The sequence below is a fragment of the Lytechinus pictus genome, chromosome 18 (genome assembly GCF_037042905.1).
Source record: "Lytechinus pictus isolate F3 Inbred chromosome 18, Lp3.0, whole genome shotgun sequence".
Taxonomy (NCBI): Eukaryota; Metazoa; Echinodermata; class Echinoidea; order Temnopleuroida; family Toxopneustidae; genus Lytechinus; species Lytechinus pictus.
In genome coordinates this window covers 19,872,905-20,004,883 of record NC_087262.1, presented here as the reverse complement: position 1 = coordinate 20,004,883, position 131,979 = coordinate 19,872,905, and the positions used below count along the sequence as shown (strand labels likewise).

The 131,979-nt window shown below is 36.7% G+C and overlaps 3 protein-coding genes across 9 annotated transcripts; 1 reads left to right on the top strand and 2 right to left on the bottom strand.

The window, feature by feature from the left end:
• Window positions 1–28,782: 28,782 nt before the first annotated feature.
• LOC129281185 (geranylgeranyl pyrophosphate synthase-like) lies at window positions 28,783–44,065 on the bottom strand. Of its 2 annotated transcripts, none has more exons than XM_064113334.1 (10): window positions 43,925–44,065; window positions 37,194–37,290; window positions 36,773–36,841; window positions 36,381–36,466; window positions 35,303–35,466; window positions 34,369–34,470; window positions 33,816–33,876; window positions 32,741–32,987; window positions 31,853–31,902; window positions 28,783–30,628 (listed from the first exon to the last, which is right to left on the bottom strand). In XM_064113334.1, exons 2-10 carry the CDS (start codon window positions 37,260–37,262, stop codon window positions 30,535–30,537), a joined length of 942 nt encoding a protein of 313 aa, XP_063969404.1. In that variant the 5' UTR covers window positions 37,263–37,290; window positions 43,925–44,065; the 3' UTR covers window positions 28,783–30,534. The 2 variants fall into 2 exon arrangements, with proteins under 2 accessions (XP_063969404.1, XP_063969405.1); XM_064113335.1 differs by having other exon boundaries at window positions 28,802–30,628; window positions 37,194–37,287; window positions 43,925–44,057.
• Window positions 44,066–44,262: 197 nt separating this feature from the next.
• On the top strand, window positions 44,263–69,513 carry LOC129281802 (F-box/LRR-repeat protein 15-like). 4 transcript variants are annotated; one of them, XM_064113547.1, is made up of 4 exons: window positions 44,263–44,452; window positions 52,692–53,120; window positions 62,360–63,025; window positions 63,718–69,513. In XM_064113547.1, the coding sequence occupies exons 2-4, from the start codon at window positions 52,792–52,794 to the stop codon at window positions 63,923–63,925; spliced, it is 1,203 nt and encodes a 400-aa protein (XP_063969617.1). In that variant the 5' UTR covers window positions 44,263–44,452; window positions 52,692–52,791; the 3' UTR covers window positions 63,926–69,513. The 4 variants fall into 4 exon arrangements, with proteins under 4 accessions (XP_063969617.1, XP_063969616.1, XP_063969618.1 ...); XM_064113546.1 differs by having other exon boundaries at window positions 44,287–44,538; XM_064113548.1 differs by having other exon boundaries at window positions 44,297–44,560.
• LOC129281362 (5'-3' DNA helicase ZGRF1-like) lies at window positions 69,504–109,704 on the bottom strand. 3 transcript variants are annotated; one of them, XM_064113543.1, is made up of 25 exons: window positions 106,619–106,780; window positions 105,848–105,988; window positions 105,180–105,362; window positions 99,504–103,591; window positions 98,663–98,799; window positions 95,323–98,050; window positions 94,318–94,496; window positions 93,345–93,483; window positions 92,556–92,806; window positions 91,826–92,023; window positions 91,141–91,240; window positions 90,537–90,683; window positions 89,722–89,836; window positions 89,331–89,418; window positions 88,682–88,799; window positions 87,633–87,795; window positions 86,838–86,915; window positions 86,130–86,340; window positions 79,974–80,159; window positions 75,849–75,977; window positions 75,198–75,409; window positions 73,614–73,742; window positions 72,181–72,290; window positions 71,589–71,777; window positions 69,504–70,798 (listed from the first exon to the last, which is right to left on the bottom strand). In XM_064113543.1, exons 4-25 carry the CDS (start codon window positions 101,740–101,742, stop codon window positions 70,056–70,058), a joined length of 8,589 nt encoding a protein of 2,862 aa, XP_063969613.1. In that variant the 5' UTR covers window positions 101,743–103,591; window positions 105,180–105,362; window positions 105,848–105,988; window positions 106,619–106,780; the 3' UTR covers window positions 69,504–70,055. The 3 variants fall into 3 exon arrangements, with proteins under 3 accessions (XP_063969613.1, XP_063969615.1, XP_063969614.1); XM_064113545.1 differs by lacking the exons at window positions 95,323–98,050; window positions 98,663–98,799 and adding an exon at window positions 109,566–109,704 and having other exon boundaries at window positions 102,394–103,591; XM_064113544.1 differs by lacking the exons at window positions 105,180–105,362; window positions 105,848–105,988; window positions 106,619–106,780 and having other exon boundaries at window positions 95,323–98,053; window positions 99,504–101,915.
• Between the last annotated feature and the right edge of the window lie 22,275 nt (window positions 109,705–131,979).

Here is a 131,979-nt window from a genome sequence, read left to right as displayed (position 1 = left end):
CCAGGTAGTATATTGTTTTATGTCCTCATGAAAGAAAAATATAATTTGAAATAAAACTTTTGGGGAAAATGACATTTTAGCCATAATATGTATTGGAGTACATGGAAGAGTAGTCCTTGCCTTACATCACTATGACATCCCATATGCGGCCAATTTGAAGTCTCCATGGGTATAGTGATTACCAATATTTACAACTTTTAAAAATTCATAACTTTCTTGTTGTTTGTCCAATATTGTTCAAACTTTCACCTATCATCTTGTCTGATTTTTCTTTTCCTTATAAAAACAAGTTTTTATTTGGGTTGGATTCCCCTTTAATTACTCTGGGAATGGAGTCAGGTATGAACGCAAACTTTCCTTCTTCTCTTAGCTTCTTCACTCTTATCATCAGCTTTTTGTGCTCCTCGCGTGTCTCCGGATGTACATCATCGCTAATTCCTATTTTCTTATCTTGTATGCGGACATCCTTCAGCGCTGCACTCCTTTTCAGAATCTTTTCTCGGTCGTTGAATCTCAGTAGCTTCACGTGAATGGGACGGTGGTGTGCTGTTGCCATGGTTGCATCTCTTTGTCTAGATCTTCCACCCGGCGCGGCGTTCTATGTGCTCTTTCGACCTCTACGTTGGAAACATTCATATGCGTATCGAAGAATTCTTTGACGAAATGCGTGCGCGTCACCTTCGACTCCCTCCGGAATTCCATGGAGTACGACGTTATTCCTCTTGCTCCTATTCACGAGATCAACAACATTCCGCTTCAACTCATTTGCATATTTCACATCCGCTTTCATTTCCTTCATTTCTTCAACTTGCCGTTTCAAATCCATAACTTCTGTTTCAATGAACTCAACACCCTGCTCTAAATCTATGATCCTTGTATCCAATGCTTCTACTTTCCTTTCAATGCTGACAACTTTCTCAGAAATAATATCAACTTTTTTATACAAATTTTCCAGGCCAGATACTTTGTTCAAAATTTCTCGTAAGAGTTGGTCAGTAGAGTTTGGATTCGAATCACGTACCTCTGCCATGTCCGTATTGGGATCAGAGCTGGGTGTGGCGCCTCTCTCACGAACTGTCGTCTTAAAAATCCTGTTTTCTCCTCTTTGTTCTTCCTCTGGAGAAGGAGATCTCAGTCGTTTAAGAGAAAACATCGTAATTACTATCAAATCAGTACCTTGTTGACCGAAGATGTGTATTCCAGGCTAAAATACGGATTTTTTTTTCTCCTGCTCTCCTTTCTGTGTCTCTTTAGCTTGACATCAAGGGCGCCCTCCTCATCAAGGGCGCCCTCCTTTCACCAAAAATTTGAAAACAAGTCACCATGCAGACTTTACAAATTAGACCAAATGGCATGTAGACGAAATGAATGTTAGACTATCTGGAAATTTGACCAAGTGGAAATTGGCCGAAATGGAAATTAGACCAACTGCATATTAGACCAACTGCAATATAGACCAAGTGAGGATTACACCAACTGGTATAAGACCAACTAGTATTAGACCATCCGACTAATAGACGAACTGGTATTAGACCAAGTGACAATAAAATACATTAGACGAAATGGCAATTAGACCAAATTAAAATTAGACCAAGTGACGATTAGCCCAACTGCGCATTAGACCAAGTGGCTATTAGACCAAGTGGTCATTAGACCAATTGGCTATTAGACCAAGTAGTCATTGGACCAAGCGGTTATTAGACCAAGTGGTCATTAGACTAATTGGCTATTAGACCAAGTGGTCATTAGACCAAAAGAGAATTGGACTAAGTGGGTTTAGCCCGAATGTTGTTAGCCCATCTGATGATTAGACCAAGTGATAATAGACCATCCGTCAGTAAACCGATATAACTACCCTCGATTGAATATAACCGTAAGGAAAGAGAATATGTGATTTCTGAGAAAACTATTGTAATATATTTTCTATGCTGTGATTTGTAATTTAAATGGTTAGTAAGTTTGTAAGGTAATCAGTGCGTGCAATGCAAGAGTATAAACCATGCTATTAGAAGGGTAGATTATGTAAATAGTTTAATGATCTTTATGTCTACGTGGATATTAAAATCAATCTAACGAGACATTGTTTCATAATTTTTTTTGCACACGCTCTTATATCCCGATATTTATTTGAAAGAGGAGTCAAGACGGCATTCATCTTAGGCCTTCTACAAAAGAGCTTAATCTGAGCCCTCTCGAAGTTGTACTGGTGACCAATCCCATAGGAGTGAACTGTGTATTTTTAATATATTTTCACTCTAAAAAGAGGTAAAAATCAATTCTCAAAGTTGCAAATCTCACTCCGAAAGGAGTGAGGTTGTATTTCTCCGAGAACACTGTTACCTGGTCCATGGACCTACTACTCAGAGTAGTAGGTCTATGCCTGGTCCAAGGTTCGCTCTAATGTTTCGCGAGAGCTCATTTTGAGCAGAGGTGGTCATAGTCGACACGCTCGCATCCTTTGACTTGGTATTATATTGATCCGCATGACCAGGTCCCTCTGAAGAGAAAGAGAGAGAGAGAAAAAAAAAAACTGCAAAGTGGAAGTGGGAGAGAAAGAGAAGAGAGTAGGGGTGTCAGACATGGGAGACTGAGAACGAGGAAGAGAGAGAGAGGGGGAGAGACGGTCCCCCTAAGATTTTAGTTGATAACCTATTTTTTTTTGCTTGTCAAAAAATGTTGGTGGACCCCCCTATTTTTGTTGGCTTCCACCGCAAATGCTTGTAACCCCTTTGTGTTTGAGTCTATGCTTTCTGCTCTTCATCACCCCCCCCCCCCTCTCTCTCTCTCTCTCTCTCTTATCCACTCAGCTTGCAAGGTAATTATAAGTGTGTGGAAGAAAAAAGACGGCCGGAAATCTATTAAGACATGAAAAGAAAGGGAAATGGCTTATTGCAAATCAAAACAAGGAAAATATACAAAGGAAATAAAAACAAATATACAGTATACGCTAGAAAAACAGGAAATGGGCATATAAACAGAAAGGGTGTGCTGTCACATGAGAAACTATAAATTCATCCGTGACTTTATGTCAAGTGCATCCGATACTAAACCAGTATTTTATCATAGTTACAATGACGCTTTTATGTCTATCCAACTTCTGATTATTCACATACACATTACCTAAAACCATCACTATATGCCAGGAGATGGCCAATCATTGAAGTGCATTCTGATTTGCGTAATGCATGCCATGCATCCTACTTCCTCGATTCTCTTTCCCCATTTTGTACATTTATTTTCTACGACAGCGTAGTGTCTGATTCTGACACATCATGCATCTAGGCCTACGACGATATCAATTCAAATAAGATGGAGCACCAATTTGCAGAACTCTCACAATTTAAAGCAACGTTAATGATGTGTTTCTTCGTCACTCTGGGGATATGCTGCACTGTTTTACCATCGGTGATTGGGAGCAACTTTGATAGTTTGTCTAATGCAGAGGATCTAGGTTACGCGATAACGAGTGGCGTATTGATTCTCGTCATACTCTGTTGTGATATCATCATGATTAAGTTCCTTCGTGGGAAAGCAGCGTTTCACCAAGCTCAAGAAATTTTCTGGCCCACATGTTGCCGTCATTGTGCCAAAGCTGTCGGGATACTGGTAACTGGAGGGCGTCCTGACACAAGTATGGGACATAGACACCTTCCTCGCCAAGAGAATAATGACGCTAGCCAAGAACCGAATTCTGAACAATTTTCTTGCATCGCAATGGGCAGAGGTACACCGTCCGTTAACCAGTCAACTGCTTCTTCAGTTGTTATTGAGGGACGTGCTTCTGGACATCATGGGCCAATTGATCCGGACATTTGTTCACCAAAACCAGGATCTAGAAAGAAGATCAACAACGCCAAACCCTCAGATATTGGTATGAATGGAGACTCCTTAATGCCACAATCAACGATGGAAAATCAGGCTCCAAATACGGATAGCAGATGTACATTTCGGGAAGAACACAGTGAAAATCTAGACGGAGAGTCCGAAAGTTTTCAACAAAGTAATCAAGATATGGATGCTCGTTCCCCGTCACGGTTTAAACGTCCTCATAAATCTCTTCTGCGAATATTTACCATACTGGCGGCCGTTAGCATGCTCAAAATTGTATTGGTAATATTTGGAGATATCTTGTGCATCTTCCAAAGCGATGAGACTTACAGGAGAAAGGTCTCCTTCGTTGCACAGGCTCTTTTGAATGCGACATGCGGAGGTATACTCGTTATATCGGTGTTCCTTTTCAATTCTTATTACGATGCTGTCTTCACCAGAAAGGGTAAATTTTGCTACCCAATAGGTTACATGTTCGCTAGCTGCATTTGGGTTACACTTTCGCAAAATGGGTATCCGTCTAATTTGAACAACAATGAACCAGCACCTCATCTGGGTCATAAAAAGCGTCCATGCAAACTGAACGGATCATCTTTCGGACAATTTGTTCTGGATTTTGAAGAAGTAATAGATCCATTCTTAGTAGAGTGTGGTATTTTAGCTGCTGGTATATTTTGGCACATGTGGAGTAATGCCTTACCAGAGGCCGTTTTGAAACTGTCACCATGTGCGACTCCGCCATTTGAACGTGTGCCTAAACAGAATTCTAAATCGATGTGGAAGAGGATGTTCACCTTTCTTTCAAAGAGATTAAGCTATCGAAATCGGTTAGGTAATTACTATACCAATAATTCACGATTTGACATTGAATCCCTACCCCTACAGATCAACATTCAAATTAAACAAAATTTTAACAGATTCCTATTGAAAACGTTTCTTGCAATGTTACTTGCAGTATTGATGATCATCACTACAGTTTCATTTCTAAGATGGTATAAAACCCCAGATCTCATTTCGACGCACACGCAATTCTCTTTAGAACGGTGTTTGGAGATGGCATTCGGCATTCCACTCATCGGCATACTCCATTTCCAAGCGTTCATCACCAATAAAAGTTCACAACGTTTTCCTGTAAGACATGGGGTATCTGTTCTTCGGGGATTGGCTAGTAGTGATCAGATCCTGTTGCTTGGATGTGGCGGTATATTCATCCAGAGCTTATTTCGTCTCGTCGGAGCCGTAACGATTTTGGCTATTGATTCCGCATCTTTATCCATCGACGATCAGAAAATAATATACTCCATCATCCCGTATGCTCTCTATAGAATTTACTTGATTTGGCTAATGACCTCGTTTTTGTTCATAGCACAACGGCAGTTCTATGATGATGTTCAGAAAATCAAGTGGACCCTAATCTGTTCCATGTATACAGGGATGTTTAGCGGAACCGTTTGGCTATTAGGAAATACAAGCATTCGACCTTGGATAGGGTTGGAGTTGTTTTTCGGGGAGGGAAACGGGTTGTATTTTGGTAAAATCCTGAACCCCTTCGTAAGTTTATTCGATATCCATTCTTCACTAGTTGCATTTGAGATATTCAAAGAAGTTAATAATGATTATAAATATTTATGAAATAAGAAAGAGAGTTTCTCCATGCACCTTCGAATAGATCTGTCGCCACGGATCTTCAGTATGCATTTTGGGCACGATGTTTTTCGTTTGTTTACTCAATATTGTGAATATGTAGATGTATCGATCGAACTTTACCAAGGACATATTTTTATCACGAAGTTATATGCCCAATAGAGTCAGAACCATAAACTGTAGTTGGTGTTACACTGTAAAAAAATGGGGTGTTAAAACTGACACCAGTTGGTGTCTCTAGAGGACCACACCCTGAGGTGTTAAAATAACACCCTAGAGATTGAACATAACACCAAAGAGTGTAAATGTAACAATCAAAGGTGTTATAATATCACCCATAGGTGTTTAACTAACACTGTAAATCTAACACCGGTGTTGTCTCTATGTCTCTATGTACACCGGTTAACACTACAGTTTTTGGTGTGTATCAATTCTGATCTTATTCATGTTACTGAATGCATTAGGGACATTCTTCATTCTTATGATTCCTCGTAAAAGAACTGACATTGTAATTTCTGAAGAGCATAATTATCTCATCTTTTTTTTCTATTTATTAGTATGTTTTCTTTATCATTTTGAGCCTGGTTATATCAAGTTTTGTCGCTTCACCAGATCAAACTGGTCTGTCATTATCCCTTCCCCATTTGACCTTTCTTCCCTTTTTCTTATCTGTTTATTGTGTTCTTCTTATCCTGTCATGTGCCTTGTTTTGTCTCATCTTCTATATGTCGATCTTGTCTTTTCCTTTTTCCCTTCTACTTTCTTTCTTTTCTGTCTAATGCACAACGTATCATTTCTGGCGGCGACCTCCTTGTGTGACTGAACATCAGATTGATCCCCATGTACCTTTTCAATTTCTTCCTTCTTTCTTTACTTCCTCGTTATATACGCATGTATCATGTTAAATACCCAGTTATTTCTATATTTCCAAGGGGATCCACACTTTACAAGCATTGCTTTTAGTGGACACTCCTCAGTTCAATATGTTTTATTGTGTACTGCTTTTCTTTAAAATATGAGTCCTTAAATTTGTATCTGATTAATTTAGATTGTGTTTGAATGGAAATGAGAAAAAAAATGAATTTGTTATTTATTTTTCGCTACTAAGCAACAATTATGCTATAATTACCTTATGTAAATTCACATCAAAATTTGATGACATATAATTATCTAATTATGTATTTATTAAAAGGTTATGTATCCAGACTATCAATAAAGCACATGGGCCAATATGGCAAAGGAAAAATCTTGGACTCCTTAGGCGATCCAGCAAATCGTAGAAAAATGTTTTTCTTCAGATATAAGGTTATTCTGGACAAGTGGTACGATATAACTACCCTTGATTGAATATAACCGTAAGGAAAGAGAATATGTGATTTCTTAGAAAACTATTGTAATATATTTTCTATGCTGTGATTTGTAATTTAAATGGTTAGTAAGTTTGTAAGGTAACCAGTGCGTGCAATGCAAGAGTATAAACCATGCTATTAGAAGGGTAGATTATGTAAATAGTTTAATGATCTTTATGTCTACGTGGATATTAAAATCAATCAAATGAGACATTGTTTCATAATTTTTTTGCACACGCTCTTATATCCCAATATTCATTTGAAAGAGGAGTCAAGACGGCATTCATCTTAGGCCTTCTACAAAAGAGCTTAATCTGAGCCCTCTCGAAGTTGTAATGGTGACCAATCCATTAGGGGTGAACTTTGTATCTTTAATACATTTTCACTAAAAAAAGAATTAAAATCCATTCTAAAAGTTGCAAATCTCACTCCGAAAGGAGCGAGGTTGTATTTATCCGTGAACACTGTTACCTGGTCCATAGACCTACTACTCAGAGTAGTAGGTCTATGCCTGGTCCAAGGTTCACTCTAATATTTCGCGAGAGCTCATTTTGAGAAGAGGTGGTCATAGTCGACACGCTCGCATCCTTTGACTTGGTATCATATTGATCCGCATGACCAGGTCCCTCTGAAGAGAAAGAGAGAGAGAAAAAGAACAACAACAACTGCATTGTGGAAGTGGGAGAGAAAGAGAAGAGAGTACGGGTGTCAGAGACACCGGGGTCAGAAATGGGAGACTGAGAACGAGGAAGAGAGAGAGAGAGAGAGAGAGAGAGGGGGGCGGGGGGCGGGGGAGAAAGGGGGAGATAAAGGGAGGGAGGGGAAGCGAGCCTCGAGAGTGTGCGTTCGGGTGTATAGTACAGTATAGTGTGTTGATGTGTGTGTAAGGTGTGGGTGCGTATGTTTGTTTCGCCCTAAACAATGAACTTGTTTCAAGAGGCAACTGTAATTATACTTTTTATTGCCCATAAATTCTCTCCCAAAGTGTTCATAAAATATTTCACTAAAAGGCCTACTTACTTAATGATTAAACATAAGCCCCAAAAGAAAATTGAATAAACTAAACCGGACTAAAAATAGATATCTTCAAAGTCATAATAACAGCCACATTTTTCACAAAGACTTTTGAATTATCATTCGTCGTAAATCTAGTTTCACAATCCATTATTTATAGCCTATAAATCATAAAATGTCATTAGTATTGGGTAGTTTTGTTCGACTTTTGTTCATATTTAAAATCATATACCAACACTTTACACCACAGAATGATTTCTCTCCTAGCAATCCGACAAACACACCAACTTCCCACTAACACATAGCACAAAAGATAGATGAACTGTTTTATTTCAGAACTTGGCCTTCGCAGCGAATTTTGAGGTCTGTTGGTGCGTTTATCTGCATCCTTGAAGTAATAGTGCAGATTTTTGATCAGACATGTCTGGTAAGAAAATGGATCAGTTACCAAACAGTGACACAGAGATGAGTGGCATTTTGTTTTTATGTTTGGGAGCAAGCACTGGAATTAGTATTACCTTTGTGTCACTTCTCCCCGTTGGCCCGGACACGCCATCCCTCCAGCAAGAGTTGCTAAACGTCATCGGCTTGTTAAGCCTGTCGGGTGCTTCCCTAATCATCATCGTTCAGTTGCTTCGATTTATCAGGAACAAGAGGAAATACCATGAAAATCAGACAATTTTATGGCCGACGCGATGCAATCATTGTGCTTACAACCTCGGTTTGTCCACCTGCAAAGAACCATCGTACATAGACCAGATGCAAGGAGGTGTAGATACCCGAAGACTTAACCTGAATACCGCCTGTGTTTCTGATGAGAATCCTGTCTCCAGAAATCTTCGGGGTCATAGTTACCAGGATGAAATGCGGACAAACGCGCCCTCTTCTTTAAATGAATCAGTCGATGCCAGCGTGCAGTCATCAGGAATGTCCCCCCAGTATCGCCCCTTGATTGGTTGCAGATATAGCAAAAGGAGTACATTATTTCTCAAGATATTCGGGGTAATGCTGATTTTCACAACGCTCCACGTAGTATTGCTCTGGGTTTCCAATTTGACATGTTATCTCCTTGGAAGTGACGACCGTAAGATTTTGATGATTTCGGTATGCATCCAAAGCATCATATATCTAGTTTACATACCCGTGACGATGCAGTTCGCTGTAAACTACTATGATGCAGTCTTTGTCACAACAAAAGAGAACCTATACACTATGGTATTATTAGTGTCCGGAGCAGCGTGGATAGCTGTTTATAAGATAGCTGATCCAATCAGTTTACTTTACAACACTCCCAACGTACCCTTGATACCCGCTAGCATAGCCAGTGGACCATGCGGCCCAAATAGTACTCTTGCTAAAGTAGGACAAACTGCGCCAGTGTTTGTTAGAGTTGTGTTATAGCGCCACCATGTGGTGGAGTGCTTTTATAATGTTTTCGCGACGATTGTAATTCGCCCCTTATCGGCGCCGCGTTGAAGACATGAATACTTAATAAAGTAAGGTTCAATTATCACAACTATTGTGAATGAAGCGTCTTTCCTTTATTGTCGTGGTGGCAGCAGGTTCGATTCCCGTCATCCACACAATAGGATGGCCACTGCTACCCTAGCATTCATTCGGTCGAAAAGCAACATTTTTCGTGATAGGTAGTTGTTAACTTGTAGTTGATCATGTACTTCTCACGGCTAACAGTCCCCACACATAGCCTTTTATGATGGCTAATTATCCCCGGTACATGTACAGGTACCTTCCCCAGGCCCGAGAGAGTGGCCGCCAGAATCGTGCCCAAGAGAGAGGCTACGTTTGCACTAAACATAACCAACATGAACAAATCAATAGTAATAATTCCACATTAATCCAAATCAATGGAAATGAAGCAAACGATAGGATTGTGAGTGATTATCAGTTTGACAATCTTGATTTGTATAATTTAAATGATTATTATGAATGTGATGATTATCGTGAGCATGATGATGATTCTGACATCGAATACCCTTGTCAATCCTTTCCTAAAGCCAGTAGGGTTTTGAATTGTACAGTGCATGATCAAGACAATACTAGTACACAGGATAATGCTACTTCTGTCAGATATAGATGTAGTTCTAACTCACATGATAGATCTACTAGTACCACTTGTGACAAGCCCTATACTAGTGTTTTCACTCATGATAATGCAGCTAGTCCTAGTTGTAATCAACATCACATGAGTGAGCCCTCATTCTCGCAAGAGTCTGAAACAAATGTTGATTATGGTCATAATGCTTCTTCTAGATTGGTCTACCCTGATCATTTGGGATTTAGTGATGATTGTCAGAATGGTTTTGAGTCTCTAGATCCTGTTTCTGATTTATCTGAGAGTGATGATTGCTTTGATAATCCTAGTATTTCATATGGTGAAAACCCTTCGCCTGTTAAAACAGGTGTAGCAGACATTAGTTCTTTTGGTCGTGTTGAGGTCCTGCCAGAGTCAGGCAGACCGCAAGTAGTCGATGAAGATTCTTCCAGCATTGGAAAGAGTGGCTCACCGGAGTCAGGTGAGTACCACTCGAAGGACAATGTTACACATTCGCCACAGTCTCCAGTGGCCAGCATCTCCTATACTCCAAGTTTTGATCTCTTCCATGGCCAACAACTTGTCCGAGTCGATCTCGTCAGTGGTTCACCACAGAACCTCATCGGTGTGTCTTTTGTGCAGAGTCTTGGTGGTGTTATTACGCCTACAGAATCATTTCAATCTGTGGGATTCGCTGAGCGTTTCTTGTGTCTTTCAGTTACCGGTACAACGAGTCTAACCTTCACAAGGGATGGAAAAGACTACCGTTTTGACGCGTACGTTGTAGATGCGCCGCATATTCGAGTTCATGCAGGAATCCCGTTCATCGAATTGCATGATATTACCATCCGTCCTGCTAAGCGCCGCATCACCATAGGTGATGGACCATCATACACTTATGGTCCTGATCGTTCGTTTGCCATTCACAATCTGGATTCGCATGTTCGTAATCCGCATATGCCCGCTGGCACCAAGAAAATGCTGCACGCGCCGTCCACCGTTGCGCACACGCCCAATGACACCGAGACATTGCCGTGCACGCCTTTCGTCATTCCAGTCTCCTCAGTTAACATCGACGACTCACCATTAAGCACTACACTCACATGTGCTATTGGCACCCCGTCTCCTAGCCTAGACGACTGTATCAAGAAGGATGCAAGCATGTGCCAGCAAGTTAAGTCAGATCCTGTCTCAAATCCTCACCATTACTTTAAGCCTGCCACCTTTGGTCCTACTGATATTTGTGTTGCTTCTCAAACTCCACCATGCGACCTCTTTCATCGACCGGACCTACAGTGTTTGGAACTTGACAGGTCTTCCTTGGAGGTTACCCAAAAAACTGAATTTGCTGACTTTGTAGACAGTGTTTCTCTGAACATCATTGGTTCCTTGGTCTCTCACTACCAGCACAGCGACCCTACTCGTGATGACCTCACAACAGAGGTTATAGACCCACCAGGTCGACCCCCAGATGTCAACAACAACCTACCAGGCTGCCTACTCAGTATGGCTATTGACAAGAATTCCTTAGGCCCTACTTCTAGTCCAACTTCTGTTGTCAATAGTGTGTCTCTAACCATCCCTAGTTGCGTAATCCATCACTACCATCACAGTGGCCATGGTCCTACTCGTGACCTCATCATGAAAGTTCTAGACTCACCAGGTCGCCCCTTCGATGCCAGCAATGGACCTCGTGCTTCTTTCGCGCTTATGGCAGTCCTTATGTCACTTCACAGGACAGTTCATTTGGCTCGTCGACACCTTGTTCTTGAGATGTCATTTGCACTGCTCACCACTCCTATGTCGCAGGAACGACCAAACCTCTCCACGTTTTGGTTAAACGTAGGACGCCCTCCCGGTCGTCCTCCTGAGATAAATCTAGTCTAAGATACCTATGAACCATGGCATCTTCCCAGGCAGGACCTTGAGAACTGAACATTAACAATGTTTATACTGACATTCTATTTGGTGTTGTACCGTACCTGTTCGTGACCTATTTGTGGTGCAGCACTGATGAACAATTTTAATTGCATGTATGATGTTTATGTTAATATTTTTTCCCAGTTTTTAATTTTATGCAGGTTAATTATGATATTTCTCTGTACAATTTTATATTGTAATGTATACTGATACTAATTTTTTGTACAGGGCATACTTTTTTTTTAGGTGACATATTTTTAATGCACTTTTCTATTATTTGCCTTTTAACAGGTCCGGATGGTCCAGCTGTTATTTGGTTTTCATATTTTGATATGTGCAGTCTAATTTTCAGTATGTAATTAAATTTGGTTTTGTATCGATGCTTTTTTTACATATTCAGGATATGTACTGCCTGCTTAGTATGCTAAATTTTATCTCTGTATGAAGAAGAGTTGACATAATTTGATCCAAATACAGTACTTATGCGCCCTTTATGTGATATACAGTTATTAAAGTCATGTATATATTCATTTTTGTGTTTGATATGTATTTTAGTTTCTATATCATATTGTTGGTACACGAGTATTTTTGCAGGATTTATGTCATGATGTCTGATTTCTTTGATGAGGTAATTTAGATTATTTCATTACACCTTTTTTTATGAATGAATACGTATGCCTTTTATTTTACCATTTGTGTGTGGGACGTTGTTTTTAAGCAGTGATATGCGCAAGTTTGCATAGCTATGTGGTATCCAGTGTGACAGACTTTTAGCTGGAGTTGTGCAAATGTATATTATGTTTTTTTTTTCTTAATGTGTCGAAGGTTTTGCATGAGCCAATGTCCCTTTCGTGTGTTTGAGAATGAATGGTTTTATGTGTTATGAAATAGTTCTCTTATTTTGAAAAAGAGTATATGACCCATTGTCTATAGATGTATTTATCTTGTTATACGGGTATCTTTATTTGGCAGGAATAGGATGTTATTACTATGCTTATGCAGATAATATGACCAAATATTTTCTTTGTTGTTTTTCTGCTTAGATGGCATGGGACATGCATTATTTGGTTTGGGATTATGTAGTTTCTTTGTTTACAACAGCTATTTGACTTTGTTTGTTTCTTACATTTGGCATGATATGTTTTGTCGTACTGTACAGGGTACACCAGTTGTTTTACAGAAATGATCTTTGCTTGCTTTCACCCGGTGTTGAAAGGTTGCCCTACATAGTTTGCCTTTAGTTTCACACCTATTCATTGGTTTTGTTATGAATGTGAAAATGCTTATTTAGATAAGTGATATAACGGTAATTGACAGTCATTTATTGTTTTAAAGAACACATTTGTTTTGTTTGTGATTTCAGATGTTTTGTTATAGGCCCCCAAGTTTATAGGTCACATACAGGTGTACAGTTCATTCTGTTTTTGGAACGATAGATTTTTCAAAATGCCCTGTGTCAGATTACAGCTTTATAGACAGTTATTTTAGACTTATTGAGGGTGCACTGTACACAGCACAGTCTCATTCATGTACGTCATCGTTTTGTGAGGTATATCGGGAGTACATGTGTTTACTAAGTTTTGGTTATTTTGTGTAAATGAATGGTAATGGGGTTTGATTTAATAAGTATTGCTTTGTGTTAGTAACATTATTTTAGTGAAAGCGTTTTACCAATAGTAAGCAGGGTTAGACAATTTTTACCTGATAATCAATATTTTATTTTTAAAGTCATTGATGGAATTGATATACGTGAAGTTAAATTAGCAGATATTTTATTTGTTACGGCTATGATATTTGTTTTTAAATTTTATGTAAGATGATACCCTTTCCATTTATTTTGGAGGTGCGTTTTGTTATGTTGCAAATAAATGATTAGTATGCATACATTCACATCAAATTAACAGGAAGAGATAAAAAGTGATCACGCCAGTGTTTGTTAGAGTTGTGTTATAGCGCCACCATGTGGTGGAGTGCTTTTATAATGTTTTCGCGACGATTGTAATTCGCCCCTTATCGGCGCCGCGTTGAAGACATGAATACTTAATAAAGTAAGGTTCAATTATCACAACTATTGTGAATGAAGCGTCTTTCCTTTATTGTCGCTGCGTTGAACATGTTGGATCCATTCAAGACAGAATGTGCCATAGTTGCTCTGTGTCTTCTGTGGCACATGTGGGAATCCTTCGTGTTCAAATTTTCTCTTCGTATCACCAGAGCTCATGCGTCTGAGAGAGACATCTTCCAAGGTGATAGCTGCATTACCCGCATCAAGAATTGTGTCCTAAACTGTCAAGCGTTCATAACCCGACGTCAGGATGGGAGAAACGCCTCGTTGCATCCGTTCATAAAAAACCTCCAGAAGAGCCTCGGGAAGGCCTGGATTCTTTCAACCTCGTTGTCCCTCGTGTAGTTCATATTCAGTTGTTACATCGAGATAGTTGACCCTTTCAAAGACCACTTTCAATACAAACTCGAAATAGAGTGGAGCGCAGACATCTTATTCATTCTTCCTTTCTTCATCTTGTATATGCACAGCTCGTACGTCTCCCGTCACTCGCGGGAGACATTCACACCCGTTTCCTCAAGGAAGGTTGAAGCTCATGATGTCTTGCTCTTACTTTGTTCTATGGGAATCTTCTGTTATTGCATCATGCGTCTTGCGGCAGGGAGCGGTCTCCTTCTTAGCGACCCAACGGAACCCAATCACAGCCACCTTAAAGCGGTGTCCATCTATGCTATCATCTACTCTCTGGTGATCATCCTCATGATATGGAAGGTAACATCCTTCCTGCTACAAGTGCAGGGGATTCGCATGATGAATATTTGTGAAATCAACTGGACCTTGACGTGTCTCATCTACATAACCTGTTTCAACGGAATTCGCTGGCTCATTGAGAGTGTCATCATCATCAACACATGGTACCTTCAGAAGGCATTTTATGGTGAGATTGGAGGAAGTGTGATCTTTACTCTGCTCGAACCTTTTGTCACCTTGTATGGGCTCCATGCAGCGATGGTTGCTTACGAAGCCTACAAGTCCATTCTCCAAGAAACAATGGATAGATACACACCTGTGCAACATAGTCCTGACGGCTCTGGTCCACGATCAGCACTGTAGGCCCAGGTCTTCAGCTTTCGTGGGGAGTGGGTCATAATTTGGTGACAGCAGCACCTTTGGCAGCACTGATGGAAATTCGTGTAAACTGCATATTTAGAGTTCAGCAACCATGGTGTCCCACAATTACCAAATTTACGGCGGTGAAATTTAGCAATATGGTACCCTTAAAAACCTGTGACGTGATATACAAAATGTTAACATGGTTAATGCAAATTATTCTCTCTTTAAAATAGGGTCAAGCACGATTATTGCAGGGGCTGCGGGGCTTCAGCCCGCGCACAAAAACCGTGTACAAAAAATGTAAAAAAAAAACCATTTGATTATGATTGTTTGCATGGTCAGCCCTCCCACTTTCGGCTCAGCCCATTCCCCCCCCCCCCAACTTTCAAAACTGTTCCGCGGCCCCTGTATTGTAATGTGCATTTCAATCCATTCGCGTTTTGGAAAACCTAGATTTTACAATAAAATATATATGAATCATTACACACAATGTACATTTTACGCTTGCTTTTTTATCTTCTTGGATGGGATGGTGGAAAACTATTAATATCTGTTCCTCAACCATGATGGTTTTTTTTTACTCCAATACATAAATCAATGTTATCTAGGGCATTGTATATTGTCTAGCATTTCCCGAGCGATGCCAACAGAGTTTTCTATGTACTAGTAATGAAAAGGCTAAGGTGAAAAACGGGAGAGAAAGAAGAATCTCAAAAAGAGACCACTCTGGGCCGTGTAACTATGTAAAACCCCTATTTTTTTAACTGAGAAAGAAAATGTGCCCCCCCCCCATCAAAACACCCTCGTACCATACCTATGCACAACTAAATTTCTACCTTTCTTGTATAGGCTTACTATTTTGTTATATATATCTAGCACTGAATACATATATATATATATGTGTATATATATATAAACCCTTAAAAAAAGAGTGGAGATCTCTGTTTGGCCATTAATTTCTCCCAGCTCATAATTTTACATAATTCATTTTTTTACATCATTCTAAAGATCATTTAATTCCCTTTTAAATGATACCATGCTTGTTATGATCATGCCATCACAAAAAGAGCAGGATTAAAAAATGTTGGATGAGGTCTGAATTAAAAAGCTGCAAATCGAGCAAAAAGAGTTTGGAAATCTGAGTTTGGCCATTAATTTCTCCCAACTCCCAATTTAAAACAATGCAATTTTTATATCATTCAAAGGATCATGTAATTCTCTTTAAAATGATACCATGCTTGTTATGATCATGCCATCACGAAAAGAGCAGGATTTAAAAGTGTTGGATGAGTTCTTCATTCATGTTTGTTTGTTATGTGTTTGCTCGTGCAGAGTAGTGTTTGATTCCATGTTAATGTTGGTGTTAAGGTGCATGAAAATAATTAAAAGAAACCGCTCAGAAACCCACTCATCACCACTGAAAAAGAACAGTGACTTTCAATATTGTGTCATTTTGGCAACTTTTGAATTTTGACCTTGTCCCACATTTCAAGGCACTGCACCTCCATGTGAACAATAATCACATCATGTAGGGTACCATTTTTAAGAAAATCAAATGATCTATTCATTGATATTAATTACACATTGATATTTACTAAAACCGTTGAGGAATTAAAGATCAAAGTCAAAAGAAACCGCTGAGAAACTCACTCATCACCAAAGAAAGAAGAACAGTGACTTTCAATATTGTGTCATTTTGCAACATTTGAATTTTGACCTTGCCCCACATTTTAAGGCACTGCACCTCCGTGTGAACCATAATTATATCATGTAGGGTATCATTAAAAAGGATTAAATGTTCTATTTATTCATATTAATTACACATTGATATTCACTAAAGCCGAGGAGGGAATATCGATCAAAGTCAGATTTCCAAACTTTTTTTTGAGGAGTTTATATATATATCTGCCAAAGAAAGCTACCTTAAAGAAAAGTTAAGCACTAGTTCAGTTAAAGATGTTTTTAGTCATTCAGTTTCTTCTGAATAGGAAGGTGGCTCATCTTCCAGTTTATGATTCGGCACAATTACTGTGCTCCCAATATTCCTCTTTCTTTGTGGAAAAAATCAAAATGATTAGAGCAGAAATTGACTCCCTAAATTCTATTCCTGATCCAAAGTTTGAGGATAAAGAAGTTGAGGGAATTAATTTGTTTACTTCGTTTACTTTACTCACACCATCAGAATTGCTCAAAGTGATTAAGTCATGTTCAAGTGCTACTTGCCGTTTTGATCCTATCCCAACTTGGCTCTTGAAAGTTAACAATGATAATCTACTTCCCTTACTTACAGATGTCGTCAATAGTTCACTAACTACTGGCGTTTTTCCTACAGGGGCTCACATTGCTATCAACAAACCATCCTTGAAAATGTCTACTTTACATAAAAACGAGCTAAAAAGCTATAGACCAATTTCAAATTTAAGTTTTGTTGGTAAGCTCATTGAAAAGGTTGTTTGTAATCAAATAATCCAGCATATGGAATCCAACAGTTTACTTGATCCATTCCAGTCAGCATACAGGCCCAAACACAGTGTAGAATCCGCACTTGTTAAAGTAAAAAAATGATATTATGTTTGCACTTAATTCTAACAAAGTTGTATTTTTTGTCACGCTTGTCCAGTAAAATTGGAGTTAGATCCGTTGCTTTGACCTGGTTTAAGTCATATCTAAGTGGTTGGTCCTCTCAAGTTGAAAAATCGGGTGAATTATCTGAACCCCAAATTTCTAACTTTGGACTACCACAAGGCTCGGTTATTGGTCCTTTAGGTACTTCAGTGTATACACTTCCGGTGGGTGACATAGCAAGACATCATGCTATTAGTTATCATCTCTACGCAGATGATACTCAGTTGTACATATATTTTGACCCTAAAACTGCAGGTGACCTCGAAAATGCCCTTAATAAACTGCAGAGATGCATACTTGACATCAAACAGTGGATGACTGTAAACAAATTAAAGCTGAACGACACAAAAACTGAATTTTTTATAGCTACCTCCCGACACAATTTGAAGAAATTGCCTGATATTCAACTTGAAATTGGTGATCTTCGTATTAATCCTTCAGAAAAAATTAAGAACCTAGGAGTATATTTTGATAAACATATGACTATGAATGATCATATTTCCACTGTTTTTTGTATTGTCACATATCATTTGAGGAACATAACTAGAATTCGTAGGTTTATTGATCAGTCAACTGCGAACCATGCCATACGCTCCCTTATCCTTTCTCGTCTTGATTTCTGTAATGGTCTTCTTTCTTCAATACCAGTGGCTCACATCAATCGTCTCCAGCACCTCCAGAATTGGGCTGCCCGTCTTTTTTTTTGAAGTCGGCCGTGACAAACCTCCTGAACCCCTGTTACATAATTTACAGCGCTTATCATAAAGCGGTAAGAGTTAGATAAGCTCGAAATGATATAACGAGAGTGTTTTAAAATGATATCATAGTTTATGTCTGAGTGGGGATTCATCGTCTTGCTTCCCCTGCAGGCTTTGATAAAAGAACCAATTACTTTACAGTGGTGCTAAAAACATGAAAAAGTTAGTGAACCCCATCAGTGTCGGGTCCAAGTAGGATCACATCCGGCCCGTGCCCCCACCCTTTGAGAGGCATAACAAATATTTGTTGGGAATATGTCTTAATGCATACGCAAGTGAGGCCTTTTTTTTTTTTGCTGGTCAACTTTTTCTGACATAAATCACCATTTATTGGGAGTGAATGCCTCTTTTGGGGGCTGTTTTTCTGTACAAAAGTGCCTCCCCCCTAGGAAAATCCTGGATCCTTCATGCTGAATGTTGAATGTAGACACCGTGTAGACAACAACACTCCAATGTCCGGCGAGCCCAGAGAAACAAACTTTATGGAATGTAATATTCCATCACCTGACTTGACAATTAAATATCTAAAAGATGGCGGAACTTGAACAATTTTCTGGTGGGGTTCACTAACTTTTATTAGCATCACTGTATTTCATTTTTAAAATTAAAATCATCGTCAAATCATTTTTATTGTTCCAGAACCTTGCTTTCGTTGAAACCTTCTAAATTTATATCATAATTAGACACATTAATTTGACGAATGATTCACTACCGTAGAATGCATTTTCTATGCTCTATTTTGAAATCCTTTAAGCTGTGACATTCGTTTTACTCATCAACGCTAAGTAGTTTGTAAATTAGATTGCTTCGAAACACATGTGATAGGGCCTATATTAGATTGTAGGCTTATCATATTCTACACGTCTGCAAAATATGGACTGTAATAATGGGTCATTATGGATACTCTGTGAAATCCACATTTAGTTTTCATATACAGATTATTGATTGCGCTGTGAAATTTTTGCTAAATATGTCAAAATCTATGCTACAAACAGATTTTGATTTTAAGGACATTTTATCTCGCTTGCAATTTCTTTTTGAATTTTTCTCACATACGTCATGTTGTGGCCCCTCAAAATGTATGGCTCATCGTGCCACTGCATTTGAAGGAAGACTTTTGAAGAAAAATATCGTGATCAAATATCTTAGGACAAGTCATCCGATAATTTCTATTGCGGAAACTAATCATTGAACTGTTTCTCTTCGGAGAGGTTTTTTTTGGAACTTGGTGGAGTTTATCGAAGAAAAGGAAAATATGGACACCAACTACAAAATAGAGAAACACATTGTATATACCCAAAACAATCTACTTTGAATGTTATACCTTATTAAAAAGGCACGTTGTATAATCCAAAGATATTGAAGATTCAAAATGAATAGATTACCTATTACATAACAAGATACTTGTTTTGAGTGTAGTTTGTACAGTCAACTTCGTTCTCCTTCTCACCCCTCTCTTCCCGCCCCCCCCCCCTCTCTCCCCCCCCCCCCTCTCTCTCTCTCCCTCTCTTTCCATCTCTGGAGATGATTGGGCGTCAACTATTTGCGGTCCGTTAAACTTAGGATCCTTATTAATCGCTATTCCCCTCCGAGCTTATGTCAAGTTCAAGCTCTTTTCTTTCCAGCTAATATTCATACCACATATGACCCTGTGTCCCAACCAAGACATGACAGAAACAAGATGGATTTCAATTCTGGGCAAGGGTGGATCCAGGATTACAGCGAAAAATAGACACATAGGACCAACAGTAGGCCTACATACAGAACAAAGAAAAAAAAAACGTGTCTAGTTTCATGCTATAGTATAGAGAGCCTAATTACCGCCATCAAAATTATTATAATTACCCTAACCAATATTGGACGAGCATGAAAAAAAAATATCCACGTCAAAAGGAAGGTGCATATTTCCATCCTTTCTTCAAAGGAGGAAGGTGGCACAATAATCCGGGGGTAATTCATCACATCATGTATACAATTTAAAGGCAAAAATGGATGGGAGCGCATGCATTCTGTGTCCTTAAATGGGTCTGCACCTATGTTGGTGATGGGGTGGAGCTGTGGAAAGAGGGGGGGGGGGGTATGATTAAGACACATCGTAGCGTTATCATCAATAAACACACATCAATGATCAAAATAATTAAGGAAAAATAGTTTGCGTATATTAATAATGCTAGATTAATAAGAATTAATAGTTTCATTGCCTTGCTTACACTCTTAAAATGTTGGGATACAACAATTGATTTAAAAATGTGTACAACTCTGGGTAGTTTTCAACCAATACAGTGTAGATTTCACCTAAAGCACACATTGGTTTAAAACTACCCTGAATTGGATAAAGTTTTAAACAATTGTTGTGTGGACAGTATATGTTACCCAACATTTTTAAGAGTGTAGAAAGGATGATATAATTGAATCTTGAATTTAGTTTAGGCCTACTTCAGAAGGAAATTGAAATTTGGTAGCAAACCCTACATCCAAATCAAACACCTAAAATAATGTCGTATAATACATGTATATTTCATAAAGAAAATATCGAGGAAAATGATTATGCTTCATAATATCAAAATAATGATAGAACAATTAAACATTAATAATTCAAGTCAAGTTGGCAATCGATACAGAGAAAATATTTTTACGTATCTGTTTGAGATCTACGCCCTTGCTGCTGGCCATTGTGACGTCACCGATGAGTTATGAGATTAGAATGATTATACTAATAAATTCCACATTGGGTTGATCGCTCAAACCTCTGACGTCATCCAAGAAGCGAGGTATCATACTACTTTATTCTCGTTAGTAGAATCGTGTTGATATGATGTGACTTGAACCGGATCAGATAGCCGACGGACATGTCTTTAAAAGTTGGTCTGATAATTATTCAATCAATCCTAGCCCTATATATCGATTCGAGTTCGAATAAGTGAATTTTTAACGAGAACCATATTATCTCTGACTTCACATGTTTATTCACCCCTTCCATACCAGGCTTTTCCCCCTCTTTTTAATTCATTGTTCTCACTCTATCTCTCCCTTTCCTTCACTCCCTTCTCTTTTGAACTCTCGATTCTCTCCATCTCTCTCGATCTTTCGCCTCTTTATTTTGCAATCCGACCCCGCACTTACATTGACGAGTGGATACCATGCGCGACCAAAAAAACACGTAAAAAGGATGTCTTTTTCAAGATAGGGCACGTTACGTACGTAACGTGATAAGGGTGTCAAAAACACAAAAATAATGAAAAAAGGGTATCTATTTCGCTTGGAAAGTTACGTGTTTAGGGTCAAATTTGTTGGGATGATAAAACAAAATTAAAATGTTTTATAAAGGATGTCCTTTTTGCCCCAACACTACGTGTTTAGAGTCCGATTTGCGCGAGGTGTGGAATGGGGTCGTACTAAACCAAATGATGTGTAAAGGTAAAACCGACGACCGAAGGACCCGTGACATAACAATAACATATGGCTGTACTTGTTTAGGGGTTCATTTCAGGGAATACTTGCCAAGAGTATCGTTTTGTTTACAATACTTGTTAAGGGTACTCCGTAGGGTTTTGCACGCCAATACTTGTTAAGGGGTGCATTTTCAGTATATGGAAAATACGTGTTTAGGGTGCTTTTCGAGACCCCATGGTCGCGCATGGTATCCACTCGTGAATGGAAGTGGCCCCCCCGGGAATCCGACCCACTCTTTCCCTAGTCCAGATTGGACCTTGTTGTTTGGAAGTGCCCTTTCCCAAAGCTAACATAGAGGGCACATGTCTCCCAATCTCTAATCAGCGCCAATACACTCATCTTCCCTCCCCAACAACGTCATATTCCCCCTTTCTCTCTCTCTACTTCTATTTCTTTTGCCTCTTTATTTTGCAATCCCACTCTTTCCCCTTATATTCTCCCCCTTTCTCTCTCTCTACTTCTATTTATTTCGCCTCTGTATTTTGCATGCAATCCCACTCTTTCCCCCTTATATTCTCCCCCTTTCTCTCTCTCTACTTCTATTTATTTCGCCTCTGTATTTTGCAATCCCACTCTTTCCCCCTTATATTCTCCCCCTTTCTCTCTCTATCTACCTCTATTTCTTTCACCTCTTTATTTTGCAATCCCACTCTTTCCCCTTCTCCTCCTCTCTCTGCCTCTACTTCTATTTCTTTCGCCTCTTTATTTTGCAATCCCACTCTTTCCCCTTACATTCTCCTCCTTTCTCTTTGCCTCTACTTTTATTTCTTTTGCCTCTTCATTTTGCAATCCCACTCTTTCCCCCTTACATTCTCCCCCTTTCTCTCTCTACTTTTATTTCTTTTGCCTCGTTATTTTGCAATCCCACTCTTTCCCCCTTATATTCTCCCCCTTTATCTCTACTTCTATTTCTTTTGCCTCTTTATTTTGCAATCCCACTCTTTCCCCCTTTTATTCTCCCCCTTTCTCTCTCTCTATTTCTTTTGCCTCTTTACTTTGCAATCCCACTCTTTCCCCCTCATATTCTCCCCCTTTATCTCTACTTCTATTTCTTTTGCCTCTTTATTTTGCAATCCCACTCTTTCCCACTTTCACTCTTATATATTTTTCTCTCTCTCTTCTCTTTTCCCTCAATGGTTTTCCCTATCACATTTTCTCTCATCCTGATAAGAATCATTACAATACCAATATAAGTCTTTCCAATTTCAGCCACTGAAGAGGAAAACAAACCAGAAATGAAAATCATTCCAATGTTGGCGACAGGACAAAAACCAAACTAAATATATCTTAAATCTGTCATCATAACGGATAATTCAAATCAAATGAATATAAAATGACCTATCATTTCAATTTCTAAAAATTGCATGTTTCCTCTGGAAAAACAATATTTGTAAATGAAAGGGAAACAGACAAGACAATTATCTCAGATAATTTAAATGTTTAGTTTTAACATTATTGCATTTTTAATAATTACTAATAGGAATGGAATTTAGAATCATATATTACCCACATGATTACACAAATAAAGGATACAAGAAAAATATCACTTCATTTAATTTAGTATTAGTTCATACAAACAGAAAATGAAAGACAAGTTTTTCATGTGATCAATACAATGATCATATATGTATAAATATAAAAAATGAGATGACAAGGAAGAACCCCTTTAAATCAATGCTTAAAATACAAACACAAGTTATATTTTTACACAGATATTAAAGAACTCGCAAGTGTGTTTTCATTATAGTGCAAATGAATAGCCTCATCATTGTTCTTCTATAATCATGAAGCGTAATTTTCAAATTCTTAATCCACTGTACCGCAATAATCTTTTTCGAGTCCAAGATATATTTTGGACATATCATTTAGTACTGGTTTGGTCTTAATAAAGACCCTGCTTTCCTAGACATACTGGGCTTAGGAAGAAATGTACTTGCTATTGATTTAAAGTTGTGACTAAAACCAAAACAAACTTACTACACTACAATTACATTCCAAGAAACAAACCATAATTGCTAGACATAAAAGTTAGTTTGGAACCTAAAATTGACTTGCAAGTGATTGCACCTTTCTTGCATTAAAAGATTTGATTTTCGCTCCAATACTCAAATTTATGCCCATACAGAATTCAAATTCCTCTTGAAACTTGCATTAGACATTATTAAAGATAAATGTCTGTCATAATCTATTCTTAATCTCTAAAATGTCTTTTGATAAATCTCCTACACACAGTCACAGTCCACTATTCTTAATATGAAAAAAAAATGTGATGTTGCATGAACTGTGCATCAACCTTTAGATATGAAGGATATTTTATTTGAAAATCACTTTTAAATACAGAAAAATCAGAGGTGAATAACTTGAAATTTTGTTTGGTATTAAATTTCCTGGGTTAAGGGTTTTTTTTTTGAAAGGCAAGTTAATCCCAAGTGACCCCAAATAAAGATAAAGCCTAACTAATTAACAAATATTAAAGAAGTTATATTTCATGTATATAAACAAAATTAAAATAAGAACATCATGTCATTTTAATTTGAAATTATTTAATTAACTAAAGTCTTTAGGTGAAAAGCACCTGGTGTCATGATATTTATAAACCTTCTTTCTTTATTTCAGAGAGTAAGAATATAAAGGAATTAATCATATACATGTAGTAGTAAAGAGAAGGAACATGGAAATACAAAATGATAATAATATCTTTTTAGCATGATTTAAATAGCACTTCATTGTAGTGTCTTTGGATCTTAACAGCAATTATGAACATACAAATGCCTGAATTGAGAAAAACAACAAAAGGAAAAATGAGATGAAAATATAGTGATACAGAGAAAACAAAGACAAAACAGGAATAGAATAAAGCCAGCATTTTATGCAGTCACATCATGATTTACATGTAAAGCCTAAGTTAAATAAAATCACAGATCCTCAAGGATGTACAATTCCCGGATAATATGCCAGCATGATGCAGGGCAGTCCAGGATAGTATTGCCCCGGATTGAACGCCGACCAGTGCTTATGACTGTACACACGGTATCAACATGTCATCTACATAATGGATCTACATGGACCATGGCAGAAGAGCACGGCATCTACATAAACCATCAGGGCGTCAACTTGTACCAACACGGCAGCTACAGGGACCATCCCCGATTGCTCTGCCAACACAGCAGTCCACTACGGAGCCCGAGAGGGGACATGCATGAACATTTTTTTTTAATAAGTCGTTCCCACCACTTATAAGTCGTTCCCACCACTTATAAGTCGTTCCCACCACTTATAAGTCGTTACCACCACTTATAAGTCGTTCCCACCACTTATAAGTCGTTCCCACCACTTATAAGTCGTTCCCACCACTTATAAGTCGTTACCACCACTTATAAGTCGTTCCCACCACTTATAAGTCGTTCCCACCACTTATAAGTCGTTCCCACCACTTATAAGTCGTTCCCACCACTTATAAGTCGTTACCACCACTTATAAGTCGTTCCCACCACTTATAAGTCGTTCCCACCACTTATAAGTCGTTCCCACCACTTATAAGTCGTTCCCACCACTTATTTATAACTACCACGTGATGGCATATAATTATGAAGAAGGGAGCAGTACGCCGCGCCCGCTAACTCCAGGAAGCTCCGACGCCGACGCCGAAGCTCTCAAACCAAGCCTGGCGAAAATCATCTAAATCGATGGATATAGCGCCAACGTCAACAGACCCGGGTACCCAACATTATAACAACAACAAGAAGAAGACCGGCAGGAAGTTGGTTGGATATTCGATATTCGATATTCAAACTGTGAAGTTGGTTTGATATTCAGGTTCGATATTCAAACGCGTGTGAAGTTGGACCGATATTCGATATTCAAAAATTAGGGGTCTTGAAAGCTAACTAGGGGGTTAAACAGGTGCAGCACGTCTCGGGCAACCATAACAACACTGTCACTGGCCTGCCCTAGTAAGAGGACATTCAGGGGACAAACGTCAGTGAATGAAAGGGCAGAAAATTGTAATTTTTTTTATTTTTCTTTTCGAGGGGCCCCCACATCCCGACGGCCTACCCAGGGCAACCATGTATCCTATCTTGTAGAACTGGACTCGGGCAACCAGATAAACACTAGCTTGACCCGGCGCATGCACAATTTTCTGGCTTGCTTCGCTCGCTGGCTACTTTTTCAAAATTAATTATTCCACATTTGCTTTGGTGTGCTGCCTCAACATATTTTCTTTATTATCCACAACTGCGTTGAACTTAATATAATATGTGGTGTATGTACCCGCGATTTGATAAAAAATGGCCATCTGCAATGTTTAAAAATATCACGAGGATCCGGGGGCTCCGCCCCAGACCAGTGCATGGCGCCACCGAATGGGGAGGCCCCATTGAGCCCCCCCCCCCCCGAAATTTGAAGGAAAAAAATGTATATAATTCTCCAAAAATGTTTTTAGTTCTTTAAATTTTAACAATTTTCTCATCCATTCACCGTCACAGCATTTAGCTCCCAACAATTTTAGTCACTAACATAAATCTTTCAGGCCATTATATAAAATTCAAAATGTAGCTCGCGCTACGCGCTCGCAGTTATTAATGATTATCTTTTCACAATGGGCTTAAAAATCCAATATTATTAGAGTTTTCATTATTCGTTTTAGCAAGATACATTATCCTGCGAATTCATAATTTTCATAAATGATATATTTTCAGCGAATTAGATAGCCATTCAGTTCATAATTAAAAAAAAAGCTTAGAACGGCCAGGTATCATCCCGGATATCAAAAATTTTCGGCTCGCGCTTCGCGCTCGCACTATTTATTTGGTGAGATATCATCTTCATAACCCAATTAATGGAAACAGCTGATCCTTAACAGGTCCCTTTTTCATTCAGTAGGGACTGCATATAAAATAAAATTAACTCGCAACTCTCGCTCGATTTTTTTAAAAATGTGTGTCATCCCCCCGGCCCCAAAATGTTTGTTTGCCTCATCCTAGGTTAAAAACCCTGGTGCCGTCATTGCCCCGGACCCGAACCGCATAGCACTGCCCCCCCCCCAAAAAAAAAAAGTTCTACAACCGAGAACAAAAAAGAAATAATAAAACGAAAGAAAGAAAAGGAAGATGAAAGATATGATGTCAATCTCAAAATTACAGGTGATTTTTTTTCGCTCACTTCGCTCGCTCGAGACTTATTATTAAGCAAGTATTTGCTGCGTGCGCCATGGTGTGCCCCATCTTTTTTGTTCTAATCTCGCATTGAGCTTCGCCCTAATGTTCAGGGCATAATCATAAAATATCCTGGTCATACAATATTATGACCCCTCCATTCTCTTTCCCTCCCTTTCCCCCTCCTTTTCTTTCCTATCTCTCCCTTTCGCTTCTCTCTCTTTTATTTTTGTCTTCTCTCTTTCTTTGTTGTTTTTTACTCTACCAATTGGCGGCAACCCTAACGGATGGGGGGACCGTGGTTCCCCATGCTTGAAATAGCCCGTATTCCTTGTTAATTTACCCCCCCCCCAAATGTGCATGCGCTGGGTCAAGCTAGTGTGTATCTGGTTGCCCGAGTCCAGTTCTAAATGTTAGGATACGTGGTAACCCTGGCTAGGCCGTCGGGATATCCCTCGGGGCTTCTTGAAAAAATAGTTTATTTTAATTGAAAAAATGCGATAAATAGCCCTTTATTCCCCTTAATTTTGTTAATTTGAGCCCCCTAAATGTGCATGCGCCGGGTCAAGCTAGTGCTTATCTTATTGCCCGAGTCGATTTCTACAAGATAGGATACATGGTTGCCCTGGGTAGGCCGTCGGGATGTGGGGGCCCCTCGAAAAGAAAAATAAAAAAATAACAATTTTCTGCCCTTTTATTCACTGACGTTTGTCCCCTGAATGTCCTCTTACTAGGGCAGGCCAGTGACAGTGTTGTTATGGTTGCCCGAGACGTGCTGCACCTGTTTAACCCCCTAGTTAGCTTTCAAGACCCCTAATTTTTTAATATCGAATATCGAATATTGGTCCAACTTCACACGCGTTTGAATATCGAACCTGAATATCAAACCAACTTCACAGTTTGAATATCGAATATCCAACCAACCAACTTCCTGCCGGTCTTCTTCTTCTTGTTGTTATAATGTTGGGTACCCGGGTCTGTTGACGTTGGCGCTATATCCATCGATTTAGATGATTTTCGCCAGGCTTGGTTTGAGAGCTTCGGCGTCGGCGTCGGAGCTTCCTGGAGTTAGCGGGCGCGGCGTACTGCTCCCTTCTTCATAATTATATGCCATCACGTGGTAGTTATAAACAAGTGGTGGGAACGACTTATAAGTGGTGGGAACGACTTATAAGTGGTGGGAACGACTTATAAGTGGTGGGAACGACTTATAAGTGGTGGTAACGACTTATAAGTGGTGGGAACGACTTATAAGTGGTGGGAACGACTTATAAGTGGTGGGAACGACTTATAAGTGGTGGGAACGACTTATAAGTGGTGGGAACGACTTATAAGTGGTGGTAACGACTTATAAGTGGTGGGAACGACTTATAAGTGGTGGGAACGACTTATAAGTGGTGGGAACGACTTATAAGTGGTGGGAACGACTTATAAGTGGTGGTAACGACTTATAAGTGGTGGGAACGACTTATAAGTGGTGGGAACGACTTATAAGTGGTGGGAACGACTTATAAGTGGTGGTAACGACTTATAAGTGGTGGAAAACGACTTATAAGTGGTGGTAACGACTTATAAGTGGTGGGAACGACTTATTAAAAAAAAATGTTCATGCATGTCCCCTCTCGGGCTCCGTAGTCCACAGATGGCGTCAGATGTTTTTGACCTCCACAAAACTGCCGGTTTGTCTCCCGGACGTTCATGAACCTACACAGACCTCCAAGAACTCTACGGGGATCTTTCCCCCTGATCTGGTCCTGGTTGGTCCGGCGTCTACATGTGACTGGGGCTTTAAATCACTTTGGCAAGAATATGTGTGATTGTGATTTGCATGCTTCATGTACGTAGCTATTGCCTTTCATATCAAACATCTTGACCTTGAAATTAAAAAATATCTACAAAGCAATTATAACCAAAAGAAATATACTGACAGCTCATTACGGAAGAAAATACATTTACACGGATCGACACATGCTGTTTACACCACCCTCCCCCCAGCCAACAACAATTACACAAAAAAACGAGGCTTTGCTATTCAGCACTAATATCCTGTAAAATCATGAACCAGTTTTACAAGTTGATTCCCTTGAGACTTTGAAAAAGCACCGATCTTATTACATGAGAGGCTTTAATGCATTGGTCATCTAGTTCCTTACTTCTAATCGTTAACATTCCATGCAGTCAATTAACATGACGAGAACAAAATGATCGTGTGGCAAGAGAAAAATCTACAGATCAGAAATCTTTGAGCTGTCATAAACACAAAGGCCATCTATAAACAGGGAAACATATTTTTCTAAATAGAACAGGACTACATAAAAATGGTGTTACATTTAGCTTTTTGACCACTCTTGAGGTATCACTTTGGTGAAAAACAATTGTAAATGGCAGAATTTCTGCACTACATGAATTGTGATCAAATGATTTGCAGCATGATTTTGATTTACTTAAGCTTTGCAAATCTAAAGATATTTTTAATTTATAGAACAACTGCAGCACACAAAGAGCAAATCTGTATAGCACAATATCTGCAGTAACTCAGTACATGCTAAGTGGATCAGCAAAAATATTGTAAAAACAGACTCTAAAATTTACCATTTCCAATGAATAAAAACACATTAGCTAGAAAATCCTATTGAAAAAAAAATGATGCACACATCTCAATGGGAGATATGAATTAATCTAACAGTAACTTCTCCACCCCCCCCCCCTCTGCCTTCACATACAAATTAACTTTATTGACCCTGATCCAAGGAAGCATTTTTTATACTGATATTAGTATTGGTCCCAAGAATCTCCAAACTTGTACTATAGACACATCCTGAAACAATGCTGTGCAGGAAAACATACAATGAACAAGTGCCTTTCAAGACACCAAATTAAAAACCCAGGCAGATGACTGAAGTCTGTGCGGTGTATCAATTTGCCCCTTTCCTTTAGCACGGCTACATGTGATGCCCAGTTAAACATATGTTCCTCAGATAGGATGTCAAATAGTGATCCTCAGTAGATGAATGTCCACCTTACACTACAACCAATTGCCCTTTCCAAGTTCTATAGTATAGTAAGGAAAGCTAAGGTGAGATTGTCTATCTTCACAACTAGGTCAGGTATACCTGAGGCAAAGGGTGGTTCACTTCTTGCCTGTTGCACTGGCAAAGATAGCTCAGTCGGTAGAGCAGGGGTTTCAGATTCCGGTGACGTAGGTTTGATTCCTACTTGGTGCGCTAGTGCCCTTTGGTAAAGCATTAATCCTCATTACCAGGTTCCTCGGAGAGGACTTTAAGCTGTCGTTCCTTCGGTTTTTTGCTTACAAGCATTCATACTTTCTTAGCCATAAGGTAAAAAAAAATCACCACCAATCACTGGGTGGCATCAAATACAATACAAATACAGTAGAACTGCTTTAAGTAGACCTTCCATAAGTCGAAGAATCGCCTCAGTAAAAGTATTCTTTTCACACCAGAATATGCAAATCATGTACTATTTAAATTATTATGTAAATGTACCTAAGTCAAACAGATTTCAGTGTTCCAAAGAGATTTGACATTGGTAGATTCACCTGTAATAACACACGACGGTCATAGATGGAAGTTCAGATGTTACAGGTGGACAAACGTCATTGATCCCTATGCCGTATGAGTTTACCAAGTTCTTCCAAGATGGATTCCAAGATGGGGTTTCCTCCTAGGTTTGTTATATGTTGATAAGCCCTGGGATGAAAAATAAGATGAAATAATGATAATAACAATATCCTGAACTTCGATATATACTGTATCTGATTTTGTTCACACAGCTAAAGAATACACGGAAGATAAATGAAAATAAAATTTGTGCAGACACTGACAGAAAAATAATTCATTTAATCTCCTAGGTAAATTAATTAAATACATGTTAGTATGTGGAATGAAATTTGGATTGTTTTTTAAGTCATTTATTTTCTCACATCTTTTAAGCACTCTAAAATATGATTTTGGGGAGAATTTTTCTTTCAGGGCTTCATATTACAACATATCACAGACACAGGTGACAAGTGGGACCTTGCAGCTCAGATTTTTAAAAATCATATCAATGTTAGCATATGCCTTTAACCCTAAAATGGCCGGGGGGGGGGTTGAATCAACCCCCCCCCCCCCTCAACATTTTCTGCGATCATTCCGCCGCGCGAATTTTTTTGACCGCGTCACTCGCAGAGTTTATACTTTTAAGTCTCGCACATCTTTTAAGACCAAATTTACGATGCCCGGGTATGCGGTTCCGAAATTACACAACATTTTGTAAGTGCATGTCAGACCAAAAATTGTTCCAAAACGTGATTTTGTGTACAAAGTCAATGCAAATTGAGTTTTCTCATCTTATTCATAAAGATATGATTATTTTTACTTTAAACAGCTGAAAGCAATTGATTTTAGCATAATTATGCTTCAAAAAGGTTGTGCAATAAAGCTGGTGAAAAAAACACAGAAAAACAAAAGGTTGAAAAACAAAGAAATACATAAGAAATTCATAAAACAATAAAATACATAAGAAATTAATTTCCAAACCAAAGTTTTTTTCAATTGCCATTGTTAAGAATGCTACAAAGAATATTTTTACAAAAAATTAGCATTCTAGGAGCTTTATTTAGTGAATTAGAGCAAAAAGTATGATTTATGCATAAATTAGCATAATTAATTCATATAAAATAAAATCTCATTATTTTGGAAAAATTTACCATACAGCCTTGTAGATTACATCGCACACTACCAGCGTGCAAATTTTTGCGGCGCTCGCGCGATCGACGGCCGAGATCTCAGGGGGGGGTTGAATCAACCCCCCCCCCCCCGGCCACAGAACAGCCAAAAAAGCCCGGCCTAGTTAGGGTTAATGGAAGGGAAACTATTCAAACGAAAGTACCATGATCTGTGAATCTATTACAGAAATATATGCATACTTACTGCTTTTCTAGATCAAAGAGCACTGTCCTTGTATATTCAAATGAACCAAACTGCATAGAAAAACAAAACAAAAATAAATACACATAAATTTTATAAAAAATAAAGTGTCTTAGAAATATCAAGCTCATACAAATAGAAATGTTCTTTTCCAAATTTTGGCTTGTAATTTCCTTGAAGGTCCCATATACAACACAGGGGGACATATGAAAGTGAGCTATCTGCTAAACTTATCGTTTATATGCTGACTGGTGTTACATCAAGCAAATAGTATATGCACTTATCATTCTTGGACATCAAAGTAGTGTGTTTGGAAAGACACATTTTCTCACTGCAATGACTAGATTCAGTGTAAATATGCCATGGTAATCGCCATGGTAATTTGATAACGCATTGATGCAGAGTTTATTGCCCAATGCAAATGCATTTGATGCAGGTTTTATGTGGGATGGCCACTCTGCAGAAGTACTGCAGCAATCTTTTAATAAATCCAGTATAAAGGCAGTAATTGTCCAGTTTGTCCCGATTTCAAAATGACACGCGTCTGTATGTCATGTGATATACATTTCCAAAAATTATTTGTGGGTTGGATATATCATCAGACACATCACTCCATATACCCCCCCCCCCCCACCCTAAAAGAAAAATATTCATATTCATTATTTTCCAATATAAATGAGAATTTGTGGAATTTATATCACATGATATATGAAGAGCTGCTTGCATATAACATCACAAATAAAAAAGTTTGAAATTCATAAAGTTATCTCTTTAAATTTTTAAAGCAATTTTTTTCATATCTACATTTATATACAAATTTTCTTGTATATTTTTCTGCTTTTATCAAAACCAACTTATCGTGAGACTGAACTTCGCCCTTCACCGACCTACCTTTTCTAGCAGGTCTACACAGTATCTCTTGACATCCATGTCTTCCGTCCTCTGTCTTAGGATACTCATAACCTGTGTGTTCTCGGGTCGACTGCGGATCCCATGGATCAAAGGGAAGGAGAACTTGCCCTCGGTGAGGTCCTCACAGTAACTCTTGTTCTCAGTGTACTGCCTGGAGCAGAGGTTGGCATAGTCATCTCGGATCTGGAAGTACAGGCCTAGGATGTCACTCAGGGGTTTGAAGTCACTGGAAAAGACAAAGAAATCAAACCGAAAAATATGACTTGTAAAGATGATAAAGCTTGGTGAACAAATGCTAAGCACTGCAAATAGGTTTGATCAGAAGATTTTCCACTGATGCAAGGTTTTCTTTTACTGGATTTGCTTTGATTTTCATGATTTTAAACTGTTATTTTTTAATTCAAAGATCAAAAGAGATGTGTTTTGCATGAAATTCTATGAATTCTGTTTTTATTCCCAATTTCCGTGATTTTGTTTCTGTACAGCAGAAAACTGTTTACCTTAATCTGTTACTTAGGTGGTTGAAGCCATCACAAAAAACAAAGATAATACTGGCAATAGATATAGGCCTACCTAAGGATTGACAGTCAAGCTATCTGGAATGTTGAGCCTTCATTCCTCATACCCTGTTTTCCAGTAGTTTTCTCTACATAATCTGACTTATAGTCTTTTTAGGACTTCATCCAGTTTTAAAACGAGATAATATTGGAACCCTTTTTTTGCCTAATAGTGTAACCTACTTCCTTTCTCTAATTCAACTCTTCAAGAACAAGAACCACAGGCTTGTCAGGATAAACTACATGGGTAACTGTAAATATCTTCTTTTTTTATAGAAAATATTGACTCTACTACAGTATAATTCAATACAAAAGAACAGACCATCATCTTCTATAAAGATAATGAGATAAAGAGATAGAAATATAGATATAAGGATGGATGGATGGAAGGAAGGATGGATGGATGGATAGATAGTTAGATAGATAGATATACAGACAGTGACACATATACTTATTGCAACATTGTACAGATGTTTGACAATATTTTCAAAACCTACCTTTTGTTTGTGCTGAAAAGTTGCATGAGCCTGACAGCTAAACCAAACAGACCTCCAGTTTCTGTTATAAGAGTAAATCAAAGTTTACATCATTATTACTATAAACACTGGAAATACTGACTGCTTTAAACATTTTTTCATAAACTTAGTTATCAACAATATTACTACTAACAATAAAATCATGAGCCAATTGCAGTGTCGGGGTGGATCAAAAGTTTCAATATTAGGAGGGCATTGATAACAATTTTGACAAGCCCCCCCCCCCCAAAAAAAAAAAAAAGACATCACTACAAAATTGCAAAGCAAAGCAAAAGATTGAGAAAATTTTTCTGCATAATTGTGGACTTATTTCTTAAAAAGGTGAGGGTACAAGTTACCAAAGGATTTTTTTTTTTTAATGGGTCGCACTTTGCAGGGTACTCAATGCTAAATGTCATTATTAACCTTACAAATGCACAGGCATTACAAGGAATAAGTATTACTGCAAGGTGCCTACATGTATACATTTGCTACACCTGGGTTGAGTGCAGCACAATGATGCTATGGTACTCACTCTTTATGACCATCTCTTTGTATTCTTCCTCTGTGGGGCATGTATAGGAGTCTCTCCAATAGATGTCCATACCCTGTCCTTGGTGCAATAAGACTAGCTGCTCTGAAACCACAAACAATAATAATAATAGTTATTTGACTTGTGACATTTTAACCTAAATACTTGTTTGTGTTCTACCTATAGCAAGTTACGAGTTACATATCCACCAAATTTTAGTGATTGATGTCATCTCATGATCTGAAACTTAAAAGTAGTGTGCTTATCTACTAGGCTACAGATTATGTAACCATTAACAGTACACTTGTCTTTCTGAGACATGTTAGGCAAGACATTGTGATATTGCATGGTTCAGCTTTGTTGTAAGACCTGCTACTTTCTTCATTCTTCTGTCCGACTCCTGAATTCCGGAAGGGTATGTATGCTTGGTTTACAAATGTACACTCCTTCTACAATGTCTTACATTAGGGTGCTTATAATAGTAATACCAGTCACGTAGTAGTCGTCATATATGCATTCCTTCCTCAAGGAAGTTATCAAAACCCATAATGTTCTTCGTTTAAACTGATTATACTTACCTTACCCTACTTTTAACTACCTATGGTTAAAATCACTATTTATTTTCCAGAGGGGCTTGCCAATACAAGCTTTGCATTTCAATAAGTCCCTCATTTTCATTTTCATATATCAACTATGACCTGTAATTTGAATTATTTCATAATCATTGTGTTTAAAATTACGACCTATTTATTTACCGATTATTTTTTTGTATGATGTTATCTGTAAGACTGTAACTGAAGTATCTATTATGACATTTAATCTGATTTGTATATTACGTATGTATAATATGTTTGTTGTGTTTATTATCTGAAAATGAAAATAAAAACAATACTTGAATTGAATTGAAAATGAGATAAAAAGTAAGATTTCAACCAACCTGTAAATATTTTCATTGCATCAGGATGATCAAACTGCATTACTTCCTTCAGCCCTAGGAAATACATATAGTTGGCCGAGTTGATAGTTTGTGCTATACCATAGATACTGTGTGCTACTGGAATGCCCCGTCTGAGCTTAGAACTGTCCTCTATATCATCAATTCTGTAAGAATAATTCATTACAAGTACATTCAACACAGTGTGTATAATAGAAATTTCACTATACATATTTTTATTGATAAAACAACCATCATATCATTATCATTATTCCATCACTGTATACATTAAACTTCTAACATAATCCTATAGACCTATTGTTGTTTGTATCATTATGTCATTATCTTTGTACATTAATAGTATTCAAATGTCATGTACTACTATAATTCTTACTTTTGTGTGATACACTCATAACACAAGAGGGGGTAATAGGATGAACCTAATTCTACAAATTCTACAAAATATTGAAGGAGAAAAAATGTGAAAATAACTCACTGCAGAAGTGAACATATACACAATCCATTGACAATAATTATGCAAAGGAAAACTAATCCCTGACCTACTGCTCGTCATCTGATTCAAAATGAAATATAGATACATACTTTGTGCTTCCCTTATTTCCCTTTTCACTTTTCTCTCTTTTAAATTCGAAGAATTTCACTCAATGTATTTATCATGTAAATCTTATGTTCATGTTTACTGGGATAATCTGTACAAGTCTTTTTTATCCAAAACTTTTTATGATCCCACCACATTTCCACTGTTAACTCTTTTGCAAAATTGTTTGTTATGATTTGTATATTTACATGTATGTTTTTAATGAGAATGTGGAAAAATAAATTCAATTCAATTCAATTTAAAAAATCATCATGGCGTCCATTTTATTCAGAGGGTTGATTGCTACACTGACCAAACTCCCTCTCAATTTATTCCTACCAAGTCAGACAATTTTTTTTTCAATCTCTTGGAATTGTAATAAAAACATTTATGTAAACCGCATGAAAAGTATTGCTATATTTACGAAGAACATGAAATAATTCAATTTACATGGAAAAATTCTTGAATATAGAAAATACTTACAATAAACTTGCATTATGCAGCATTTGAACTACTTCACTGATCTTTTTCACTTTATCTTCAGGAATGTCCATCCAGTAGTTAAATGCCTATAAATGAGAGAGAGAGACAAAAACTTTACAAAATCCTTGCTTATATATTAAAAGTCTATTCAAATTTTACCAGTATTATTTATCACCACCATCATCATATTTTTATTTACTAAAAAAAATCCAGATATTTTTTAATGGGCAAAATGAGGTAAAGAACAAACATAAAATCATGGACATGTTATCATGAAATTCTCAAAATTTAATTTTATGTAATGCAAAAGAGAAAACTTTGAAAATTTTGCACTGTGGCATTCATGTAATTATGTTTGTCAACAAAATGAGGAGAAAAAAAATAATTCTTACGCGTGAGAGTTTAGTCCTGACTTGCTTTCCTGGAACCTGTAAAATGTAGTTGTATGGCTCCATCAATATCTGAAAGTGACAAATGAATAAGAAAATATTAGAAAATTGATACAAACAAAGAAATCCATTGAAAGGGATAGATTAAGATTACACTATATTTTAAAAGTTTATTTTTCTCATATCAAAACGAATGTGTGTAGTAGTGCATGCCAATACAGTACGGAACATTTCATATAATTTCTAAATTTTGAATGGTTAAATGTAAATATGCATGAATCAACAAATTTAGCTCTATGCTCTCAACAATACTGAATTCTTGAATTGACATGTTTACTTATTTCATTCAATAAAGTTGGGGGGGGGGGATAGAATGCACAATATAAATCGTTGAATAATTTTCAAAAACTATAATTGAAAATACCATTTCCTGTTTTTTCTCTCTGTGCTGTGCTGATTGGTTCTCATCTTCAGGGTGACTGCTTTCTGCCATTTTTAGTTGGTACAGAGAGTCAATGCTTCTGAAATGAATAGACAAAGGATAGACAAATATCGCGAATAAATTTTGAATGTTTCCTGTTTACATAGCAATCATCATCTTCTGATAAACGATAGAGATTAAATAATGTAAATAACAAATGGATACTAATTACTTTTCTAACCTTTCATTTATTTTCATTTTTATTCAAATCTCACTTCTCCATGCTCTTCATGCCTAGGGTCTATTTTTTTCTGGTGTCGCATCACGTTTTGCTCTACAGTTTTGAAGACTGCAACATAAAAAGTCTTTTGTGTAGCTCAGGCTTTTACATAGAACTGTACAGAACCTAATTGAGAGCTTTTCTTGTATGACCAAAAATGCTAATCAAATTTGGGAAGCAAGATTGTTCTTAGACCAAAAGCTTTGGTCTCTGTTATATTGGTTGTTCCGCTGAACTCTGTTGGCTCCACTCACCAATTAAAGAGACCGAAGTTCTAACTCGATCTGTACAGGGACTCAATGGTCATATGTTTATGTATTAAGGATAAACCAGGGAAGTGGGAGTTGCACGACAGCCAAAGTACATTAAGTCACTCTTTTTTCCTTTTAAGTTTATTTTTTCCTGTTTTGGTGCATTTCAGGCCAAAATGGAATAATAATCCTTATTTTGGTCCAGTTCTTTTTATATATTTTTATGAAATAATCGATGTGCCCCGTCAGGTTTTTTTGCATTGTTAAAGGACAAGTCCACCCCAACAAAAAGTGGATTTGAATAAAAAGAGAAAAATCCAACATGCACAACACAGAAAATTTCATCAAAATCGGATGTAAAATAAGAAAGTTATGACATTCTTAAGTTTCGCTTAATTTCACAAAATAGTTATATTCACATCCTGGTCAGTATGCAAATGAGGGAACTGATGACATCACTCACTCACTATTTCTTTTGTATTTTATTATGTGAAATATTCTAATTTTTTCCTCATTGTCATGTGAAACCAACGTTCTCGCCAGTGTAGAACACACGCGTCGCATGCGACACACGTAAATTCCACAAGCTCTATATGCGTCACGTGCAAAACGCGAGCGACACAGGCAAAAAAATAAATAAATTTAAAAAAAAAAAAAAAATTTAAAAAAAAAAAAAAAATCATAAAAAGTGGGGAAAAGTCATCGGAAATAATTGTTGCATCATTCATCATCAATCCTCAAAAGTAAAGGATGTTTCAGAATCATTTCGGCAACAGACAAACTACGATGTTATTATTGATGACCGGAAAATATCCATGCGTACAAACTGGCGCATTTCCACTTCCAGCCGGCCGGCGAGCCAGCCAGCCAAGCCTGAGCAGCTACACTAGCGTTGCCAGCGCGCCTAGCTGAGCCGGACATGCATGCTACAATGTATGTTAGAACTGAATTGTCCGCGGTGCGACCTGGGTCCGACGTAGCCTTTCATTTTTACATGATACCGTTTTCCGATAGTTTTCAAGAAATTTTTATCATAAAATGAATTGTTCCTCATAATTTTCCCGCTAATTACTTTCTAAGTAATATTCTTAACGTTCATTCTCAATTTCTCATGTCATCTGCTGTCATGTCACAAGTTACTCACAATAAGTGTTGGCTAGCTTGCTGGAAATGGGGCTTAGGGCGACACGTGTGTGCATGATTTTGTCAAAGGAGAAAAACGAGATCCCGGGCGCGGGAGCGAGATGTAAAGTTAAAGTTATTTGTTTGACGGCTAATTGCTTGTTTTTAACGTTTATTTTTCATTCTTTCATCTAAAACAGACTATAATTTCTTGTATTGTTTTTTACATGTGTGTACAGTTTCTTCTATTGATTAATAATCTAGTGGCGGGGGGGGGGGGGTTGGCATGAGACCGCATGATCGACACATCGATTAGAAATATCTAAAAATATATTTTTAGGTATTTCTAATCGATATGTCATGCCAATGTGTATTTGGAAAATCTCTTTTTCATGTTGATATTTGACACTGGAAAAAATCAATATGTTGAATTTATTGTAGAAGTTTTTATTCTTAATGCATATTATAATCATCATCAATGTTATTTATAATTATGTATTGGAAGATGTCTGACATTGTGTTTTATTGTAACACTAAAGGGGAAAAAATGGTGTTAAATTTATGAGTTGTCAAGGTATTTATCAATTTGTAAAGACATCAAACTTCTATTTCTTATATGTATTTTATTTTGTATATGAACTGAAGTTGTCAAATAAAAACTACCATACAAAAAAAAATCCCCCGCCCCTAGATCCTGCATCGTACAGATCAGAAATATCCCTAAGACTTTGCAACATCTTTCTAAAGGGAATTTTGATTGCAAAATGATGAAAATGGTCAAAAACACTTTTTCGAAGTCTCAATTTTCTTTAAAAAATAAACATGGTAGAAATAAACGATAAGTGATTTTGCAATTTCCAAATTTTCCCAACTGAAAACACGTTCATGATACGTAGGTTTCATTTCCAAGTGACCGATCATTAAAGGGGGAGTTCACCCTGACAAAAAGTTTATTGTACAGATAGGAGAAAAAAAAAGATAAATATTGGTGAAAGTTTGAGGAAAATCCATCAAAGATTTAAAAAGTTATTAGAATATGTATTATTATTTTTTATTTGTAAAGTCGCTGATTAAAAAAGAAATCAATGAAATGTCCATCACCACCCAAGGCAATTGCTCGCGTGGCTCATGTTTTAAAATCACCTCAGTGGCTGCCCAAATGAGTCCCAAGAGAAACGATTTTTATCTCATGTTTACCTGATTTAATGGTTCAGCAAATCTCGACAGATTATCTCAATATGTTGTCGAGTGTCTTGATGACAGACTTGGCCCAGCTTGGTCATCCAAGGTATTACGTAATGTACCTTATAAATGTCGAAGGAGGTATCACTTGCTTTGGCTGTGAGCTTCATTTTGGTTTTCGAAGAATTATTTTATATCATAAATCATGTCGTTATCACATCAAAACTCTTTACAAATATATTATGAATCATCAACAATTTTATTAAAGACTATCATTTATATCCCGGTTTATACCTCCCTATCAAGCCGAGACGCTTCACAATCCAAGTGATCTGTTTAGTGATATGTTTGTGAATTCTGTTCTATTTTATTTACATTTCCGCTGTTGTCAGAATAAATGTGTCATTTATATTTCTTAGAGAGTTCATATATAGCGAAAGGTATATAAATTTATTTCAACTCGTTAGGACCTCAAAAACAATTTTAAAACATTCCCAGGTCGATCATTCATTAATCTGAGATGTTTGTGACTTCTATTTTGTCTTATTTTCTTTTCCGCCGTTGTAAGAAATTTAAGAATAATGCGTGATTTATATTTCTTCTCGGAGAGCAGGAGTCCGTAACGAAAGGTATATTAAAAAATATTTGAACTCATTAACACTTCAAAACAATGTTAAAATGTCCTGATATATCGTTCATTAATCTGAGATGTTTGTGACTTCTATTCTGTTTTATAATCCTTCCCGCCGTTGTCAAAATAGTGCATCGTTAATATTTCTTAGAGAGGTCATAGCGAAAGGTATATAAATATATTTCATTTCGTTAGGACCTCAAAAACAATTAAAAAACATTCCCAAATCGATCGGTCATTAATCTGAGATGTTTATGATTTCTATTTTGTCTTATTTTCTTTTCCGCCGTTGTAAGAAATTTAAGAATAATGCGTGATTTATATTTCTTCTCGGAGAAAAGGAGTCCGTAACGAAAGGTATATTAAAAAATATTTGAACTCATTAACACTTCAAAACAATTTTAAAATGTCCTGATATATCGTTCATTAATCTGACTTCTATTCTGTTTTATAATCCTTTCCACCGTTGTCAGAATAGTGCATTTCTTAGAGAGGTCATAGCGAAAGGTATATAAATATATTTCATTTCGTTAGGACCTCAAAAACAATTAAAAAACATTCCCAAATCGATCGGTCATTAATCTGAGATGTTTATGACTTCTATTTTGTTTTATTTTCTTTTCCACCGTTGTAAGAAATTTAAGAATAATGCGTGATTTATATTTCTTCTCGGAGAGCGGGAGTCCGTAACGAAAGGTATATTAAAAATATTTGAACTCATTAACACTTCAAAACAATGTTAAAATGTCCTGATATATCGTTCATTAATCTGACTTCTATTCTGTTTTATAATCCTTTCCACCGTTGTCAGAATAGTGCATTTCGTAGAGAGGTCATAGCGAAAGGTATATAAATTTATTTCAACTCGTTAGGACCTCAAAAACAATTAAAAAACATTGCCAAGTCGATCGGTCATTAATCTGAGATGTTTATGACTTCTATTTTGTTTTATTTTCTTTTCCGCCGTTGTATAAGAAATTTAAGAATAATGCGTGATTTATATTTCTTCTCGGAGAGCGGGAGTCCGTAACGAAAGGTATATTAAAAATATTTGAACTCATTAACACCTCAAAACAATGTTAAAATGTCCTGATATATCGTTCATTAATCTGAGATGTTTGTGACTTCTATTCTGTTTGATAATCCTTCCCGCCGTTGTCAAAATAGTGCATCATTAATATTTCTTAGAGAGGTCATAGCGAAAGGTATATAAATATATTTCATTTCGTTAGGACCTCAAAAACAATTAAAAAACATTCCCAAATCGATCGGTCATTAATCTGAGATGTTTATGATTTCTATTTTGTCTTATTTTCTTTTCCGCCGTTGTAAGAAATTTAAGAATAATGCGTGATTTATATTTCTTCTCGGAGAAAAGGAGTCCGTAACGAAAGGTATATTAAAAAATATTTGAACTCATTAACACTTCAAAACAATGTTAAAATGTCCTGATATATCGTTCATTAATCTGACTTCTATTCTGTTTTATAATCCTTTCCACCGTTGTCAGAATAGTGCATTTCGTAGAGAGGTCATAGCGAAAGGTATATAAATTTATTTCAACTCGTTAGGACCTCAAAAACAATTAAAAAACATTGCCAAGTCGATCGGTCATTAATCTGAGATGTTTATGACTTCTATTTTGTTTTATTTTCTTTTCCGCCGTTGTATAAGAAATTTAAGAATAATGCGTGATTTATATTTCTTCTCGGAGAGCGGGAGTCCGTAACGAAAGGTATATTAAAAATATTTGAACTCATTAACACCTCAAAACAATGTTAAAATGTCCTGATATATCGTTCATTAATCTGAGATGTTTGTGACTTCTATTCTGTTTGATAATCCTTCCCGCCGTTGTCAAAATAGTGCATCATTAATATTTCTTAGAGAGGTCATAGCGAAAGGTATATAAATATATTTCATTTCGTTAGGACCTCAAAAATAATTTTAAAACATTCCCAAATCGATCGCTCATTAATCTGAGATGTTTGTGACTTCTATTTTGTTTTATTTTCTTTTCCGCCGTTGTAAGAAATTTACGAATAATGCCTGATATATATTTCTTCTCGGAGAACGGGAGTCCATAACGAAAGGCATATGAAATATATTTTAACTCATTAACACCTCAAAACAGTTTAAAACATATCCAGAAAAAAAAATAGACCCCTAAATTCTGAGATAAATAACAACTTAACATTCCAATATTTTCGCCGATATCAGTTTTAGGTTGGTGTCCGCCGCCGATTAAAACAGCATTACATCATCTATTGAACTTCGCGGTTCGGCAATGAAACTTGACTTTGGATCGGATCAAAGCGCAGCGCATGTGAAAATCAAAACATCACGTGCAAATTTGGCCACCGCCGATTCGGCGGGTTTCCGACACGCGTAAGAAAAATTTTGCCCTGAACATGTGGAATTACAATTGTTTAACATTTTATGTTTCAGTCAAATAGGTCTTTATTGTCAAAATTGAATTATTGTATCATTCAAACAACAAAAAACAAAAGAAATAGTGAGTGGTGGACATCATCGATTCTCTCATTTGCATGTGACTAAATTGTGCATATAAAATATTTTGTGAAAAATAAGCAAAACTTTAAAATGTCATAATTTTCTTAGTTTACATGATGAAATTGTCAGCAATATGCTTGTCTGATTTTTCTCTTTTGATTCAAATCAACATTTTTCTGAGGTGGACTTGAGCTTTAACCCCCTAATGGCGGCTGCACGTTCGCGAGCCGTCTGTGCACGAGGAGAAATTTTAAAAAATGTTTAAAAACTCCACGAAACAGACGGCTGCCAGCTGTCTAGATTATTTTCTGCTCTGCTCTCCTATTCTTTTCCTTTCTTGTTTATATCTTCTTCTTTTTTGGGGGTGGGCATGATATTTCTTTACTTAGAATAAAAAAGTCAGAAATCAAGACTTTGTCAAAGGACAAAGAAGTTAATCTTCTCATCATCTCATCTAAAAAAAATCTTATGAAAAATGTAAAAAGCTTACTCACAATTAAAGAATAATTGTAGGCATGTGTACCGGCAAGACTTGTGCCATGGATATACCCCCAAAATACAATCATTCACACACCCACGCGCCACGCGAATTACACTAACTTTAAATTAATAAACAGTTGAGTAATTACCGGTACAGCAATGCCAATGTATGGGACTGATTTGAACAGATCTGAGATTGAACAGACTTGTCTTGTCAATAACTAGAAATGTCCAGTGCCGATAAATTAGTATTACAAATAAATCGAATGCTTACCAATTTTACAATATGAATAGCACAAGATAACGTCACAAATAAGGAGGTCTTTTCTCCTAAAGCATGTAAAGGCTGTAAAATATCAGTATCTGCAGCACACAACCCCACACAAATGGGTGCTCTACTAGTTGTGGGATGAATGGACTTTTCAGTAGGGCCTACCGGTATTTAACTCCTATCAAAATAGAAAACAGAATTAAGATTATCACAATGAATAATCATATATTTGTAAACATATATTTAAATAAAATCTTAAGTTATTCAATTAATATTTAAATATCAGATATATTGCAATAAGGTAGTAAAAAAATACAAATTCTGATATCAAAGTTTATTCATTTTCATCATCCCCTTTCAAAAGTGCAATCGCCCAAATTAATAAATATCAAGGGATATTCTTGTCAGTGTCACTGAAGACTTGTACTTTTGTAGATAAATCTCTGAATATTGACTGAAGTGGATTGCTAACCTGAAGATTGTAACATCTGACAGTAGACTATCTACAGGGTTTCGAGATCTAGAGAGCAGGTAAAAAGCCGCATAAATTGGCCCTGGCTCCCTGGCTATCCTATCATCCAAGATCACCTAGGGCTAGGTCGTGACATCTCATCATGGTTATGTACCGGTAACTGTAAGGTGATTTAGCCCCTGTGCTATTCGAGTGATGATATCACAGAAATGTGATGAATAAGTGCTACACGCGTGCTTAAAAATCGCATGTGTAGTCGGTCAATTGACTTAATATCAAGATCGAATTCGAATATCATAAAATTGTTGCTGCATTTTGCAGAATGAGTTTAACTTCTTACATTTCTTTTTTACTTTTTCTTTTTCACCTTATATACTGGTATCTTTTTAATTATTTTATTCCACAATTTTGTTATATGGCAAGTCCCCCCAAGGCCAGGCCCAACTTGAAGACCACTCACACTAAGTCAGACCATGGACCTACCAATATGGTCAGACTAAGTAGTAATACTACTAGGCGATACGAGGTACTACTATATATACTAACCTCGTACTCGTAGTCGTACAAGGGACCGTGTTTGACCCTGGATTTTGAAGTAGTCGGCAAACATCGCTTCATTGCTGAAGTAATATTTGCCGAAACTCCTTCTCGCTACGCACCGGGGCTCTTTCCGGTAAGTAGCAATTGCCAATACCTTAGAAAATTATACATATGATTTGTAAATAATTTCATTACAAAAAGAGCAAATTTCCCTTACCTCGGCCTAGCAAGTGACTTCGTTTGTCTTTTCTACGGAAATACAAGGAAGCCCGTTGGTGGCGCTAATAAATTTCACAACCTTGATTCAGCTCCTCGGTAATTTTATAACTGTGTCTAAATTCTTTGAATGCGCAATTCTTATGATTAATTTACTAATTATGGACACCAATAAATGAAATACCTTCAAAAACATAATTCAAGATTACTATTGGCGATGATAACACTTTTTTGCAATTAATTTAAAACGATGACTAATAAAAAGAAATTGAAAAAAATACACATCAGCACATGCCTGGAACGAAACCAGCAGTACAAGCTTTAACGAACGTCAATAATACGGTATACCAAACTAAAGTCTATACATTGAAAAGATCGGACACTTCACGGACTTCGCGTAATGCCTTGCGTCGATTTGCGTGTAAAATAGTGTAGGTGCCTAGTCTTTCCCTTGTCGTGTCTTTGATATGAATATAAATCGCGCGCCCTCTTTAGGCGAAAATTGATATCCACGCTGACCAATTTTTATCTCAGTGAAATCTTTACTAAAGATCAAGAAAATATACATATTTTTTAAAGAAACTTCAAGGAGAAGTCACGGAAGGATCTAAATGATTTGGTAAGTGTCATAGCAGAATGTGAAATACCAGATTATGCGTGATATTTTATGTGGGCAAAAGCCCAGTATATTTTGGATGTGTTGTGTGTGTCGCGTGCATATGACTGATATTCCTTCGCACGCGAGACGGTATGAACCCATGGGTGCCCCAAGACCAAGGTCAAAGTCTGCGCAGTCCCACTCACACTAATAAACGAGGTCCCTACCCTTGGCCTTGTCTGCGCAAACGCGTATCTGCACGATTCTAAATCTAATTAAAGAAGATACGCAACAAACACAAACTTTACACATGCAACACATATACAGATATTCATTGAAAAATCCGACTCAAAATGGTGGAAAAATAATTAAATTTAGACATTCCATGTGATGGCCTAAAAATGCAGCCTTTCTCATCAAAATCCCTGAATCGTGTGCAAAGTGAATGGGTGCGCAGACATGGGGTACCGTATGCTGCCCAATTCTCGCTCACCCTCACAAGCGCGATGCGCACGCTGCTTATTATGATTATCATTTTAAATTCGTCCCAAATTCCTTATTTAGTATACTCGCATAATTAAGCACCCAAGAGGAGACCATTACATGAAAAACCGAAGTGTGGAAAAATAAAATCAATCCCTTAATAAATCTTGAAATACTGCGTTAAATGTAAAGTAACCCGATAACTGTTTGAACTTCGATCAACTGTACCGCAACTGCACCAAATTAAGGTTTTTTTCAATCACTTTAAAAACTCCTAAAAACAGTGAAAAATTTTATATTCTTATATGATGAATGAAAATGTGAGAGTCGAAGGTGCGGGAGGTCCTGATATGTCGTCATGACATTTTTTTCTAGAATGAATATTTGTTGTGTGAATGAATTAGCGAGGGCATACCTTGAGATAGCAGCCTGCCCTAACTTCGCTCACCCTGACTGTAGTATGATAATGATATCATTGTAAGTGTATAGGGTCTAAACAGAATTGTCAGAATTTTTCAAGTAGACTTTTCTTTAGAATCTGATTTTTTGTGTCATTTCCTATATTTTTATGGTGCTGAACATGAATCCGCTTGTTGCCAAATTCATAAATGCCTCCTTCCACCGTTGCCATGGCAACTGATTAATATGTTTTAAAAAAATAACATATTGAGCCTATAGGCCTATATGGCATATTTAATGTCAATTTAAATGGTCCTATCTATCATTCTTAAGCCTTCCAAATTCAATTTCTAGATATAGATATATCAAGTCATCAAAGTATTTGCAAAAGATCCATTGCCATGGTAACGGCTTATCTTTCCCGCAGAAAAATACAATTGATTGCCTGTAGAGACAGGGCGCCGCTTTTTCCGACGGCGTCGTAAACATTGAAATCTTAAAACAGGATAAGTTTGTGAAATGTAATCATAAGTTTGAAATAGGCCTATAGGTTTCTATAGCTATCATGAAACTTAGAAATAAGGGAGTCAGTGAAAATCCTATAGTGAGTTTCAGGTCATGCCACGGTCAAAGGTAATTTAAGGTCAATGAACTTTGGCCATGTACGTTGGGGGCATTTATTGAATTGCCATCATAAATCAACATTATGGTGGGAAAAAATTAAAGGTGGAAAATGACAATGAAAATGCAAAACAATCTACATAGGTTCGAGCAACTCATTTAATTTATATATTTAAATTAAACAACAACAGAGTGTTCTGCATGGATAAGTTCATTTGAATGCATGGTAATGGTATGTTGCCATGGTAACGCCTGATTACTCTACTAGTTCAACTCATAAATTTAATATGAGATGAAAATTAAGTGTAAACAATGTAGGAATGTCTGAATTTATTTCAGGTCATAATTCACTAAATTCAGTATATAGGCCTACCTCATAAGAAACATCGCTTCAATAAGAATAGTGGTAATATTTGCTTGTACAACTTTCTAAGAGAAATCAGCTCGATTGATCAGCCTATAAAAGTTATGCTCATTATGTAGCTAGGGCAGATTATAACTGTAATGCATGAATAATAAAGTAAGTCTTAAAAGAGATCGAAAAGAGATCGAGTGTCATATGAATTCATGAACAAAATTTTTTTGCTTGTCAAATTTTCCAGCCCCTTGCCCCCCCCCTACTTTTTGGGAGAGATTTCCACCCCTGATTCAGATAAAAACAAGACATTTTAAGCACTTTTGTAATGATGTTTTATCTTACAAACCGAGAATGACTTGAAAACAAGACATGAATAATGAAACAAACGGGCAATGCGGGCGCGAAGCGCAGGCTGAATAGTTATATTTTGTTCTAAATGAAGGGTACAGGTATTTGTTGGTCCCCGAACTCTAATTTTCGTCTTGTCTTCTTCCTTTTTTTTTCCTTCCTCTTAATCTTTTTTTTTCATTTCATTATTTTCCTATTCCGGCCTTGATTGATACCTCTTCCGTTGTTGTCTTTTTTGCGACGCGGCCATTTTTTCTTCTTTATACTCTTACATTTTCCTCTCTCATTTCTCCTTCGATTTCTTCTCTATCTCCCCCTCTCTCTCCCGCTCTCCCTTTAGCTGAGGGTGACGGCAAATAAAAGCCCCTCGGTCGTCAACGATTTATCATGGAGCAGGCAGATAAGCTGACGTTTACAGAGATGTTGAAAGATGATCAAAAGAGTTTGTCACTGTTCACCAGAAATATTTCGAGATTTAATTGTAATCATTGTCCCGGCCCAAAGTGTTTGGAAAAAGTTTTACAAAAATTATCTTGCTCTATAACGAATCGTCGGGTCATCAATGCTAAAAAATGAGACTTCGATGTTTATCAATACCGACGTACAAACAACTTGGAGATATAGGGATAGTTTTTTTTTCTGGGGTGCCAAGCCCCTCCCCCGGTTCCGCGGCCCCTGGCATGTCTTCTATAGGCTATTATCGATCGTAATGCTGTTTTTTTTTATGTGGCCTATTCATATTTTGATGAATACCAATATTATTTACCATGTTTACTCTGAGTATGAAATTTAGGGATAATTTAATTGGAATGAAACAAGGATTTTATACACGTCACCTCAAATAGATGTGTAATTAGGCCTATGTGATAACTTATGAGCCTAATGATACATATATTTTATGTTAGGCCCATTATCTGCATGCCTATATCTGATTCATATCTATAAATCTAAATAAAATAAAGAATTTAAATGAATAAATAAGAAAAATGTTCACACTAATGGGCCTATATCTAGGCCTTTTGAACTCGGTCAGTAGTTTCCTGATTGATTTGAATAGATGAAACTTTGTCATGTTTCTGGAGATTTCCTTTTTTTAATTATGTTTTGTTTGAAAACGCCACAGGATTTAAATTGACCAATTTATTTTGAACAAATATAATTTTCTTGAGTGCATTTTTCCCACTCCTATTATTGACGGGAGTTTGAATATGAACTTAACCCTCAAGCTCCCGGGGTATTTTGATTCTTGTCATTCCCGGGGGGGGCCATTATGGCCCCCCCTTAAGATCTCGGCCGCCGATCGCGCGAGCGACGCAAAAATTTGCACGCTGGTAGTGTGTGATGTAATCTACAAGGCTGTATGGTAAAATTTTCCAAAATATTGAGATTTTATTTTATATGAATTAATTATGCTAATTTATGCATAAATCATACTTTTTGCTCTAATTCACTAAATAAAGCTCCTAGAATGCTAATTTTTGGTAAAAATATTCTTTGTAGCATTCTTAACAATCGCAATTAAAAAAAACTTCGGTTTGGAAATCAATTTCTTATGTATTTTATTGTTTTATGAATTTCTTATGTATTTCTTTGTTTTTTTACTTTTGGTTTTTTATTGTTTTTTCAATGTAAATCGTTCCAGACTTAATTCTGATCATAAACAAGGCAAAATTAATTAAGTTTAATCAGTAAAAGTAGAAATAATGATACATTTATGAATTTTGGCTAAATACACTATTTGCATTGGATTTGTACATGAAATCACGTTTATGAGCAATTTTGGGTCTGACATGCACTTATATAATGTTGCGTAATGTCGTAACCGCGTACCCGGGCGTCACAAATTTGGTCTCAAAATTTGCGCGAGACTTGAAAGTAAAAAGTCAGTGAGCGGCGAGGTAAAAAAAATTCGCGAAGCAGATATATCGCGAAAATTGTCGAGGGGGGGGCCATTATGGCCCCCCCCCCGGGAGAATTAGGGTTAAACCAGCGAGGTGATTAAATATTTATTGTTGTTTTTCAAGATGAGCTTTTTTTTTATGAAAGTCAATACAAGGGAATCCCCCAAAAAAATATTATCGGAGTTCAGGGTTCAAGGTCTATTCACACAAACATTTCACATTTTCTAAAAATCAACAATTCAATACAAACAATAATATTATACAATACAAGTTTTCATAGATAAGCATAAATAAACATCGTAAAAATATGAAATGTATATACATAATATAACAATAAAAAAAGTACTAGAATGTATTCTTGTAATTGATTCTAAAATAATGACAAAGAAAGAAAATGAGAGATGTGGATATGAGGGAGCTAAGAGTAAAAGCAAAGCTTGTTGGTTGAAGGCTCCAAAGAATATGCAGTGAGAGTCCCATGAAATATCAATACGACATTAAAAAGTAGGGGAATAAATAAAGAGTAAACGAAAAAGTAAACAAAAAAGTGGGATACATGAATACTTACTTGTAAATAATGAGTCAAGACAGTGTAAAAGCAACAAATTTGAATTAGAACCTGAAGGAGGATGCAAATAATTATTTCTAATAGTAAAAAAAAATAATAATGGAAATCATTGGTCAATGGCATCAGGGGGCAATGAGCGGAAGTGACGACAGGGGGGGGGGGGCACTCAAGTTGGATGAGTGGCGAAAATGATTACCTTGAATGGCGAATGTGCTAAAAGAGCATTATAGCGTTTTATTTATAAGATGTAAATTCATCAATATTGATATTTTAAGTTAATTAAGTTAACTTAACTATATCACACATGTTATTCTATTATATATATTGTTCTTTAAACCTTTTTGTTCATGCTGACTCTTTTATCCGCTTCCGATTTTATGTAAGCACCCTTATAGCACTGGTTAGGGTCATGGTCTTTATTGACAACAGTAATGTATTTGACCCAGTGGGTGCTCAATCTATACTCTGTTAATGTTGTATTATACATTGTTCCAATTTCATATACTTTTCATTTCCGAAATAAATAAATAAATAAATAATAATAATACACTCATAAAATTCAAGAATGGATTAGAATCATATTCATATTATTAGACAATTGAAATCAGTTTATAGTTTGTCGGGAAAGGTTTTTTGAAAATATGTATTTTATAAAAAAATACGGAATAAAGTTTGGAGGATAAAAAAATGATATAGGCGTAAATCAGTAACAAAAATTTTGAGGCCCTAAAAATAATTGCACTTGGCGAAAGGAACATTTTATACAGTGTATAGTACTATAAAACTTGTAAACAATACCTTTAATCACAACAAAATTACACACTTTCTCACTCAGAAGTGCAAGAAAAAAGGGTAGAAAAAAGAGTTAGACAGTATCAGGCCTTATAAACTACATGTATGAATGCGCGGGCTAAGTGAGCGGAGTTACGGCAGTGGTGAGCGGCGAATGGGACAGGCGCAAGGGGTGCCGAAAACGGCGAATTACACAGTGGTGCTTTGAAGACATATAATTATTATCCTATGAAACAATTTTCCAGTATTTTCTCTTTCAGGTGACTTTATAGAAGTAAGGGTATCGTAGCTAATTGAATGAAACATGAAGGAAAATACGTAAACTGAGCGACGATTGGGCAGCGTACGGTACCATTTTTTTTTTCAATCTGAAAATGAGTGCGCGCGAATTTTCCCAGAAAATCCTATATTTCAAATTTTTATGAGATATTTGGTACACTTACTCATAATAATATAAGGAACATTATTATGAGAAAGATTTTGTGAAATAAAAAGAAATTCATGTTAAATCTTAACTCAAATTGTTAGGTGCGCAGACTTGGGGATCACCATCATACAGAAATTGGCATGGCATTCAATTATTCAATTTGAGACTAAAAAGTCTTTAATTACCGGTATAATTTATAGACTCGGTTGTCTTGTGTCCGGAGACTCCGGACAGGTTGTGTGGACGATCAATATAGAAAGTCATTTGGAAAAAGCAAAGTTTCATCAATTTTTAGATTTTAGTACAAAATGTTGGGAAATATAGAGAACAGAATAGAAGATGATTACAACTATTGAATTCATATTTTTAGTACAATCCAAAGGAAACACATTCATGACCATGTGCATATATTCCCTGTTTTCACAAAATATTGATAAACTTTAATATTCAATAACTTCGTTATTTGTTATCATATTTTGATAAATTTTCAGCCGTTTGCTCTGATAATTTTACTCTATTTATTCAGATATAAATATTTTCAGCCCGGACCATCCCTTTAACTTGAAATCACCCATTGATGTACATCTCAACTGTTTTAAAAAATATTGCTAAAATTAGAATTCAGTAACTGTCTTTGTTTAGTTTGTTATTTCTCATATAGAATCTAGAGCTTAATGAAATTTTCAGTGGTTTGGTTTGCTTTTGTGAATTTTACTCTGTTTTATGTACTGGTAATTATTTTCAACCCCAGAGTAAGTTGAGGCGCTCTTTTAACAATTGGCATTGCTCCTTTGAATTCTTAATTTGAGCCCTGTAATTATTCCTGACGTGCCTTACCCTATCGTTTCCTTTCAAACCTGCCTCATGTTACATCTGTTTGTTTATGTTTTGTTTACCATTTTCTGTCTTTTATATTTTTTTGTATGTTACTGAGTACAAGTGATCTAGACTACAGATCTTGGCCTTGAAGATTTTTTCACATTTGATCAAAGGGATATTAAAATCGATGATAATCACTTTATTTTGTTTCGTCTTTGTATTCAACAGGTAACTGTTACTCTTGGTCTGTAAACTGCACTTGAAATGAATTAGAAGTCTCAAAATATACACCATGTGAATAGTTGTAAAATATCAGATTGAAAGCAAGATGGATGGTGATGGAGGGGAATGGGAAGAAGTGATCACCCTTCAAAATGAAGATAAGGAAACAAACTCAAAGAGAAAACTCCAAGAGCAGGGAGGACAGCATCGAAGGAAATCAAAATCAGATGTGATGAATGGTGAGGGAGATGACAAAAATGGTGAACCTGACTATGAGGTCCTGAACCGACTGACGTTCATGTCGATGACGGCGAATCTCTCTTTCTTGCCGGAGTGTGATTGGACCAAGGTCAGCCGAGAAAAAGGAAAGCAGGAGTCGAGAGAGGATGATGAAGATGATGATGATAATCCATTGAATATGGTGCCAGATGATGGGTAAGGAAATATTATTACCGTCCGTAATAGTAATGTCATATTTTACCCAGGGTAGCCACTTCAGTTCCGAAAACTGTTCTCCCAGCTGGCCCTTGCCCTGATTATTTATGTTACTATTACCCGGCTTTAGCATGCCTACAATGATCGGGTACTTAAAGGTCAAGTCCACCCCAGAAAAAGGTTGATTTAATAAATAGAGAAAAATCAAACATGAATAACGCTGAAAACTTCATCAAAATCGGATGTAAATAAGAAAATTATGATATTTTAAAGTTTCGCTTATTTTTCACAAAACAGTTCTATGCTCAACTCAGTGATATGCAAATGAGAGAGTCGATGATGTCACTCACTCACTATTTCTTTTGTTTTTTATTGTTTGAATAATACAATATTTCAATTTTTATGAATTCAACAATTAGGACCCCCTTGCTTAAACCACAAAATGTTAAAATAATTGAATTACAAGTGTTCAGGGAGGAATGAAACTTTGTTTCACATGACAATGACGAGAAAATCAAAATATTTCATATTTCATATAATAAAATACAAAAGAAATAGTGAGTGGAGGATGTCATCGGTCCCCTCATTTGCATGCCGACCAAGGTGTGCATATAAATGTTTTGAAAAATTAAGCAAAACTTTAAAATGTTATAACTTTCTTATTTTACAGTCGATTTTGATGAAATTTTCAGTGTTATGTTTGTTTGATTTTTCTCTTTCTATTCAAAGCAGCTTTTTGTTGGGGTGGACTTGTCCTTTAAGCATTTGAGGAATTTATTCCTACCGGGTGCACATTCACCTCTCCTGGGTTGAGTAAAGCACAATTTTGGTAAATTACTTGTTGAAGGAAAACCCATCTTGTCGAGAAATTGTACCTGCATCCCTCAGATTGAAAGACGAAAGTCCTAACCGTGAGAACATGACACCTCAAAAAATAAAGTAATAATAATATATCTTTTGAATCGTTGTCAAGGATATATGTATTTTGTATAATAATATGAGCCTTATTTTATAGGTCAGAGAACTTTGTATTTACAAGATAGATGCAATTTAGGATACCAATCAGGATATGAATTTAACTATTACGTGAAATTAAGCAAAAGTTTAAAATGTCATAACTTTCTTATTTTACATCCGATTTTGATGAATTTTTCAGTGTTATTCTTGTTTGATTTTTCTCTTTTTATTCACACCAACTTTTTGCCAAGATTGAATAGATTTATTTTGTCCCAAGAGATTCGAATTGGGCAGATTCTATCATACATACAGTACTATGTAAATCAAGTTAGTTTTTATCTTAATCAGATGATGTCATGTGCATGCACAGGAGGGGGGGGGTCAGGTTGTGGTATCCCAGAATTGACCATGTTGTCATGAATGAGGAGACTGTTGAGATTATTAGTATACAAATTTCCTTTTTACTCTATAAAGGCATACGTCAGTTGAATTGATTGGCTGATTGATTGATATATATTGAGATTTTAAAATTAAAAAATAATATTGATAATAATGATGATAAGGAAAATTTGAACTTTTGTTCTCAACACGAAAAGAAAACTCGAAAAATTACCTTGAAATTTTTGGCCACTACATGGAGTATTTGCAGCCTTCCTCAGCGATGTGACCCGATTTGACTTTAGTGGCATAGTGATTGAAGAACCATGTATAATGATAATAATAATAATGATAATAATGATAATAATAGTCATTAATATTATTATTATCATCATTCATTATTATCATCATCATCATCATTACTATTATTATTATTATTATTATAAGATTCAGTTGCATAAAGTTTCATAAAGTTATTTATCATTTCAAAGCTAAGAACATTTTTCTTTTTCAAGTTTGATTAATTTTGCTTCAAATTTAATAATTTTGAGCAACCAAAATTAGGTGGCAGGTCACAAATATTGTACTAATTTACAGTAAAAAAGGGCCTCTTTTTAAGTCAAACCTTTAATCTCATTTATTTTATATTGTCCTCTTCTCTTTCTCTCAGTTTCTTGATTTTAAATCAACCAACACTGAAAAGAGTCTAATATAAGGTCGTAGACAACTAGAGACATACGTATACATGTAGATTGACAGTGATTTATGTGTCAGACAACACAACCAGTGTCCAGTGCCCTCTAGTGGTGAATGTGAGGGTAATATAAAAAGAAGTTTGCAGCAAATGAATATTTCCCATGAAGTTCTCTGATGCCAATCAGTGTGAGATCCTGTTTTCCGATACCTCTGACAAGTATCTTTGGGAAGTTAAAGCTTGTCTTAAGTTTTACCAAGATCAAAGATAGCATTATTCTAATGAATGTATTGACATTATTGATTGATTCTTTAAAAAAAAAATCTAAATTGAATTTGCTGTGATTTCAGTCACACCCTAGCATGATGATTGTAATATTTTGCTCGATAAAGGCCCTTTATACATGTAGATTAAGCTCTGATAGAGTTCTTAAGTTTTGTCCCATTTTATATTTGAGTGGTCTTAATAAGCAATGATAAATTTTAAATGAAAATGGTGGGATTCTGTAATTAGTAAATCTTTCTCATTTCATCAGATATTAGTTTGCCTCTTTCACCTATTATGCTTTCATTTAAAGTGATTGGTTAACATTGGTTGACTTTTTAAAAATCTGAGCTAGAAGGTCACACTTGTCACCTGTGTCTGTGATATGTTACAAAAATGAAGCCCAGAAAAAATTGCATTCGAAAATAATTATTTAGTGCTTCAAAAATTGAAATATAAAGTGACCGAAAATACCATCTTAATTTCATCCCATACACTATATGTGTACTATTTAGGCGTCTATAAGACGCCTATTTACAAAATCGGGGTTTGCCTTGTAGTTTTAGCTTTTCATTCTCAATAATGGTTGTTTTCAGGGTTTATTAGTTCTAATACATACACGTGTACACATGTTTCATCTTGGTTTGAGAATTTTTTAAATCGGCTGCTCACAAAGTTAAACAATACCTTTAACCTGACAATGAATTCAGACATTGAAGAAGAATTTTGTTTAGAACAGATTAAATGCAACGACTTAATACACTTTGTAATAACAAAAAAATAATATTTTACACAGGGTAGCCACTTCTGTTCCTAAAACTGTTCTCCCAGCAGGCCCTGCTATTACCCTGGCTTTTGCTCGGCTACCTTGAAATACCAGTTTGGGACTTTTGCCTTTTAAAGTAACATACTGTACGAACATTGACATCACTTAAAGGTATTGTTTAACTTTGTGAGCAGCCGATTTAAAAAATTCTCAAACCAAGATGAAACATCTGTACAAGTGCATGTATTAGAACTAATAAACCCTGAAAACAACCATTATTGAGAATGAAAAGCTAAAACTACAAGGCAAACCCCGAATTTGTAAATAGGCGTCTTATAGACGCCTAAATAGTACACATAAGTGTATGGGATGAAATTAAGATGGTGTTTTCGGTCACTTTATATTTCAATTTTTGAAGCACTAAATAATTATTTTCGAACGCAATTTTGTCTGGGCTTCATTTTTGTAACATATCACAGACACAGGTGACAAGTGTGACCTTCTACATGTAGCTCAGATTTTTTTAAAGTCAAACCCATGTTAACCAATAACTTTAAGATATATCACTTAAGATATTGGAATTCCCGTTTGAATTTAATTTTGTATTGATCACTTTATTTCTAATTTTCTAATGGTTCCTGATTATGGGGACCAGTGGTGTAATGAGCCAAAAAATTTTGAGGGGGCTGGATATGGCGTATTGGGCAAAACTTTTGACATGTCATATTTACACAAATTCAATTTTGTGATTTTGACATAATATTCAGAAAATAATATATTTCATCCTACTCTCTTTCCTTTTCTCCTTTTTTTCCCTTGGTCATGACAAATTAGGGGGAAGCGCCCCCAAGCCCCCTCCCCCATCTGTACGCCAGTTCTAGGAACCCTCAGTCTGTAATATGACAGGCCTTTAATAATTTCAACATAATTTTTGCGACAAGGCCATTTTGCCAATATCCACCCAGGTGTTAGCATATATGTACATATGTACATGGATGCCAAGTCCTCCGTGTAGTATGTCTACGTGTAGCTATTGAGTCTTGGAACTCTTTTTTCGAAAGCTCCCCAGGGAGTCGAGAAACTGCATACATTTAATCAGGATCTGATGACCATAGTAATAATAATGATTTCAATCTAAAGCACTATAACTATTTTTTTTTTATGTATAGGACACTTTTTTATCAAGGCACAGCATATTTCCATGGCCAAAAAACGGGGCATTTAAGGCCATGGTCTTTGATGTCCATGGATTGAATCAAGCTCTAATATGAATAACAATCTCTCTTTAGTTTTAGTTTAATAGTTACCCCAATGTTTTTTCATCAATCTTATTTTGATTGATAATTATGATGAAAGCAACCCTCATCTCACATTATAATTAGCAGACCTTCTTGGAATCTTATATGACTTTATAAAGTGTGAGCTCATAATAGGTACATGTACACTGTACATAACTTTGATTTTTGTCCTTAATTGAATAAATGTGTCATTAAAGATAAACATTAAATTTAGTCTTTGAAAACTTGATAGATGAATTGAATAAATCATAATTACATCTGACCAATGTGTAGCTAGATGTTTCCAACATTATCATGCATTTTAATATGTATACATAAATGCTGACATACCTAATGATGTCATAGCAGATAAAAAATTTGAGGTTAAATCTGCCCGAGACCTGTCTGAATGCATGTTCATGCATGGCTCAATTCTATTTCCTTCATTGGTTTATGACATTTACTATGCCAGTGCATGATTTTTAATATCATCACTTGTGCTTAATCTCAAGGGACCTCTTTTAATCCCAAGTGCTAATTTGTCTGCGTCAGCTGCTAAGAATATCTGTAATAGTGAAGTCCACCATGGGTTCTGCTGAATTTGTAGAAGCATGAATACACATAGTCAGTTTTTTAGTCACAAACTACATGACAAGAATTCTATTAAGGAAACTGAGTTCATGAAAATAAACTTATGTAGGTCCGAATTAGTTTCCAAGGCACTTATCTTTTTAAGCTCACCAGCCAAAATTTAAATGCGCGACACTGTGTTGCAGATGGTATTGGACCTTATGGAATTTCCAGGGCTCCTTCTTAATAGTTTTCCAGAGCTCTTTTGGGCTTTTCATGGGCTCTTTCTCACTGGTATACATTGGACCGACATTAGAAAAATAGAGAATATTGATCTCTGTACATGTACTGTACAATGTATGTCTCCATAAAGAATCTTGCCCCAAAGTGTTACATGTAGGTACATTTAAATTATCTATCCTCCTATTGAACTTGCTCCTCTTTCCTTTTTTCTCTGTCTTTTCTCCATTTCTCTCCTTTCTGGGGGGTGTTTCACAAAGATCATTTAAGTACCTGTATGACTTATATACCGCAGAGATGCCAACCCTCCCGATTTCATCGGGAGGCTCCCGAAAATTCATCCCAACTCCCGCCCTTACGATTACCATCCTTATCCTCCCGAAATTACGATTTTTGTTGCATTGATCAAATTGGATTGGAAGAAAATGTATCGTCTGCTGACTTTAGCATGTAGTAACTCCATTACGTTTCGCTGCTACTAAATTCTGTGTGAAAGGCAGACAAATAAGGAGCAGCGAAAAGCTGGTGCATGTGATATGCCCAACGGGAATCCACTGTGCACCAGGCCGGTAGGCCCGGCTAGCTTCGCAAGGCGTGTGCGCTCGCGGCCGCTGGATTTGTCGAGTCGTGCGATGGAATATCGGTGTGTGATTTCGGCGTATTGATGGGTTGATATTGACACGAAATGGCGGAAAATCAACAAAAAAAGACCAAGAAATGGTCTCAGAAGTATAAGACTGAATACAGTCTCCAGTACCCGTGTATTCGGAAAGAGGAATCTACCATGCATTTTGCACAATTTGCAGCGTGGACATTAAAGTTGAGCACGGAGGTCGTGATGATATTCGGAAGCACGTAGGGAGCAAACGGCATACGGACATTGCGAAGACGAGATCTTCGAGCTCCACTAGTACCCTGTTGACTTATTTCACCAAGCAAGGGACCAGCGAGGAGGAAGACGTTACCCGCGCTTTAATAATAATAAAGAGGATAATTCCTCATTATTATAGTTGAACAGGTACTTTTCTTCTATTGTCCCCTCATTTTTTTTACATGTAAAAATGCATATTTGATATTTTTATTTTTATGTCAAAAAAGTGGGAACAATGTTTTTTTAAAAACATGTGAAATGCTCCAAAATAAGGGTCAGATTGCACCAGAGAGCATCTAGAAACCCAGAGCTTCCAGGGCCCTAAGGCGGGCCCTCGACCCCGGCCGCAAGGGTCGAGCGCTCCGCGCTCGAGATGTGCGCTACGCGCACATAATTTGGTGTCGGTTGCAAATCCTCCCTAATTCTGATTTCCAAAAGTTGGCATCTCTGATACCGAGTTGAGTACGGTATGAAAGGCTTAACCGCATTGGTCAGAACGTGTCATGAGGACGCGCACTACTGCATATCTGTCAATAAGATCGCGCGTTGCATATCTTGTACGTGTCAGCATTTAAGTGCGACTTAAGTTATACTTAAATCTTTGTGAAACACCCCCCTTGTCTCTTTTAACCCTGCCCTTTGTTCAATTTCTCCTTCCTTCACCCTTCCCCCTCAATCCCCGGGGGGGCCACTTACATTGACGAGTGGATACCATGCGCGACCAAAAAAACACGTAAAAAGGATGTCTTTTTCAAGATAGGGCACGTTACGTACGTAACGTGATAAGGGTGTCAAAAACACAAAAATATTGAAAAAAGGGTATCTATTTCGCTCGGAAAAATATACGTGTTTAGGGTCAAATATGCGGGGATGATAAAACAAAATCAAAATGTTTTATAAAGGATGTCCTTTTTGCCCCAACACTACGTGTTTAGAGTCCGATTTGCGCGAGGTGTGGAAGGTGGGGCCGTACTTAACCAAAATAATGGTGTCTAAAGGTAAAACCGACGACCGACGGACGCGTGACATAACAATAAAACTTGCTAATAAGAGTATCGTTTTGTTTCCAATACTTGTTAAGGGGTACATTTTCAAAATATGGAAAATACATCGCTGAACTTGTTTAGGGGCTCAGTTCTGGGAATACTTGCCAATAGTATTTGTTTCCAATACTTGTTAAGGGTAGGGTTTCACACGCCAAAACTTGTTAAGGGGTGCATTTTCAGAATATGGAAAATACGTGTTTAGGGTGCTTTTCAAGATCCCGTGGTCGTGCATGGTATCCACTCGTCAATGGAAGTGGGCCCCCCCCCCCCCCCCCGGGCCTCAATCTTTCTATAGCCCTCCCCTTCCACCCCATCCTTACTCCCTCATTCCCCCTTTTTCTCATCACCAAATATTCTTTCTCACCCCCACCCCTTCCCCCCACCCCTTCCCCCCCCCCCCTCTCGTTCTTGAAATGTGTTTCCTCCTTCATGTCTGTTTAATATGGTTAATGGCAGGTGTGTGTGTCACAAGTTTCACCTTTCACAGGAAGCCTCTAAATCCTCACTACCATCATTTTCTCCAGGTTTTCCTTCAAAATGAATCACCACTTGATTGTACATTGTAAGAATTGGACTATACAATGACTTGTTTCTTAGCAGAATAACAGCTTTGTTATCAGAATTGACTAACATGTTCATATCAGTGTACTCATTGTTTGAAATGAACACTGCATTGAGAATTATTGTTATAACTTTTATACTTCTTCATGAATTTAGGTAAAAAAATTCTGCTCTTTCCTACACAGGTGTGCAACTAGGCCCTTTCCCACCACTCACAAACTTCCAATGTTCACCCTTTAATGTCAAGTTGCCTTAATTTTTGTGGAAATTAGATTAAAACCAAAGAGCTTGGTTGTAAACAAGAGCAGGAAATGTTTGGTTTGAGACTGGTAGGCTTGTTAAGAGAGAGAGAGATTTTTAAAGAGATAAACTTGGCTCTTGACTTGTTATATTGCATTATAAAGAGAAAAATTTAGGTACAAAGTGTAAGATTTTTAGACTCCTGTGTTTAAATTGAAGTTGTCATGCACACAAGGGTTATTATATTTAAAGATTTCAAAATTTAATTAGTGAAAAATTACTGAGCTTTCAGTACTAGTGTAATACTTGTTTTCTTATCTTTAAGAAAGAAATCTTGGCTGTATACAATTAAGAGACTTTTGCATGAAAATGAGATAAAATTTTTATATATTGTGTAATAATGTTTTTATTTGAAAATGAGAATTAAATTCAGAATGATGCATACATTGATAAAAGGTAAACATATCTGTCATTTGATCACCTTAACCTATTGAAGCCTACAACAAGAAATACTGTAAAAATGGCATAGGAATCTGGAGCTTATAATTTGAAGCCCTAGATCTGGAAGCACTTTGTCAACCTAATCACTAACGAAGGAGTGTAGACTCTTACATACATTTATATGCACGCATGTATCACATCAGACACTTGGCTGTTGACAGCTGTGATTAGCTCGATGTGTCATTGGCTCTTTAGGTTCATGCCAAGGGCAGCTTAACCAGTCATAACTTAGAATGCCATATTGCTGTAATACCCATAGCCCTCAAGACACTCGTAATCCAGCGTATGAGCTGGGAGTTGGCCCTACGCCTTCTTTCTCATAAAGATTGCATGAAGATGTGATTTTTGAGGGACGAAATTAGTCTAATAAACACATGAATTGGATTTGTGTGGACAAATTTAGTACAACCCATGGATGCCTTGTTTGGAGAAATCATTTCTAAGGAACGATTTGTTTTTTAGAGTCATTTTTCGGTGTTGGCCTGGATTGAGCTATCGAGGTTCCCTTGTGTAGTGAAGCATGGTTATGGGGAGTGGAAATATGGCATTGATGGTTGCCAACTTGATGAGAATATTGAAGCATCTTATTGGAGGATGTGTGAAGCCAAAGAAAAAGCGGTAAGCCCGGTTGTAACCGTTATCAGTTGCCAGTGGTTATAGCATTTTCATTCTTTTAAAATCCAAATCAAACATCTTTTCATGTTTAAAAAGATATAATGTAGAATTGATAAGTTATACTTCAAAAATTGGTAAAAGAGTCAAGAAAGTATTACTCTGAGCAAAGTGCAAGTGATTGAAGTCAGGTCCCTTTTTATTCAGAAATGATGGATGATTTATCTTATGTTGTTGAATCTCTTTTCTTCCTTTACTTTAGATCGACCATCCTGGATATCCTTCCTTGGGAAGATGTTTTAGTCTCAAGAATTCTACCCTTCCTGGACCTCAGGGACCTGTTTCAGTTGCGCCAAGTTTCCTGTGGATTCCGAGACGTGGTTGCAATATTCTTTGCGTCCAATCATCACCTTGATCTGTCCGTTGTAGGACCAGAGTTCACTCCTGATGCATTCCGTGTGGTATCAGCTGAGGCCAAGAACCTCAGCACACTCAACGTTGCCAATTGCAAGAAGTGGATCACGGACAATCTAATCCTACCGGTCATTGAAGCAAACAGAAACCTTCGGGATATCAGCATCTCTGAAAACTCCAGCCTGTCGACTAACGTGGTGCGCAGGATAGCCACTCGGTGTCCAGACCTGTGCAGCCTGTCCCTTGCAGAATGCCAGCAGGTGACAGCCACCTCCGTGGAGTGTGTTGGAATGAACTGTGACCAGTTGGAACACCTAGACCTCAAGGGATGCTGGGCAATGGACGATGATACCATTGCTCTGGTGCTACAGCTTCACCCACATTTGAAGTGGTTGTCTGTAGCTAGAGCGTATGGTGTTACTGATCTCCTAGTAGATCAGATCTGTGCGTATTGTCCAAACATTGAGTACTTGGATGTTCAAGGGTGCTGGAGGATTACAGATGATGCAGTTCGGTGAGTTAACATATCTTTATTTGTTTATTTACAGTTTTGTATTTAAGTGTTAAGACCACAAAAATTACAATACATGTGCAGAGAATTATTTCATCCTGTCTGACCTGTCATTTTTAATACATTTTAAATGTATCTATGTTTATAGGAAGAATTCAAAATTGATGAGTTCATAATGACTTTTTTTCAAATGAATCATTGGCTTATGAAACACAGGACTAAACGTGGTTTTGGTTCTTATTACTCCTTTAATATAAATTTCAATTTGCATCTAGAAATATTAAACAGTTTTACTGGAAATTTGTGAAAATTGTAAAGTTGAAACTCACAATTCTTTGTAGTTGCGACGCTTCACCAACCACTGATGGCTTCATCAGGCGAATAAACACCAGGCACATCTTTTCAAGTGAAACTGCATCCAGCTCAGTAGATGGATGAATCATAATATTCATGGAATAGATCTCATCGAGCATTAGAAAATTAAAATGTTCCCTCGATTTCAAATATGTTAATAAATTGTAAAATAATCCAAAGCTCATATTGGTACGGTAGTGACATGAATTGTGCTTTGATAAGAAATCAATAAAGATTATTTGTACTTGAGTTTACTTTATGGTTAGCATTTCAATAGTCTCCTTCTGTCATTAAAATATATTCTGTATGCTTCTCTCCCTCCATTTATTAATTCCAAACAGCAAATTATGGAGCTTGGAGAACCTGAAAACATTGAAAGTCAAAGACTGTCGACACATTACCGAGAGAAGTTTAGCAAGATTCCGTTCCAAAGGGGTTCGTATCGATATCTTACTTCCAGAGGAGAGCGATCTTGCCAAGTTAGAGCGCCACCTGAGAGCAAGAGAGTTTGCACGAGCTAGAAGTATGCCACCGAACTTTGCTTTATGATGACACCGATCTACTAGGGCTTGGGTACTTAAGCTTGAATGTAAATCTATTGGAAAGAATAACATGTGGTATGTTTATAAACTCAAACTTATTTGTGACTGTCTGTCTCAAAACACATAGTATGCGGGTCAAAATGATTTTTTAAAATTTTTATGAAGATTTTTTTTAATGATTTATAAATCGTCGAAATTCAAGTTCAACAATAATCCAATTCTTTCTCTAAGAATTTAATTGAGAGCTTCAAGGCATAAAGATTAAAGTTTTGTGTTCACTGACTCGATCATTAAAGATTCATACCGTGCAAGCAGAAAGTAGGTCTCATAGAAAAAACTTTTGTTAACCTTACGACTTCAAATTTTGACAGTATGGAGAAGAGGAGCTACTCTTTCAGACAAGCTTATTTTTTTCAATTTTTTTTTTTTTACTTTTGGAGACCAAATTTAATTAGAGAGAACCTTACCTGCATTGGTTTTGAGGAGTGGGTGGTCACATTTGTCAATTATTCAATGTGCACAAAGGAATTGGCATCCTCATATTTACTTACCTATTTTGTGGAGGAAATGTGTTTGTTTTGCTTTGAATCTAACACATATCAACCAGATTTCTTCATCAAAAGACTGTATGTTGGGGTATTTCAGATGTATTGAAAGGTGTAATATATACTGAAAATGTTTACACAGTGCCTTGTTTCTTTTAGTGTGGGTTGTTTCATTAAGCTATTTGTAATTTATTCATGATATTTCGCATAATTGGTGATCCTTTCTTGTTTCTTAATAACTTAATTCAGCGAAAGTTAAAATCTGATCTTTTTTAAGTTGAAATTTTCGAGATTGATTAGAATTATACAAAGGTTCACTCCCATTAAGTGGGTATCTCTTTCTAGCTCAAGAATGGGCCTCCAGTCATACGTAACTTACAAATAGCATTAGAAATGCTTAACAGCCCGAAGGTCATAACATAGTATAAAGTAATGGTTTTCATTGTTTGTTCATAATTTACATGGTTTCAAAGATGTACATGGATCAGTAGAAAATGGTACCCATATCCAGCTTACAGTAGAGTACCAGATAGTCGCAAATCTGAATATCATTTGAAGCATTCGCATTAATCTACATTTACTAGTATTTACCCGAGTGGATACTTCATTAATTCTGTGAATGTAAGTAGTTGTTGGAGTAAAAGGCAGGGTATTAATATAAGTATGTACAATACTACAATGATATTCAGTTTGATTGATTTGTCTGATATACTTTTACTAGACTGATCAATGAAGTATGTTTTCAAATATCACAAAGTTGTTAAACATGGGCACTTACACATTTACATGTAACCTCTCATGTAACTGAGCTACTATTATTGCACCTCCTATGGGTGATGGTGGTGCATGAGATATTGCATGTATACGCAATACATCATCATCATCAACGACATCGTCATCATCATCATCATACCTCTATTCTTATCGTCATCATTTTATCATCACCATCATCTTCATCATCACAATCATCTCATCATCATTATCACCATCATCATCACCATCATCGTTTTTATCATATCACATAACTTCAATCAGGATCTTTGTTTTGGTAGTCATTATTTATTTCACCTTGTGTTTTTTATTTTGTCACAAATAGTGTCTGATTGATTATATTTTGAAAAATCTGATGATTGTGTTCATGCCAGAAACATGAATGTGTAATCTAATATGGAATTGGTATGCAAGATAATCCCTCCAGTGAACTTTCAAAAGTGTAATACAGATTCTATTCCTATTTTGATATTTCATGGGATATTTGATGCACACCCCCATTAATTCACTACTAAACACACTTCATAGTGAATACATTTTCATGTTGTAATACGACATTCCAATGCGGTTCATGAACTTCTCATTTCAACTTTTATAGATAATGTTCCGAATGTTGTGATATTTGATAATGTTATTGATATTATGTATCAATTAATGTTGGATTTTAACAAATCTGGGGTTTATATTAGATATATTTTCACAGATTTGATTTAAAATTCAAATGTGCTTTGATAAAAACACCTAAACAAACACCCAGATATATTTTAAATTATGTTTTTATACCCACATAATCTGCAGTATTAATAATTAGCCACCAAATATGAATTTTTTAATTTAATCAGAAAGTATTTTATTTGCCATCAAATGCAAAACTGAGCCTTGTCGGTTTTATTTTTTTAGATGAAATCTATCAATATAAATTTCCAGCAAAGAAGTGATATATCTACAAGCATCAGCATGTTCCTCAATTATTTTTATATTTTATGATGAGTCGGTATATTCTTTCATATCAATATGATATATCTAATGCAACAGGTTATTTATGGTTTTAATTGATTAAAAATTTCACCTAACACTAGTGTTCTGGACTTTTCACAAAACTTGGCAAGTTACAAACTACCGTAATGGTTCAGTTTGATTGGTGGAGAACAAATATTGTATAGCTTTTATTTCATTCTAAATGTTATTGAAACAATTTTTTATGAAACGGGGGACCTCTTTTATTCAGCAATTCAAATTATAAATGTCATGTCCAGTAACAAAAGCTTTTAAAATTCAACATACTACTATTAGTGCTTTGAGAACATGTTCCAGGTATTCTATTTTGTTTAATTATTCTTTGTTTTGTGAAAAGGGCTTGGTATTTATAACTTTGTGATCAATATACCTATCTATTAAAATTATTCCAATACTGTGAACTAAATGCACATGATATTTAATACTTGGATTAGAATTTTGATCATGTATACATACACATTCTGTCATCTTATATGGGATAAAGATAGGAAACTGGAATCACATTGGCACTGTATTCATGGAAAATATGGATTCATGAAAGATATTTCTACAAATACTAGGATCAATTAAATTTGTGAGTTGTAAATATCTTGTTAATAATCACATACATGTCGTTGAAGGATGTAGTCATATCGAAATAATGTTGTTTTACAATGTTATCAATTTATTCATACTCTCCAAATAAATAATGAATGATTATGTACAATCAAAAATATGATAAACTTTATATTATAATGGAACATATATTTTGGAAGAGTGATCAATATTTTAAAGAGTATTTGAAGGAACTGGCTGGATTCATTAAGGAATATATACTCATCACTCTATAAGTTTCACTCAGTATAAACTTTTTGAATATCTAACTAAAATTCAATGCAATTGTACATGTACATTGTATTGTTTGGCAAGTGAAATGGTATCTGCACTTTGCCAATATCCTATAAATATTCATTCTAGTATGAGGAAGACACATGCACCCACACACAAATTCTCTATTCTACAAATGTCTCTCCACTAGCTTCCCCAAAATGATTTAATATGCAGGCAATGTGAACAAGTTACTTGAATGATCTGTTTGAAACAATAATAACTAAGCAACATCAGGGCCCTGTCTTACAAAGAGTTGCGATTGATCCAATCACTCGTAACTCTATGGAAATCCATCAGTGTCATAATTTTTTCTACAGGAAATGTGCAAAATGTCCTTTGTAAACAAAGGAGAACACACCGAACTGTAAAGAAATCAATGAATTTATGTATATACATTCATATCTAGAAAAAAATTAGAGCAAACATGCATTTTATATGTTGACTTTGCTAGCTTTCCATAGTTGCGATTGATCGGATCAATCGCAAGTCTTTGTAAGACGGGGCCCCAGGTAACAATAGAAATATCACCAATACCAAAATATATTGCCCGTAATGTGAAGTGTGGTTTAGTAGACTATGCTTGAATTATGGGAAGCTCCTTATGATCATCAAAGTCATGAAGAAATCTCGTTACCGGTAAGCAATGATAAGTGTTATTAATGAGATTAGAAATATGACCTTGTTATATCAGGAAGGAATACATATTTGATTCTCAGTTTTCAGTGTGTTTCTGAACTGAGGTACATGTACATAATTTCCATACATTTTCTTACCATTCTTACCACTTATTGCTCATTGACCAAACAGGATGTGGTAATACTTGTGCTACACACTGTTTTAAAACTTTTACCAGTAGGTCCCATTTACACTGCAAGAAAAATAACTCTGAAAATCATATTTTCCTAAATGTTTAGATTTTGTATTAATACACAAAGACTAGCAAACCTTAGGACGATTTTCCTCAAGTTGGAGTATGTAGAAAAAACTATGTAGAAATATTACATGTAAGCTCAGAAAGTAACAATTCAGATTCTCCCATCCAAAGTAAGAATGGTTTCGAGGTCTGTGAGATATCCTTAATTCATATACGTGGTTAAAACTTATTTTTTCCTTACAGCTACCATGTATTAACATCTACACACACCATGGGGTCCAGAGGCATGCAGTTTTGTAATTAGGGGCTTCCTTGATTACTAACAAGGGATTCCACATTTTCTGTCCAGGGCACTCTTGTGTGATAGAAATACTCCATAAATTGCAGGAAAGCATGTTATGTAATGCAGACACTCACATATGAGGTTTCAGTTTGTTTAGTACTTGTGCAATGTTTAAGTTTTTTTTATAAAGATTTAGAAAATAGTGCAAAATGAACTTACAATTTATAATGAAGGTTTTTAGTAGTATTTTTATAAATCATGGTCAAAGATTGAGCTAAAGACGACATCAATTCATATTATTTTGAATACTGCATTTACAAAGTATCATGAATACATTAGAAAATCAATGTTATTTTAAAACCTTGTATCTCAATATTTACAAATTTTGAATACAGCTCAGAAAATGCTCTGTTTAGTAATTTGCCGATAAATAATTTTCTAAAGGAATTAGAACGTCTGTAAATTTCCTAAATTTTAATTACTTTAAATATCTCTTCTGACATTAATTTGAATGTTTTATATTATTTATGAATATGCATGTACATTTTATATTCAAAGAGGTTATGACAGACAAGATGAATTTATGTGTAAAAGAGGGATATGCCTGTAATTCATGATTAATTTATATGATTTGTCACATTTGGTAATGATAAAAAGTAAACTTTTCACATTGTCATCTCAATGTGGGCTATTAAGATAGCACGTTGTATTCAAAGAATAATCAAAGAATCAGGCATCTTGTAAGGAGGATCAGTGTTGGTAGTAATGTAAGGTCAGCCATATTTGTCAAGAAAGTATGAAAGTGCTTTGGAACAAAAATAATTGGTTATGTAGCTGACAAAAGTACTTTAAACTGTCATTAAAACTGCCAAAACTTTTCTGGAGAGACATGAATGACAGGTGACCTCTTATGTGTACATTGATACTGCTTCCAACAAGCAATGATATTGTAACACTTCTTTGCTGGAAATATGACTTCAACTTTATAAATTGGATATTAGTTTATCCTTTCCTCTAGATGTCACTATTGAATATATTGGCAGAATCATGGTATATGAATCACGGCAGTGTATTTGCTATTTTAGACTTTTATTTAATATATTTTATATAATTGATAAATATTTGTTTGATTTACACAAGTGCTGGCACAAAGATATTATGTGTCCCTTATGTAGCATGTGTGTGACACGATGCAATATAATAAATGTGAATTAAATGTCACTATAAAGCTGAAATCTGATTATTGAATTCCTTTTTGTTTAGTTGTTGTCCTTGTAAATTTGAAATGGACAGGTAACACATTTTGATGAACTCAGATTATTCCAGAGGTACAAAGTTTTAACTTAGTCAAGATTAAATAATCTTTTTTTGCTCCTCGAATTGGCAACAATAATCATTTCCATACTTCAAAATAATTAAATATGGATATAACATCAAAAATTTGTAATGTTTTTATTCCGGAACCAAACCACCTACTATACAGAAATGGGTATTAATATTTTTGGTACAGTTTTCTCTTTCTTATATTCCATGTGTGATTGCTAACATTTGGGATAAAGAAAAATTGCAAATAAGTCTCCTTAAAGGAGACTGTCCTATGGGTTAATCATGTATATTGCATGACTACACAATATCTGCAGTTGTTGTTGACAGCGAAAGGTGCAAATAATGAGGTCATTACACCATCAATAAAATGTTATAAATTAATAGCTCTAAATTTCCAAACTTGAAAGTCTTATCTCACAATCCGTTTTTTGCACTACTGAAGACTTTATCATCATGAAAAGATATCTCCAATGTCAAAGTTTGGGATGTCCTCTCCACTCTCCTCTGAATCCGATTCTACCACATGCTCCAGGGGCGAGTAGGAGAAACTGGCCTCTGGTGTCTTCACCGACTCCTGCACAACTGAATCTCTACATTCCTCCACAGTAGCACCATCTCCAAGAAAGAAAGAATTCTTGTGTTCTATGCTCCGCTTGGAATTTCCTATGTCTTTGTTCATTGATCGGGTACCAATATCTATACTGGGCAAGTCATCCTCCTCTGTGGATGACCTGGGTGTGCATGTAAGATTGTCTCCTGGACAGGTGCCAGGGACTGCAGAGGACACATCCTCTTCTGATTCTGCATAATCCATCTTTAATCTGGTGGTGGTGTTTAGTTGCGGATCAGGTGGTGTAACCAGATCTATGGAAGACAGGTCATCATCCACTGGGAATGAATGGGAATGGCAGAGAGGGTGGCCCACCTCTAAGGCAAGATGCGAAGCTACAAACGTGGCATCAGGTACAGGAGCTGATTCCTTTAAATCCGGCCTGGATCTGGTGTTGCTGAGTTCCATATCTTCTGGAGGGGTGCTCAGATCCACACAGACCAGGTCATTGTCACTGAGGGTTGAGTGGGGTGATCCTGGGGGAAGTGGTATTGTGTTTTTCGAACAGTCTACTCCAGAGGTGTCAGGATTAAGGCCTTTGATGGTTCCAGGTAAAGTGAGAGAAACACTGCTTACAAAATCATCTAGAAAGAAACAATGATTCAAGAAACAGATAGCTTACTGTCCATTGCTGGTATTTGACAGACCCTTTGAATAAGCCAGTTCGTAGTTCCTTTCTGCGCATGATCAAAAGATTCTACGCATGATCAGAGGAAGGTCATTTGTACTAAAGTGACATGGTGGTTTAAAATCTAATGAGATAAGCACCAACTTTGATGTCTTGATTATTCATATATTCTTTTGAATTGTGGTTTTCATTTACATCCACAAAAAACAACAACGCGTCCACGAACGACTGGTTTTCACAGTTTGCCAAGTACATTGTGCAACATGCTATGATATGCATTCAGGTAGGAATGCAACAAATACCTTCATAAAGTGTTCATTGGTGTGCTATTCTAGTCACCTGATCTATTCAATTTCTTCATCCTGCTATGTAAGGCAAGCTTACGTAATATTTTGCTTTGAAATCTGCCTATCATAATGAAAGAAATGAAAGGTCATTTGACCGAAAATTGTCCATGAGTAACTACGAACTGGTCTATTGAGCGAGATATCTATATTGTCAGAAGGGTAATAAAAACATACCTTCTTACTGTTAGAGGGAATTATTTTCAAGTTGTGCCTTTTCTAATAATTCCAGCTTCCTATCCCGTAAGTTAAGCAAACACTGTCACTCAAAAGATCAATCAAAACTTGATCTGTCTGACTGTCTGTCTATCTATCTATCTATCTATATCCTTTAGTCTATATTTCTATTCTATCTATTAATCATTCAGTAAACAGACTACATTGAAGGGAAAATCAATTTACCATTGTCATCACTATCCAGTGACATGGCTGGCGAGTGTTCTCTCTCGTTCCTTTCTAGCTTTCTTCTTTTCCCTCTCGTTCTCCTAGGCCTCTTCTCCGGTTCCGGGTCGACATCTTGTTTCAGTTCCTTCAGTCTCTCCTCCCACTTCTTCTGGAAGCCCTTGGAATCTTGAATTCCTCCCGGGTGCTCTGTAAATACAAGGTCAATGGCAATAAAGATTACATGATATTAGAGCTCGCAAAATGATCACAGACCTGCGAATAAGGAAAGCATGGAACCTTTATTGAATGCCAGTAATGTTATCAAATCACATTTATACAACAAACAATACAATATATATTTTCTACATTCCTTATTTCATCATATTGACTTTCTTGCATTAGCAGATAACTTTGGTCCATCTTTACTCTTATAATCAGAAATAATTGTATCATGTATCAGTCTTCAATTTTGGGGGTGGTAAAGTTTAGGGAAATAGAATGAAGTTACTGACTGAATTCATTATCTGTTCAAAAGGTCTCCAAAATTTCATGACTTTTTTGTGAAAATATTCAGGTAATGATTGGTAATATCATTGGCCAACTACTGTACCTTGACATTTGTGGATGATTTCTCCCCAAAGGTGGTTATCTGACAGCATCTTCATTCCACCAACAATTAACAGATGATTCTTAGATCGGGTCAGCGCAACATTAGTACGCCTGTAACACAAAGCAAATCATGGAAATTAAATACAGACATAAAGTGAAGACAGATGCATTATCTGACAGTAATTGAGATGAGACACCTTGGGTGAATAATGTTTAGAATGATGAAATATATCTTGATGCTATACAAATAATGCATATTTGAGGTGATTCCATACACGTCATACAGGACATTTCGACAACAATTTCTAGTCTCTTAGCTGAATGCTTGAGCAATGAAATTTTCTTTTTGGTCAGTGATGATAAAGTTATAGGGGGTAGTCATGTGAAAAACTGATAACCAACAAAAAAATGTTTAATTATGGGTGAATTAAAGGTGAAAATGTTGCGTGTCGTACAGGACTAAGAAATGTCCTGTACGACACGCAACATTTTCACCCTAATTCACCCATGGACAACAGATTTTTGTTGGTTGTCATTTTTTTCCATGACTACCCAGTAGTACTTTATTATTACCTCAAAACAAATTGAAGTTCCTCGTTTGTTTAGACAGCAGGTTGAAAAGTATTGTGAAAATGGCTGATTTTTCTAGCATGGAATCGCCCTTTGAAATTTTTGATCATGAAATATCACAAATGATCATCATGGCTTTCCCCTCTATGTTTTCAAGGCTCCAGGACCCCATCTTACAAAGAGTTATGATTGATACAAGTAACCTCAGTGATATGGAAATCCATTCATGTCATAATTTTTTGTGCAAATTTCCTTTTTTGTACAGGAAATTTGCACAATGTCCTTTGTAAGCAAAGAGAAGTCCACTTAATTTTCAAGAAAACGATGAATGTATGATTATACATTATATCTAGAAATTTTTTAAAAACAAATATGCATTTCCCATGCTGACGTTGCTGGCTTTCCATAGTTGTGGTTGATCGGATCAATCGCAACTCTTTGTAAGACGGGAAATGCATATTTGTTTTTAAAAAATTTCTAGATATAATGTATATCTGATCTCTCTATCTCTTTTGAGTGGTAATAGCAAACTAATAAATCTAGAAAATAATTTGAACAAATATGCATTTCTCATGTTGACGTTGCTGGCTTTCCATAGTTGTGGTTGATCGGATCAATCGCAACTCTTTGTAAGACGGGACCCAGCTCTGATCTCTCCATCTCCTTTGAGTGGTAATAGCAAACTAATAAATCTAGAAAATAATTTGAACAAATATGCATTTCCCATGTTGACGTTGCTGGCTTTCCATAGTTGTGGTTGATCGGATCAATCGCAACTCTTTGTAAGACGGGACCCAGCTCTGATCTCTCTATCTCTATTGAGTGGAAATAGCAAACTGATGAATCTTATCTTCAAATACTTACTTGTCCGAGTCAATGAATCCTACTCTCTGAGTCCGTACACAAGACAGGATGATGATGGACTTTTCTCCACCTTGAAAAGCATCTACTGTGGATATCTGGATAGCTTTCAGTTCACTGCTTTTCTGAGTGCTGTCAAAAATTAATCAAGCAAAACAAATTGGTACAGATTATGATCTTTTTACAGAACAAAACAGAACAAAATACAGAACATGATAGGAGACTTCTTCTCAAGTGCTTCAATTTTTACCTGAACAGACTTAATAGACAAAACTAAACTGCGCTCAATAGATAAATACCAATACCTCCCCCACCTCCCAAACACGAGTAGTTTAATGTTCTTAGAAAATTTTCCACTTAATTATTATTGTTAAATATGAAATTAAAAAACGAACACACTGAGTTGCATACATAGAGACAGTGATTTCCCATTTACCTGTAAATCAAATCAGAAAAAAATCAATTTGGCTTTTACTTTTATGTGAAAATTCATTGAAATACCTATGCAAAGTTTTTGCTGTGTACATTTTATATGACAAAACAGAATTTGGATTTTAGATCAAGTTTGAAATGGAACAGGTTTTAAAAGAAAAAAAAACATAAAAAAAGAAAAATCACTATCCCTACATCCATGTAGAGATTAATTACAAATACCACACTTGCAATTTTCACAATGGATCTGTCATTTGGCGTGTCTGGAAGCTCAGGCTAATCAAAAGTACAGGTGTATGGAAATGGTATAAAATGTTACCCAGAGGGGCAGAGCCTTATGAAATTAACACCTGTATGGGTGTTTATTAAACAGTTTACAATAAATTACCCTTTCGATATCGGACCCCCTAATCAATTAATTTACTGTGATAAATCTATAAATGCTATTGATATCTCTCTCATCTTGAAGGAATCCACTGTAAAGCTATCAGTTAATCCACCTCCCTGGATGTACCCCTAGTCTACCCTAATTAATCCTAATCTTGTACAACTCACACCCATCCTTCAAGGTTATGTCAATCCTCTTCGAAACCATACCCTTGAGCAAATATTTCTAACAGCAACACAAATTATCACCTGGGGAGAATTTCCTATAGTGGATGTTTCTTTCACTGACAACTATCATAAGTCAAAGACGTCTATCTAATTGACTGAGAACTACTTTGTTATTTGAAATGACTGAGAGTAATATTGGTGAAACATTACTCCAATTACCAATGAGGAGTTTTCAATTTGAACAAGTTTCTCCCCACTTTACAAAAATACCATTAGGTACATGTAGAATAGGTAATGAAATGGACATGTGTAACCTTGGATAGTAAATCAAATATTTTTTTTCTTTTTCATTTCTTTATATGTTATCATCATTACCATTACTATTATCTTTATCTTGCTTTTTAAAAATTGTCTTATTTCCATTTATTTATTCATTCATTTATTTATACATTTATTTACTTATTCGTTCCTTCATTCATTCATTCATTTACTCACTCATTTATGTATTTATTCATCCATCCGTCCATTCATCCATCTATTCATTCATTCATGCATCCATTCATTCATTTGTTTTTTGCCGGGATGTAAATTCCCTTTTACCTTAATGTCTGGAGGAGCATTCTGATTCTGCTGACTTGAGCCTTGTAAAGTGTGATGACCCCTACATCAGATGGGGAAATCCCCATCTCCATCATGCTACTGATGAGGAATACCACAAAGCTTGCCTCAGGGTCATTGAAGTAACTACCATCCCTTGAGCTCATCTCACGGCCGTGGGAGATGTTGAAGAAACAGAGAGTTGGGAGGTTGGGCTGAAAAAATAATGGACAGTCATTAATAACAAATCATGAATATGGACATGAGATAGTTTATCCTCAATTGAAGAATCATATATTTCTCCTACATACCTTCTCTACTCCACCACAGCACCACCTCCTCTAGCTTCGGCTTCTCCTTCCTCTTTTTCTTCTTCCCTATTTTCCTTCTCCTCTTTTTTCTACCTTCCTCAGCTCCTCCTCACTTTCTATTTCCTCTTACTTTTCCTTACAACTTCTTTTGTTACCTTCTCTTTCTTCTTCATTTTCCAATTTATTTTTTCTTTATCTTTTCCTACTCAATATTTACATTTATCTTTCAACATATATATTTTTAATTGACATTTTCCACTGTTGCTCCATTATCTATTTTCTATGCTCTTTTACCCAAGTTTCTTTGTTTATCACATCACTCAAGACAAAATTAAGTTCTTACCAGTAAAGGAGGTCTGTCTTCTTCGATGACTCCATCCAATAGCTGTCCATCGTAGAAGAGTGTGTTAGCAATGCTGCTGATACAGGGATGACAGCGATACTGTGTCCTCAGCATAATAGGATCATAACCCTGTATGGAATGTAGACAAAAATTAACCCCTTGGCTACTGAATCATGTGATTCCCATATGATCTGCATAGGGATCACCTGATTCCACAAGGAGATTGGGTATGCATTGTTTACTCTCGAGTAATTATATACATGTGTGGAAATTATCTGAAAATTAACCTGTTGACTACCGAATCATGTAATTCTTATAGGATTTGTATAGGAATCACCAAATTCCAGGAGGATGGTTGAACATTTTTTACAAGTAATAAGTAATGTATGAATCCACTTAATTACGATATAGAAACATGTGAATCCTTGGTCATGTGGTATATGATAGGTAGCTCACTGGTTGTCAAGTCTACCAAATTATTCCTCTGTTGTATGAGCTAAAATGTTGGCATACTGATAATTTCATGATTTTTTAATCATCATTTTTTTAACCTCTGTACATGTTATATATTTTAAAAACTTTTTTTTACACAGTATCGTCAACCTGCAAACTGGCTTTGTAAAGACGTAGACATAAGTGTGCTAAAAGACTGCCAAATGTCGAAACCCAAACCATGCAAACCAAGGTAAAACTTCACTAATCATGAGAGAGATGTGCTGGTGAATGAGGCAATGGAAAGGAAAGCCATCATTAAGAATCAACTTGGAGCCACTTTGACTGATTATATGAAGCTGAATGCATGGCAGAATGACACCGTGAGCTATGCATCTGGAATAAGAGATCAGTGGACGATGTGCAGGAAAAACTCAAGCTAGACGGAAAAGAGAAGCCAACGCAACAGGATGCGGAAGAGAGAAGAATCAACTTGGAGTCACTTCGAATCATTCTCTGATGAAGAATGCATGGCAAAACATTGCTGAAGCAGTGAGCTTTGCTTCAGGAATTAGGAGATCTGTGGACGATGTATGTAAGAAACTGAAGCAGTTAAAATGCAAAGTAAAGTAGGAGGTTTCAAGGCGAAAGAGAGAAGACAACACAATTAGAGGAATGCATGCGGAAGACAGAAGAATCAACTTGGAGTCACTTCGAATCATTCTCTGATGAAGAATGCATGGCAAAACATTGCTGAAGCAGTGAGCTATACTTCAGAAATAAGGAGATCTGTTGACATCGTGCATGGAAAACTAAAGCAATTAAATGCAAAATAAAAAAAAACATTCAAAGCAAAAAAGAGAAGCTTACACAACAGGAGGAGACGGAAGAGAGAAGTATCAAACTGGAGTCAATTTGACTCATTCTATGATACAGATGGAAAATGTTGCTAAAGCAGTGAGCTATGTGCCTAGATTTAAGAGATCTGTGGATGATGAGTGTGAAAAAAATGAAGCAATTAAAATGAAAAGTGGAGGAGCATTCAAGGCAGAAGAGAGAAGCTAATGCTACAGGAGAACCACCATCGGAACTCATCCCATGGGAAAACAAGTTAATGGACTTCATAGGACAGGTGTCCCTCGATGAAATCATCGGTAGGGTGGACACTGACAGGCCTACTCCATCAGGTTCACCAACAACCATCAATGTCCAGTCAGAGAAATAGGAAGATGTGGAAGAGTGAAGAATCACTTGGAGTCAATTTGACTCTTTCTATGATACAGACGGAAAAATATTGCTGTAGCAGTGAGCTTTGTGTCTAGATTTAAGAGATCTGTGGATGATGAGTGTGAAAAAAATGAAGCAATTAAAATGAAAAGTGGAGGAGCATTCAAGGCAGAAGAGAGAAGCTAATGCAACAGGAGGAGGACCACCACCATCGGAACTCCTCCCATGGGAAAACAAGTTAAAGGAGAATGAAACTCTTGGAGCAAGTTAACTTTTGTGAAAGCAGAAAAATCAAAGAATAAGATCAACAAAAGTATGAGTAAAATAGGACTAGCAATAGAAGAGTTATGAGCATTTGAATGTCGAGATCACTAATGCTATGGAGATCCTCCCATTGGCAATGCGACCAAGATCTATGATGTCACAGATGAACAACTCTCCCCTTTTGGACACTGAAAATATACCCCAAAACATCTCTTTTTGCTCATTCTAATCATATGACAAACGATTCATCAATGATATAATGTTGTGAAACCTCTGTACTTGTCATCTCATAAAGAGAACACCTTACCTTGTGATAGACTCTATATAAAAGTGAGAATATAAGTGAAATAAGTACTAAAGTAATGAGGGAGTTGTACGTGTGTGACATCACAGATCTTGGTCGCATTGCCAATTGGAGGATCTACATGGCATTAGTGATCTCAATATTCAAATGCTCATAACTTTCTTATTATTCATTCAATCTTCCTCAAACTTTCAACAATATTTTTCTTTGATTTTTCTCTTTGATATGGATTCAGCTGGTTTCAAGGGTTTCATTCTCCTTTAATGGACTTCATAGGACAGGTGTCCCTTGAAGGAATCATTGGTAGGGTGGACACTGACAGGCCTACTACATCAGGTTCACCAACAACCATCAATGTCCAGTCAGAGAAATATGCACTTGAAACCCTTGCTGGATTAGCGACGGGTTTCAAGACACGAAAATTCTATTGTTTCTGTAGAAGCAGCTCCCTTAGGAACTTAGTTGCATACCTTTCTGCTGAGTACACGACACTGGCATGATTGGATAGTATTTTAGATACTTGACGCTGTATGAGAATGGGCTAGCGTCTCGAAGGCGAGTGAGGGCTTCTTCTCGCAGAGCCCGGTCAGTTATAATTTTTGTTTTTCGTTAAGTAAGGATGTGCGCCTTCTAGTTGGTTTCGGATCTGTGGCTTGCCTAGCCTTCAGAAAAAGACATTTCTTATATTTGTAAAGGTTTACTTCTGACATTCGACAGAACGCTGATATATCAACATTTTTGGAGAGTTGAAAATAGACTTCAACTGGAATGAACTTGTTCTTCTTTTTATTTTTGTTATAACCGTATGGTCCCCCTATATAACCAATGTGGTACCATTTGGTTGGCCATTTATATTTTTCTATAATGCATGACTGTGTGACTGATGTTTGTGTATACTGCACCATTAATTCTTTGATAATATCATAAAATGACAGATACATCTTAAATGGAATTTCAAGGGAAACCTGTTAGCATTTAGTCTATTGTTCAACATCAGTAAAGATATCAATGTTGTATTAGTTAAAGGCTAAGGCTTGTATAAGAATCCAAAATTGTAGATTTATACAATTGCTGTCCATTTCAGATCTGAAGGAAACAAGTTAGCCCAAGCAATAGCCTGGACATTAGCTGTCTTCCTTTATGATTGACAAACACATCTTCGTTATTCGTCATGCCTTGGATCGGCACATGGGTGCAATCTATACACCCTATGGTATCAGGCATACCACAAGCTGGTACAAATCCAAATTTTAATGAAGCAATGTTTTCTCCGGACTTAATAAGGTCTGATGTTCATCAGTTAAAAGCATCTGAAAACCAGCAGTTGCTCTGCTCTCCAATGGCTGGCTCAACCTTCCAACATCTCCTACCACATTCTCAAAACTCCAACTTGCTAAAAGTCTCAACAATGAAGTCGCCTTACTCTCAACAGAAATGAATATCTGCTTTTAGTTTGTATTACGAGAGACCATTCTGTAGAAAGTCACAGAGCACTTCAAACTCCTCAAAATCAAGTCTAAAATTCTTTCTAAATCCATCGACATCGATATCTTCTACCAAAAGTCAATTAGCTGCCCGATGATACCTATATCGCTATATGTTATTGTTGCCATTGATGTCTGCTGAGGGGAAACAATAAGTCATTGTTTTCATCAATTTAACCTATCATCACTGCAGTGTTGAATTTTCATGTGTACAAAATTTTTCCTAACACCTTTTTCAGAAATAGTTGTACTATCTTCCACCGTAACACCACACATGGGGAAAGGGACTTTGTATTCAATGGCCATTTGCGGTGGTGACACTAAGGCATTATGTTTCTATGCTAGCATAGTTTGTAAAAGTTAAATATTTCTATTATCATCATTTGAAAACAAAATCATAAATATCCAAATTACCATGAGAGACAGTCGATCAAAGAGAGTCTGTTCTAATCCTGATTTGTGAGCTGACTCCGATCCTTGGATGGTAGGGTCTAGCTGATGTGGGTCTCCAACAAGAACTAGCTTCTCACATCCAAACCGAGCCATAGGAAGCAGGGAGGATGGTTCAGTCATCTGGCTACATTCATCAAGTAATACAACCTGATAAGAGAGAGAGAGAGAAGAAGTGAAAGAGAAGAAAGATATAGATATATACAGGGAGGGAGGGGGTAGGAAGAGAGAGGGTGATAGAAGGAGAAAGAGAACAAGAAAGAGAGAAAGATAGATATATACAGAGAGAAAGAGGGGGGGATGAGGGTGAAATACAGAGATTTGGAAATACAAAACAAAAAAGATTGATTGCTAAATATATAATGGTAGAGATTGCTTGCTGTGGTTGTCCAATCTAGCTTCTAATGTTTAAAAATATCCACAGAGAAGGCTACAAAAGTAATGTAATCATCACATGTTATAACATATCACTTTGAAAATTCTTGAACCGGTTACACATCAAAGGGTCGCAATGGAATGGAACAGGGGAAAAATGGAAAGAAAAAAATCAAGGGACACTACACTGTTTCACACGTACCAAAAGTAATTATTGACAATGTGTTATGAAGCTCCAGGCAAAAGTGATCGGCAATTCGGCAAAGTACACAAGTTCTATCATCACAAATAATCGCTACACTTTCTCATGCAGGGTGCGACATAAGCGCTTGCCCGATTGCCCGGGGCAAGTAAAAGTTAGAGTCGGGCAAGTGTTTTGAAGCAAAGACAAAAACTGATTGCCCGAATCAGGCAAGCAAAATTCTCCTATGGAAATTATATTTTAGAAAGATTCCCCATATTTCACCATCAAAATGTAGAAAAGAAAAAGAGACAAAAAAAGCAATATCATTAATTTCTTCTTTCAAAAAAGTTTATAAGTCATGACTCACGTACGTGCATAGCGCCAACTTAATGTGTTCCGCCATCTTGCTTGTTGGTTGCCGATAAAATGCGCATTTTCAGATTTTTTAACGCTCAGTTATTACCCATGACTGAAACATTGACCAATCAAAAACTAAGATTCTATAAGAAATATGAATATTCATATACGAAAGTATAAACATAGATAATTCAGTTTTATGTGAAATTTAAACCCAATACTTCAAAATATGGTTAGTTTTATGTCTCTAAAATGACCCTTAAAACCAGAATTTAATTACTAAAAAATAAAGGTTTTCCCAAGTTGCCATGGTAACGCGGTCTGAGATATAAAAGCTTAGCAAACACTTCATTTCAGTGATCGAGGATGTATTTGTTTACGGTATACGTCTACATAAATTATAACATTTTTTTCCAGACCATGGATGAACTTTCAAAAAGAGACATTTTAGGCAAGTTTTTACGATTTCCGGCAATTTTCTGACACAGGCATTTTGAAGAGGTAATTTTTACAGAATTAGAAGAAGACATCATGGATTTTCCTAATTATCATGACGGATATGCAACTTACTTGTAAACAAATCAAACAAAGTCTATGATACATTTTCGATAATGCAAAAAGAGACATTCAAGTCTCTGATTGAGAGTCGCAGATTGAACATTCGCACGGCGCAATGGTAGCGTTTTCGCCGAATTCGTCGGGGCGAAAACTCCAAGCGAGCCGTACCACTCACCAGTCCCGAACGCTGCGCTGTATGTTTGATGATTTATCTGGTGCCATTTCGTGCTTATAAATTTGTTTTTTCTACAATGCCACTATCTCATTAAAATTGTTTGTCATGATAACATTGGAAATATTATCGTTTAATGGCCCAAAGGATCGACTGTAATAAAAGATACTTTGAAATATTGTCAGAGAGTGATTAGTTAGGTGATGTTTATGGTCAGAATTTAGTCATGGCTTCGGGTGAACTTACGCGAACGCGGTCACTTGCTCACGGGGCGAGTCGGCCTGGCCCTTTGGTGGAAGGCCGTTAGGCAACGTGCAGTGCAGCTAGAGCAGAGTTGGGGAGTTATAGGTATAAAAATACTTTGAAATAAGTAATCTGCAAATATTTTTGTTTTATCCCTTTGGATTACTTAGATAAGAAATTCAAATTCTCAAAGTTTAAATCAAATTTTAGACAGTGACAACAAAGAGTGGTGCTGTATGGGGGGGGGGGGTGGGTCTTGCATGCCCCCAATTCACGAACAAGAAAAAAAAAGGAAAAGGTAAGAGAATCTTGCGAAATTGTTCAATTGGATTTTTGTAACCAAAAGTCAAAATTATGCTTATGTCGCTTGCTTGCAACTATATATTTTATAAATTTTGCCTGATACGCCATATCGTAGAACCCTCAATTATTTTCACTTGTTACGCCACTGACATGACTGATATAACATCTACTAGTTTATGATAACATTATTTGGTTGCGGGATCAATTAAAGCATCAGCTATAGCTAGAGTGCTAGACATTTATACTTTATGACTGTTCAACTTCCAATACAGGTTTAGGCCTGTATTTATGAGATGTTAAGAATAGATCTATGGGTGCCTTTATTATTTTCATTTTCAATTAAAACAATTATTAATTATGTATTAATTTAGTATTAACCTCGATGATACATTTTATTGTGTTAAATCGTACAATTTATGTTGTATTAAGCCCCTTATTAATTAAGCCCTTTTAAAAACATGCTCAGTAGCAGACCCTCCCCCCCCCAAATATAAAGACAATAGAAGTGTATATAGAATTAATTGAACCCCCCCCCCCCCCTATTGAGGACAAAATGAAAAAAAAATACTCAAAATAATCGACCGCCCCCCTTTGACGAGGCAGCTGTCGGTGGCCTGATGTCTTCATTGACTTCTTTTTGCTTGTAAAAATAATATTAAAGAAATAGGGGCTATTCTAAGTGTCCCCTATGAAAATTGATTTGGATCTGCAAGTGCATGAGGCTGCGCCCCCTCCAACGTCATAGCTACCCCATATCTTTAGGTTCTAGCTCTCATATTTTTCAGCTCCCTGATTTTTTGGGGAAAAAAAACGAGGCGAAAGAAAAGAGTGAAATAAATGAAATACGATTAATCAAAATTTGAGTTGTTTGAAAGAATTATACTTATCAGAGAAACTAAATTAAATTCTACAACCATGAAGAATAACAGCAATCTTGATAAATTCTGTTTTTTTTTTCAAAATCAGAACCAATCAACCTTTTTCTGATTATTCTGTCACTTTCCATATTTTGGAGAAAAAAATAAGTGTTCATCGACGCCCTGTACTGCATGATGAAACTGTATCCCCACTCGGCCCTCGTAACCCCCCCTCTCTCTCTCCCTCCCCCCCCCCACCACAATGCCCCTTGCTCATTTCTCTTATCTCACCTTGACCTTAATTAATTAATCTTAACTATTTGGCGGTACAGTCAAACGTGACTGGTCGCCATCATAGTTTCATCCCCAACAAACAAGGAACAAACAATAACAATTCTGTTTTTCGACACAACATCATTCCTTTCAATACGCGTAAGGCTATACGTGGGCATGCACAAACAACGTGGGTTAACAAAAACTGACCCGCGTTTGGACTAAAATTGTGATTAAAATAAAAATGTTATAAATATGAAAAAAATATGTGTATAATGAAGGATATTTGATAAACGGAAAAACATCAATCGCTAATTCATAAAAATGCTGGAAAAGATTTGACAGAGGTTTTTAACAACGGTAATCAAGGGGAATTAGTGTATGGGTGAATGGCGTTCGAGTTTTAGCCGAGCGTTAGCCGGTGAGGGCGCGGGCCAAATCTGCCTGAATCTGGCAATATGGCGTCGTCCATTAAGCTGACGTTAGCCAGCGGCGACTGCACGTACGTGGACTCGAATTGCAAAATTTGCGCCATTTTCTGCAATTAACACACAGCTCAGAGACGTACACACACACACAGAATCAATGGCAGTCTAGCATACCTACATGTAGCTAGCTCGCGCCTAGTCCACGCAACCTATGCTTGTAGTTAAGTACATGTATCTACGGAGTACGGTGCTGCACAAACGAAGTTTTCTCTGGAAGAAATCTCCCACAGAACTGTCAAAATTCACATTTCTTTCCAATAAAAATTCTTGTAATGTCCATATTTCCTAAAAATTGGGGTAGCTCTGTCATTTCTAAGCAGTAAAAGGAGAAATTTTCATTTCTGTTATGCTTCAAAAAGATCGGGTTTCGAATGATCGTCTGTATTGCACACACTGAAATACATTGTTTGACAGTCCCACATATGCATTTGTGTGTATGTTGATAAACGTAGTTTCTTTCGTAACTATTTTTTTTTAGCCAAGGAAATTTATAAATTTTCTTCTATATTTATGACTGGATAGTTGGAGCTTTCTTCCTCTCTATTTTCTTTCTTTCTGCCTATCTTTCCTTCTTTTCTTTTCATTCTTTCCTTCTTTTGAATCTCTCTTTATTTCTTTAAATTTCCTTCCTTCTTTTGTTCATTTTTTCTGTTACTATAGCTGTCTTTCTTTTTTTCATTCTTTTCTTTCTATCTTTTATTCTTTCTTCCTTCCATCCAACCTTTGTTTACCTCTTTCTTTAATCCTTCCTTCTTTTTCCCCTTCCTTTCATTCTTTCTTACTGTCTTCCTTCCGTCCATCCATTCTTCACCTTTTCTTCCTGTCTTTTTTTCTTCCTTACTTTCTTCATCACTTTCATTCTTTCCTTCATTCCTTCCTTTCTTTTTGTCTTTCATTCTTTCTTTCTCCTTCCTTCTTTCTGATTTTCTTTATTTCTGTCTTTCGTTCTTTTGATCTTTCCTTTTTCCATCCATCCTTTCTTTCTTCCTTACAGTATCTTTTCTTTCTGCCTTCCTTCATTCCTTCCTTCATTTCTTTCTGTCTTTCGTTCTATCTTTCTTTTTTTTCCTTCCTTCCATCTATCATTTTTCTTTCTTCCTTCTTTCCTTTCTCTCATTTTCTTTCTTTCGCTTTTCCTTCCTTCCATCAATCCTTTACCTTTTCTTTTTCTCTTTTCTTTCTTCCTTTCTTTCTTTTTACCTTTTTTCCGGCTTTCTTTTTCTTTGTTTATTCATTACTTTCTTTTTTTCCTTTCTCTTTCCCTCAGTTTTTTTTTTCTTTCTATTTTTTTTCTTTCCTTCCTTCTTTCTTCCTTTCTTTTTCTTTCCTTCTTTCTGATTTTCTTTTTTTGTCTTTCGTTCTTTTGATCTTTCTTTTTTTTTCCATCCATCCTTTCTTTTCTTCCTTATTTTCTCTTTCTGCCTTCCTTCATTTCTTTCTGTCTTTCGTTCTATCTTTCTTTTTTTCTTATTTTTCCTTCCTTCCATCCATCATTATTCCTTTTCTTTCTTCCTTCTTTCCCGTTTTCTCTCGTTTTCTTTCTTTTCCTTTCTTCCATCAATCCTTTACCTTTTCTTTTTCTCTCTTCCTTTCTTTCTTTTTTCTTTTTTTATTCGTTTCTTTCTCTTCCCCTCAGCTTTTTTCTTTCTTTCTTTTTTCCCTTCTTTCTTCCTTTCTTTCTTTCCATCTTTCTCTTCCCCGCAGCCATTCTCTCTCTCTCTTTCTTTCTTTATTTCTTTTTTTCTTTCTTCCTTCCTTTATTTCTTCGTCCTTTCTGTCTTCTTATTGTTTTTCTTTCATTCTCTCCCCCTCTCTTAATTTCTTTTTTTTTTCTCTGGTATTTTTCAGTGATTTCCACTTTTTTTATTGTGTGTCCTAGTCCCCTCCAAAATATATGGAAAATATATGAGATTAGGAAATTAATTAAAGAGCATATTGACCATATATTTTGTCATGATGTTCAAGATAAAAATCATAAAAAAAAGAAATACAACAACAAGGTACATCAGTAGTCATGTTGAAAAATGTATTTTTAAAGCCGTCAATGGTATGGTATGTACCATAAGGCTATAACTTGTTTTGAAGCAATAAAACTTTGTTTTGAAGGATTTTTTCGGACAAGTGAAATCTATATTCGGGCAAGTATTTTCCAACTATTTGAAAATTTACTTGCCCGACTGGGCAAGTGCTTCAAAAAAGTTATGTAGCACCCTGTCATGTGATTAAACTTTAGACCAATCTGATTGAAAAATTCTCAGCATGTGGACTATATTATAATTTACATGCAAAATATAAATATCATCAACTTACAGGAAATTTTAAATTCTTAATGCAAGGGAAGCTGCAAGCTGCACATGTGACCCCAATGACCTTGACCTTTGATAGCATCTCTTTATTCTTTCCAAGCCTTTGTCTCTCAATGCTCCTCCTCACCAACTGCTTCTCACTCTGGGTGAGGTCTCCCTTCAACATCTCCTGTAGTTCTTTCATCTCTTGGTTCTCCTTGTCCGAAGCATGGACACTATGAAAAGGAAAGATGACATCAATATTCAAGATGTTTCATAGCATTTGTATTTAAAAAACAATCAGCATTTGAATGTCTCACCAAAGTGTTAGGTTTGCTGAAGTTTGAAGTTCTCAAGGGCCCATTATTTAGGGGAGTTGTGATGCTCCTCCTCATTGAATGCCTCTCACTTTTGGTGAGCTCTCCCTAAAAATATCTTGGACTTCTTTCATCTCTTGGTTTTCCTTGTCCGAAGCATGGACACTATGAATAGATTATGAATGATGATGGAGAAGATTCCAAGTATATGTACATGTATGTTTCACAGGTAAAGTCTTCAAACACAGTGAAGTGTTGAGTGCGTAGTGAAAAAATGCAAGTCTTCATATTTAATAGGTAAACAAAATTGACGATAACAAAAATATTCTTTCCACTAAAATGAAACAATACATTCTTTTTAAATGGGAAGAAAGCAAGACAGAAAGAGCTATACACATGAATATAAACAATAATACCTGTACGGCAGGACTGGTTTTGCTATTTTTCTAAGGCTGCCAACGCGAATGAAATCTTCAAATCCAAGTTCAAGAAGTCTGAAAGCAAAATAGAAAGCATTGTATAAGAAAATTGTACACAAATGTACATTAACAATTAAACTAACTGAATCAAAGACTGTAAATCTTCTTAATCCTACAATAACATCCAAACATATACAGGGTTAGGTTAATACCACTGTGCCATGAAAGAACATTGAAGAACATATATTGTACCTATATTCAATAGCCACAGCATAAGATTACCACTACAAGCATATTGCATAGGAGCAGGGGGCCGTTTCATAAAGTTGTTCGTAAGTTAAGAGCGACTGGTGAACCTTTCTTATGAGTTGAACCATCGCCAATGAACATTTTGTTGTATACCATTCACCACAAGAAAGGATCACCAGTCGTTCTAAAAGTCGCTCTTAACTTACGAACACCCACCAGGTCTTCTACTTCAAAGTGAAGGAGCAAACTACACCCGAAGAATTTTAATGTATTCACAAAATGAACTCGTTGCATTAATGGCAGATAAAAGTGGGTCCGTTTACATTCATTTGATGGGGGTGTTTATGCACTCAAATCCCTGATTGTAAACTCTATTTGAAGCATTTCAAGCAAAACTTTGAGTTGGTTTCAGGGTTTTTTTTACTTGATATGAAGCTATACACCTCATCCTGAATTGGATTGTCATTTTAACTGCATGCTCACAATTTTATTTTACGTCTTCTATAACAGAATATAACAACATCAGTGTAACTCTGGACTCACCCTAGGAGTATCCTATCTACAGCTACATTTGTAGTAGATGCTATAAGGACTTTCCAACCACCGTCCTGACCTGTGGGTTCATTCTCTTCATGAAGTTTGAATAGATTGATCAAGAACAGGACCATGACAGCCAATAGGTAGCTTTTACCAGCACCAAACACACCTAAAGGAGGCGAGGACAAAACAGTGGTGTTTTATTATATACATTTGCGACCAACCACCCCAAAACCAACAATAGGTAGTTTTCGCATTTACTATGGGGAAACTCTCTACAACGCATCAATTCCTTTGAAAATGTAATTAAAATCACAATGAAGAGCTGAGAGGCTTTTGTCGAAAGTTGGTGGACTGGGACAGCAGATCATCCGAAGATTTGCACCAGACAAACAATTGCAAATATGTCCCTGTCCAGAGTCAAGAGATTCCGATGCTATCCCGGTCCACAAACTTTCAACAAAAGCCTCTCAGCTCTCCATTGTAATTTTACTTGCATTTTACAAGGAATTGGTGCTTTGTAGAGAGTTTCCCTGTAGTAAATGCAAAAAGTCCGGAATAAGACACCAGGGAAGTTTCTCTTTTAATAGCCAAGATAGTAATTCAATCTTTCAAAAAGCAAAACCTACAAAAATTGGCTTATCTGAAAAGTGATTGTTCTTCATACTGTCAAAATTTGAAGTTGTAAAGTTGAATAAAAGAGGAGATACAAGAGCCTTTTTACACCATTTTTCACAGACTTCTTGTAAGTTTTTCCTAGATTACACACAGTGCACATCTCATGCTCAAGTGAACCCCTAACTTCAAACCATTTTTTTCGTTTTTTTTTTCTTCCGGTGCTCCACAGCTATTACAGGTAAATAATGGGTCTACATCCACTTTGTCCACTTTCCAACTGGTCTCATCCTAGTCCATTTCCAACCAATGGGTCTATGAACCGCTTAGTCTAACTACCATTTAGCCCATTTATTATATTGTCTATTTTCTAGTTAGGATATACCAAATTTTTCTAATATTCATTTGGTCTAATACCACTAATAGGGTGTAATCATTACCATGTATGAGTGTAACTGGTGGATCGTCGTCTCCTAGCATGCTTGATACTTGCTGCAAGGCCAACGATTGGTCAGGATTCAAATGATGCAATCTGATGGTATCTTCAACAAGCTCAGTCTGAAAAAAAAGTAGATGTTATAATAATAAGAAAAAAAAAAATAATAATAATAATAATGAGGATGATCATGATGATTAAAAGAATAATGGAATCTTATATTTTTAAAGCACCATTCCCTTTTCCTGGCAATAAAGCATAAAGGTGCTTCAAGACAGAGACGGTAGCAAAAATAGAGTGAGAAAGAGAGAAGTGCTATTCAAACACACGTTGAAATGAACAACGTCTGCTCAAATTTTTGAGAAGCGGGTTTCGTCAACCATGAGCAGAAGCTATTCCCATGATTCCTTGGAAAGTGGAACATGAAGAAGGTCAGAATTTGAGAATCTCAAGGTTCATAAACAGAGACTGTAATCCCAGCCCAGACTAATTGAAAAAAGAGTCTAAGGTTGAGAAGAAGGCCAAGTAATATTCATTTACTTTACCCATCTAGAACAATCTAGAATCCATCTAGGTAATGTACATGGTATATGATACTGTCTACTAGAATATACAACTTCTAATAGTGATATTATCTTTGAAATAAAACTTACGATGAGTGATGACGGGAGGTTGAGATGACGAGACCTTGCAGGCTTGACGAAAGCAGGACCATGAAATGAGGGATTTTTCTCTGGCTCACTGTGAATATAGCAGAAAGTCAATTAGAGCTTCTAAAAACACAGAGAAAACAATCTTTGAATTTCAGAGTTCACTCGAACACAAGATGTGCAAAACCTTGCAATCTTGGTGAAACTTCCAAACAGTCAGAAAAAAAATGTGTCCTAGAACACTTTGTTTTATGCAACTTTACAACTTTAAACTTTGACAGTATGAAGAGGAAGAATTACGGTTTCAAATAACTTAAAGTCTTTAAATTTAACTTTTTTGAAGACCAAATTACTATATCGACTGGTCATAAAATTGGAGAGTTAGTATATTTACCAGCTGATAAGATGAGAAAGGATGGGGAACGTCCTGGGGTTGACATATTCTTGGAGATTTTCAAGACAAGTCAGCTCTGAGCTAGCATTGCAAGCCAGGATTCCATACACTGCACCTGTACACAAATACGATTAAACCCATTTCAACAACTACTTGTATAGAAGGACCATCTGTAAAGACTGTAAGTTTTGTTTCCCTTTAAAAGTTTCCTTTGGAACATATTGTTTTTAGAATTCTTATATATTTCTTTTTTTTTTCAAACTTTTTGTTTTTTTATTGTTTTTTCAGATGAAATTTGTCGGGGGCCCTATTGCTATCATAAATAGCATAAAATAAATCCATTTAAACCAACAAAAGTAAAAATAATCATACAGAAATGATTTTTACTTGAAAAACACAATTTGCATTGACTTTGTACACGGAATAATGTTCGAGCAATTTTGGGTCTGTCATGCACTTACAAAATGTTGTAATTTCGAAACCGCATATCCAGGCGTCGCAAATTTGGCCTCAAAAGATGGGCAAGACTTGAGAGTAAAAAGTCAGCAAGTGGCGCGGTCAAAAAGTTTCGCGACGGTGTATTGACAAAATTTGTCGGGGGGGGGGTCAAATTGACTTGACCCCCCCCCCCCCAGTTTGATAAGGGTAAGGTACATTCTGATAAATAAAACCCTGGCGATATTTGCAAGCATCCGGCCACTCAGTGAGATACCTTATAATAGACTCTGAAAAAAAATACAAGTACACATACTTTAACAACAAAGGACTTTGCTGGCTTAAGAGTCATAAGGTCAAATTATACAGAAGGAACTTACCGACTCTGGACCAATTAGAAGGAGAATATCCAGTCAGAGGTTCAATCTCAATCTCACTGGTCGATGATGGCCCGTGGAACCTACTCTTGGCCACGAAGGAACAGGCAGGGTCAAAGGTCAAATCTTGACTTACGATCCACAGGTCATCTGGAATTAAAACAAAAATCAGAATGACAGTCATAGTTTGTTTTGTTTACTTTTTTATCAAAAATTGTAATGAGAAGTTAAAATTAAAATGCGAGAATATAACTTGGACTATGCAGTCTTGCTGGAACACTGGTATCTGTCCTGTGCGATTGGATTTCTGACAATACTTAGCCATAATGTAAATATCGATTCTATTTTAAACAAAGATCATGATACATAATAATAAACTCATAAGGGTGGTATTCTTTTAATTAAACCTAGGTTTAATTCTACACCAAACAAAAATATTAGTCCATACTTCTCTGGAATATCAGAGTTGATTTGACTTCGTCAAAATTCATGACAGAGATAATGTACTAAAATATTCAACTGAAATCTATTGTATATTCATGTCATATTTTTCTTCCTATTTCATTACAAAATGTATAATACACAACTGAATCTTATAGGTACATACCTTTGGCATAGGTAGAAGAGTGTTCTTTCCTGTCTAATTTTATGTATAACTTCTTGGTGGTATTGTTCAGCTGCTGTGCTCTGTATTTCTTAATCCAAGACTGTGACCAAAAGAGAGAGAAAAAAATCATTGTACCATCTAGTTTGGCTTTAATTCTTCAAGGCTCTTTGTACTACTACTACTACTATTCATAATAGAAAACATAATTTTATGAAATGCTTAATACAATGTTTCTAAGCGCTACATACTATTACCCCGGCCTTAGAACAGCTGACCTGATCGGGTATATCAAGCATTCAAAGAATTCTTCAAGGAATTCCTTCCTACCAGATACCCACTTATTACACCTGGATGGAGAGTGGCAAATGTAGATAAACGCCTTGTCAAGGGACGCGAGTGCTTTGGTGGGATTTGAAACCCGGACCTTCTGGTTCATAGTCTGGAGACTTATCTACTGAGCCACAACACATCTACATGGTACTACAAACCGTTACCCTGACGCTCAATGCATCAAAAAATTCCTCCCTTCCAGATACCCATTTCTCTCCTCCTGGGTTGAATGACATGTAGATAAACGCCTTGCCAAAGAATGCGAGTGCTGTAGAGGGATTTGAACCCAGACCTTGTAATTTCAAGTCTGGAGACTTATCCACTCAGCCACAACATCTCTACAAAGGATGCTTACCGGTGCAGATCCAAGGGGTCCCTCATTCAAGCTGCCCCTTCGACTCAACTGACATTCACAGTACAGATGAATCTGGTTGGTCCTTGCAAATTTCTCAATGCTTTCAGCATTGTGAAGAGAAATCTTAGCTCTGGACTGTGAAGGTTGGGTTGGGGTTTGTGAGGCCTGTGCCGAATGTTGGTCAGCCCATTCAAAGAACTGTGATGTAAAAAAATGAAAAACACTTAAATTTCAATTATCTATGTAGGAATAAACTGTCTTGGTTGTTCAAATTCATAGAATTACAATGAAATTACTTTTATTTAGATAAAAGGGGTAAATTTGTTTACGTACACCAATGCAAAAAAGAAATAAGAGAGGAAAAACATTGAACACCAGATCAGCTCTCATTTGTATCTGGGCACATTGATGATCATACACAAAATATTGCTAAATTGTACAATGCCAAAAGTCATATCCAATTTTTATGAAATTTTCCCTGTAATGCTTATTGAATTCTATTCATCAAACCAGCCTGTGGGCGGAGGCCCTGGTTCTAGTTAAAACTTTGACAAACAAGTGGGTCTTGACACAAGACAAGCACAAATACAACTTTGTGGTTTTTTTTCAATTTCATTTTCATCTGAGTAAGAGGGGTCTTCTATTCTCAAAATCCAGTCAGGGTCTTTAGGCTCCAAGTTCAGACAACTTTCCTTGATTGAACAATTTGCACAGCAAACTACCCACCCACCTTGCACTGATTCTCCCGTTGATTGTTACAGACATAGAACATCCTGCCTTTGTTAGGACCATCCTTCTTGACACACACCATCTTGGCAGGCTGACCATGCTTACAAGGGGGATTCCCCATACCACCACCACCACTGGTTCCCAGGTGGGCGTCGCCGGAGTGATGGGTCTTGGTGTAAGGGGTGATGTCAGCCTTCTCCATGGTGGAATGGTAGCGATGGGAGAGCTCATAAAGGAGGATGTTCAGATGTTCTGTTGATATGATAACACAATTACAGAGATTACGGGAGCTCGGGAACATTGTGAGAAATCTATTCATTTATTTATCATTTGCAATCGATTGCATATATACCCAAAAAAAATGTATATTGCATTCTAAAGAAATTTCACACAACTTGATGGAATTGTTAAGTACCCTTGTATTGCAGATTACAGGAGTTGGCATTCCTTTGTTGGATTAGCCATGATATTTCAAACAGAAAATTTGACTTGTACTACTTATACTCTGCAAATTTTAAATTGATAGTTCAATTTTAACTAAAGCAAAATAATCTAAACAAGACTAAAATTGACTTGGAATGAAGAGATATTGCATCAGTCTAAAATGATAACGATAAGATGATAATAATGAACATTACTTTTATTGCGCATTTCACTCAATTATGCGAGTTCCTACGCAGGTAAGAAAAAAATAGAAAATACGCCTGGTACCTGGTTATAGTTATAAAGAATGAAATGAATAATTACAAAGCTTGGTAAGTTTAACTGTAGAAAGAATCATTAAACCCACCCTTTACAGCCTCTGTCAAAACCTGTTTGTAGCTTGATCCACTGGGAAAGGAGACTGGTATCGTGATCTTTCTCTGAGGTACAGACCCACTATGAACTGTATCAGCTGATGGAAAGTTGAGTTCACCACGCATACCAATCTGTTATGCATATGAGTACATGTAGGGTGGTGATACAATTATATTTGCACTGAGAATGAGGTTATCAACATATTATATCACTGATCAATGCCCCATATTTAATCCTGATTTCCTGCCAAAATATGCCATTATAAAAGCAAGTATTCATTGTACAGTGTATTTAAAGTTATGAGAATGTACATGTTTATATTTCTAAATAATTGAAGTATTTTGATCTTTAATGAAATCAACTCAGGTCTGTTTGACTGAACAGTGACTCCCATACCAAACCAAATAAAGATATGTGGGGGTGTAAAAATCCCTACAAATTGAAATGCACAGAATAGACCCAAATGTCTCATGATGGCGGTCTCCAGCATTCCTTTAAAAATTATTATTTTTGTAAAATGTATAATACGTATTGTTGATATATATTTTCACTGCTTATTTTACTGCTATTACTAAAGTTTTGTCATATATTACCTTTGTATATTTTGAAATTCTGATACCAATGTGAATGCAGAAATAAAATAAAATCAAGTGTAATGAAAGTCATGCTTAAGAGCCAATGTGGACATGATATTTAACATGTAATATGATTGATTGGTATGTGGAAGAGTCCATCACCAGAGACCTGTTTCATAAAGACTGTTATAATAACAAATTTGCAATAGCAGTTAGAAGCTACTGAAATCCTTCAATCTGATTGGCTGATAGTAATTTTGTTATAGAAATTGTGCATTTGTTACTATAACAAGTTTTTATGAAACAGGACCCTGAGCTTGATCTGACCTATGTGGTGATGTACATGCAACTGGGATATTAAGTGCAACACCCTTTGGACATCTTACTTACATTTGACATCATGGAGACTGGTGTCCTGAACCCCTTCTTCCTTCCTCTTCCATCTACCCCTCCTGGAAAGACATCTCCTGACTGTGTCTGGGAACCACTCTTCCCCATTTCATTTCTATCACCATTCAAGTTTGCATGATGTAGATGGTGCAGAGATGGCTTATGTTGTCTGCGATTGACTATAAAGAGTTAACAAAAATGAAACGATAGAAATGTGTATACAGAGTTTTAAAAGATATACAGTGGTGCTTAAAAGTTAGTGAACCCCACAAGACAATTAACATATTTAAAAGTTTTCTAGTTCTGCCAGCTTTTAGATATTTCATTGTAAAATCTGGTGATAAGATATTACATTCAATAAATCTCTGGGGCTTGCCGGACATTGTAGCGCTGTTGTCTACATTCAACACTCAGCATAGAGGAGTGCATTTTCTGGTGGGGTTTACTAATTTTTAGCACCACTGCAGCTTGTTGAATTTAGCTATATTTGATGTAAAAGCATTTAATGGTGAAATAGTGGCCTTAGTCAGCCTGCCTTTCAAAACTCATAGAATCATCAAACCACTTTAATTGTGCATTGATCTTTATATTTCAATAAATCTGGGTGGCTCCAGGTTTAAATGGACATTTGAAAATTTATTTAAAAATCTAGAATTCATTGTATCATTCCTGTTGAATGGATACAATATTATCAATATCAAAGGGTTTCAAAATCCATATCAACAATAGATATAGCATACTGTTAACAGGGCACATGAAAGTTTCACACAAAAATGCACATATCTTTTGAGCAAAATTAAATGGAAATGACTTATAAAAGATTTACAAAAGAATTAAAAACAAATTTGAAGACACAATGATGCAATCAGCTTCATGTTTGGAAACCAGAAAATCAGGCATCATAATACCAGTATGAAAACCATTGGGAAAATCCGACATTCTACACTGTATGTAAGATCAGCTTTAAGGATATATAATAACAGTTATGGCCTAACATAAAGCTACCTTGCACATCTAACTGTCCTACTTCTAAACTGTTCTGTGGTGTCCCTACTCTAAATTCATTGCTTGGTTCATAGTGCTCTCTTGACTGTGCGATGTTTCCTGAAGATTGCAAACTATCTTCTGTAAGTTGGAGAAATCTGTTAATCTCATCACTCCTTTGCTTCGGTGTGGAAGCTCTGTTGCCATGTAGGCTATTGCAGAGAAGATCATCAGTGATCCAATCATTAGGTCTTTTCTCCAGCACGTCCAGTTTTGACTGTCCTGGCTTATTTTCAATATGTACCATGTCTAAGACTAATGCCAGCTCTCGGTCCTCACCATAATGCTGATATGACATCACCTCCTTATGTTTATGAGGTACCCTTGTACATGTACCTGTTGGTATCATCCGCGGTAATTCATGAAAGCCTTCAAATTCTTCTTGATGCAGCTGATCCATATTACTCAATGAACATTCTCCACCATTAATGCCTTTAGAAGTGCCTCCATTCAAGGAAGCACTACGTGGATGCCTTTCTTGATTGCATTCTTGTGTGAACTCTTGCTGTTCCTGTAAAAGCGATGGAGCTTCATCAGCTGAAGCACCACTGAACATTTTACCGATATCCTCATCCTGCTGATTCATGCCAGACATGTCTCTTTCTGGAAAATGACCATCGAAATGATCTTTCAAGGTGTCACACACTTCATGTAATGCATCTGTGACTATACTGCATACTGGGTAATTCTCAGCCTGCATAGTATCGATTCTCTGTGATTCTGTGTCTAGAGGTAAAGTAATGTCTTCAACTGCTTCTCTGCTGAATATCTTTGGTAAAGGCGTGTTTGGTACATTGGTTGGCTTTGAGATGAGGGGTCGCCGTTTCCAGGCCATCTTCCTCCCACTAGCCTGGGGAGTCTGGCTCAAGAATCTTGATGCATTGTACTCAGCTAGTGTTTCCTGCTCTGAGGTGTTTTGAAGTTCTTTAACCATGGCGTCACTAATCTGGTCAGTTGCATCCATCTGCTTGCCTGGGCATTCAAGAGAGAATGGATTGTCCAATAAAGTTAAACTATCTGCTGGTATAATTATGTTACTACTCAAGCTTTCTTCAGGAGGGTTGCAATCATCAATTGGATCATCATTTTGGGTTGTGAATAAGTCTGGAGTTTGTGACCTTTCAAAATCAATCACGATTCCAGAATGTCTCATCCTATTGGAATCATTGTTGCCACCAAGATATTGTTCGCATCTTGCCGCTGGAGATGGAGGGAGATCTGACTGTAATTTTTCTAATACACCCACATTGAAATATTGATGAATACCTTGTTCATCTATATATGTACTGTCAGATCCTTGTGGAGCTTTGAAAGCTGTAAGATCAACTTGTTGTTCAAGATTTCCATGAAGAATAGAACTTTGGATATCATCATTGACTTGGACTTGCTTTGTAGGGCCATCAAAATGCCATCCACCATCCACCTTTATAGACACTTTAGCAGAGGAACTTGAAGCAGCATCCACTACTTTGCCTTCATTCCCATACACAACATGTTCAATTGCAGGACATGTATTTGTAGATGATTTGTGATGTCTGTCGATTGCCTCTAATGGACCATCTATTCCTATGTCACCTCTTGAAGTATGTCTGGCTGAGCTACCAAAGGACATCCCTAAGTGTTGGCTACCAAAGGCAACCATCACATTGTCAGATGAGGGACTGTCTAATTGCAAATCCAGTTCAGGACTCATCACATCCTCTCCGTAAGTTTGGACATTCCCAACATGAAAATGGGCCTCCTTTTGGTATGAGGAATTATCAATATATCTCTCTTCCTCCAATAACACGTCCTGAGATGGTGCCCTCACTGTTGGGTATAAACAAAAGACATCTTGTTCTAGTGATTCCTCATCTCTTATCCTATTGATAGATAGATGTCTAATGGCCTTTCTGGATTGAGGTACCTGTTGGTTTCTACAATTCTGAGTGGCTTGGGGCAAACCAATCTGACTTCTACTGACTCCAAAGAAATCATCCCACAATTGGTGATCGTTGGACAAAGGAGGGTGATGTGGACTACTCTTTACTGCATGTGGCATATTGTGAACACCCTGCAATGGTGTATCTGAGTTGAACAGATTGGAATTGTGTCTGGGTTGAGGATCACAGTAGTCTGGTAAAACACATGGATTGGCATGGGATACACTTGTTGTTTCCCAAATTCCTAGGTCTCTGTCATCATCTGACTGTCCGCATTGCAAAGAATTCCTATCTGGGGTACGATGGAGCTGCTGAATATTTCTCATAAAGGCTTGCGAGGAGCTCAATCTCTCTGTTGCTACTGGCGAGGTTGCATAATCTTCTACAGTAGGTTTAATGGACGAGCTTTGAGGAGGTAAAAGCAGACTTCCAAACGGTGCTGTTGCAGGGATGCTACTGACCTCAATTGTATCACTATGCATCTCAAGATTACTCCATTCCTGCCTTGGTTCAAATTCCGTCTGGGTGGGAATCTCAGGGTACCCCTTGGCTAAGGGACCAAATGGTCCAGGAGCCCTTGCATCATTTACAACAGGAGTGCTACATGGAAACATTCTCTCAGTCCCCAAAGGCAGTATTTCTTGGAAGTCATAAGACTCTTGTCTTGGTAGGTACATAGAGTTGGTAGGAGTTTGTGGATTTCTTCTCACTTTTCCACTGGATACAAACTTCTTCCAGTAGATTCCATCCTTTGAAGAACCATTCTCCTCCTGGAAATATAACCATGAAAATAAAAGCATCCTTTATATTTAACATACAATAAAATCATATAATAATTCATGAATATTGTGCAAAATTATACAAGCATTTAATAGGAGCATCATTTATTCATTGAGCATCATATGATAAAATTAAATATTGTGAGGATATTCAATTTTTCTACAGAGGCTGCAATAAATCACTAAATGCAGATAAATGTCAGCAACTGTTTGGAATTTTGGTGCTATATTCACTTTAATTTCATATATTCCTATAATAATATAAACTATTTCAGAAATTAAGGCACAGGAAATACTATTTCCTTGCATGATAAATCAAGTGCATAGCTTTAGGACCCTTTCTACATCGGGCAGCGAAATCATTATCAAGAGGTATTCGGAAAAACAGGAGGATTTTCGTATTAGTGAGTTTTGTGATATATCATTATTTGTTAAGAATCTTTAGAATATCTACCACAAATACGTGAAAGATAATTTGTTCAAATATCAAAATTGGCATAGTTTTTATCATTTGTAAACACAGTGCGCAGCTTTGGGTCCCCCATCATATATTTTTTACACATAAAATTTGTGTGCACTAAACAGTAAATCAGTGCTTACCTTACAAACCTTAGGATCTTTGTTTGTTGCATTTCTTTTCACTGAAGTTTTCAGATATGAGGGGTGGGGTAGTATGGTAGATGTAGGGCTGAAAAGATGATCATCCTGTAGTCTTGTTTTGGGAGAAGTGCCATGGTCTGTGTAATGGAAAGAAATAATTATTTACAAAATTTACCCCATGAAATTATACAATGGTACATAGTTAAGCCTGTATCAGTCAATTTTTCTGTAGGTCGAATAATCACCCGAGTCAAAACATTTTTTTGAAAAGATTATACAAGCAAACGTGTGTCATTTACTTCTTCTGTAAGTCAAATTCCTACAAGTTGAACAGATTTCTCCCAATACATTCAACTTGGGTAGATCCATTTGCAATATCACTCATAGATAATGATACCTGATTTGTGAAGATACAGTAATACTATCATAGATAGTGATAGTTTAATTTTGAAGAAACAGTAATACTACTTTAAACTTAACTTAACTCTGGTATGCATGCATATGAATGTGCTTAAAGTAAGGTTAGAAGAAAGCAGTTTGACTGGGGGAAAGAAAAGAAGGTGAAAAGAGAACAGATAAAAGGTTTTATACACTTGCTGAGCTAAAACATCAAGGACTTTTCCAGTACTTCCCAAGACTACAATTAAAGGATTCCAGGTCTCCATAAATTTTAACAACAAGGAAAATGTAATGAAAATAGGTATTATTACGATCTTGATTGAAAACATTTTATCAAGTCAGAAATCCCCCTTTTTTTTGGGGGGGGGGGGTGCCTGAAAGGACTTTTTAGCTTTTCAAGGACCTGTAAAAGTACCCAGGAATAAAAGTCACTGATACTCACCTGCTTGTTTTGATGCATAGTTGCAGAGCTGCTCAGGATGTGGCAATTCAAAGACTGGTGATACTGCCTCCTGCTTAGATCTGGGACTAGACACTGATGCTGTTGACCAGAGTTGAGGTTGCGTTCTTCTCCCAACATGACTAGCATTCCAAGAAGACCTCTCTGCATGCTCTAAGGGTGTCCTTCCCTGACTTACATTTGGGGAAACGGTAAATGGAATCTCACTGGAGTCTCTAAATAACTGATTATTGTCATAGACAGGCATATTGCTTCGGTCACAAATCAAATCTTCTGAGCTACATTCAGGTGTCTGAAGCAGAAATGGTTCATTATTGGGGGTTATGACCCATTGGTAATCGACCATTGAACGTGCATTGCCAAAACCATCTCTATTGTCATAAACTTCTTTTCCAACACAATCAAAAGCATGAGCAGGAAGTTCAATTTCCGGCTCAGGAGTTGTGCACTCTCTAGGAAGATGATCTCCTTGAGATACTTTACCTGCCATGTTTACTTGTTCATATCCTTCATCTTCCTGCAATATGGATGTTTCATGGTCAACTGAAATGGAAATCTCTGGGACTGACTGCTCACTTTCATATAGCTCTTGTATACTGGTAGGATCAAAGCAGCTTGACACTTCTCTCTGTGGTGAATGCTCGGTCATTGGACATCCTCCATTTTGACTTTCATAATGACTTTGTGTCTTCGTAATTTCGCAGTCTGGGACCACAGCATCAACATTCTGGAAAGGTAATGCTGAAGGATCAGTGCCACCTTGGGAGAAGGGGATCTTGTCTATGTCTTGGCAATATAGTGCTGGGTCTGTATTTCTTTGTGTATCCTGTGAAAAATCCAAGGTATCCATGGAAGTTACAGAGGACTGTTGACTGTTCATGCCTTTGAGCACCAAGTCACTGTAGTATAGGACTTGATAATCGAGTTCATGATCTGGATGAGCTGTCTCTGCATTGTGAATATGAGCCTCCACCTTGTACTCTTTAGGTATCTCACTTCGATCAGAGTTGACTTCACAAAGACTGACCTGAGCAGCATCAACATAATGGCATGAAGATTCCTGAATGACCGGAGAGCTTTTCACAAAACCATTATCACATTTCACGTCTTTCCTTGCCAACTCCTCTCCATTATTGCTGGAATGACTATCAGCTCCACAGCTCACCTGACCAACAGCAATTAGTGGAGGTGTAAAACAGTGGTGTGCACCATCTTTGATAACACTGCCTCTATCTTCAGCATGCATCTCTGGTATTAGGGATGTCTGGACAACATCAGTTGCCACATTGACGCTCACATCGTCATTTACATGGTTTTCACAAGCATCATCAGCGTTATCAGCAGAAGAAAAATCAGGACATACATCACTCTTCTCAGGTTTACCTTCATCATCAAGATCTCTACAAGCTTTTGGACATGGGGATTTCTGGTCAAGTTCAGTTGTGTTTTCTATAGCAATGGCATTATTAGGTCTTCTAGAAGTATCTACTGGGACCTGTACATCATCTTCTTGTAGACCATAAACAAATTCAAATTTTGGGGACTTTGTTACAATTGAAGTATCCTTGAAGCCATCAGAGAGGTTAATACTAATATGTCCAGAGGTTTTATCTGAACCATCCTTACATTCGGGATCAGCAATCTTGTCTATACATTCACCTTGATCTGATAGTGCTACCATGCTTTGAGAATTGTCAGCATTCATTTCACTCTCGGATCCATTTGCTTCAATGGACAGGTCTTGAGACAAAGCATCTGGATCAAAGTCAATCTGGAAGCATACATCCATACTATCGGTTTGTGATTTGCCAGGAGACTGACCAGTCAAGATACCAGGATGCGTGTTTTGTGTAAGAGATGGTTGGTTCATGGTTCCAAATGCTTCCTTGCACGTTTCATCACTACCAGTAGTAATGTCATCATTCCGACAGCCAGATGGTTCTTTCTGAAAAGCTTCTTCCTCCATAAAATTTGTATTCCCTGGTGCACATGGTTCCCTCTCTTGATCATCAATACCTATACCTATGCCCTTTTCTTGATCAAAACTACTGCAAGTTATAGCTGATGAGACTAATTCATCATTACTTATATCTGGTAATACAGGATCCTTAACACTTCTTTCTTCCTGACCATTTTTCTTAATCTGCTCAGTTGCTGTTGCTGATGGGCAATGTGTACTTTCTTGGCTGTCTACTATATCATCAATATCTCTATTCATCATACTTGTATTTTCCTGTAAACTTGTCACTGTGATAAAAGGGTCCCTAAGATCTTTGCTTTGTAAATTGCATGTACATGTACACTTGATGCTATTGCATTTCCTACATTCCTTGTGCTCTAATTCAGAACTTGAATCTATATGGACTTCACATTGTTTTGTAGCCTTGTCTGTCTCTAAACATAAAGTAGGAGAAAAATGCAGGAGAAACACTATTTGATAACTTTTATTTCCTTGGAAACTCTTTTACAGATTTCAAGAGATCATACAACTGGATTTTCAATTAGAATTAGTGTTATCATAAATGATGCACTAATAGTACTAACAATGACATGAACAGAAAATGTAAAAACTATGCAGCCAAACTCAACAAAGGGCAATTCTATGAAATATGTACCGCTACATCCAACCCCTTATATGTGGGACCTTACTGAAATGATTTTTATCAGTATTTTTTAGTTTTTATAAAAATCATAATGCTATTTCATTAGTGACTTCAGCAGTTCATGAAGAGAAGATTGGAGAAAAGTGGGGGTCGGATGCACAAAAAGTTGATTATTTTATAAACTACATGTATATAAGCTAGAAACAAGGTTGCATATACATAATACACTAAAGAAAAATTGCAGAAGAAAAAAAAACGATTCAACATACCTGCTTCCTCAGGCAAACAATGATCTTGGTCCTGGTTTTGGCTAAGTACTGGATTCCCCTGGGCAATTCTAGGCTCATCATGAACTCCAGTTTTATTATGCCAAGCTTCAGTCTTTTGATCACTTACAGTGTTCAACCTCATTAAACTGTTTTCACTGCGTATGCTGACATTTTGTGAAGTTCTATGCAATGGCGGAATTCTAAGTTCCCTAGAAGTATCTAAGGGACTGTCTGACTTGTGTGATTCTGTACTGTGGGACAAAGGATTATCCCACACAGCCTGCTCTACCGTCAAGGGTTCTGCAGAACTCCCAGTTTCTTGGTAATTGTCAAGAGAGGTATGTACTGGCTGCTGAGGACTGGATATTGTCTGAGAACTAGAAACCTCTACATTTACTATAGATGGATGTGTTATTGCATTTGTAACTTCATTTTGAGTAGTATTCTGCTTCAAAGGAGGCTGGAAGGATTTGTTTCCTTTACCAAGCAAAGCAAGAATCCTAGAGGTGCTCCGCTTGGCACCCGGAGCAGCATGGGCTTTGGTTTCTCCTTGCAGCCTAGTCTCCACACTATTCAGATTCATTCCTGGCCTACCCGGACCAACTGAAAGATCTCCTTGCTGTTCAAGAGATGTTCTCACAAGGGTCTGACTGGTCGAACCAGGAATTCTTATTGTTTCAGACTTGTCACCCACACATGTCGCTGTCCTAGGTGGATCACCAGCAACTTTTACTTTAAAGCTTTCTTGTAACTGATTTTCCACTCGATGCCCACTTACATCTAGGGCCATGGCAGTCATATCTTCAGGATGTGGTGAAAAGCCAGTATCTGTATTGTGACTTGACAATGTCTTATTGTAATCATTATTCCATTCCTGTGATTCTCCTTCAACGTCGTTCTTAATATCATGAGGATCATAGCTAGGTGCCTTGCTTCTCATAGCATTTTGGATTTGGGGTTTGGAGGCTGCATATGCCATATAGCTTTGAGAGGACCTGACAGAACCTTTTCCATACATGTTCAAGATATCGGAACCCTGTGAAGATGCCTCAGTATTGCTGAAAGGAGAACTGAACAGTGAAGACCTTGGACTTCCAAACCCTGTTGACTGAGGCAAATTTGGAGTACCCGGCATCTGTTGGGGATCATCTTTCTCTGGACTTGGTCTCTTGTTGACTTGCCTTGGGGGTACGAATCCCTGCAATGTCAAATATAACAACTCCATCAATGCAACAAAAGAAATGTATAAATACTGATTATAAACATATTGAAAATCATCAATAACTCATTTAATATGGCTGCCCCTAAGCCCTGTTCACCAAGTTTATCAAATTTATGGAAGTTTCTTTTTTAGAGAACTAGTAACAATTTTTTTACTGAACATTTGAAAATCTTCAAAACAAAACTTATGGATAGCAAATCTGGCATATAAGCTTCAAAGCTGAATAATTAGAGTTCTTTAAACTAATGATGAATACATACAAATCATTTCCCTATCAAAAGGTCAATTATATGATTTCCATTATTTTCTACATCTCATCTCTGCCGACTTACACTGGCCTGACCCCTAAAGGTTACTATAATGACCATACATAATTTGAAAACAAGCACCAGACCTTAACACAGAGCTAACAACTATTTGTATGCAAGTTTGTTTCTGAGCTATAAGTTAGGGATTCCTGAAACATCAGTCTTTTCAATCGACACTTTCAAATCTCATGATGGTTAGTTCTTCCATGAGTGGATGGTGGCTACAAGTAGGGACAGTGATTTTCCGTTTCAAAAAATTGGCTTTTCCGTTTCAGAAAATCGTAAATTCCGTTTCAGCATGTCAGAAAACGGAAATTCCGTTTCCCCATAGACTTTGTGTACACGGAAAATTGGCAATTCCGTTTACCATTCTGTAGCAATATATCACTCTTGCTGCGCTGGTCAAAATTTGTATCTGCCACTGTACCAACAACGCAGTAGAATCCGCTCTAATCGGATCTATGCAGGTACACAAAATAATTTCACAAACAAATCTGACATAAATACATCCTTACCTTTCACATTATTAGCATTATTTTTTTGTTAAATTAAATTTTATCGATAATTTTGGGGGTTTTTGGACATCGTTTCGACCAGTCAACGACTTTAGCCTATCCGCCATTTTGGATTTCAAGACCGGAATATCGTGCTGTTACATCTTCAAACGTAGAGGGCAGCAACACACGACCGTGTTGTTTGCATGTGAATGTTTTCGATACGGCCGACCCCGCCGCTGGCCAAGACCCGGGACGCGGGCGAGGCCCGATCGAGAGTGATGGAGTCAAGAGCAGTCACGATGTGTGGATTGTCATACTTTGTAGTGAAGTGAGATCGTGTTTTGTGAGGTTTTGTGGCCAGTTAATATTCATAGTTTGTTGAGATTTTGGAGTAATTACTGTTGCTGTTCTGTGTATTCTGAGGAAAAATATGTTTTCCGTGATTTTCCGTTTGAAATGGCACTTTCCGTTTCAAAAGGCAATTTCCGTGAATTCCGTCCGTTTTCCGCGATCGCGGAAAATCACTGTCCCTATACAAGATATTTTGCTGTATTGCACAACCTCAAAAAACTTTACTGAAGTTGCAAAGACTGACAAGTGATAGCAATATAATAATAATAATAACAGAGTTCCTGTAACATTACAAATTAATTTACTCACTTTTCTAAAGCATTTACATGTAGCACATCAAAACAATATCTTAGCAAGCCTTCCATGAAATATTAAATTGATGGTATAGGTAGGTAAAGAATTTCTTACTGTTCTCTTTCTCTTCAGGGGCTGTCTTCTTGGAACCTGGGCAGGAGTTACTAGTGCATGATCAGGTTTCTTTGCCATAGCCAGATCATGACTTACAGGTTCAGATTTCTGTGTATCAGAAGATGCAATCTCTTCGATGGTGATCAAGTATTTCTCGCTCTCCAGCTCCTCTCCAACAGCAGCCTGTACATGTGAGAGATAAACACAAATTTGAACATTGCAGGAAAATGTCACAATAGTCAACAATAAACTCTAGAAAAAGAACTTCGAGTTAAGAAGGTTATGTTCTTATGCTGTACAGAAGTGACCATTGGAAGGAGTCTCCTCATTGGAATGAAAGTATGACTAACCTTTCAAGAAAATCCAAATCAATTTATGAAAGAAATTATCATTTCAGAATTTTCTCTACCCTGTGATATGTCTGAATCATTTGTGTCAACACTGCCAAACTGAAACGTAGAGGCCATAATCCAATAGCATTTAATTCTAAGCCTAAATGTTAAATCAAACTGCAACCTTGACCCACGAGAAATGAAATGAGCAAAATTTGGTTTGTTCTTGGCACTCATGAGGTAGCAGTCTTCATTGCATCCTAATCGTACAGAGTTTCTGTTTACAATGCCCGTATTTATGATCATGTAAAGAACTTGATGAGAAAAGCGTTTTACCTGGTTCACTTTTATATGAACCTGATCCAGCCTTTTGTTTCCTTCTCCAATGAGCACTGCTTTAGTTCCTTGGTCACTAATTTTGAGGACACCATCTTGCCATACCTTGGCTTTTTTCCTCTTCTGATGAGTGTATAAAACCTTCATTTGAAAAAGAGGAAGCAATAAATAACCAGTTAAACCCGGCAAACATATTCATTAATTTCAGTGCTCAAAGCACTCTAATACATCCCACCTTAGCTTGGCCTTCTTTAACAGCAACCATGGTACAGTTCCTCCTTGGTAGAAGAAACTTGACAAATGTGGATAAATGTATTGCCAATATATATCAAATGAATATGAATGAATAAATAAATGTTATATAAATATGGATAAGTACAAAGACAGGCAAGTCTGACTTTCTAAGGCAGGAAACACTGCAATTTTTTGGGAAAGGGTGGTGAGGGTGATTTATTATGGAAAGTTTTGATAAAAATCAATTAATAGTTATAAGAGACCAGGTTGTCTGCATGGAAGAGAATTCCCAAGTAGGAGAAATTTATACAAATGAAAAACTTTTCATCGAAACGATAAAAAAACGAAGCAAAATGTGTAATCTCATTATTATCCTATTATTCTTTTGTCACTATTACAAATAAATGAATACCAACATCTCATCTTAAGTAATGATAGATTCATTTGGTGATTGCATGTATGTTGGTTGTTTGGCTTTTTTATTTTAAACGAGTTATCCAGTCAAGAAATATACAAAGATAGTTTGTGTTTGCTTACAATATACTCTCTCGCCGCCATGATTACTTCCTCAGCTGCGGTTGTAGCAGACCAACAATAGAAATCATCTGGGACATGAGACTGGTTGGCACATGGCTGTTAGATAATTGAGAGTGACTTTATAATCTGTCGGCATCTTCTCTGTACCTATTTGCTGCAAGCCTGAAAAATATGAATATGATACACAAGTTATTTGTGAGGTTTACTTTCAAATGACTTTATACTACACCATATACATTTGTAATTGTTTTTGTGTACTCTGATGCTGAGAAGAAACTTCTCTTTTGACAAAGATTTTCTAGGTGTCCTTTTTCATTTGACAGGCATTGAAAATACATTACTCTGTTCTTGATTCTTTCTTTTTTAACGTTGCTACGAGATAACACTAAGCATCCCATTGTGCCTCACTACCTGGTCATGCACCGGCTTGGATTTCATTGATCACAGGTCATGCAAAACAGTCAGCCTAGATACAATGCGAGTTAGTGGATTACTTTGGATATGTCTTGGGGCCGACTAAACATTTCAAAAATTTGGTATGATAATCAAAGTCATACAGAGTTGTTAGAGTACCAGTACAAGTAGCTTGGATCTTCAATTATTTTCACTAAAGTAATGGGCATCTCTTTCCTAAAAAAATAAATAAATACCGAGACTGAGTACAGGTTCAATGACATCCCTTTACACTGTAAACTGATTATACAACAGCCCCCCACCCCCTACCGTTCTCATCTCCATCTCCATGAATCCTATATTTTTTCTTCATGAAACATTACTTTGTTCACAACCTCCGCAAGCATGCTCAAAACGTACCGCTAGTGCTGCGGTGGATGGTGGTAGCAATTCGGTCATTGCTTACCACTTGCTGAGCCACCAAGCATGCGCGGAACATTTTACTGTTCATCTTGGTTTAAGGAGCTCAGTTGAGCATGGAGTTTCACTCACTTGCGCCACTCAAGGGTTCATTACATGCCACCGTGCACAAAAAATCAAGCCATAGAAGTTGTGTGTTGTGGACGCCAGAAGTGGCGTCGCAGCACACGCGACCCACTCGTTAGAAATCCAATGCCAAACGCAGTTCTTTGTGCAAGGTTAGTATACTAATTAACCTCGCACTTGTGAGACTGAAAGTGCACTTGCCCATGCTCGAGGCAGCGTCTATATCCAGCTAACAGATCCGATTCTGTGCCGCCAGAAGGAGTTCTTAAGAACCCTTGCATTATTTTAGTTGCTTCGCTTCAATTTACTACTTGTAAGCCTAAGTTGTTTACCTTGACAGCCGGCAGCCAAACACAGCTTGGCGTTTGTGTCCTTTGTCTGTTTCGGTTCTATTTATTATTATATTGTTTCATTCTGGCGCTCTAGTCATTCATACGATTTTACTCCGATGAGTGCATGTCGAAAAGTTTCAGTATATCCGTTTTTAAGGCCATTATACACTATACAGACTTTAGTGGCATTAAGGTGAAATAAGTCACCAGTCATGCTAACTCAACTTCTCAAGTAGGCTCCACTCCACTTCACTACCGCTACACCTACCCTAACATCAAGGTACAAAACTCGCTCTGATACTCCGAGTGACAAAGGTGTCACTTTTTGGGGGGAAATAATAATATAAAAGTTAAAACTCTTGAGTCGTGCAACAAAATTACCTTACACAGTTACATAACAAGTTAACAAGTCATCTTACATTTCACAAAGTTTCACTTCTTTTCCACGGACCACGCCTAGGGCCTGCCATAGGCCAAGCTTCTATCAGTATTCAGTCTCAATTTCTCTCAAAATTAGTGATTTAACTTGAGAGCCAGTATCGGTTTCCTCACACGTTACCGCTCTACTGGAAAAATACAGTTGTTCCTGTAGTCAAGTTTCCAGGACTATCTTGTTGTCTTCCTAAGACCTAACTTGGGTCAAAAACTGAGTCTACTAGTACTATTTCATTTGTGCAATGTGCTGTGCCAATACTATTGAAAAAAAAAAAAAAATGCGCATGCCAGTCTATTCACTGCCGTTTATTGACAGTGACATCTTTCCAATTCCACTTGCCTGGCTTGGGCGGCTTGGGCCATTGCCGGGGGCCATTGCCATTTACTTTTTTGTACACGAGGGTTGAACTTGTTGTTGCACACACACACGAGAAGAGGTGACAAATTTCAAAATAAGGCTATTTTAGTCTAGTCTAGACTAGAGTTTAGTTAAATTTTTAACAGTTAACGTTACTTGTTAGGAGAGAAAATATGGCCACCCCAATCATGCCAATGCCATGGCAATGAATGAGTGGTAATAAGAGGCAGAGCTCAGGCCACAGCCTCAGAGCCAGAGTGCACTGCAGGGGCCGATTGCACGAAAGGGTCTTTGCAAGGACCGTCTTTCGTGTCGCCCATCTTTTATGATACGCCATGTGAAACGCATTTCAAATAAATTATCTGCAAATATATTTTATTTGTCCGTTGAATAAACAAAAATATTTTTTTATAAAATGATGTGATATCTCATGAAATTGTATAAAATTTGATAAGCTAGCTTACAATTTTAATTTTAAAATACAAATTTTATTTGTTTATCATAAATTTCAGAAACACCCCGCTTATAAAGTTATAGCGCATCATAAAAGATGGGCGACACGAAAGACGGTCCTTGGAAAGACCCTTTAGTTTCGTGCAATCGGCCCCTGAGCCCGCTAAGGCTAAGGCAGCAAGCGACAGCCCGGACCAGGCAGTGCAGTGCCTGTGGCACTGTGCATTCGTCAGTGGGGCCTGTCCCTGGCCTGGGTCGTCCCTGGCAGCTGGGCCGGCCGGCGCGGGCTGGGAATCGTCTCGAAATCGAATCGAGGATCGAGAATTCGAGGCAGCGGCGCCGCCGAATGTTCTCTGGGGCAAGGATCCATCTGATCTATTGATTCAATTCATAAACAGGGCAATTTATGGGGAAATAAACATAGCCTTACCCTAAAATTTAAATCCATATAACGTTAGAAATAACAGATTTACTTGTCGCATCCAGCAGACCGATGTGTCCGTCCGAGCATTTATTTAACTTTGCCGCCATGATGATGCACATTCTTGACGTCATCGGTAAATATTATAGTGGGTATGTCAGTTCGCTTGCGCTGGCTGTATGTACTGCGCTTTCAAATACTTTCATAGCTCAAAACACAAATTTTTTTAAAAACTGATCGAATCCCAAATAACTGAAAAATCGGACCATGATACAGATAGCCTGCAAAATATATACAACAACAAATATACTGCTTGCTTTTCTAATATCTTCCAATATTTTATAAGTGAGATTCATTAATTTACCTCCCTTTAGGCTTTATTCCCCTTATTCACACTTCTTTTTTTTTCTTCAAATAACATGTCATGAGCAGAAGAAAAAAACAAAGAAGTGTTTCATATTTTTATCAACATTTTGGTCAGAAAAGTTGTCAGATCTGACAAAATTCCTTGATTTTGATTGGCCGAGAAACACGTTACTATGGTAACTGTCGGATAAAATGAGACTTGTCGAATAAAACGCCTGACAAGTCCTTTTATGCAAATGTGGCATGAATTCATAGGCTTTCTTGCTCATAGTCGGATAAGGGTGGGACTGAACCCGGCCTCTTCCCCTTAAATGGAGATCCGGAGAGTACGGGGTATAAGGGCCAAGAAGGTTTATTTCTTTAAAAAAATGTTCATCACTACAACAACAACAAAAAAGGTGCTCAAAAAATGTCAAATTTTCAGGTCTAAATAATAATAAAAAAATAAAAGGCTGGCGCTTCTCGTATACGTCTGTACTGCCTAGTATTTCATGAACTTTTTTTAACATGTCCCTGTTAGGTAAGCTGCATCAAAAAATTAGGCCTATATAGCTCGATCAGCTCCACAGTTGATTTATTTCATTCATATTCATTATTAATTTTAGTTAGGCCTACAGAAAGTAGACCTACTCACACTCGATGTCCGGTTGTCAGGGCATGCAGATGTATTAAAAATTTATTTAAAAAAGGGGGGGCCTCAGGCTTTGCGCTCACCTTATTTAGCTGTATGAGATGCATAATTTTGTTTTATAAAATGAGTATAGGCCTACTCAAGTGGATTACCCCTCCCCGCCCCCCCCCCCCTAAAAAAAAGAGAAGAACATATCTAGTTGACTTTGAGTATCCGATAAAAATGTGTGTTTTTCCCTTCCCGCCCCTTCTCCTGCCACTTAAATTGCTATAAACAGTCCCCCACGGTTATATGTGAAAATAATCTCCTGTTCGGATCAGTGTTATGAAAAAGAAATGCTCGAGCTTGGAGCGCGTTCTCATTCCAAGTCCTAGGCCTACAAGAAATATAAAAGTTTTAGTTCACTCTCGCACTATTCATTTATGCCTATTATGAGATACCTGATTTTGTTTGTAAAAAAACTCAAATGTACTCCAAATTACGTTTTATAAACTATCAACCCCCCGCAAAAAATGAATAAATAGCCCTTCGAATGATAATTGTTTTCCGTTCTACCCCGAAATTATGTAATGTTGTAGCATGTCTCCGAATCAAGGAGGTAATTTGTATTACTTTATCAAGGTGCTTCGGTCGATGGGGAGGGGGGGGGGGGGGTAATAGACTATGGTGGGTCCATGATGGGTGCCGATCTGATGAGGGGAAGGGATATATCCCCTATTTCAGAGAGGATCGAGGGGTGGCTTGTATTATCACCAGGGGCGTCGATCCATTTTTCAGATTGGGGGGGCAAAATCATGAATCAACTTTCCAAAGGCGCTCGATCACACAAAACAAACAGACTCAAACACACACACACACACACATACGCCTATATGTATATATATATATAGATAATATATATATATATATATATATATATATATATATATATATATATATATACACACACACACACACACACACACATCTCACCAACAAATTACATTTTAAAAAAATGTAAAAATAATAGATGCGAGCGCGAAGCGCGAGCTGAAAATTTTGATATTTTTATCTTAAAAAAAAACATTACGTCAAACCCCCGTTTGGAGAAAGACCGCAGTTCAGATTGCAAACTGCGGTTCTATACCCCATTTTGCGTTTGTAAATCCCAAAATCATTTCCAAGCCCAGGGGGCCGTTTCATAAAGCTGCTCGTAAGTTAAGAGCGACTTTAAGAACGACTGGTGATCCTTTCTCGCGCGCTAGATCTTCGCCAATGGTGTGTCCCATTTACCGCAAGACAGGATCACCAGTCGCTCTTTATTTACGAACAGCTTTATGAAACACCCGCCTGATCAATCCCGCTAGGCCAGGTAATCCCCGCTGTCTCAATTTTACCTCCACAGGCCAGATTATGAGCGTTGAGCCAAGGACGAAATGATAAACAACAGCTGTGCTATTACGTAAGACTTCTCTGCCTGTAGTAGGACCTTCGGAATGAAATTATTGTATTCGATATTTAATCACGTTTTCAAATGCATATTGTATTCAGAAATCCAATGTTAGTCCATTTTCAAGTTCGAACGAAGAAAATCGACCTCGAAATAAGGAAAGTAAGTGAATTAAAATGACGGCATGCTTTGCTCGGGCTGTTGTGTTATCTTCGGACCGAGGTCAAGAAACAGGTGTTTTGATACTTAAATTGCTTGCTTGGGGCAGTTATGGTTTGTCGTACTTGGAGAAGAGAATTGATTGAGGGAAACTGGGGTATAGTGTTTTCAAATGAAAGGTTTTCGTCATGAGAAGTTTAATTGACGTTTTTAATAAAGAACAAGAAATATATCCAACAAAAGATTATTGCAAATCGAAGTGGGAGTTCTTTTGAGGTATAGAACTGAAAACGGGACATTCTATTCACCTATTCAATCATGAAAAGTATGGGTTTTTGCTACAGAAATGATGCGAGCGCGAAGCGCGAGCTGAAATTTTTTTAAATTCTAATCTGAAAACCGGACATTTTGAGCACGATTTTAGATGAAGAACGAGTTGTGTATCCCAATCTCGCTTGCTGATTTCTGTGTAACATTACAATCCTATTTTATTTTTTGCACATGCGGAATTATTGGGGGGGGGGGGGGGCAAAACGATATGTTTGCCCCCCAGTATTTTCATTGGTGGGGCGGTTGCCCCCCCCCCTGCCCCCCCCCCCCCATGATCGACGCCTCTGATTATCACCCAATAATTTACGGTAAAACATAATTAATTACGATGCATCATAATCATGACAAATGTTGATCGAAGCCGGAGTAGAATGATGGTGATGATGACGATGATGAAGATGATGGTGATGATGATGATGATGATGGAGGTCAGCTAGGTGATGATTATCGACTGCACAAGTTATGATGAACATTCTCTTTTTTCCCCCCGTATGTAATTTGCACAGAAAATTACGAAAAAATATAAATGGGACATAATTTATGAAACCATTCCTTTCGGAAACACATGGATGGAGATAAAAAAAATTCAAGATGGCATGGAATAACATGTTTGTTTATAATTTTATACCTGACGTAATATTTTCAGAATTTACTCACCTCGCCTCTAGCGTACTGTGGTGAGGACGTCGGGCCCCAAAAAGTAATCACCATATACAAGAGAGAAAAAAGAGAGAGAAAAAGGAAAGGAAAAACGAAAGGCGAAATATGATTCTATTTTCCCCACATGGAATTAATCTATCACAAAATTATCAATGCTTTATTAATAAGATCCACTAGCGTACCTACGGGGGGGGGGGGGGGGGGCAGAGGGGGCAGACTGCCCCATGACGAGTCACAAGCCACGCCTTTGACATATCCCTGCCCCCCATGACGAGTCAAGAAGACCTTTTTTTTTTGCTTGTCAAATTTTTTGGCGGACGAATTTGCCCCCCCTGTGGAAATCCTATATAGGTACGCCACTGATAAGATCATTTTCGCTTGCTTTGCTCTCTCACAGTTTTTAAAAGAAATTTTGCCCTGCATGATATTCTCACCAAAATGTTTGGCTCATTACGCTGCTCCGGCTGCAACCTGAAGTGTGCCCCGTTTATTTTTCCACCCTTAAGAATACTTCATTCATGTTAATATTCTTTAATCCGATTGAGGTTTATGACGTAAAATATATACAGAAGATATGTAAAAGGAATGAGAATCGAAATATAAAAGAGGATAGATGGGTTTTTCCTTGAACGCTTTACTGCCTATATGGCGGCTCAGCTACACCAACAATGCAGGACCATAGTATACAGTGTTGTAGTATATAGTAACTGCGCTAATTATGAATGGACATACATGTATTATCATAAGTTAAAGAACCATGAAAACCGAGAAGAGTCTGTGAAATGGCCAATTATCAGGTCAGTATATATAATAAAACATTCAGAAGCTCGCGCTTCGCGCTAACATTTTTTATCTAATCATTTACAAAGTGTGTAATCATTTTTTTAATGGAGCTAGCATGTAATAAAAACTTATTGTACCAAGGGCGGAAATCTCAAAGGGCTGGAAAATTTGACAAGCAAAAAAAAAAAAAAAAAAGGTTATCACCCAAAAAGTAAGGTCGCGTCTTGTCCAACATACATGTTTTATTTCGATTTTGAATGATGTATTTCTTTCCATCATAAAATATCAAAAATAGTAGGGGGACATTTGATATTCTGTCCCCCTACTATTTTGGGTAGGGGGGCGCTTCCCCTTGGGATTTCGCCCATGAATTGGACTAATCCCACTTCATCTATATACATTAAAAAAAAAATCAGATTTTCGAGAGCCAATTGCCATGCAGTAAACCCCTCACAGAGAACAGTATTTGTGCCCCCACCATATTACATCTTATGGAAGACTGGAGAACATTTGTAAAATTCCGGGATATTTTGTAATAGGCCCTACCTTTTTCCAAAACCGTGTACAAAAACATAACATTTTTTTGTCACTTGAAAATCATGCCCAAGTAGCGTCGTCCTTGGTTTCAAGTATGTACCGATGATTTTGAATGATTATTTATATTTTTAGTCAATTAACTCTATTCGACGAAAACGAAGACACCAAAACACATGTTATGTGGGCCAAAACCCCAAACACTTTCTTTCAGTTTCTTTTCATCCCATTTTTTTTTGCTTTGACGATACCATTATCAAAAAGTTATTTTCGAGAGATTTGGAATTTCCAGGCAGGTGAAATGGCGTTCAGGAATTTAATTAGAATACAATTATGTCAGCACCAGAGAGGGATTTTATTCAGAGGAAAGGAAATAACATCACAAAAGGTATGTATGATGTTCATACTGATTGATGACTCGTCAATCACAATCTTTAAATAGACCCTGAAGTTTCGTCGTTTGAGAATCTCGTCGCTAGCCCATCGGGCGGATCTTCTTAGTGGGAGCGGCCAACGGACGCGGACGCGGCTCCGACCCTTCCTCAACTCAACTCGGACTTGACTCGACTTGCGATGCGGCGAGCGCGAGGCTTAATTTTAATAATTTCAATCAGCATTCATTTCATGGGCGCATGGGCGCGGTTAACCGGTAATAATAGACAGAAACTTTAAGTTAAAGCTTTAGTCTCGGTTCGTCGTTTTTTTCCACTGGGGCGCTGGACGTGGACAACGTCCTGTTCAACTGCTGGAACTTGGAAGAAATTTGAAAAAAATGTTTAAAATGAAAACTCCTTCAATCGTCAGTTCAGTTCAGTCAGATGCAGACGTATGTTTTTAGCGGTTTACTCACACTAGTGCGAGGTTAGCTAGGTGCGGCTAGGCGAAATGAGAGGTATGGAAACGTCACAAAACTGCGACTTTCCCTCAATAAGGTATATCGCTAATCAGAACCGCAATGTATTATGGGATCGCAAATGGGGCCGTTGTAGCCTGGCTTGAGGACTTCGTGATGATATTTTTTAATATTTTGGATTTTTGACATAGACTCTATACTTCTTCATCACGAAGCCTTGAACCCCCTCCCATATACATATAAGAGAAACATGTAAACAAAGTTGGATTTCCTTAGGAAATCCATCTTTGAAGATAAAAATCACGTAAATTTCTATCAATATTGATACACCTTCATACGCCTAAAAAATGCGTATGAGGGTGCAAAAAATATCTTAACAAAAAGGGTAAAAATTAGAGGTTTCTTACCAGACCAATCTCGTGTAGATCCCTTGATCCATTCGTATACACCGCACACACATAGGCTTGACCCTTGAACCGCTTTGTTATGACGTACATGTACGTAGCTTCGAAAAGCAATGTTACAAAATGCCGATTTGAAGAACAATTAATAGATGAAAATTATCATTTAACAAATAATAAAATTTAAAACTTGATTATAGATATTGTAAATAATTTTTATTACAATAATGATTATTTATAATCAAGTTTTAAATTTTATTTATTAAATAATAATTTTTATCTAAAAATTATTATTTAACAAATAATAAAATTTAAAACTTGATTATAAATATTATAAATAATTATTATTACAATAATGATTAAAAGTTTTCCCATATTTCACAAGCAAAAATACAGAAGAGAGAGAGAGAAAAAACAAAGTTAACAACTTCCCTCAATTCAAAATGCAAGCCAGTTTGTGCCAATTTCTTTGATCAAGATCACACACACAGTGCTTGTACTCTTCCCAGAATCCAGGAAATTCTGGGAAGTTTTGCTTTTTCCAGGATCATTCTGGGAAGTGAGAAATTCTGGGAAGTTATCATTTCCAGGAATGATATTATTTTCTGATATGTCAAAATCTATCACAAAGTTGGATCTTTGTAATTAAAATTTTGCTTGCTTGCTTTGCTCGCTTGCAACTCTGAATAAATTTGTTAATTTTGTCTGATATGTCACAATTCGCCCCCTCAAAATTTAGGGCTCATTATGGCACTGGGCCCGATATTTTATCTTATTTTGTGTACAGAAGAGAATAACAACATCTTATGGAAGACTGGAGAACATTTGTAAAATTCTTGGATTATTTGTAATATTCCAGAAACTTTCTGAAATAAAATTCCAGGAAGTTTTGTTTTGAAAACTGGAAGCTCTGCACACAGTAAAAGTCAGCATACACTGTACATACATCATACATGTACATGTAGCTGGTGCACTTGGCCAGGCCTCCGATCCCGCCTGTGTGGCAGGGCAGTCATGCAGGAGCAGATATAGTTGTTTATCAATGCTGCTGTCCACACCTGTCACACATCCCTGATCCAACTCTGAATCAGAGTGAACAATCTCACATGAAAAATCATTTTTCCAAGTATTTTCATTTTTCCAACTACAGTCCGACCTCTCTTATCCGGACACATTGGGACCAGCACCAATCCGGATAAGGGATTTATCCGGATCTGGGAGACCCAATATTAAATACACGCAAGCTGCGGCCTCGATCCCCGCAACGCGGCGGTAGCTACACGTTATCTATTGTTGTGGGCCGGGCGTACGGTACAGACATGTATTCACTGCAGTGTCAGTGCAAATTATAGGCGGTAATTTTTACGGAAATGAAATCGAACGATGGCCAAAACTGTTGGATAATTTACCTGCTAAAATGATTGAGGTATAAATCGAGCATACCTCGAAAGAGAGAGAATGAATGACTCGATGAAAGTAAGTTTTACAATTAGATCATCGCGGCCGCTATCGCAGCTTCGCAATGTCAGCCATTGTTATACTGACTGTAGGCTCAAACATGATAGATGGCGCTGTCCGTATTGAGGCCGAGCATTAGCTAGCGAACATGTGTTGTTTTTCCCGGGGAAACAACAAGAGAACGTGATGAAATGTTTACACTGCACCCCGATTTACTGGAAAATTATCCTGCCTAAATTCTTTTGGTGATTTGGGTGAGATATTTTCATGAAAAATAATGTTGTTTTAGGTAGACTACACTGGAAAATATATTTAATCAAAGTGAGTTTGCGTATAGGATTGAGTTTAGATTGCAATCTCATTTCCTCACGTACTAATAAAATTGAATTGAAAAAAAATCTCGGCAAGTGTGCGTCCGGATAATAGAGAGATCCGGATAAGGGGAGGCCGGATAAGAGAGGTCGGACTGTATTTAGAAATTAATTTGCCTGACCGGGCAAGTGCTTCAATAAAGTTATATAGCACCCTGAATGTTGTCATGAATATTCAGTGGGTCGGCTGCTGTCTGAAAAATGCTCATATTATCACACTTTCCCTTTTCTTTTAATGTTATTTCAGGGAATCATTTGTATGTGTGTGTTTGTCTTCCTAGTTACAAAATGAAGTTGCAGCAATATTTATTTACACATTAAATCTGTTGCCAATTATGCAATTTTGTTTTTTCATTTTTGGTGGACAAACTTTGAGTAAACATAATTTCGTATATTAATATAGTAAAAAGAAAAGTGGGTATATGACATCGTCAGTTTCTCATTGCATATTCATGAAGTTATGCATGTCACACTGTTTCACTGAAATAATTGCAAACTTTAAAATGTCGGAATTTGTTATTCCTTCTCCGATTTTGATGAAATTTTACTTTATCTGTTCAAATCATATTATTTTCACTTTTCAGCCTGGAGTACCCCTTTAAGAGAAATTAACCCTGTTGATAAGTTGGTTTTTAAAGCAGAAAATTTTATTGTTAGAGGTTCGCTGGACATCCGCTAAAAAATAATAGCATTACAAATGCTTAAAATTTTGATTTTGTGATGTCACAGACCAGCGGCTGTCGTGTCATGTGATATAAATAAAAAAAATATTCTATTAAAAAAAATGAATATATATTAGATAAAGTGATGTGGATCATGGATGTATCATCAGGCACATAATTGATAAAATTAGATGTATACCCCTTCTATAATTATTGATGAAATTAGACCTAAGGGTATATCCCTTCTATATTCTATAAGAAAAATATTTCTATTCATTGATCATGTTCTTCAAAAAGAAAAATCAATTTACAAAATTCATATAGGCCTAAAGCCCCAAAGCCTAGACCTACGGTTGTACATAATGAGCTGCTTGCATTATGATGTCATTAAAAAAAAAAAAAAAAATTATAACTCTCTCTGAAGTTCTGCATTGATGGGTTTCCATCAAATTTCTACCAAGATAATTTCTTATTTTTCTTTATCCTTATCTTCAGGGTGAATTTTCCCTTTAAGATTTTTGTTCTAAACTTTCATTTCACATATTATTATTTTCACCGATTGATGTTTGTTAAATATAGGCCTATTTGTCTATTTTGAAAATTTTGCAATTTTGAATTTCAACTTATAAAATATCAATATTTCTTAAAGTCTTCAAAATTCCAAGAAAAATTTGATTCCTTTTTGGGCCCCTCTCCTAAGAGATCATGGATCTGCCTCTGGGTATATTTAAAGCTTTAATATTTTCAGTTCTAACATCATGGCATTGAATTGTTTATGATGCACTTTTATACTGAAAGAGTGAAGGTTGAAGCAGCTTTCATTGCTAAACAGGCCAAAACTATTACAAGTACACATTTTCAGTGAATTTCAAATTGTTTGAAAATTGTGAAACATTTATAGAGAAAGCTGAGTTTTGAATCTTTACTTCATATTTTGCAACATGAACAATGCATATCAAATAAACATGTTTGAGTCTTTGAGCTTTTACCTATTCTCTCTCGTCTTCAGTTCTTGAAGCATTTAACTGTTGTCATGATTAATGATGTCACAATGCAGCGAAGGTCGAGCAGCTCACATTGCTAATCATTTTAACCACATGCTGTTCTTGCCTCATTCAATTAGTTCTTAAACTACTCTCTCTTTATCAGCAGGTAGTAATTTGTTGGTTAACTACATGTATCTACAAACCATCACTCTATTATAGGATGATAAAGCGTAGTCTACATGTAATAAAGCGTATTCTTTTATTTTTAGATACACTCTATCGTCATGATTCTGCAATTGATGTTTGTTATTTTCTTTTGAACAAATGCCAATTCACATTCCCAACTTCCAAGTGAGAAAAGGAGATAGTAATCTCCGTGTACATGTACATGCTGAAGTTGTGCAGAATTGGATTATGATTGAAAATCAAAATATTTGGTGAATTATGGATGTCAAATTAATATAAATGTCATTATTAATTATGCCTCAAATTCAACACACAAAGAGTTAATCGTGATTGTAAATTAATCTGAACAATGCTAATTCTTTGTACTAGGAGTGTTAGAACATTTGTGCATTTTACTTCCTGTACATGTATGTATGTGCTCATGCTCCTGTAATAAACGGTGTGCACATGAGTGATTGAATGAAATCACTCAATTGGTCCTTTACTAGATCCTTATAGATAAATCATCATTTTAATGTTGTCTCTGTTGATCCTGAAAGGGTCATAACTCATTCATTTATCAGGGTATATAGTTTATATATGTACTCTCATACTCTTATTAATTACAGTATTACAGTACTCGACATCCAGCTAAATATAGTATAGTGATGTCAATAGTAGTGATCAGTTAAATTTTATGACTGTTATGGTGACTTACTGGATGACTTTATGAATGTTTTGTTTGTTTGTTTCATTTCTGTATATAAAATTACAAATACTAAGTACATATGTACATTGTAATACTATACAAAATACATAAAACATGAAATGATAAGGTCAAGGTTACTGTAGAATACAGTAATAAATGTTAGGATAAAAAAGTAAAACATACAGCTGGTACAGTGTAGTCCATATTCAGCTGCAATATTGTATTGCTGCTGGTCTTCCATGTAACCAGTTTTCTTGAGTAATGCTATGATTACCACAATGTATAGGAAGTTGACCATCAAACATAATAATATAAAAAATTATCAAAAATTAAAGAAAAATTGTAAAGAAAAATCCAATAACCCACATCTACATGTACCCCCCTGCCCCCTCTTGGTATAAATCATTGATTTAATTTCAATCGGGGGTACTCAAAAGAATTGAAAGTTGTGCTTCTAGACTGGGATGGTTGCTAAAATTGTGACTTTCCGTGGGGCAGCAAATGCAACATTGGTTCTTGGACATGTTTAATACATGTATGTAAAATATTATGTGTTCTGAATTCTGCTCCTAAACTCAAAATTGAAATAATAATATGCGAAATCGTACCTTTGATTGCAGTGAAATATGAAAATTTGAATGTTAAAAAAAAAAACTATTACTGGTACATGTATCTTGGTCTGAATGTCATTATTTTGGAACCTGTCCATTTATATTGCATTGCACTCTTTGGTCAGGCAGAAGTGTGTGTGTGTGTGGAGGGGGGGGGGGGGTGGGGGGTCGGATGGGGAGGAATTGGGTGATACAAATTTTCAAATACAGATCTATATATTTTCTTTAAAACACAGCTTTGGGAGCTTTTTATAAAGTGATTTATTCGGTGATTTTCACCCAAAATTTGCACAATGCACTTTTACATGTATACTGAAGTCCGTGTACATGTACTGTACTGTACCTTTAATACTGGTTGAGAGATCTATACAACCCCCTGTACTTCCCTGATATTGTTTAACAACTTGGCTGAATTCTATAATCATTCTTTGATTTCTGTTCTTGTTATAAACTAGGATACGGGTGTGATTTGCCCAGCATGGCGACAGAGTGCTTTGATGTATTCTTCAGAAAGTGGAATAGGTGAGTTAAACTCGGATATGGGATGGTAATAGATCAAGTCCATCAAACAAATCTGAATATGTTTTGATGGAGGAGAAATTTGGAGGGGGGTGGGTTTAAACTTGAGTTATTTGGTTTGTCATAAACTCATTCATAACAATCAGCTTGATTCTTCAAATTGTCTTCATTAGTATTGTTGTGAATTGTTCCATTTTTACATAAATAATTATCATGTTGGGACTCTGACTGCATAGATCTCTTTCCCATAATTCTGAATTGTAAAAACTGATGGATATAGTACATGTCCAAAGCTAGAACCAGACCTACAGTGTACACTGTATTTTGTGTATCCCTGAATAAGAAATTGACATTTTTTTACACCCATACTGTAGATCATATACATGTGCACAAAACATACAGGTGTATACACAATTATAACAATTGGATCAGCGCACTACATACAGTACACAGTCACAGTTGTTTAATAATATGACATTTTTTCTACAGGCCTACGTGTACAGCTCATATGTATACCCTCTTCTCTTTAATATGTAATTTGAAGAGCAGGAAAATATAAATTGATATGGAAGTGCCTACTTACACAATGACGTCTTTAATAATAGCTCCAGGTGGAATATTGATTTTTTGTTGAGGGAAATGAAAATATTAAGTTACAGTACATATATTTCCTTGATTTGATCATACATGTACACTGTTGCCTTCTGTCTACATACATACATATTCATACATGACAGCTTGAACTGGATTGAAACTCTTGTAGGTAATTATTGTCAGATTAATTATTCAAATGATTTAATAGTGGATGGACAACAGAATTTTCTCCTAGATTTTGAAAGAATATTGAGTGAAAAAAACTATTAGGCTGTTTATAGATGAGAAGTGGAATACATGTAGGCCTACATACAGGTCTATGAAATATAGAGTGGCTTTTTTTTGGAAGCACGGTAGGTACAATTGTACTTTGCACTCTACATTACATACACGTGTACATGTAGGCCTGTATACATATGTAACAAGTCTGCTTTCTACATGTAGGCCTACCCTGTATCAATAGCTGTCGGGTAGCACTGTAGAATTTGCTCTATAAGTTTCATAAACCATATATATGATAGAGCAATGATAAAGTGTTGATGAAACATATTCATTTCAACTACATGTACTAGTATATCATGTCAACCTGTCTTCAGAGGTGCCTCGATGCTTCAATATATTCTGTATAGATGTGCACAGCAAACATCAATTATTTTAAAAAGCCTGGGTCCTGAGGATGGCTGGTATTTGTTCACCTCTAGATTTAGTTTATAGGACAAGTCCACCACAAAAAAAATGATTTTAATAAAAAGAGAAATATCAAACAAGCATAACACTAAAAATTTCAATGAAATCGGGTGTAAGATAAGAAAGAAATGACATTTTAAATATTTCTTTATAATTCTACAAAAGATACTGTATGCATATCCTGGTCTGTATGCAAATCATTTCTTTTGTAGTTTATCATATGAAAAATGAAATATTAATGAAGTATTTAAAGTTTCTTCTCATTCTCCTGTGAAACAAAGTTTTCTTCCTCCCTGAACATGTGGAATTACAATTGTTTAAACATTTGATGGTTAAGTCAAGTTGGTCCTTACTGTCAAATCTGTAAAAAAAAAAACATACTGTAATTTAAACAATATAAAACTAATTGTTAACTCTCAGATTTGCATGTCACTAATTTGTGCATAACTGTTTTGTGAAAAATAAGCAAAAAAAATTAGCAAATTTTCTTGTCTAACTTTCTTATTTTACATCTGATTTTGATGAAATTTTCAGCATTATTCTTGTTTGCTTTTTCTCTGTTGATTCAAATCAACATTTTTTTTATTCAAATCGTAATTACTTTGGGCTTGACTGAGTTTGGACTGAATTCTGCCATTGGTATTATCCGCAATATTGGTAGAGTGTGTACATGTACTTGTCACGTACATGTATGTATCGTTTCGCCAAAGTGCTATACATGTACCAGCTTTATAAACACTGTAACATGACTACATGTACATGACCATGTACATTTACTGTAGGCCTACATTAAACTTAAAGTCACTGTCAACAATAACTACAGGCATTTAAAACATATTGCTTCAAGGTCACCAGCTTTCCTTCATTTTTTTTCTATTGTACCAAGGGCCCCGTTTCATAAAACATGTTTAAAAATTAAACATATTTGCAATAACAGTTTTAACTAGCTACTGAAATCCTTCAATTTGATGGGCTGATAGTAGACTTGTTATAGAAATTGTGCATTTGTTTATAAGAATATTAAAGCCATTTGGTATTCAATGGAAGGAACTTTTTTTCCTTTAATATAATTGAGATATGATTATTTTAAACTGACGTTTTGAACACCCCCCCCCCCCATTTAGCTATTAAATGCGATGAAAGAAAATCTTGTCTTTTATATCATCGGTGACTGCAATATTAGACATATTTTCACACTTCCTGGCCAGAGTAAAGTTACTGGGCAAAAAACCGTCATCTCGTCATGCTCGATAGCCCGTAGCTCAACAACACGCTCTGTGTATTTCACAGGTTATTGAGGAGAAATTAGTTTAAGCATTGAAAGTGATATGCTGTCAGAATATGGCAGACATTGCATCTTTGATAAGATCCATCCTCGAGAGATAGTTGATCGTCTGGGCAATGTCTAGGAGTGTATCATACATAATAAAGCAGTGAATATTAAAATCAAAGATGAAACTCAGCCATCTTTCCTTATTTATGGTTAACTGCACTCGAATTGATATTTTGACGGGAATGTGCCTCATGAAAGCATTACAGTATTAAATACATGTACATTATGCATCTTAGAACCGACTACGTACACTGTACATGTCGCCTACATGGTCCTAATTTTGTGCAGATGAGCACCACATCATTGATGTAAATTACCATAGTTCTACTTATGTGTACATGCTCAGTATTTCAAAAGTTTTCATATTTTCTGTTAAGTTACATGTATGTACTCTATAGTAGGCCTAACATTGCATTTTTGCTTCAGTCTGAAATCTGTGAATAAATGTTCATGTGGTCTAGTGATCTTTTTACATGTGAATACATTTAGCTTCAGTGGCCCATTTCCACATTGTAGTTTGTTCAGTAACCAGCAAAATCATTTTATTGTTTCACTTCGTGGAGTTTCATTTCAGTCGGCTTCAGTTTGGTTGATGTACAGTAGGTGGTTTCAAACCGCCTCAATCACAAGAATCCCCGTTAAATTACGAGAACATTTACATGCTCAAAAATACCAGATAATTATTTACGCCTTCAGACCGCCCCGAAACACACTCTTTGGGGAAATTTCTTGAAGTTATGAGCATGCGCAGTACTGTCCAGTAGCAGACGAAGAAGCGCGCGCTTTTAGCGGTACGATCGGGGGACGGCCGGGGCGGGAAATCTGCCTGCGGCCGGAGTAGCTCTAGCACGTAATAACTATACGCGATCGTATGCGCAAATCATTTGTTCCCTTCAATGATCATCTGCAATTGCACTAGATTTCTCTCCACATTGAAATTAAGGTCTTGGTGGCCTCCTCACTCCAGTGCAATGTCATCTGGTATGAAAATGTAGAATACTGGTAAATATCACCCTTAATTCGTAAAACTATTAGAAGAAGAAGAATCAACCGCCTAGTCAAAGTCGAACCCCGGGTCACGTCGCATGAAAAGTGTACGTATCGCTGCATATGCACTGGCGCTGGCTTGCTGGTAGGCCTCGCATCAGCCAGCCTCACATATCCATGCATATCGAATAGCGCGGGCTATGAACCGGAAATTCACTTATCGCGGTGATCGATGGATACAAGTTCCTGTAGTTTGCTTTCAGATTGCCAAAATACCCACAATCTTGGAAAAATCCCCGCGAAAGTTCTCGTAATTTCGCCAAGTACCTACTATTTAGCGGGTATTTTTTGGGGGGGATATTACGCATTATTAGTTTGCTTTCACATTACCAAAATACCTGGTATTTTCTGATCGGGGTAAATTTCCCGATCAGAGAATACCTGGAACTGACGAACTTTCGAGGCAGTCTGAAACCACCTATTCTATATTTTTTATGTCTATAGGTCAATGGAACCTCAGCTGTTAAAAGCAGTTTATATGGACCATTGAGTTTGCCGATGATGTAATATTGAAAGCTCAAAAAAGTAGATTGCTAAAAAAGAAAAAAAAATCAGTTCATTCTTTCTTGGAAGGCATTTCATGAAAGCAAAGAAAAGAAAACAAATATTTTTTGCATGTATTTTTCCACCTAAAATGTGTTTATAATTTATATTGTAAAATGTCTCAATTGGATACTGGACTGGCAAGTATAGTATATGGACATATTTTTTAGGACTCCAGTTTAATTTTTCTAATGGATAATGTGCACTGTAGGCCTGTACATGTATATTGTGTACATTGTGTTGAAATTTGCATGTAGCAGAGCGTACAGTAACAGTATGAAGGTGTGCAGTACATGTATCCTTGCATTTTAAATGTTTGTATTTCAGATTTCAGCTTACAAGTGATAATTGGTCTCCCACATGCTAAATTAGATTTGTTCAGTACTCAGAAATGCCATACATATACGCTGAGGGTCACTGTATAGGGACATCTCTACCTCCGATAAGTTAATATGATCAGGAGCTTGACCCAGATTTGCAGATTCATTACCAAAACTTTCAGTTGTCTGCATTATATTCAGTATGTTCACATGGGATAGAAACACATGTTTCTACTCCACTAATATCTCGTAGACTTTGTATGTACTTTTTTTTACAATTTTTTATTGAACTGTGTGAAATGGATAGACAGAGAATATGTGAAAAATCTTGAAAGGCGAAATAATGCACATGTGTTACTTCATGCCTGGCCCATCATCCTTTGGGATTTCAACATAATTACTCTTTATAACAAAGAGACCCCCCCCCCCCCCCATTTTGTTTTAAAGCTCCTTGTATCTACATGTAGTAGTACACTAGAAATTCCTGGGCAAAACTGTCGAGACCATTTGTTTCAAATTCCTTTTGGGTGAGGAAAATGTTGACAATTTTTAAAGGGGGGGGGGGGGTTGCAGTCTCAATATGACCCGTCTCTGTTGTCTTCATCAATAAGCTGATCATTGCAAGTGATCATGCACTATCAGAGGCTGGAAAATTCATACCACACTTCCTAAAAATACCTCTTGAAATAGGTGCTCAGTGCTGTCTTTACAGACTTCAAAATTTATACGAATGAGAAAAGCTACACACTGAGCAGATCATCCTTGGGTCCTGTCTTACAAATACAAGAGAGTTGCGATTGATCTGATCAACCACAACTATAGACATTCGAAAGCCAGCAATGCCAACTTATGAAATGCATACCGTAATTGTGATATTTTCTAGATAAATGTATATTCTACATTCAGTGTGCTTCCTCTTTGTTTTCAAAGAAAATTGCACAAATTTCCTGTAGAAAAATATTATAACAATGATAGATGATAGATCTCCATAATAGTTGAGGTTGATTAGATCAATTACAACTCTACATGTACATGCATGAGGCGCGATAGCTCAGTCGGTAGAGCGGGGATTCCGGTGACCCGGGTTCGCTTCCCAAGTGGTGCGCTAGTGCCCTTTGGTAAGGCATTTATCCTCATTACCAGGTCCCTAGGAAAGGACTTTAAGCCGTTGGTCCCCTGGTTGCTTGCTCACAGGCATTTGTGCTTTCTTAGCAGTCGGGTAAAAAACCTCGGTATAACATACATGTATAACATGTGAGATGGGACCCTGTGCTTCACTGTATTTGGGCCTAATACATGTACATGTGTATACATGTACACTGTCACTAGCATAAAATATAGGCATTGAATTCTTCTGTCAATGTCGCAGCTTATTTTGTGAAGCGCCATTTTTAATGAAATTCTTCTCACGATAACAATTCAGTATGCTCTCAATGCCTCTTTGCCTCAACGCCTCAACTCAAGAGATTGGAGAATGTCATATTCAAACACCCTTGACAGTGTCAATTTACTTTTATCAAGGAGCTGAGCTCTTTGCTTTTATCCCATGCTATAAATAATAAATGTTTTGTTTGCTTATGCTAAAGCAGCTTTGTGTTTGAAAATAAATGGCCTTTTGGGGGAGTTCCCTAGAATAGACCAATCTGGTCTTTGATTTATCTGTGCAGTGTTCATTGTCTTGGTAGTAGACAGGCTTGAGAATAACCTACGTAGCATTTCCCTTTTCCAGATTTTAATAGCCAAGTAATTGAAACACAACAAAAAAAAATTGCGAATTCAACAAAACTTTGCAATGTATAAAAACTGTTCACTGAAAAGAGACAAAAATTATTGTATAAAAACACATGCTTTTTGGTAAATTATAAAATTTACAAAATCGATATAGCAGTGGTGCTAAAAAGTTTGTGAACCCCACCAGAAAATGAACTTTCAAAACTGTTCAAGTTCTGCCATCTTTTAGATATACATGTATTGTGAAGTGAGGTAATAAAATATTACATTCAATAAAGTTTGTTTCTCAAGGCTCGCAGGACAGTAGTGTAGTGTTGTCTATATACATGTATAATATTCAACACTCGGTGTGAAGGAGTGTCTTTCCTGGTGGGGTTCACCATATCCATGGGTTCACTAACTTTTTAGCACCACTGTATTTGAAGTTACATGTAGGTACATTTTTTTCAGATGATTCATGTGACAGCCCCAATTTAATTGACACATTAATTATGAAAAGAGGGGTACAGAATTCACTGAGAGATAAAATAGAGGGGAATACATGGTTGAATTATATTTGCTGACTGGTATAGAAATATACATTTGACTAATGATTGATATAATTAATAAAAATTGATGTGGAATAGATTTGGCAATCAAGCAACCACAATGTGGGAAAAATTCAGTTATTTGCAAGTCCAATGTGAAAAGAAAATCTTGGAATGCAAGAAATTCAATCAATATTTGAGAAGTATGGGAGCTGACAACGTGTCAGTTGTTAAAAGTCTGAGATGCAGTACATGTAAGCCCTGCTCAGTGTTCAAGGAGCATGGATGTCCATATAATTGATTTGAATTGGAGATTTTTGTAAGTGTAGATGTGCAGTTCCCATTAGGCCTGCTTCTTGAAATTTGATCTTACATTTATGTGCATAACCGGTGAGAATTATGGCACGTACATGTAAGGTGGCAATCGGCCATCCCCTCTTCTCTATTTTACACACTGTGCAATACCTGCATATTTTCCTCAAAAGATTTCTAAAAAGAATCTGATATTTTCATTATCTTGTATTGAATTTAAAGGAAGTGTCAGAAAATAAACATGGAGCAATATACATGTGCTGTATATCCCTTGGCACAGTGAAGACTTTTCCTGAAATTTCTTCTCTACAAAAAAGGAAAAAAGAATATCTTGTATAAAATTTCTGTATAACATGGCAATCATTCCATGATACTGAGTGCAAAATTAAGGGCCCATGCAAAGTGGATGAGGAATAATTGCCCAAAATGCAATGAAAAATTGGCCATTTGAGTAAACACACTATTAGCCCCTCCCCTCAAAGATTATAAGGAATCTCCCAAAATTTCCCCATATTATTTCTTATTTCAGGGGGATTTAACACTCATTGTGATATTTTTCAGATAGTGATTTTATTTTTTTGTTATTCTATCTGTGTGTGAACTCACCCTTTTTGTACATAATTCCCACTTCGATCCTGTATCCCACACCAGTGTGAATTATAACAAGCAAGGTGCTGAACGTCATTAAAGAATGCATGTACATGTACATGTATATTCTCTCGAGGTAGGTTGGTCTTAATAAACTTCTTTACATGTATGATCACACTACTGGAAGAAAATTCATCCTCTAAAGACCTCTAAGAAAGTGATTGGAAAAATAAGAATTCTAGAAAGATACATGTACGGTGTACCTAGAAATGAATTAATTTGTATTAAAGTAGTACATGTACAATGTATTTGATACCCCTTTCATAAACCCAATAAAACCTATCCTCCAATTAGCCGCCTAAGAGTAATGCGGATAATTCAATAAAAATTGCGTTCACAAACTCCGAAAATTATCCGCATTATTTTTACGAGCGCCCGTCCTGAAAAAGGCGGATAATCGTCATGACAACTGGATACGCCCCCTCCGATGCGGTTGTGTTGGAAAAGGGTGACCTTGTGACCGCACCATGGCAATTATCCGCATTATTTGGAAATACGTTCATAAACTCAAAATCTTGTCCCGATGCCGCTATTATGCGGATAATAGCAGCATCAGAATAATGCGGATAACTCTTGTCCTCCTCTGATTTTACGACCAAATTATGCTGCTATTAGCCGCATAATTGGGTTTTATTGGGTTTATGAAAGGGGTATAATAAATGAATGACAGGATGAATGAATGATTTTAATGTAAAAAAAGATAAACATGGCCATATTTTTAGTACATCAATGTATGAATGGTGATGACTTAATGGGGGATATATGCATGGCGTTATCAACACATTGATTAAACATGAATCATTAAATCAATAGATAAGGGGGTAATGAATTATTATCAATTATGAATAAAAATGAAATAATTGACCTCTAGATTTTCATATAGAACACATTCTTCAAAGAAACCATAATTATACATAAAAGAAAAGCAGATATGCCTAATATGTTCCCATTTAATCTATTTTCCCCCTTTTTATTACATGGCTCACAAAAAATGTCTTCCTCTGATTCTCTGTTCCTTCTATATGTATGGAATGTCTTGAATTATTGATGTTTTCACCCCTTTTTGAAATATACCTTTCTCTTCCTTGTTGTTTTCCCGATGGAGTCTTTCCAGTCGCGATGTTCCTGATTGCGTTCTCGAAATGAGCAAATCCAAATATCTTATCTTGAACCTTGATCTCGGGTCTTGAAATTAAAGGAGAGAGAGAGAGAGAGAGAAAGAGAGAGTGAGTGAGAGAGATTGATAAAGAGAAGAAAGCGGAACAGTTTGACATTCAGAGGCCCTTCATTTCATGTATCCTCAAGGAATATTGAATCTTGAAAAGTGGGCAGGAGGAGACAAGAGTGCTCCAATAAAGTCTTCTCAATTGGCCTGGTCTCGATTGGCCTCTTCATTCTCATATTGAACAAAGACCAATGCCATTTAATATGTCTCTAGAACCTTTTCATAATTATACTTTTATTAAAGATGGAGACTTCTTTTTTATGAAAAGATGAAATAAAGATGAAAATCCATATTTTATTGTTCAAAATAGACATGAAATGAAATACTCCGAAAATTTGCTTTGCCCAGTTGATCGTGGGCCCGGCAGCTGCTGTGCAGCGCCACATCGACGAGGCTCTATCCATGTAATCGTTATGCCAAACATGGTAGCAGCAACTCCCAACTTTTAACTTCTTTTGGTCTGACGCGGCTGGGGTTTGAACCCCCGACCTCCCGGTTGTGAGACGGACGCTCTACCAACTGAGCCAACACACCGGTCTACTTTGACCTTTGAAAGTAAAATTAAGGGTTTACTGATCCCATAAACATAATATATTCCAACAAAATTTATTTCAAAGAAAATCAGTGTACTATTATACAGTGATAGGCTAATGAGAGAGTTAATGATGTTCCTCACTTTTTCTTTTATATTTCATTGTATGAAATACAGTTTATTTCAATTTTTGCAGATGTGACAAGGAGAAGCATCTTTATGAATCACAGTCGGTTGCAACAATGCCTCCATCTTTTCAGGGAGGAATCGATTTTGGTTCCACATTGTAATGATGAAAAACAAATCATATCATAAAATACAAAAGAAAAAGTGGGGGATGACACCATCATTTTCATACCAACCAGGATGTGCATATTCATATTATAACTGTTCTGTGAAATTTATTGAAACTTTTAAACGTTATAACTTTCTAAGTTTGCATCCGATTTGTGTTTATATGTATTTGTTCTTTTTATATTCAGATCTTCTGTTTGTGGGGTGGACATATAAGAATGTAGACATTCCTGAGCAAATTTCAAAGTCACCAAGCTGTTATGTGTGTTTTGAATAATGTCTTCCATCAGAGGACAAGATAGCCGACATGCACAGTATTTGCTCTAGTAAAATCTCACCAAACATAAAAAACCCCAACATGGCCAAGTCCATACAAAGTCTGGAACATTATCTTTCTGTTAGATATCATACTTCCTTCATACCCTGACAGCAGTGACATTTAAATGTTGTATCACTAGTTACTAAAATCTGTTGCATTGAAATAGATTGGGTTTTTGTCTTTTGCCACAGGGCAATACAGAAGTTGCTCCAATAAAATCTAATTCTGTTCATTAAACCGTCTGGAACATGATCTTGTGTCTCAAAAGATTAGACTTCTCTTGTATTCTTGACCTTTAATGTAGTAGACAGTTCATCATCAGTCTGAGTTTGCTCATATTATCCTTTATAAATCAGTCCTTGATATTCAAAATGTCCTGTTTTCATCAAGCTGAGTCTGGTGAATTCTTGACAGAGCATGGAGTATTAATAATAATAACATGTCCATGCGTTGTTACTACATGTGCATACCGGTACACTCAACTGCGCTTTGATATGTGGTATCATATTATTATCTCGGCTGTAGCTGAGCCGCCATATTGGCGCTAGAGCGTCAAGGAATAAATCCTACCGGGTACCCATTTGCCTCACCTGGGTAGAGTGCGGCACAATGTGGGTAAATTTCTTGCTGAAGGAAAACAAGCCATGGCTTGGAATCGAACCCACATCCCTCTGATTAAAAGAC

Coding starts and splice junctions, on each gene's coding strand:
- LOC129281802 (XM_064113547.1), top strand. CDS start 52,792: ATGGATGGTGATGGAGGGGAATGGGAAGAAGTGATCACCCTTCAAAAT. Junction 53,121..62,359: donor AATATGGTGCCAGATGATGG/GTAAGGAAATAT, acceptor CCTTTACTTTAG/ATCGACCATCCTGGATATCC. Junction 63,026..63,717: donor ATTACAGATGATGCAGTTCG/GTGAGTTAACAT, acceptor AATTCCAAACAG/CAAATTATGGAGCTTGGAGA.
- LOC129281362 (XM_064113544.1), bottom strand. CDS start 101,742: ATGATGAATAGAGATATTGATGATATAGTAGACAGCCAAGAAAGTACA. Junction 73,743..75,197: donor ATGCTCCTCCAGACATTAAG/GTAAAAGGGAAT, acceptor AATTTTTGACAG/CACTCAGAAAAGCAGTGAAC. Junction 72,291..73,613: donor GGATTCATTGACTCGGACAA/GTAAGTATTTGA, acceptor TTTGTGTTACAG/GCGTACTAATGTTGCGCTGA.
- LOC129281185 (XM_064113334.1), bottom strand. CDS start 37,262: ATGGCAGAAAGCAGTCACCCTGAAGATGAGAACCAATCAGCACAGCAC. Junction 36,842..37,193: donor GAGAGAAAAAACAGGAAATG/GTATTTTCAATT, acceptor TGTCACTTTCAG/ATATTGATGGAGCCATACAA. Junction 31,903..32,740: donor GTGTAGACCTGCTAGAAAAG/GTAGGTCGGTGA, acceptor TTTTCTATGCAG/TTTGGTTCATTTGAATATAC.